Here is a 136,716-nt window from a genome sequence, read left to right as displayed (position 1 = left end):
GTTAGTAATAATCCCAAATCTGATAGAGCTTATCATTTAGAGATCTTGTGTTATCTTATCTTCATTAGTTTAGTTTAAATTAATGATTATCTTTAAAAAGTTTGTTTCTAGTTATGGAGTCCAAACCTTTTAAAAAGGCCTAGTCATTCAATGTAATTCTTAACGAATTCTCTAATAAAGTGAAGCACTTTTGTTTTAAATCCATCAGATCTGGTATCAGAGCCATGGCGAATCACAACAGCGGCACAATTAATCCCACTCTTCCTACTCTAGATGGGAAGAACTACAATCGTTGGAGTGTGCAGATGAAGGTATTGTTTGATTTTCAAGAAGTTCTTGATGTTGTTGAAAATGGAGTTCCTTCCTTGGAGAACAATCCAACTGAAGCTCAAAGACAGACCTACCGAGAAGCCAGAAAGAAAGATCGGAAGGCTCTCTATTACATCCATCAAGGAGTTAATGATGAGATTTTTGAGAAGATAGCTGTTGCGGATACTGCAAAAGAGGCGTGGGATATTCTTGCAAAATCCTACAGATGGAGAACACAGACACTGTGGCAGAATATACATCTCGAGTACAGGCCTTGGCAAATAAGATGCGACTCAATGGAGACAAAGTCGAAGAGCAAACATTGGTGGAGAAGATCTTGCGGACAGTCACAACCAGATTTGATCCCATTGCTACTGCCATTGAGGAGTCAAAAGACCTTTCTGACATGACTGTTGATGAGTTGTGGGGCTCTTTGGAAGCATATGAACAACGCATCAATGCAAAGTTCTCAGAAAAACCTCTTGAAAAGGCTTTTCAAGTTCAACTTTCTATCAAATCAGAACAAGAAAAGGAAGCTAAAGGAAATAACAGATATCAAGCTGTGCATAAGAAATATGAACATGGAACAAGAAGTAATTTTGGTGCAAGAGGAAGAGGTAGATATTCCCAAAGAAGCCATGGACGAGGAAGAGGAAGGTATGATAAAAACAACATTAAGTGTTTTGCATGTAATCGATTTGGTCATTATGCAAATGAGTGCAGATTTAACAAAAACAAAAGCTATGCTGAAGTATCTCAAGACAAGAAATCTGTAGAAGTAGTTCAGTTTGCACAAGAAGAGGACTTTGAAGACCATGCACTACTAATGGTTTCAAATGACAAAGAAGATTATAACTTCAACACTTGGTATCTTGACACAGGATGCACCAATCATATGAGTGGTAAAAAAGAGCTTTTTGTGAATTTAGATGAATCAGTACAAAAAGTTGTTAAGTTTGCAGATAATAGCATCATTCCTGTTATGGGCAAAGGTAGAATCTTGATACAATTGAAGAATGGAGATCATCAATTTATCTCAGATGTGTTTTATGTGCCAGGGATGAAAAACAACCTGCTGAGTATGGGACAACTCCTTGAAAAAGGATATCGCATGGAGATGAAGAATGGTCATTTAACCATTCTTGACGAGTGGCAATGTCATCCTTAATTCGCTTATGTCAAAAAAAGCAGAATGTTTCGCATTGACATAAGAACTGATATATATCACTGCTTTAGTGCTATTATTAAGGATGCATCATGGTTATGGCATCTCAGATTTGGGCATCTGAATTTTAGAAGTTTGAAATTGCTTGCTCAAAAGAACATGGTGAATGGATTGCCTTTACTGGATCATCCTGAACAATTCTGTGAAGGATGTATTCTTGGAAAGCAGCATAGAAATTCCTTTTCAACTAAGAATAACTGGCATGCTTCTCACCCTCTAGAAGTTGTGCATTCAGATGTGTGCGGACCCATGAATACACCATCCATTGGTGGGAATCGATATTTTCTTACTTTTGTTGATGATTACAGCAGGAAAATCTGGGTGTATTTTGTGCAGCAAAAATCTGAAGTGTTTGGAGTTTTTAAAAAATTTCAAGCACTGGTTGAAAAGCAGAGTGGGCATTCAATTCAGATCTTAAGAACTGATGGTGGTGGTGAATACATGTCTAATGATTTCGCTGAGTATTGTGCAGAGCATGGAATTGAACATGAAGTCACTATCCGTTATACTCCTCAACACAACGGAATTGCTGAAAGGAGAAATAGGACAATCATGGACATGGCTAGGAGCATGCTTAAGGCCAAAGGTATGCCTAACTATCTTTGGGCTGATGCTGTTTCATGCTCTGTTTATTTATTGAACAGATCACCAACCAAAAAATTAGAAGATGTTACCCCTGAAGAAGCTTGGAGTGGATTCAAACCAAGTGTCAAACATCTCAAGGTGTTTGGTTCAATTGCATATGCCCATGTACCAGCAGAAACAAGAACAAAGCTAGATGACAGAGGAGAGAAGACCGTGTTTGTTGGATACAAGCCTGGCCATCTTGGTGGATACAGATTATTTAACCCAATCACAAAGAAATTTCTTGTTAGTAGAGATGTGATCTTTGACGAAGCTGGATCATGGAATTGGAGTGATCATACTGAAGCTAATTCACAAAAGATTTCTATCCTTGAAGAAGAAACTACCTCAGTTGAAGATGTAGAAGTTGTTACAAATGAAGATCAATTTGGAGTTGTAGCTCAAAGATCAAGGAGGAATGTACAACCATCTTCTTGGCTAAGGAACTTTGAGGTAATTCCTGATAATGCTATTGACAATGATGGAGAACTAGTTCACTATGCATTGTTTGCAGATTGTGATCCTATCAAATTTGAAGAAGCTATTAGAAATGAGAAATGGATCAGTGCCATGAAGGAAGAAATAAAAGCAATAGAAAAAAATAAAACTTGGGAGCTAACCAATCTACCATATGGAAAGAAAGCAATTGATGTGAAGTGGGTGTTCAAGACAAAAATCAAGCCAACTGGTCAGATAGAAAGATAAAAGGCAAGATTGGTAGCAAAAGGCTATGAACAGCGTGCTGAAGTTGATTATCAAGAGGTATTTTCCCCTGTTGCTAGAATTGAAACAGTTAAATTAATTGTTGCTCTGGCTGCTCAAAATAGGTGGAATATCCACCAATTGGATGTCAAGTCGGCTTTTTCTTAATGGTCCTCTTGAGGAAGAAGTCTATGTCAAGCAACCAGCGAGGGGTTTTGTAAAAAGAAGGAAATGCGAGAAAAAAAGTATATAAACTCAAGAAGGCATTATATGGGCTCAAACAAGCCCCAAGAGCATGGAATAAACGGATTGATGATTTCTTTCAAGCTAACGGCCTTCTAAAGTGTCCAAGTGAGCATGCTTTATATGTGAAAATTACTAATTCAAGTGACATATTATTTGTTTGTCTTTATGTTGACGATATTATCTTTATGGGGAACAATCAAAATATGATCAAGGAATTCAAGAAAAACTATGATTTCGAATTTGAGATGAGTCGATCTTGGTCATATGTCATATTTTTTGGGCTTGGAAGTAATTCAGAATAAAAATGGAATTTTCATTCATCAACAAAAATATGCAACAAACATCCTAAATAAATTTCAGATGCTTGATTGTAATCCTGTACGTACTTCTGTAGAGGTTGGTACCAAATTATTCAAGGAAGGAGAAGACTCGTGATTGATCCAATATACTTTAAGAGTATTGTTGGTAGTCTCGGGGTTTTTATCACATACTAGACCCGATATTTCTTATGGTGTTGGATTAATTAGCAAGTACATGGAGAGACCTAGACAATCTCATTTTCATGTGGCTAAAAGAATTTTACGCTATATCAAAGGCACATTAGATCATGGCTTATTCTATGAATCTTCTAACAAGAATGAGCTTGTGGGATACTCTGACAGTGACTGGGTGGGTGATCAGGATGATAGGAAAAGCACTACTGGATATGTGTTCAACTTTGGCTCTACAGCAATATCTTGGTCATCTAAGAAACAATCCATTGTGGCTTTATCTACTTGTGAAGCAGAATATGTTGCAGCAGCTTCTTGTGCATGTCAAGCAATTTGGTTGAGGAATGTGATGAATCAAATTCAGGTTCCAATTAACAGTCCTACAAAAATCTTTGTGGACAACATCTCTGCAATAAATTTAACCAAACATCCAGGCATTCATGGGAAAAGCAAGCACATTGACATGAGATTTCATTTTTTTAGAGATCAAGTCAACAAAAAAGAGATTGAAGTTTTTTATTGCAAATCAGAGGACCAGGTTGCTGATATCCTCACTAAACCTCTGAAATTTGATTCATTTGTTAAGCTAAAGAAGAGTTTAGGCATGGCTAGTCTTACAGATTTGGTTTAAGGGGGGATGTTAGTAATAATCCCAAATCTGATAAAGCTTATCATTTAGAGATCTTGTGTTATCTTATCTTCATTAGTTTAGTTTAAATTAATGATTATCTTTAAAAGTTTGTTTCTAGTTATGGAGTCCAGCCTTTAAAAGGCCTAGTCATTCAATGTAATTCTTAACGAATTCTCTAATAAAGTGAAGCACTTTTGTTTTAAATCCATCACAATGAAGATAAAAAAAAAAAAAAATTCAGATTTTACGACAAAATAAAAATCAAGCATCTAATCCAAGCTCCGAAAAATGAAATACTTTAAAGAAACTCACAAAACCCTAAGATCAAACAAAACCAAGCAAAAAAGCATCGATTAAACTCAAAAGACCTGGAGCGCTAGAGCATCCATATCGGCACGCAGAGCAACAAACGGAGGCTTCCCACTCCCAACGTAGCCGACAACGCCAGTGACAGCAAACGGGTGCTTGTATGGGATTTCCATCGCATCGAGCTCCTTTCGGACAAGCTCACTGGTCTGGAATTCCTCGAAACCGAGCTCCGGGTTTTCGTGGATCCTCCTCCGGATTCCGACCATCCAATCATAGAACTCCGTCTCTCTGGCTCTTTGAAGGAACTCCTTGGACGAATCCACAGCCACATCGGCGAAGATCACCGCGAGAAGGAATATCAAATGGAGCGATTTCGACGACGCCATTGATGAGTTTTCGAGCTCTCTCACTCTCTTTCCATCGGCTTTTCACCTTCGCATTTTCAGCAAGAATTTGTTTTTTATTATTATTTGGAAAGTTTGCATTTATTCCCCTAAAAAGTTTATATTACGTCTAAACCCTTACAAATATACATAATTATTAGTCATGCATTGCAAAACAAGTGGGATTTTGTATTGATGATGATATTACAAATCTTTGGTTTCTTAGTAAATAGAAAAATAAAACAACATTCGCTCCCCCACTTCTGATGGGGTTGACTTTTAGCAATCGTGTTGAAATTAAAACAACAACAGCATAGTATTTCTAACAAAAAAAAAAAAAAATAGGATTTTGTGATTCATGATCATGGTTTCCAAGTTATTATGGGTCCAAATATTAATGTTTAGAAGAAAAAAAAGTAAAAGAAATAATTTGGTGTTAAAAAAAACAACATTTTAAAAAATATAGTTATTAAGCATATAACAGCAAGTACTTGATCCCATTGTGAAAATCAAATTCAAATATAATTGGGTCACCGGTTGTGACTGCAAGCTCGTAGTCCAAAACTCTTCATTTTCAGTTGAGGATGTACGTGCTAAATGATCAACTCTCAGTCTATGCATATATTATGACACATGATTTGTCCATATTTCATAAAAAATAAATTAAACATATATAATAAATTAATATAAATCCACTCTATTTATTAATTAATTAATTAATTAATTTATTATTATTATTTTAAAAAATAAATGAACCACATACATTAAGAACAAAGAGAAATACAACCCCAGTCATAACTAATGGTCAAACCACTAACAAACAAGACAAACCCACTAGATGTGAGCATAAAAAAATAAAACTAAACTCAAAAAATTGAAATAATCGGTCAGGTCACTCTTGTTCAAGAAACTAAACTCACTTTATATTCACTCTACTTAGAAAGATAGACAAATATGTAGGTAACATGCAATTTTGCATTTTATTTTCTTCATATGCAAAATTGTCTTTTAAAAACATCGCTTTCTGAACATCAATGTGAATCAACATCTCTACTTTACTAATCAATGGTCATGTGATATTTCCTTAGTATAAGATTTGCTGAAGATTAAAAATTACTGATTGCTTCACTTATCAAGGAAATAGATAGGCACAAATTTTTTTTTTTTTTTTCCTGAAATCATATTAATTAAGTTGCTTGATGGTGGTGTAACCAAAGATAAATATCATGATCAACCTTTGGGTTTTGTCCCCAAATATTTGTTTAGTGGATGCTGTGTGGAGTGACAGGCAATAATATTTTATAATATTTCAATAATTCTGTTCATGTGACCCAATAAAATAAATCAGTCCCATCATGCTGAAACTTTATATCATGTTGATGTTTTTGGAGTCTATCGTCTTCATCAATATCATTTATAGTTCATTGACTCTCTCTAATTTATTTATAATAAGAGAAATTTACAATTTCTTGTGATCAATCTCTCTAATTTTTTTTTTTTCGGTTTTTTATTTTTTTTAATTTATTAATTTTATATTAAATATTGTTTATATTATTAAAAATATATCAATCTTCGCAACATGGAAAATCACTCTCCTCGTATTTGAGTGCATGCTCGATGAAAGGTAGGGCAAGCTCGCCTCCTTAACTTTGATTACAAGTAGAATCATTGCAAGCGAGGTAAGGGGAGTGGGTTAGCTCGCTCTTTCATGCTTGATCACATTAAACATTGTAGTAAGAGACGAATTAGTCATTTCACACCTAGGTGCAAGCGTACTAGAATAGGGGACAAGTTTGCCCTCTTTATGTTTGACCACAACTATTTGGTTTAGTGACCTTAAACGCATTTCAAAGGGCAAGCTCGTCCTCATCATGCTTAGTGTCACGGTCACAGCCGATCACACCAACGATCACCGTGTGGAGCTCGTCACATCATTAAGGTGCCGAGCCAGCCTCCAAAAACCTGAGTCAAAACAACCCAAGACAACAAGTAAACAAGGATGCCTGTCAAGTAAACAAGGCATACAAGCACACAAGCATCATCAAAGACACCATATCCAGGGTCCAAAGGGTTCCAGCCGCCCACCACACCAAGATACCAGGAGGAACAAACTCAAGACATGGAACTAGATAGAAAAAGATAAAACTCTCAATTGAAGTGCACCGAATTACACCATGAGCCACATGACGCAACCAAGACCTTCACTCACCTAAGGAATAAAGATGAACAAAGCCCTTAAGAGCTAGCTCCTCCCAAACAAAGCCAAACTCTATCCAGGTTCTCTAGCTGCCATCTCAAGAGGAAGGAGAGGGTATATATATCCAAATCCCCTCTATGGATAAGGACACCAGCCCTTGATCCAATGGCCAGGATATGCCAAGTTGTCCCATTACAACAAACACAATGCTACAGTGAGAGAAAACACACTGCTACAATGCTCCCAGACTCAGCCGGCCACCATCAGGATCGTGCTAAAGTACCGCGCAATAGCATTGTTCACCTGATCGGTAACGGCCTCGGTATCACCCGGCTAACGATCCCCAGCATGCCGGTAGCGCCCACCTATCAGCCCAAGGGTGCCGATGCCGATCGGTAGTCAGTTTGGCTCTCGGCCGCTCCTCTCGGTAAAGACACTAGGTAGCACCCACGCGCCTCGCGTCACGCTGGCCCACGGCTGGCTAAGAGCTCCCGCTCCGCTCGCCCAATCCGCTGACCGACCGTATAACTCTATATCGACCGTACCGCCGATACTAACGCCAATTTGACTCCTTTGACCCATACTTAGCCAAATATCTATGATCATTCGATCATCCCGGTCCCTTAGTCGCGATCCCATCGCCACGCGCATCACGCCATGCGCGCTGCCTAGTAATCTCTCGGTAATGCGTGGCACCATGCCCGTGCACACCTCGCTCGGCACCCCCGGAGGGGATTCTTGATCATACGCGGCCGCAACCCGCATATAGGTCACCGGACGACTAACGTCTTGTTCGGACTTGGATTTTGACCTATCTTGGCTTCATCAGTCATCCTTCCTCAGCATGGAACCATCCTCCGCCAAGCGCATAAGGTAAAACCCTTACACTTAGCCGCACAAGTGAGCTTGCAATCACTCGGATAACAATTGGGGTACGTTACGTGCTAGTAAAGCCATGAGCATGATGCATGCGCTCTTTCCTTCTTTTCCATTGGAGGAATCTGGGTTTTAGATAGGTACTCAAAGGCCAATGCCGCATGGAGGGCAGCTCCATATATATGGAAGCACTTCTTTATTGACTTCAAAATGCGGAGAGCACCTGCTTTTAGTGGCCGGTGAGATTTGTTCTACAAATTTGCAATATGCCCAAGTAGTAGAAGTATGCAACCGGGCCGACTTTAGAGTAGAATGGGAAGTTCTCTGGCTCCTATTGGAGGCAAGCGTGCTAAAATAGGAGACGAGTTTGGTGGCCATTGGATGCATTCCAATTATCCGCCTCGTCCGCGTTGCCCATCGCATCATCGAGGTCACCTGTCCTTCGTCGGACGTGAACTTCGCCGTCAAGCGCTGGTTCCAGGAACGCAATCACGAGAATCGCCGTAGCCTACTCATCGCCTGCCTCTCCTTCTTCCATGGTTCCCCGGAATGCTTTACCTGGTCAAGAACCCACTATCATTCCTCTAAAGTAATCAGCGGGATCACGCTCTGCCTCGGTGGATCTCACTGGCTCTTCATCGACAACTCCGATGAAGACCACCAGATCTCCACCGCCATAGCCCTCTGTGACTTCCTCGCCGATCGTTGAATGACAGTGGTTCGGTTTGGGATGCAGAAGGCGGTGGAGTCTTTGGAGAAGGATTAGAACATTGTGTTGGGAAGGCAACGGAGGTGAGGATGTTGATAGAGGCTGCGTACGAGAAGCAAGAGATGCCAAGGAAAGCCACGCTGGAGGGAGGACATGGCGGAGATCACGCTGGACGGGATGAGGGCGAAGAAGAGCTCGTCGCATCTCCGGAGAGATAAGAGCAAAGAGTATTTGGACGAGGACCAAGTGCTAGAAATCACTTTCCATGCGTTCCTCTGCTTTGAGATCGGAGTGAAGTGCCTCCAAAAGCTCGGCCGTCCCACTTAACTTGGTTACCAAGTTTCTTTCTCCAATTATTTTTTTTTTAAATTTGTGTTTTTTATCCATTGTTAGGATTTTTTTTTATAAAAGCGACAATCGCCGCCCCACTATGAGTGTCAAAGGACAGATAAGTACATAGGTGCACCAGTTACGGTGGCTTAACGACCCCCTAGAAATTTATTAACTCAGCCAGATGTCACATGGGGTAACTAGATTCCTATTATGTGCACACCTATAAAATATTTTAGAAACCAAACCAAGTTAATAAATCCCCCTGTCTTGCAACCTTGGAGGAGAGATAAATGACATCCTCCCACAAGAGACCCATAAAGAGTAAATAAACAGTACATCTATAGTATTTTATACAGTATCTATAGTATGTGCACAATACTGTAACAGTACTTCCGACACAGGGATTCATTGTTAGGAAATTTTTTTTTTTTTTTAATTTAATATATCTAATTATCTATAATGGCTTTCGGGGGCGATCGCAGAAGTGTGTTGTTGCTTTTTATAAAACTACTAAGCTTGTATTAGATGTTAGTATAAAGTCTTGTTTATTGTCATATCTATATCTTGGGACTGTTGTTTGAACCTTTTTTTAATAAAATAACTAGTATATATATCTATATATTTAAATATCACACTTATAACAAGAGCAAGGTATTTTATAAACTAGGCTTTGTGATAACTGAAAAGGCTTTCATTAACGACCAATAAACTCATAGCATAGGTTATCAGCATAACTCTCATTGTATAAAGTGATGGTAAGGATTTTTATTGCTTTGAATTTAAATTCTTCCTACTGCAATGCAATGATTAAAAGAGTCTCTCATATAAATTCAAGCTTGCCAACTAAGCCCCCTTCAACCAGGTGAGGAGGTTGAGCTGAATATTCAATTACCATATTAAAGATATATGGATTGTCCATATCTGTCATGTGAATTGCCTATATTTAAAATAAAAAAAAAACTTACACTCATAATAATAATCATTTATGATGGCAATTGTAATACTCTTGGTCCATCACCATATTAAAGAAAAGCCTATAATTTTAAATATTTATTAACCATGTTTTGCATTTGCATGTTATTTTATTTTAAAAAATATATATTTGTATATATATTCACAAACATTTTAAAAAATTGAGAATATACATGATTATTGTTCATCAATGTCAGCGATTGGATCATTATCCAACGGCTGATAATTAGATGTCCATTGATTTTTTTTTTATCTATGGACGTAAATAGAGAATGTAAATTCTTTATATTTTAATCAAATTAATAACTTATAATTTAAGTTTGTATTTTTCAATTAATAATGTATTGTTTTCACTAACGGTGCTTGTTTGTATTTTATGTTTTTATTAATATAATGTTTGTAAAGAATTTATATATGTATTTTTTTTATCAATCATATATTATTTTATATTTAATAAATATTAATAATATATATATATATATATATAATAAATTTTAAATTTTAAATAATATAATATTTAAATTCAATGATTAAAAATGAAAAAAAATTAAATATAATTATATTTATTAATAGTACAAATATATAAATTATGAAATAAAAAAAATATTTTTAAAATATTATATTTTAGAGTTAAAAATAGATATAGTAATTGGAGAAACTTTGTAGTTTTTATACACTGAAACATCACATATAGCGTTTTGAATTGAAGATGTCCTTAGAGTTTACCTGTGGGTTTCTTCCTCATTCTTGCTCGGTTATCTTGCGGTACAAGCCACCATGAGCAAACCCTTGGAGCCGAGCATCGAGAAGGAGAACAAAGATGCCGAAGTTAGGTGGGAAAAGACCTCTATCGGCATCGGTGATGGTATCATCGAGGTTGCCCGTCCTTGGTACGACGTGAACGTCACCGTCAAGCGTTGGTTCCAGCAACGCAATCGCGAGAAGCGTCGTAGCCTTCTCGTTGATTGCCTCTTTTTCTTCCATGGTTCTGAGAACCCCGATTCTTGGTAAACAAGCCACTATCGTTTCGTTCCTCTAGAGTATTCAACGGAAACGGGGTCTGCATCGGTGGATCTCACTGCTTCTTTATTGACAACACCTATAAACTGTAACGATAAACTTCTCTCTCACACTCATACACTCTCACAAGATGGAAGAAGAACACAGCAAGAGACGGGCCAATGTTTGAATGAAAAATAGCTTACTTCATTGACTCAAACTACTTGACTTGCACTACATATAGAGAGGAAACATAACACTAAGGGACATCATCTGACATAGCATACAACCATTCAAAAAGTAAACAACAAAAGATAACATGCTAGCTTGCACAGTCCAATCAGCACACAAAAAAATGTCCTTCTTTCATGCACGTACGTGACTAGCAACAGAGAAAAGCAACTCCTCAACAACGCCTCGAGCCTTCTGCACTACTTTCACCTTGAGCCTTCTGAACTACCTTCACCTTGAGCCTTTTGAATTTCTGAGTATAATCTAACATGCCCCCCATACTCAGAAGTTTCTCACCCCAAGCACTCCCCTGAAGTACTCATGCTTTTGAGTTGGAAGGGGTTTCGTAAGGACATCAGCTTCCTACTCTTCATACCGACAATGTAGGAGCTCACTCAAACCATCATTAATCAGTCCACGAATGAAGTGAAACCTTGTCTCTATGTGTTTGGTTCTCCCGTGCATGATAGGATTTTTAGCAATAGATATAGCTGAACAATTATCACATAAAATCATAGTAGGACCTGTTTGAACTTGATTCAGATCGCCGAGAACGCATCGCATCCAAACTGCTTGGCATGCTGCGGAGGTGGCTGAGACGTACTCAGCTTCAGTGCTGGACAGTGCTGTGATGTCTTGTTTCTTCGAACACCAGGCAATGGCTGCAGAGCCTAAGGAAAACACCCATCCAGTCATACTCTTCCGATCATCTGATGAGCCACTCCAATCACTATATGTGAACCCAATGAGCTTGGGCTCATTCACACACTCATAGAACAAGCCATACTCCAATGTTCCTGAGATATAGTGGAGTATCCGCTTAACGGCACCCAAATGATGGAGAGAAGGATTTTGCATGAATCTGGACACAACCCCTACAGCATATGTGATATCAGGTCGGGTGTGAGACAAGTATAAAAGGCCTCCAACCATGCTCCTATAGCGTTGGGCATTTGCAGTGCCCGAGCCATCTTCATGACGCAATTTCTCATTAGTATTCATAGGACTGGATATGACCTTGCAGTTCATCATTCCAAACTTTTTCAATAACTCCTTTGCATACCTCTTCTGAGAGACAAACATGGATCCCTTTTGTTGTTTAACTTCTAAGCCTAGAAAATATCTTAGTAGCCCAAGATCTGACATTTCAAATGTGCTCAGCATTGCTCTTTTGAATTCAACTAACATCTCGGCCAAAGAACTCATGTAGACAATGTCGTCTACGTATATGCACAAGAGTAGAACATCACTAGATCCTTTCATCTTTTTGTAGAGAGTTGGTTCATTTTCATTGTGCACAAAGCTAAACTGCAAGAAGAACTCATCTATCTTGGAGTACCAAGCTCTCGGAGCTTGGCGAAGCCCGTAGAGAGCTTTCCTCAAACGGTAGACACAATTTTCCTTTCCTTCGACTTCATACCCTTCAGGTTGAGTCATAAACACCTCCTCCTTTAGCTCACCATTTAGGAATGCCGATTTGATGTCTAGTTGATAGATGGGCCACTTTTGCTGAGCACCAACTGCGAGAAACAACTGGATTGTTTCCATGAGCGCGACAGGAGAGAAAACTTCAGTGAAATCTATTCTTTCTAGTTGAGAGCACCCTTCGGCAACTATTCTAGCCTTCCTCTTGTTCAAAGATCCATCTGAGTTGTATTTAGATTTGAAAATCCACTTTAAACCCACTGGTTTCACTCCATCTGGTGGTGCAATCAACTCTCAAGTGTTGTTCTTTAGTATAGAGTTCATTTCTTCACTCATGGCATCCCTCCATTCTTGATTCTTCACGGCTTCATCAAATGTATATGGATCTGTGACAGTTAGAGCAAACAAACATGAAGCATATACATCATCCAAAGACCTATATCTCTCCGGAGTTGCTTCGTCTGAGCTTCTGAGAATGGAGTCTCCTAAGTTGTTTGAAATGTTTTCATTAATTGTCGAATCATCAGCCTTGTCATCAAGGAACACAAGCTTTTGACTGGAAGTTTCATTCTCTGGCCAAACATAAACAACATCCTCATTAAAAGAAATGTCTCTGCTAATAAGAACTCTCCAAGTAGTAGGGTTGAGCATACGATATGCTTTTGACTCTTCTGAGTATCCAATGAAAATGCATTTAGTGGACTTTGGGTTAAATTTCCTGCGAGAAAGAGTATTTGTTAACATAAACCCAATGCAACCGAACACCTGATAGTGCTTCACCGTCGGCTTCTTCCCAAACAGTGCTTCATATGGTGTTTAATTTTCCAGTGCAGCAGTGGGAGATCGGTTAAGAATGTGAACAGCAGTGGGTACTGCTTCTCCCCACAAAGAAACCGGTAGCTTCTTCCCCATGAGCATGGTCTTAGCCATCTCGGTAACTGTCCAGTTTTTTCTCTCCGCAACGCCGTTCTACTGAGGCGAGTATGGAGCAGTTAGCTGTCGCACAATCCCATGATCTTCACAAAAGCCATCAAACTCTCAAGACACAAACTCTCCTCCTCTGTCGCTTTGAAAAGCCTTGATAGGAAGCTCGAGTTGTTTCTCTAGGTGCTGCTTGAAACTCTTGAAATGCTTCAATGCCTCTGATTTGTTTTGCATGAAATACACCCAACTGAACCGTGAGAAATCATCGGTTAGGAGAAAAAAGTATACATTACTCCCAAGTGTATCTAGTTGCATAGGTCCAACTAAATCCCCATGCACCAATTCAAGTGGAACTTGAGCTCGTTTGGCTTCATGCTTTGAGTATGGAGTCTTGTGTTGTTTCCCTAGTGCACAGGCTTCACATGCATCAACATGTGTGATGTTGGGAAGACCTTCTACAAGCCCTTGTTGAGACATTAGCTTGACACTGTTTGAGTTTATATGCCCACACTGTTTGTGCCAGAGCTTGGACTTTTCATTCGCTCAAAGAGCAACATGAGCATCTCCAAACACCTCTGCTTCAAGTGGAAAAAGATTTCCTGAGGTCATCTTGACTCTTGCTACCACCCTAGAAGTCTTTTTCTCTTTGATGGTGCAATGTTCATCATCAAACAATAGTGAGTATCCTGAGTTCATTAGCTGCCCAACACTCAGAAGATTATGGCCTATTTGAGGAACATGTTGATCGAACATCTTTGATATCACTGCATCCTCCAGAGACGGTTCCAACTCCAGCAACGTCGAGAGCAACTCCATTTCTAATTTGTACATTCCTCTTTGTTGTGCCTTGTAGTTGTTTAAAGAGGCCTTGATCACTTGTCATATGATTCGAGCACCCACTGTCAAGAAGCCAGACAGTGGAAACTATCTCTTCTTCACCTTCAAGCTCAGAACTAGCCACAAAGAGAGAGCCTTCTTCTGGTTTGTTCTCCTCACAAGCAACATTTGCCTCCTTGTTTCTAAACCAGCATTGTGCTTTCATGTACCCATATTTTTTACATATGTGGCATTGCACTCCTTGCTTATAGCTTTTAGTGTCATCAAGTGCTTGATTTGAGCTTTCACTTGAGCTTCCATGCCATCCTCTAGTCCTTCCTTGACCTCGAAAACGCCCTCTGAACCGCGTCCTCGTCCTCCTTTGAATGAATTCATCTCACTGGAAACAACATGAAATGCTTTTTCTTCTCCATCATTTGGAGTCAAAGCTAACATGGACTCATGTGTCTTGAGAGAACCACTCAACACTTCTACAGATAGTGTTTTTAGATCCTTTGCTTCAATAATAGAGGAGACCACATGCTTAAACCTTGGTGCAAGGTTTCTTAGGATCTTGGAGACAACAACCTTGTCTGGTACCTCCTCTTCAAGCAATCTGATGCGGTAGACAATGTCCAAGACTCGGGTGATGTAGTTTTGCACATTTTCAGCATGCTTCATCTTCATTTCTGCAAAATCCTGTTGTAGTGCATGTACCTTCACTAAGATAACATCAGAGTTTCCTTGAAACTCTGTCTTCAATATCTCCCAAGCCTCTTTTGCTGTTGAAGCTGAGGAGATTCGGATGAGAATCCTTGCATCAAGGGCTTATTGAATCAAGAACAGAGCTTTGGCATCCTTATCAATGTTGTCATTGTTCTTATTCTCCTTTCCTCCTCTTTGAGTCCGTCCTCCACCACGTTCCAAAGCTTCATTGATATGAACATAGTCTTCATCATGAGACTCCACAGGTTATAATTGTCACTTTTGAAAATAGGAACGTTGGTTTGTGAGTGGTGTGAAGATGAGCTACAGTCGGCCATCCTATCTCTCTGATACCACTGTAAAGATAAACTTCTCTCTCACACTGATACACTCTCACGAGATGGAAGAAGAACACACAGCAAGAGACGAGCCAATGTTTGAATGAAAAATAGTTCATTGACTCAAACTACTTCACTTGCACTACATATAGAGAGGAAACATAACACTAAGGTTGTGTTTGGATGAAGGGATTGGGCACTATTGGCATGGGATTGATTGCTAATAGGGATATATGCCTATGTTTGGGTATTTTACTATTAGCTTAGTAATGAGTACTGTAGGTAATTGTATGGTGCATAGTAAAGGCATTTGATTACCCCCAAAATTGGGGGGCATGAAGGGGAATAAACACTATTGATAGTAAAATGACATTTTTGCCCATACTTAAGATTTAATTAAATAATAATTGTTAATTTAAATAACTAATTATAATAATTAAAGTAAATAATAATTAATATAAATTGAGTCATTTAAATATTATAATAATTAAAGTGAAATGACAGTTTTGCCCCTACATAGATTTAATTAAATAAATAATTAATAAAAGTATTTAATTATGATAAGGAAAGTGAAATGACAGTTTTGCCCCTACATAGATTTAATTAAATAAATAATTAATAAAAGTATTTAATTATGATAAGGAAAATGAAATGACATTTTTGCACCTACTTAAGATTTAATTAAATAATAATTATTAATTTAAATAACTAATTATAATAATTAAAGTAAATAATAATTAATATAAATTGAGCCATTTAAATATTATAATAATTAAAAGTGAAATGACAGTTTTGCCCCTACACAGATTTAATTAAATAAAATAATTAATAAACTATTTAATTCTCTATGTCACTTTTTTCATTCCCAATATTTATTCCTTTCAACCAAACACTTTTTTCATTACCATTACCATTACTTTTCCCATTACCATTACCATTACTTTTCTCATTCCCATTTCTATTATCATTACCATTCCTATTCCGTGATCCAAACGGACCCTAAGGGACATCATCTGACATAGCATACAACCATTTAAAAAGTAAACAACAAAAGATAACATGCCAGCTTGCACAGTCCAATCAGCACACAAAAAAATGTCCTTTTTTTTTCATGCACGTACGTGACTAGCAACAGAGAAAAGCAACTCCTCAACAATGCCTCGAGCCTTCTGAACTACCTTCCTTGAGCCTTCTGAACTTCTGAGTATAGGCCTTGTTTGGATTAGCTTAATAAAAAAGTGTTTTTTTTAAGTTTGGTAGAAGGACTTTTAAAAAAAGTGCTTATGAGAGTAAGTTAAGTGCTTTTCTATATTTTATGTTTGGATATGTTAATGTAGAAGCACTTTTATATATGTAAAGTTGTTTAGATATGCATTCTTGAAAGGACTTTTTTCAATGTCAAATTACTAAAATGGGTCTTCATTAGTTTATTATAATAACACTAATTCTAATACTAATATTAATACAACCATTTTTCATAGTCATTTTTTTATTTGATAAAGGTAACCTAGTAATTTAATAACTCAAAATAAAGCTACAGAAGTCTTTTTCCAAAAGCACGAGTAAAGACTACTCAAAAAAAGTGCTTTTTCGACTTTTTATCGAACTCTAACCTGAGAAAAACTATCTAAACATGATTTTTTTGAGCCAGGAAGTCTTAACTTATAAAAAAGCACTTTTAGGCTTTTTAAAAGCCAATCCAAACACCCCCATAATCTAACATAAACACTATCGGATCTCAGCCGCGATCGCCCTCCGTGACTTCCTCACGGATCCCTGCGTGACCGTCGTTGGGGTTGGGATGCAGAAGGCGGAGGAGTCTTTGGAGAAGGATTTGAACACTGTGTTGGGGAAGCTAGTGGACGTAAGGGCGTTGATGGAGACTGTGCACCAGAAGCAAGAGATACCATGGAAAGCGACGCTGGATGGGATGAGGCCGAGGAGAAGCGCGACGCATTGCCGAAGGGAAAAGGGCTACGGGTTTTTTGGACGAGGCCCAAGAGCTGGAAACCACTTTCAATGCTTTCTTCTCCTTCAAGATCGGAGTCGAGTGCCTTGAAAAGCTCGGCCGTCCCGCTTAACTTGCTTATCAAGTTTCTTTCTGGACTTTTTTTTTTTTATTTATTATTATTTGTGTTTTTTCACTGATGGCAAGTTCAGTGTGAATTTATATTTATTTGTTAATTTAATATATCTATAATGGCTTTCAGCGATTGTAGATTGTGTTGTTGATCTTTTATAACCTACTTTAAGGCTGAAGGAGCAACTTAAAGCTAAGTTGAGTCTGAAATGAAGATGATGCTGATGTTGGGCTTAATTGTTAAGTGGTGTTAGTTTGGTTTAATTTAAATCCATTATATTTGCATTTAGAGTCAGTCAAAGTAGTTTGTAGTGGATGTTAAACATGTAAGTTACACACAACGTGGGAAGTTATGTCTTTTACTCTTGTTTTTTTCTTTTTGGCATCAATTATTGTATGTTTTTCTTTTGAGAGGTTGATTAGATGAAAGTGGGTGTAACATTCTCTTTGATTGGAAGCATTCACTACTAATTAAGCTTGTGGTAGATTTTAGTATGTAGTTTTGTTTATTGTGTAAACCGAAACCCTCTTAGATTTGCGATTTACTATTTAGGATTTAGTATTTAGAATTTAGATATAGTTTAGATTTTGGAGTATAGTTTTTATAGTATTTATATTTATGGTTTTAGTGCTTTAGGTAGGGTTTTATAATATTTTATCATTTTAAAAATTTGAAGATTTACACGATTTGAATTTAAAATTTATACAGAAAAATAACTTGACATCCACGTCATTTAAAAAATCTATTTAGTTTTATATGGTGATTTATAATTGGAAGGTGATATAGTTTGATGTGGTATTACCACCGTTTAATATAATCATTTCTCATAGCTTTTAATATCACACTTATAATAAGAGAGAGAAGTATTTTATAATTTTTTTAAATCAATTTTTTTTTTCTATTTCAATAATAGAAGGTTCATTGATTGATTGATTGTTTGTGGTAAGGCTTTTATTGACGGCCAATATGCTTATAACTCAGAGGTGTTACCCAACTTGTGTAAGATGATAGTAAGGGTTTCTTATTATCCTGAGCTTAAATCTTTTAATTGCAATGCGGTGGTTAAAAAAGTCTTCTGTGTGAGTTAACCTGAACTCTATTTTGCCAGATGAGGGTACTAGACAAAATAATCAATCCCTGGCTCTGAGGTACACATACCCCTCATACATTTGTTAAAAAAAAAGCTCCATTGATGATAATGACTTACTGTTCATTCAAGCTGAGAAATTGTAACACTATTGATTCGTGACCAGATTAAAGAGAAGCTTTAAATATTTAATAAACATCTTTTGCATTTTGGGTGTTATTTTATGTAAAACCTATATATACATATTCACAAACTTTCAAAAAAATTGAGGGTTTACATGTAATTTTGAAAATTACAAGAGGTATATTCAGAGCCTCATTTATTCAAAGAAATAAAAATAAAAATTCAGAGCCTCATTTTTTTAAAAGGTATACACACATGAATCCAAGATCCAAAATGTAAATTTTTTTTATTATGTTATAAAAAACCTTTTCTTTAAAAAAAAAAAATTCTACAAATGCAATTTAGCGTTGAGGTCTCTCTATGCATTCGCTTATAGAAGATTTTTTTATTTTTTTATTTCGGATAATTTACGATTTATTTATTTAATTTAGTAAAAAAAAATATAACAAAGCTCAGCATCAAATATTCAAAATGATTTCTATAAATTAGTAGTTATCTACTTTCCTAAAATAAATTAAAAAAATATATATTCAAAATGAGAGAAAATATTAGTTGTATGATTTGATTATCTATTTTTATAGATAACAAAATCTCTCAACTAATATTGGTTAGAAGGGACCTACCATTTGCAGCAGTTGCAGCAATGGGTGTACAAAAGTGTATTAATGCACTCTTCCTGATAATTAAGTTGTATTTTTTGTCTATTATTTTTATTAATTTTTCTTTTTTCCATTTGCTAGACCTGCTCATAACCTTTTCTTATAATTCAAAAATTGAAATTCTTTTTCAAAAAAGAGTTTTCTGAAGAAAATACCTACCATGCGAATATTTATTAATAATGAAAGCCGCTAAACAGTGAACATCCATCCACACATGCACGTTCACACACAGACACTTAACGAAGGCCATCCCATGCACACCGGGGACGTCGTTTGATTTTAAAAATCTCCTAAACACACGTCTGTAGGAAAAGTAAACTAAAAGGGGCGCAACGCAACGTTAATTAATAATTAGCTAGTTGGGAAAAGTGATATGAGAAAGTCTTTACATAGACTTTGACTTGTTGAAATGTTTCCACCGGCCAGGCGGCCATCGCTCATTCTTCCTTGGTTTCCCCTTTTATTAATTAATAAATCTCCAGCAAAATCTCTTCAGCCACGAAAAATTTCGGCCGGATTATATTCTTTTAATTCATTGGCATGATGCATGCATCTTATCATTTGGTAGCTTTCTGTGTCTCAAGTCTTATCCTTCAGGATTTGTTTCTTAGCTTGTGTCTTTAGTTTGTGGCTTAATCACATGGTAAGTGTCACGGTCCTTTCTCGGCCAGGGATCACCCTATGCCGAGAGTGTAAGGCAGAACCCTTACAGTAAACTTATTGTTAATCAAATTAACCTTTGCATGATATATAATGCTACAGTTTTCTTAGTTTGACCATTAATCTGCTAAGGACTTATCACACGCATACAATGAAGATATGAATAAATGAATATTGAGTGATTTCATTAATGCTCTTAATTGTGAATATGCGAATTTATTTTTATTTTTACAATTTACCTACATCTTTTTGTACTTAAGTTGAAGTCCCCGGAGGTCGTTACATATGTTTTTATTTTATTTTTTATTTTATTAAATCAACGTTTTAATTTAACAGGTCATTATTACGTCTTTATTCCTAAGCTCTAGTATGTGAGAATGTTTCACTTTTTAAAATAATATATACTGATGATGAAGAAATATTTTCTCTAAAATTAAGGTATTCATAAATATTCTTTTTTCAGAGCTTTCTGATATAAAAGTGGCTGATGTTAACATAAAAATAACTAATATTGACAGGATTGTCTCTCAGTTTTTTAAACGGAAATCTATAATTTTTAGCGGAAACCAATAATCTTAAGCAGAAACCTATAATTTTAAGCAAAAAATACATGTTATAAGATAGAATAAACTGACGGAGTAAGATGCATTAAATGAAAAGTAAACTGTCACAAAAAAAGTCTATTTGCCAAATTAAAATGTGAGAGGGTCTGCCTATGATGTTTTGAAACTTTCAAAAAGTTATAATTAATTTTCCCCAATACATACATACACATATATATATATAGTATTTGTGATTTTTGTTTTCGATAAGGTTGACAAATTATTTTTATTTTTTAAAAATTTTATATAATATAAAAAAATTATTTTTCCATGAGTCATAGTTATGAGGGAGAAATATGTGACCCGTAAATGTGAACATGATGTTATTGCTCACGTTCACAATTGAAATCTCTAACTTAACCACATTGTGCTTGCGTTTGATACGTACCATTCAAAAATTCAATTATTAGAGTCTCTCTTTCAAGCTCTAAACATGATAAAATAATGATCAACATGTGGGAACTGGGTATTAAGTAAAAGATAATTAACGAAAAAACACGTGCTCTTGTACTTTTCTTTCAGACTTTCATGTTGTTTTTTTTGTTCCCATTTTTTTCCATGCATTTTTCTTTCAAACTTTCATGTTGCTTTTCTTGTTTCCATCTTTTTCCATTTTAATAAATCAGTGATTTTTTTCATTTTTATTAAAAAAAAACACACCTAATTTTTGGTCGGAAATAATATTAGATTTGTTGAATTCCATTGGTTGCACAGCCATAAGTACTGTATGCAATGTTTATTTTATGTGCTTTGGTATATTCTCCGTTTCAAAGTTTTCTCTTTATTTTTTTTAATAAACAACTCACTAAATTTCATTAGAGTCATCACTTCTTTGTAGATAGGCTTCAGTATTTCACAATCCCTTCTATTTTCCCTTTCTATTCGTAGATAGGCGTCAGCATTTCACAATCCTTCATGCACATTACACTTGAGAACAGTACTGTTTTTGTACATTTTACGGGCATAGTGTAAATCTCATGTGAGAGAAACAATTGTTTTATCCATCCGGGGTTGTAGTGCATGAGGATTTTTTTTAAAAGGTCTGTAAATCACCGTAACAAATATACCTCCATACATATTTGTCCTTTTGATAGTCTCTTAAATAAGGGGTGCATGTCGCCTATTAATCAAAATAATAAAAAAAAAAAAGGTCACGCATATGCACTACCACTAATAGAAATTGATCTTAATTCATCCTCACTTGGCAAATGAGGAAATTAGGTTGTAAGCCCACTCTTACAACTGAGGATTTTTATTAGGCATTATTGTAACTGGTATGTTTTAAACGGCTTTCGCAATAAACCCTTTTTTTAAGCCTCCTCGAGTGCCAATGTAGCATATAAGTGATGAGTAGAATGGGCTATAAAAAACCAGCTTGATAGAATAGGATATCCACCACTTATATGCTTTGTATCAACTAGCTGATGTGAGATGAATTCGGGTCACATAAATATAGATCTTTTATAAACAGATATTTTTTACATATATAAAAATTTAAATTGAAAATCGTTTGCTTAAATTAACCAAACCTCAATCACTCCAATTAAATCTTAGATGTTTCAAAGGTTTTCTAATAACAAATTAAATATATGTTCGGATTTAAATCTGGGCTTTGATAAATTGATTGTGCATGATCCAACGGCTTATCAGCTGGACATGTATAGAGTATGATGATTTATTTATTTAATTCATATTAGTTGAGTTTTAACTTTTAATAAGTGACTTTATAATCTAATACCGATTATTATTAGATAATAATTAATATCAATTATTTAAACAAGAGCTACAATCGACAAAATTTTGCAAAGCATTTAATAGGAAATATTAAGAGAGTCAAACGACTCGAACCACGGCAAATTATACAACGGTACAATTTACTGGACAATTGATAACAGCATCTGTACGTATACATGTGGTTGGCCGGGATAAGTCCCTGTACTCAAACCTACGCATGAAGAAAGAGCATGGCACTTAGATTTTTTATGTTTTAAGAATTTTATTATTATGAATAGATAAATTTTATAATTATTTTTTAAATTAAATTGATGTTAAACACACCCTATTAATGTTAATTTTGATCATTATATTTTCAAAATATTAAGTGAGATTATATATCATCATTCGGTTGTCAATAAAATAATGTGTATCCCACTTTTACTATTCCTAGCATTGTTTATAAAATTACTATATATCTCATTTTTGTGGTATTCTGACCCGTTTTTCTTGTATGTATTTTTGGCATATGAGCTCTCTTGGTTGTTGTTTGTGTTAGGACTTAAAGTTGGGGTAAAGTGAGGGCAAGAAAAAGGTGGGGGAGACTCTTAAAAAGAAGTCTAGGACCTTGCAGTCTTCCTTAGGAGAACAAAAGAGCCCACAAGGGCACTTGGAAGGCCTTACGGTCGGCTACAAGAGAGCCCGCAAGGGCTTCCCGATCGAGGGGGCTTGCAGCCTCTCCTGCGGCCATAAGGGAGCCAGCAAGGACCCCCGATTCTTGTGAAGGTCTCATTCTTCCTCTCTTGTGAAGGTCTCTTTTGAGTTGTGAGGAGCCTTGAGGTATGATTTTTCTTCTTCTTTTTTCCCTCGCCTTTGTTTGTGTTTCTTTGAGTTTGTTTGGTGGAAAACCTTGGTGTGTGTTTGCTTTTGAGTTTAGAAGTGTTGGTTGGTTGTATTTCTTTGGTTTTGTTGATGTTCAGGGAAATCCTCATTCTCTAGGTTAGGATTACTGTAGCACAGGTGAGTTCTCCTTCTTTTGTTGGTTTCTTTGTGTTAAAGAGAAACTTAAACCTTTAGAACATCCTTAGTAACCTAAAGAGTTAGTTTGAGCAAACCCTAGAGTCGATTAGAGTTGTTTGGCAGAGAAACCTAAGGGTTTCTTTGTGTGGCTTTTTGTGCTAATTATTGTTGGTGTTTTGTTGTGCTTTGACTTAAGGCAAGGAGCTATCTAAGGATTAGCATTCAAGGAAACGAAATAATCAAATTTTGTGACTGGGACTTTTAAGCATAATTTTATTAGAAGAATACCGATATACATACATATATATTATAATGCTTGAGTAAGGATTTATTGGTTTTTATACTTGAATTTGAGATTTCAATTTGCTTGGAATGAGTTATTTATGTATGTTTCATACTTGAAAAGTATTATTGTTCAAAGGTAAGGATTTCCAGGTTGATACTTAAGTTGTATGTTGTGGATCGATTTATGTTAAACTCTTTGGTTAAGCTTGTATGTTCATCATTTCCTTGTAGAGATGGCAGTGATTCTTGAGTATTATGTTTTCTATTGCACTTCATAGGGAGTTGTACTTGCATTATTTAGATTGTATGGTGGTATCCTCCTATAGTAGACGGTCCTAGCGGCCATCCTTTTAAGATTGTGCGAAAGAATGACTAATCATTTTTGACCAATTCAGGAGGGGACATATTCATGACCTTGATTAGACGGTTATCGGGGAGCCGAAGTCACCATACGGTGAACCGATGGGTCAACGCCAAGGGCATGAGTACTTTAACGACTCTAAGCCTAGCCGCGGTCACGGCAAAGGTTTAGAGAAGTTTTCTAGACCACTTCATAATGGGTGTGAGTTGTGAGTTGAGTATTCAATTGAGTTGGTGTTTTCTTGCATTTGAGTTTGAGAATTATCTTGTGGTGTTTCTTTTGTAGTGTCATCTTGAATTTATGGTGAAGGGGCGAAGCCTAGTTGTCTCTCTTAGGAGAGCAGTCTTTCATAAATTTGAGTTGGCAGGAGTATTGGGTTTTATTTATTTCGAAACTCATATTATAAAGTTGTATGCTTATGGAAATGTTCTAATCTTTATATTTTATTTTAAAAGCTTGGTTTGATGTTCAACTTATTTTATAGTTTGAACCAATGTTTGGTATTTCATGGAGTTGGTGTTGTAAAACCCTAGTTGGGGTAAAAAGACCTTCTTGAATCTTGACACTATCTTTTGTTCTATTGTGTTAAAGATTACTATTATATCCAATTATGTTCTAAACTGGTTATATTATTAGTAAAGCATTATTTTGGAAATTTATGTTTATTATTTTGGTATATTTTGGTAGAATTGTGTTAACCTCCCCTCACTGAGAAACTTTGGTTGTTCACCTCTCTTTCCTTTTCCCAGGTTATTGCAGGTAGTAATTGCGGCTATGTGGCAGCGTGCTGAGCATTTCTTGCCTTCCTATCTTGTTTGTTTCTCTTTCTATACATGTATGTTATTTTGGTCATGAACATGTTATTAAGTCTTGGATCCACTAGTATGTTGAAAACTATATTGCATAGTTGTGTATTTGAAAACTTCTCAAACTTTTGTGTATGAGTATTTGCTGTTGTTGTTGTTGCTATTGATTCCCCACGTGTTTGTGAATCTCTTTATTCTTTATACCCAATGTTGTTGTTCTTATTGTTCTTACCTCCACTTAGTCTGGTTATTATTGTTGATTCCAAGTTTGTTAGTCAGCCTTGCGGCATCTCGAGGGTTGAGTGGCGGATTGTCCTTCGTTTGGATTGTCGTGGCGGTTGTCGCGTCCTATGGGCCCATGGGTCAGAGGGTGACAACTTTACTGTTTGTATCACTATTCAATTCACTGTTTCATGTACTTTTATCTTAATGAATGATCTGCGGCCGTTGGCTTTCAATCTAACGGTTGCTAAAAGGACACACACATATACATACTATTGATCAAGTGGGTTGATATAATTGATTCAAACTGGATTTGCTAAAAAAAAGTGGTTTTGAATTTCAATTCTTATATATATATATATATATATATATATTTTTGGGAGAGGTCTACCTTCCTCGCTCCATTGGGTGAAATGTCAAATTTGCCCTATTCTTTAATAATTAAAATAACAGGAAATACCCTAAAAATCCCTCTAATTTTCACTTATTCACATATTATCCCTCTAAGTTAGCAACTTCCCAAGAAGCCCCTTCTTTTTTTTTTTGACAATGTATTTTTCTGTGTTTCTGTTATAAAGGTAACTGACGTTGAAAGAAATGTCTCTCAACTTTTTAAGCAAAAACAAATAATACTTAATGAAAATGTCAGATATTAAATGAAAACTTATGTGGTCACATAAAAACACACAATGTTAAACGAAACCTATACATTTTAAGTGGGAAGTAAATGTTGTAAAATAAAATAAACTGATCGAGTGAGCTGCATTAACTGAAAAGTAAGTTGTCAGAAAAAAAATAGATTGTCTGGCAAATTCAAATGTCAGAGGGTCTGTCGGAGATGTTTTAAAACTTTCAAAGAGTTATAATTCATTTTCCCTTAAAATAACAATTTAATTCAACAATAATTGAATAAATAATTTTAATAATAAATAATGATTTAAGTTTAATAATAATAACTAGTAAATAAAACAATAATTTAATTTAAATAATAATTAATTAGATCATATAAATAATATATAATAATTAATGTGAAATAAGAATAACTAATAATTAAAGATAATAATCTAGTTCAAATAATAATTAAATAAATAATTTTAACAATAAATAATAATTAATTTGAAATAATAATAACTAATAATTAAAGATAATAATCTAGTTCAAATAATAATTAAAAATATAATTTTAATAATAAATAAAAAATTAAAGTGAAATATTTGGTTAAATAGAAATAACAATAGTCAAAATAATTTATAATTAAAAATTATTATTATTCATTATAAAAAATAAGTATTATTTAACAATATTTTTTTCTTATTAACTTGTATTAAGGATATAAAAAAAAATTTACCATGTTTTTTTATTTTTTTATTTTTTCATTTTCAATGAATTACTCTCTCATACCTTAATAACCAAAGACATTTTTATTCACATTTCCTCCTCTTCCAATCCTCTCTTTTCCATTCATTGCAACCAAACACCTCTCAATATTTTTTCTCAAAGAACTGGTATATAAAAGACCAAAAAAAAAATATAATTTTAATATATATTGATGAGGACATCACACCCATGCCAACTACACCACCTATGAATAGTAATACTTCAACTGGTATAGAAGAGGATGCATATCAAGGACCAATTACACGAAACAATGCTAAACAAATTCAAAACCAGGTGAACGCTAACTTAAGCTTATTTTTAAAATATATTGATATGCTGGTGTTTCCAATTTCTTTTACCTTAATTGTACTTAGGTGTACCGAAAGTGAGAACATAATTCCAAACTTAGTTAAACAAGATAATAGCAAGCGAGAATCATTTGGAGCTACACCACATGTGGTCCTTACACTCACATGCACGTCCAAGAAGAAAACTGTGCCTATGTTTGTTGGCCCCACGCAAACAAATGGAGATGTGGTTTCCTTTTATGACAAATCAGTCTAAAATATATTTTTCCTAAACCAACCCAAATTCTGGAAGGAAACAAAATCGAATCCCATTCAACCAGGAAATCAAGTATTCCAAGATTAAGAGTGGAGAGATTCGCCTGCCATCTTCACATGCTACAATAATATTGTTCTCATATTTAGATTGATTTTCTAGTCAATTTCAATTTCCTATTTTTAGATTGTTTTCCTATCAAATTTTCATTTTTTATTTATAGATTGATTTCCTAGCCAATTTTAATTAGATAGTTTTCTTATATCCCAAGTTTAAGTCGGCTATGTAAATAACATTTTACCTTCTCTTTTGAAAAATAGAACTTTGATTATTATTCACATAATAAGAGTTGTTTTACTATCATTGTTCTTGTAAGTTCTCCCTCATTCGAAAGAGGAAAGTTTCGGCTTTATCCTAATTCGTGCTCTACGCTTCCGGGCGTTTTATGTGGATTAGTTTTCGGTTTATGGTTCTGCGATTGTTCGGACAGGGATTTACCATTATATTTTGAATTGATATTTAATGATATATTACTATTTTTATTCTAAAACATAAGTCGTTTAAAAATTTTACACAAAATTTTAAAATTTTTAAAATTAAAATTAAAATAAATTAAAATAACTAATTTTTTAAAATCATACCTATTTTTTGAGATCATGAATATGATTCTTTTCATTTATATTATCGAAAAACTTTAAAGATTGAAAAAAATTTACCAAAAAAAACTTAAAATGTCCTAAAAATCCCTCTAAATTTCACTTATTCACAGATTGTCTGTCAAGTTTTGGTATACCAAAAAAATTTTCATTTTTCGACAACAGTCTTTTTGTCTTTTCTCGTCGTAAATGTAGCGATGTTGTAATGCTCTCGCTTTTTAAAGCGAACACATAATATTAAATGAAAAGGTCGAATATTAAATGAGAAGGTTAAATATTAAGCGGAAAGATACTATATATTAAGTGAAAACTTACGTAGTCGTACAAAAATATAAATTGTTAAACAAAAAGTATACATTTTAAGCGGGAAGTACATTTTGTAAAATATACTAAATCAATGGAGTGAGCTACATTTTCTGAAAAGTAAACTATCATAAAATTAAGGACTATCTAGTAAATTTAAATATCAATGGATCTATTAAGATTATTTTGAATTTTTTTTTTAATTTATAATTTATTAAAAAAAAATCTGAAAGTGACTTATATTTGAGAATCTAGAGAACATTTAAAAAAACTTAATAAATATAATACAAAATGATGCAGACATTCCATCTGTGTTTCTTGTGTGTGTCCCAGTCCCACACGCAAAACAAAAGTCGGCCGGACAATTAGTAGTTAATAGCCGTGATTAATGGTATACCTTCAAAGAGTTAGGCTATTTAGTTACAACTTTTACTATTTATTATTATTATTTTTTTTTTTTTTAAAAGGTGGATTCATTAAAAACAAGGAACGAGTACAGTAACTCTTACTATTTTGTCTCGTTACTCATGCAATTTCCCAGCTTTGGACGTAGCGTACATCCAATATATTAGTTATATCTCTTGTCAAAATATATATATATATATATATATATATATATATATTAGTTATATCTAGTTTCATCTTTCACAACACGGGGCCCAGTTTTCTCTCTTTATGTCTCTCTTTCGTCTATATAAGGCCCACTTGGCTTTCCACAAAGCTTTGTGCTATGTTTCTCCTTCTTTAGACTTTAGAGTACCTTCTTTAGAGACACACACACACACACACACACACACACACAGAGATGGAAGGGGGAAGGAAAGCATCAAAGCTGGAGAGAAAGACAGTTGAGAAAAACAGGAGACTACTGATGAAGGGACTTCTTTCCCAACTCTCCTCTTTGATTCCCAAAACCCAAACATCTGGCTCAAAGGTATTAAGTCCTGGTGCTCTGATAAGATTCATGAGTATAATATAACAGAAATGAGAAGATCTGAGTGCATCATGCATGAGTGCTTTATGTATTTGTGTATCTGTGAGTGCATATATATATATATATGCATGTATGTTGTTAAATGATGGAGTATATGGAGAACATTAATTTGTAACATGATACTTTGCAGGATGCATTAACGCCACAATATATCTTGGAAGAAGCCACAAGTTACATTAAGAAACTTCAAGGAAAGATTGAATCTTTGAAAAGAAAAAGAAACATGTTGGAGATGAACATGCAAGGAATTCACATGGATATTACTGATGATCATAAGATTGAAGTTCAAGTGACAGTCAAAGATGATATTATGGATGTGGTTCTTTTGAGTGGATTAAACAAGGGCTTAAAATTACATCAAGTTGTTAGCATCTTAGAAGAAGAAGGTGCTGAAGTTATCAATGCCAGTTTCTTCACTGTGGGTGACAAGATTATGCATAATATTCACTCTCAAGTAATTAATTCTCTCAATCTTTTCTCATTAATTTTTTTGTTTTAAAATTCATGATGATGCACGGTTTAGCATTAGTTAATGATCACCTTATGTTGTTATTGTTATTATTATTATTATTATTATTATTATTATTATATGTATTAATTCAGGCAATATCTTCAAGAATTGGTTTAGAAGAAAAGAGGATTAAAGAAAGGTTGGAGGATTTGGTTTTGATGGCAAACGAATCAAGCAGAAAAGATTAAAAGAACAAGAAGATTAATTGCCTTGATGATCAGATGTATTATAATAATTATTGATATTCATGAACAAGTTTTGATGAATTACTAGTTAACTATTGAAATATATATTAATAGTGGTTTATCCTTTTTTTAAAAAAAAATAAAAATTTATTCTTCATGTTTTTTTATTTTGGTTCTGTTGTAATTTTCTTTTTGTTGCTTTGTGGTTCTTCTGTGCTATCACATATAGTGGTATGATCTTTCATATATATACACATATACTTTGTTAATGTTTTGGAAAATTAGTTAATTTCCGTTTTTTTGGGTTATCATAAATGAGAGAGATGTTATTATTAAATATTTGGGTAGATATATATTTCATGTTATATAATTTGGTCATTCCTATATATTAATTAAGCTCTTATCATTCCTTTCAGTGCTTGTAATAATCTCTCATGTATATTTTATTGTTAAGAGCAGAAAGATTGGATTGCATGAGATCATCACTTGAATAAACAAGGCCGTACAAACACGCAATCAATCAATCCAATACTTAGTAATTAATTAATGACATTGGAATCATTGGATTGTGTCCGTACATTTTTAATTATGTCTTTTACATATGTATGTGTTCCAAGTTTAATTGGGGACCATCTCTCCATCTCTAGCTATCTCTTCACTATTCAAAATTTTTAAAGGTTCACCTAATTGGATCGTACACATACATATAGATCAGAATCACTAACAAGTTTTCCGTACATTTCTAATCATTTCTTTTTTATATGTATGTGTTCCAAGTTAAATTGGGGACCATCTCTCCATCTCTAGCTATCTCTTCACCATTCAAAATTTTTTTAAGGTTGGCCTAATTGATCATACATATGCATATAGACCAGAATCACTAATAAGTTTTCATTAATATAAACTCCACTATACTAATTTGTTGATCTTGAATTCTTAATCATTATCGGAGAGCCTTTGGTTAAATAGCACTGGGTTTGAAATGCACTGGCTAGATGCAATGGTATTAAGAGTCCCCAACCGTGGGTGCAGTTTTGTAATTCAATCCCTACATTGACAGAGTGTGGATGCATGAGCGGTTTTTATTGCCTCTTGTTCACATACCTTAATTGTAAATGTGCTTATCACAATATCATTACTTTTTTTTTTAATTTTAACAAAAAGTCCTTGATCATTGGAGTTAAATTTTGATTAGCATTACTTATTGACTTCATAATCACTAGAATTTCATCTAAATCTGCATTAAATTAATGTAGAGTTCGTATGCCAACAAAATTTTGGTGTCTAAACTTCATAGCATTTGCCAATTTGGCGACATTCTTCTTCAGATTCATTGGATGGAGGAATCACCTTAGCTATAGGATAGTTCAACTAAATTCCTTATTGATCCTACCTTAGCTCAGCTGCAGAGCAGTTCAACATATATGTAACCAGATACATAATTAACATGATAAAATTTAATTAATATTGGTGTATTACATGTACATTATCATCTATTTAAGATGGATATATGAAAGGACCTTTACCCTTCTCATCCGCGTAGGCTATCGCACCATCGAGGTCACTCACCATCAACCGCCGGTTCCAGAAACACAATCACACGAAGCGCCGTAGCCCATTCGTCACCGGCCTCTCCTTCTTCCGTAGTTCCCCAAAAACGTTTTACTAAGTCAAGAACCTACTATCATTCCTCTACCCCTGTTCGGTTCAGAGGGGAGGGGGGAGTGAGGGGGAAAGAGTGTGGAGGGTTTGAAAAAATATTGTATTTAATTTATAGAGGAGTGTGGAGGAGTAGTTTATTTATGGGAGAATTGGTTATAAACCCCTCAAAAGTTCTATAATTGCATATTTACCCTTCGAAAAAACATAATTGTATATATACCCCTGAAAAATATAGGTAATTGCGGATATGCCCTTACTGTTAGATTCCGATAATCAAACTTGATTAACTATGATTATAACTTGGATTAAGATATACAAAAGGTCCAAAATAACCCTTGTACAACTAAAAAAAACTTTTGAAGGGTATATATGCAATGATATAATGGTAATTTTATATATTTGTTGTTTGTTAATAGATGGTTTTTCAACTAATTTGAACCCCAAGGATATATACGCAATTATGTATATTATTCAAGGGTATGTATGCAATTAACTTTTATTCAAGGGCAAATATGCAATTTCAAAATTTTTTAGGGGTACACTTGCAAAAGCCCCTTTATTTATTTATTTATTTATTTTGTTTGGTTGAAAAGAGGAGTGAGAAAGAGAGAGAAACTTAATAATGTGTATTTCACTATTTTGCCTTTTTACAGTAAAATAGATAATGTATATATATATATATATATATATATATATATAATAATCAATTGTAGAACAATAATAATAACACAATATATAATATATGATAAACATTATAAAGCATTAAAACACACATATATATAATACAATAATTAGGGGAAAATATTTATTTGAAAAAAAAAAATTATCAGGAGTCATAACATCTTTATTATAATTGACAAATATTGGTTAAAATGTAAACATCCAATAATTATTAAAAAATAGGATATAATGAGAATTATACAAATATGTAAAGGGTATTATTGGTATTTTGTATTATTAAAAAAATAATAAATAACAATAAATACCCACTCCCCTAAAAGACCCCACCCCTCCTCACCCCTTCCCCCTTTCACTCCCCCAACCAAACAACATCAACACCTCTAAACACCCCCTCATTTCTCCCCACTCCCCCCAATCAAATAAAGCGCTAAAGTAATATGTGGGATTGTGCTCGACCTAAGTGGATCTCACTAGCTAGATGGAGAGTATGTTGTTGCTTTTTTATAACCTACTGACTTATGGTAGATTTTCGTATATAGTTTTTTTTATTGTCGTCTATGATAATTGTTTGGATTTGTTTTTAATAAAAATAACTTTTATATATATAAATCTTTAAATGTGACATTTATAATAATTTATTTAAATTCAATTTCTCTTATTTTAATGATCAAAAGATTTGTTTATTAAAAGTTTATGGTAAGAGTTCCATTGATGGCCAATAAACTCATAGTTCAGTGGTAAAATGATAGTACAAAATTTTTATTATTCTGAGTTTAAATCTTCTTAATTATATTATGGTGATTAAAAAAGTCCTCAATGTGAGTTCGGCCTTATTATCCGAGCCATGAGCTGCAAGGTGGGGGTATTAGGCTATAGGGTGATTGCAAACGGGTGAGGGGAGTGGGTTAGCTTATCTTTTCATGCATGATTATAAAAACATTGAAATGAGAGGCAAGCTAGTCTGCTCACATCTGGGTGCAAACGTACTGAAATAGCGAGCGAGTTTAAAGTCATGTTTGACCACAACACAGTTTAGTAGCCTTAAACACATCTCAGAAGGCAAGCTCATCCTCGTCATGCTTAGCCGCACAATTGAGCTCACAAGTCACAATCACTTCAATTATAATTGGGGGTGGGTTGCGTGTGAGCAAAGCTATAGTTAATTTGATAATTATATTTGAATTTAAATTTGATGATAATTTTTTTTAAAAAAAAATTATAGAATTAAAAAAATAATAACTAATCGTTTTTGGGTCAATTGGAGATGACCCGTGCTTGTCGACTTTCTCACAAAAAAAATTAAAAAAATAATATCTAAAAAATATTGGAAGCATCATATGTTATAAAACTTTTTTTTAGATAAACATGAAACAAATTTTTCTTAACATTTCTCGACTAATGGAATAACAGAACAAAGCTCAAAGTATTTGGCCTATTTAATTTCAGAGCTAACATGTATTTATTAGAATAATAAACAAAATAAAAAAGAAAACCGAAAGTAACACTAATACATCACCTGAATTATAACTATATTAATACTTAAACAACATCAAAATTATTTAGTTTCCTACATCAACATACTTCCATAAACCAAAGTATATAAATTATTTAGTTAACTACATCAAAATATTTCAATCAAAATTTTATTTTTATTTCTTTCACATGGACATATATCTATTCAGTGTTCTGTCCCTCCAAATTTAAAAGCCTTCTTCAATTTTAAAAATAATTATTTATTTCTTAAATTTTAAAATTCAAATTAATAAATTATAATCCGTAATTCTTATAAAAACTAGCTCACCAATTTTTAATTTTAGAATTATTTATTTATTTAACTATCTCAAAATTTAATTTGAGTTGAATAAGAATTAAACATATATTTTTTTAATTTGAATTTTTTTAAAATTATTTCAAAATTTAATTCGAGTTGAATTAGAAGCTAGGTTGTTAAAACCGGACCGGCCCGGCCGGTTCGATCGGAAAAACCAGGAACCGGCCATGAGAGTATTATTTTTTTACATGCATTGACTCAGCCATATAATAGCTCTGCCAAAAACTCGATGACCCGGTCTGTTAACTGGGAAACCGGTGATCCGGCCGGATCAAACAAGTTAAAAAATACTAATGATAGTGAGAGGAGATGGTGTGCGGCCGGAGAAGGTGAGAGAGTTAGAGAGAGAGGTGCGGCCGGAGAGGGTGAGAGAGTTAGAAAGAGAGCAAAAGGAAGAAAAAAGGAAATAGTGGGCATATTTTCATTTATTTATTACCTTTTGAATTTTGAGTCATGAGAAAGAGAACGGGTGAGAGTCCCGAGAGAGTCATTTAGTGGCTTTTTTTTAAAAAAATATTGCTTTTTTTTTAATTAATTACCAAAAATAGGTATTTTTAGAATTATTTACCAAATTAGGCATTTTTATTTTTTAATATTATATTTTAAATTTTTTTAATAGTTGTGGGTTCCACTGGTTTTTTAATATTAAAATTTTATTTTTTTAAAAAATCGGCAGGTCCCACTAGTTTTTTAATATTAAAATTTATTTTTTAAAAACTTAGATGGGTCCTATTAGTTTTTTTTAAATTAAAAATAATTTTACACTAAAACCCTTATCATTTCATAAAATTTTTTACAACAAGTTTTATTCCCACTTCTACTTTAACTAATCCTAACAGATAAAAATTATGGGTAATATTCGGTTAAAAATTTAAAAGATAAAAATTGTTGTGGTTAAAATTTTTTATATACATAAAAATTAAAATTATCTCCAATAATACATAAAAATTAAAATTATCTCCAATAGAATAGTCAAAGATGTAATTGTTAGGGTAGGTGGAGAGTATTATTGGGGGTTGATGGGATGAAATTAAATGATATTATATTAAATTAAATTCTAAATATTAAATTTATTTGTATTTTAGATATTTTAAAAATAAAATCTATATAATTAAACTTTTAAACATATTTAATTGTGTTTTTAATTATTAAAATATACGTTATATTATTTTTATCATTATTAATTATTATAATATTTTTAAAATATTTTATTATTGACGCCGGTTCAACCCGCTTAAACTTATCGACCCCTGACCTCTGGGTTTCACTTGGTCAAAGCCGGATCAGATCTGACAACCTTGATTAGAACTAAACATGAGACGTCACGCACTTTCATTGAATATCTGAAATTGTATACTAATTGAGTATCTTTTCATTAATGTAGTTTTTCATGTCGAGAGAAAACATGTACATTTTACATGATTTTTATGGATTAAGAAAATTAGTTGGAGTTAATTAGTATTCTAAATTTTATAAAAAAATCATATTAACTTTCCAAGTTTACCCTTATTTAAAATATATTTTAAAAAATGTATAATTGAATATAATATATCATAATCTATAGAGCTACATTAAATATAAAAGGTAAATTTTGAAAAACAATTTTTAATGTTTCAAAAATTTTCTAAATAGACAAATAAATAGTATCAAAGAAAACCACTAAATTAGGACAAAGACCCAAGGGAGTATAATTTATTGGAAGTTGTAAAAGTACCAAGGTAAATTTAAAAAAAATAATATTTAATAATTCACAAATTTTTTAGATGGATGATTGAAAGACCAAAGAAAATTTCTAAAATTAGACAAGTACTCTCTCCGTTCCAAAATACATATTGTTTTAAGAAAAAAAAAAATTATTTCAAAATAGTTGTCATTTTACAATTTATTCTTTTTTTAATTTTACCCAATGCAATATTTATTCTCAATTTTTACACATCTTCAATTTCTTAAGTTATATAAATGAAGACAATAATATTTATAGTTCTAAGAAAAATACATGGTTTCAAAAGAGAGATAGTTTAGTAATTTGATAAAATTTAGATAATTTAATGATATCTTTAATTCTTGTGCAACATCTTTCAACAACATGTATTTAGGAATGGAGGGAGTAAAATAAACTAGAGCATGAGCCTGCATGCTATTAATCTTGTGTTGCTATTATTATTATTATTCTCAAACTAATAAACAATAAAAATATAACAGAATATATTATAACTAAAATAAATTAAATCTAACATTTTGTTTGGATGATATAGCAGTACATGAACTAATAATATTTACTTTTGAAAAAATGGCATTAATTGCAAATGTGCATATGCTTGATTTGATTTGATATTAAAGTTAATTTATAACAATCAAAAATTTAATTTAATGTTTATATCGGATGTTATAAGAATACAAGCGTGCTAAAGTAAGGTAAGAGTTTGCATTCCTCGTAACACCAAAACTCAATATGGTTTAGTGGCCTTAAACGCACTTTATACTAGTGTTCAGTCCACCAAGTGAGTTCATTATCAGTTATCACTTTAGCTTACAATACAATTAGGGCGGGTTGCTAGTCATCAAAGTTAACTTATAATTTTACATTAGTTAACTACATCAAAATATTTCTATAAATCAAAGTACATAACAAAAATTCAATATTAATATTTAAATAGCCACCACTTATCCCCTTCGTCAATTTAATATATATATATATATATATATATATATATATATATATATATATATTAAATTTTAAAATTTAATTTATAATCCGTAATTCTAATAAAAATAAGATCACCAATTTTAAATTTTTATTTTAAATTTTAATTTATCTCAAATTTTAATTCGAGTGGAATTAGAATTAAACATGATACTTCACCCACTCACTCAATATATATATATATATATATATATATATATATATATATATATACATTAAACGAAGCTCACTAGTACCGTTTCATTAGAGTTTCATTGTTGGTTTGTTTTACTTCTTGTTGTTGGGTTGCCTTGCGACACAAGTCACCATGGGTAAACCCTTGGAGCTGAGCATCGAGAAGGAGAACGAAGACGCCGAAGTTAGGAGGTGGGAAAAGACCTCTATCCGCCTCGTTCGCGTCGGCGGTGGCGTCATCGAGGTCGCCCGTCCTTGGTACGACGTGAACATCACCGTCAAGCGCTGGTTCCAGCAACGCAATCACGAGAAGCGTCGTAACCCTCTCATTGCCGGCCTCTCCTTCTTCCGTGGTTCCGAGAACCCCAATTCCTCGTCAACCGCACACTATCGTTCCTCTAAAGTAATCTGCGGAATCGCGCTCTGCCTCGGTGGATCTCACTGCCTCTTCATCGACAACACCTATGAACACAACCGGATCTCAGCTGCGATCGCCCTCCGTGACTTCCTCGCGGATCCCCGCGTGACCGTCGTTGGGGATGGGATGCAGAAGGCTGCGGAGTCTTTGAAGAAGGATTGGAACATTGTGTTAGGGAAGCCAGTGGAGGTGAGGACGTTGATGGAGGCTGCGTACGAGAAGCAAGAGATGCCAAGGAAAGCCACGCTGGAGGACATGGCGGAGATCGCGCTGGACGGGATGAGGGCGAGTAGAAGCGCGGCGCATCGCCGGAGGGAAAAGGACTACGGGATTTTGGACGAGGCCCAAGCGCTGGAAACCACTTTCAATTCGTTCCTCTGTTTCAAGATCGGTGTCAAGTGCCTCCAAAAGCTTGGCCGTCCCGTTTAATTTGGTTTATCAAGTTTCTTTCTGGATAATTATTATTTGTGTGTGTGTGTTTTTTTTTATAGTTTTTCACTGTTGGCATGTTTAGTGTGAAATTTTTTATTTTTTTTATTTTTTTTTGTTAATTTAATATGTCTGTAAATAGACTATAATGTCTTTCAACGATTGGAGAGTATTGTCTATTTTTAACCTACTAACTAAGCTTGTAGTAGATTTTAGTGGGTAGTTTTGATTATTGTGATATATGATTGTTGTTTGTTTGGACCTCTTTTATCATCCTTATAATAAGAGAGAGAGGTATTTTATAATTTTTTAAAATTAAATTTTTTCTATTTCAATAATTGAATGTTCATTTATTGAGAGTTTGCCGTAAGACTTTCACTGATGGATAATAAACTTATAACTCAGTGATATAACCATATTTGTATATGGTGTTTGATAAGAGATTTTTATTGTCTTGAGTTTTAATTTTTTTAGTTGTAATGTGCTAGTTAAAAGGGTCTTTGGTGTGAGTTTGAGTTTGTCATTTAAATTCTATGTTGTCAAATGAGGGCGTTAGGCAAAATGTTCAATCTTTACCCTTAGCACACCCCTCATAAATGGATTATTCGTATTTATAAAAATAATAATAATAATAATAAATAAATAAAACTTCTATGGATGATAATGACTTAATGAAGAGAAATTGTAAGACTATTATAACACTATTGATTGATGACCAAAATAAAGAAAAACTTATAATTTAAATATTTAATAAACATGTCTTGCATTTTGGGTGTTTTGTAAAAACTATATATGTACATATTCAAAAACTTAAATTTTTTTTTGTGGGTATACATATAATTTTGAAATTTACAAGAGGTATATTCACACTCATAAAGGTATTCACACATGAATCCAAGAACCAAAATGTAAATTCTTATATTATGAGATAAAAATCTTTTCTTAAAAAAAAAAATCTACAAATGCAATTTAGTGTGGAGGTCTCTCTATATATTCGCCTATAGAAGTTATTATTATTATTATTTTGTTAATTTTGATTGATTTATGATTTATTTATTTATTTCAATAAATATTATAACAAAGGCTCAGCATGAAATATTCAAAATGAGAGAAAATGTTAGTTGGATGATTTGATTATGTTCATGATTTTTCCTTCTCGTTAAATAAAAAGAAAACCCTCGAACAGTACGGAATCTGAAATATCATGTTCAAATTTCAGAAATGAAGAAATTGGATTGGATGGGGGACAATCAACAATAGACCATTTAACACCTCCAAAGTGCATGACTACATCAATAACTACAGGCAGCCATCTGTACAAATTAAAAGTCCATCTTCAGTCAAACTCATTCTCACAAGAATCACACGCATGTTCACAGGAATGATAACTCTGAGAAACATTGAAAGCATGATACATAAAGAATAATAACTATAGCTCATCATCAATCTTAATATTTAAATAGCTTAATTCTAACACCAGATCATGAAATCCTTTGTTTTTATTTATTTGTTCATTTATTTTTAAATATGGATAGATATCTATTCAGTGTATCTCCCTCCAAATTTCAGCCTTCTTGAATTTTTTAAAAAATATATTTATTTCTTAAATTTTAAAAATTATATTTATAATTCGCAATTCTAATAAAAACAAGATCACTATTTTTTTTTATTTTTTTAAAATTTATTTGTTTTAACTATCTCAAATTTTAATTCGAGTGGAATTAGAATTAAACATTATATATATATATATATGAACCTCACCAGCTAGCGCCGCTTCTCTGTCATTGTCGTTTTCTTTCTCTTGGGATTCGTTTGCCTTGCGGCACAAGACACCAATCGCAATCGCAATCCTATGGAGCTGGAGCTGAGCATCGAGGAGGAGAGGAACTTCATCCGCCTCGTCCGCGTCGGCGATCGCATCATCGAGGCCACCTGTCCTTTGTACAATGTGAACATCACCGTCAAGCGCTGGTTCCAGCAACGCAATCACGAGAAGCGCCGTAGCCCACTCGTCGCCGGCCTATCCTTCTTCCATCGTTTACCGGAACGCTTAACCTGGTCAATAACCCACTATCGTTCCTCTAAAGTAATCAGCGGGATCGCGCTCTGCCTCGGTGGATCTCACTGCCTCTTCATCGACAACTCCGATGAAGACCACCAGATCTCCGCCGCCATGGCCCTCCGTGACTTCCTCGCCGATCGCCAAGTGACCGTGTTTGGGTTTGGGATAGAGAAGGCGGTGGAGTCTTTGGAGAAGGATTGGAACATTGTGTTGGGGAAGGCAGTGGAGGTGAGGACGTTGATGGAGGCTGCGTACGAGAATCAAGAGATTCCAAGGAAAGCGACGCTGGAGGACATGGCGGCGATGGCGCTGAATGGGATGAGGGTGAAGAGAAGTATCCAGAGGGAAAAGAACTACCATGTTTTCGACGAGTACCAAGCGATGGAAACCACTTTCAATGCGTTCCTCTGCTTCGAGATCGGAGTCAAGTGCCTCCAAAAGCTCGGCCGTTCCACTTAATTTGGTTACCAAGTTTTTAATTTGTGTTTTTCACTGTTGGCAAATTTTAGTTTATTTTTTATTTTTTAATTTAATATATCTATAGTGGATTTTGGTGAACATTGCAGAGTTTGTTGTTGGCTGTTTTAGGTTTAATTGGCGTATAGGTCCTTATAATTGTGTACTTTTTATCTTTTTAGTCCTTCTAATATTTTTAGGTACAATTAAATCCTCATATTTAGTCGAATTGGGTCATTCTAGTCCACAACAATATTTTTATGTACAATTAAGTCATTGCAATTTATACTTGTCTATCTACACAGCAGACTAAAATGACTTAATTCAACTAAATATAAGGATTTAATTGTACCTAAAAATATTACAATGACTAAAAGGGCAGAAAGTACACAATTACGGGGATCTATACAGTAATTAAACCGTTGTTTTATTATAAACCTATTCAAAGCTTGTATTTGATTTTAGTATGTAGTTTTGTTTGTCTTAGTCATATATGATAGTTATTTGGACATCTTTTAATAAAATAAATTATATATATAGCTCTAAATATTATATTTATAATAAAAAATAATATTTTATTTCTTGTATTTCATGAGGATTTGGTTATTGAGAGTTAACCTCTATCGAGGTTATTTTTTATTTTTTTTTTTTGAGAAAGGCGAACCCGTAGACGAACACGTGAGGGAACCGTGCTCACCACCGAACTGTGCCCTCACCTTGCGAGATAGGGATCGAGTTCGGGGAGCCACACTCCACACTCAAGGTGAACACCCTACGTAAGGGATCTGATGCCAATAGATCAAATGGTCGTTAGTCCTCTATTGAGGGTTTGTGTCACACCCACCCCTTCTACCGAGGTAAATGTGGCACCCATCAGTTAAAATTCCCTTTTAGCTGAGGCCCTGACACTGCTTTTTAAACAAAGCGGGACCTCTAAATCACGATTTACAATTTTTCACCAAGTGCGGGTTCAAATACATAAATACTGATAAATATAATTACTCTAATTTTGCGAGTACAGACCGCTACGAGATCATGACACCAATAAGAAGAAAGAAAGAAATGAGGGACCCTACTGCGAGTCCCGGACTCAACCACGACTAGCTCTATACTCGATCGAGGCAATCTAGGGGTCATGCTCCTGCATTCTGACAGACATTCGGGTTTATTTCGGTAGTGGCTTAATAATTTCAAATACTAAAATACGGCTGTATATAAAGTATATAAATACTCAACTGCTTAAATAATTTTTCCAACTTTTCCAAAAATACTAGAATTCTAGCAAAAATACATTTTTTAAAGAACTTTTTGAAACATAAATTCATCATACATCAATGTCAAAATAAGCGATAATATAAAACCATTCTCAAATCCATGGCACGAAAACTCTCCCGACTTAGCTGGCCCGTCAGCGACTAGGGTTGGGGAGCCGTCGAGTCTTCGTACCCTTGGCGTTGGCCCATCGGTCCCGTGTGGTGACCCCGGGATCCCGATGTATCATCCAATCAGGGCTCTACGCTCCCACCGATCTGGACCATCAGCAATCGAGTCCACCGCGCCCCTCTAAAGGCTGGCGCTGGGAACCCACTATGCGATGATAGTCGGGCCTAGCCGCGCGTCGCCCATCCAAAACCAGACGTGTAGATGCAAAGGACAATACAAAGCTGTATAAATCATATCACATGGTCCTTATCCGGGACGTTCATCGATCGATACATGCATAATATCGATGAAATCCAAAATACAAATACCATTCCTATGCGAGGAATGAAAACCAAATTCCACAAATATTGTTGGTAAAACATTTTAAAAATGCTCACATGATTTCACAAATCATTCCAAATCAAAAGCATATATAACCATCAAAAAAATAAATACATGAATTGAATAATTAAATCACATATACATGTATTTTTCACTATTCACAAATACGTATAATTATACCAAACTCGATGTATCAATACGATTGTCGTGAACATCAACGGCAAGTAAATATACATGATATTTTTAACCTTATACGCAAATTAAACATGATAAAATGAAATACTTAAATAATTATTTCCAAAAATACTAGCCATTAAACAGCTTATTTCAAAAATAATAATAATTAATCAATTATTTAAAAATAATAGCCACTACCAACTCACCCTGTGTCCTTGGGTTAATTCCCGACACTGAACTCCCTCCCTAAGCCCTCGAACAACACCCTAATGTAATAATATAATAAAAAAATAAATATCACATTGAAACCCAAAAAGAAAATACAAAAACCAAGAATTGACTCTCTAATTGGGCCCACTTATTCCAATCGGTTAAAAACTCGGCCTTGAATAGTTAAATCGGTCTCCAATTGCACTTAAATTAACTTAATTTAGGCTAAACACTGCTGAACCAATTTGAACCAAGATCAATTCCACTGAACCAAGTTTAATTGCACTGAACCAAACTCAATTTCACTGAACCAGATTGAACCAACCCAATTCTTATACAAAAATTTCCTGGACCAACTTGGTTCAACTGAACCCAAATTTTCTTGAATTGGTTCAGCCAAAAATCCTTAGCCCAACATCCAAAACCAAGCCCAAATCAATCTCAACCAACTCAAATTAACCAAACAATTCAATTCCAACCACACTCAATTTGATTTGATCAAACCTAGACCAAATTAATTCAATTAAACCCAACCACACCAATTCTCATTCAAACCTAAGTCCATCTCAACTTGATTTGATCAAGCCCAACTCAACCAAATCAATTCCAACTTGGTTTAATCTAATCAAATCAATTGGACTAACTCAACCCATTTCAATCCAACAATCATCATTAACACCTTAATCATCATAATCATCAATTTAATTAACTAAACCAAATTTTTAATCTCGTGCTACATAGAACGCTTACAAGAATCCGTCAAAGCAACTCCACCAATCCAAGCAATTTCATCATGAAATACAGGTTTTTTTCGACACAAATTTCATCTCAAAACAACACCCCTCATCATTCTCATTAATATTTCTTCAAATTCATCAACATTTTCATCAAATCCAACCATAAATACATATATATACATGCATACATACACATGCCAAAAACAATACAAGGAAGCTTCTTACCAAGCTCAAGTCATCCCTCCCATGAGTCTCACTCCGACGATCTCCAAGTCCCCTCTCCTTAAAACCTCAAATTTCTTCCCATTTCTTCATTTTTAACCCCTCGGGTTCATCAGAAGAAAATGGTGGAGAAGAAGATGAACAACACTCAAGCTCTAGATTTTTTTCTCCAAATTTAACTTTCAGCCGAAATTTACATTTAGTCCCTCAAAACATAATTCCTTACAAAACAGTCTCTGAAAAACTCACAAATGGTCCCTGAATTATAAAATAGTATTCTCAAAAGATCCTTTCAAATTATCCAATGGTCCTTGAAGTATAACACAATATTTCCATATGATCCCTTCAACTTACCTTTCAGTCCTTGGTTTCCATAAATATTTTATATCAATCCTTTTTCTATTACTCTTTAACCCAAAATCTTTTATAAACTTTTACACTTAAGTCCTTGTTCTGTCCACTTGGGGTTTCTCAACAATATTACTCTGTAGAAAAATCTTACTGCAACTATAGTAATACCCTGAATATATTTTCCAACAGTTAATCACAGGTTCAGGGTATTACAATCCTTCCCCCTTAAGAAAATTTCGTCCTCGAAATTTCCTTAACATACATCAATCTGATATCACTGAATTTCACTTACTTGTTCCGAATCTGTTCTCTTGTTCCAAATATGCTCAATAGTAAATAACAATACTGTGAAAGGATGTCCAAGTATCTGCTGATGATCAAAGTGAACCTGATTCCTTCTATACGGTGTTATACATGGTATACAACACTCTTCTGATGTGTTACTCTGGCTTCCTCACTTCCAAAACTCATACAATAAAATAATCTTGTATTTTCCACAATCTAGAAGAAAAGCAACTTCTTATTTACAAGTAGGAATACATCATACTGGAGATACACAAGTGGAATACAAACATCTCAAGCACACAAGTGGTAGTACAAACAGGTTATTCCACTATTCACAAGTCTCATATAACTACTGAACCTCATCCTTGTCTGCGGTTTCTGCGGTTCAACCTTTCCCGGTTCCATTGCTCAACTGCTGCACCATAGTTAAGGACTGCATGGGCATCATCATATGCCGTTGCAAACTCCTCAGAAACTCCATACCTCCTTCTCAATTCTGGCATATGACTCTCGTCTAGGTGAAAACGTTCCATGTAGATATTCCTCAGCTCTGAAGCAACTATAGAGCTAAAATCTCTGGTATTCATAGTTACCACATAACGAGCTTGTGGGACATAAACATCAGTCATTGCTTGCTCTTGATTACCAGGTGTAATAACAGAACTAGAAGATGCTGAGGCAACAAGAGTAGAGCTAGAGGGTACTTGAGCAGCATTATTGGTTTCCATCTCTTCTTCCCTCTTTCGTTCCTCCTCTCTCCTTCTCTGTTCCTCCACTTCTCTTCTATGTTCTTCTTCCTCTCTTTGCTGCTCTTCCAGGAAATATCTCTCTACTCTTTCTCTATTATACCTTGGAGGAGGTCCTCGTCTCAGTCGTCTCAAACGCCTTGGTTCCATTACTCAAAAATCCTTAAGACACTCAAAATCCCACTGATGAAAAATGCAAGTATGATCTTCTCCTCTATTTAAACACAATTAAACCACACTCAGAGGAGCTGGCTATAATTCATCCAAATTCAGACAAATCAAGCTCGAATCAATGTCACGTCGTGACACACCTTTTAAGAATCAACAGAAAGGTGATAAAGAAGACTGGTTACTCACGGGCTAAATCCCTCATATCTTAAACACAGGTATGTCCAAAGTATCTTTCAAATCACAATGCAAATCACTGTGTGCCAGTCAACAAAGAGAATGCCAAATACCCTTCTTTGGCAACTTTTAAGTAAACTTATTTTAGATAAAACCAATTCCAATAATTATCTCAACCCGTGACCCTAATCACAGTGCACTGCTCAGCTCTCTGCCTCAAATGTCAAAACCTACTATCAGCTCTCATTCCAAATATGCAACTTAGGTTTTAACCTGATTGGAGAGTCTTAATACTTCTACTGGGCCCTTAACTTTCTGTCTAATCACTACTAAACCTCTAAGTCTAGACATGACTTCTAAACTTAGGCTCAGATCACAACCCGTAATCTCTACCAACCAGGGATATCTCAACCTACAGCTCTGATACCAAAAGATGTCACACCCACCCCTTCTACCGAGGTAAATGTGGCACCCATCGCTTAAAAATTCCCTTTTTAACTGAAACCGACACCTGCTTTTTAAACAAAAAGCGGGACTCTACAAATCACAATTTACAATTTTTTTCACCAAGTATGCAGTTCAAATACATAAATACAATAAATATAATTATTTAATTTCATGGTACAACCGCTACAAGATCACGACACCAATAAGAAGAAAGAAAGAAATGAGGGACCCATGCAGTCCCCGGACTCAACCCCGACTAGCTCTATACTCGATCGAGCAATCTAGGGTCATGCTCCTGCAGCCTACAGAGACATTCGAGTTGGTCAGAGTGGCTTAATAATTTCAAATACTAAAAATACATAGTATATAAAGTATATAAATACTAACCGCTTAAATAATTTTCCAACTTTTTCCAAAAATACTAGAATTCTAGCAAAAATACATTTTTAAAGAACTTTTGAAAACATAAATTCATCATAAATCAACGTCAAAAATAACTCGATAATATAAAACCATTCTCAAATCCATAGCCCCGAAAAACTCTCCCCGACTTAGCCGCGTCAGCGACTAGGGTTTGGGAGCCGCCAAGGTCTTCGTACTCGACGTTGGCTCCATCTGGGTCCCGTGTGGTGACCCCGGATCCCGATGTATCATCCAATCGTGGGCTCTACGCTCCCACCGATCCGGACCAATCAACAATCGGTCCACCACGCCACCTCTAAAGGGTCGGCCCGTGGGAACCCACTCATCGCATGAGTCGGGCCTCAGCCCGCCGTCACCATCCAAAACCAACATGTAGATGCAAAGAACAATACAAATCTGATAAATCATATCACACTGGTCCTTATCCAGACATTCACAAGACGATACATGCATAATATCGAAAGAAAATCCAAATACAAAATACCATTCCTATGCCAGGAATGAAAACCAATTCCACAAATATTGTTGGTAAAACATTTTAAAATGCTCACATGATTTCACAAATCATTCCAAATCAAAAGCATATATAACCATCAAAAAAATAAATACATGAATTGAATAATTAAATCACATATACATGTATTTTTCACTATTCACAAATACGTATAATTATACCAAACTGATGTATCAATACGATTGTCAGGAACATCAACGGCAAGTAAATATACGTATATTTTAACCTTATACGCAAATTAAACATGATAAAAATGAAATACTTAAATAATTATTTCCAAAAATACTAGCCATTAAATGCATTATTTCAAAATAATAATAATTAATCAATTATTTAAAAATAATAGCCACTACCAACTCACCCTGGTGTCCTTGGGTTAATTCCCCGACACTGAACTCCCTCCCTAAGCTCGAACAACACCCTAATGAATAATATAATAAAAAAATAAATATCACATCGAAACCCAAAAGAAAAATACAAAAAAACCAAGTAATTGACTCTCTAATTGGGCCCACTTATTCCAATCGGTTAAAAACTCGGCCTTGAATAGTTAAATCGGTCTCCAATTGCACTTAAATTAACTTAATTTAGGCTAAACACTGCTGAACCAATTTGAACCAAGATCAATTCCACTGAACCAAGTTTAATTGCACTGAACCAAACTCAATTTCACTGAACCAGATTGAACCAACCCAATTCTTATACAAAAATTTCCTGGACCAACTTGGTTCAACCGAACCCAAATTTTTCTTGAATTGGTTCAGCCAAAAATCCTTAGCCCAACATCCAAAACCAAGCCCAAATCAATCTCAACCAACTCAAATTAACCAAACAATTCAATTCCAACCACACTCAATTTGATTTGATCAAACCTAGACCAAATTAATTCAATTAAACCCAACCACACCAATTCTCATTCAAACCCTAAGTCCATCTCAACTTGATTTGATCAAGCCCAACTCAACCAAATCAATTCCAACTTGGTTTAATCTAATCAAATCAATTGGACTAACTCAACCCATTTCAATCCAACAATCATCATTAACACCTTAATCATCATAATCATCAATTTAATTAACTAAACCAAATTTTTAATCTCGGTGCTACGAAGAACGCTACATAGAATCCGTCAAAGCAACTCCACCAATCCAAGCAATTTCATCACTAAAATACTGAGGTTTTTTTCGACACAAATTTCATCTCAAAACAACACCCTCATCATTCTCATTAATATTTCTTCAAATTCATCAACATTTTCATCAAATCCAACCATAAATACATATATATACATGCATACATACACATGCTAAAAACAATACTGAGGAAGCTTCTTACTAGCTAAGTCATCCCTCCCATGGAAATTTCACTCCGACGATCTCCAAGTCCCTCTCCTTAAAACCTCAAATTTCTTCCCATTTCTTCATTTTTAACCCTCGGGTTCATCAGTAGAAAATGGTGGAGAAGAAGATGAACAACACTCAAGTCTCTAGATTTTTTTCTCCAAATTTAACTTTCAGCCGAAATTTACATTTAGTCCCTCAAAACATAATTCCTTACAAAAACAGTCTCTGAAAAACTCACAAATGGTCCCTGAATTATAAAAATAGTATTCTCAAAAGATCCTTTCAAATTATCCAATGGTCCTTGAAGTATAACACAATATTTCCATATGATCCCTTCAACTTACCTTTTCAGTCCTTGGTTTCCATAAATATTTTATATCAATCCTTTTTCTATTACTCTTTAACCCAAAAATCTTTTTATAAACTTTTACACTTAAGTCGCTTGCTCGTCCCACTCGTGCTTTCTCAACAATATTACTCGTAGAAAAAAATCTTACTGCAACTATAAGTAATACTCCCCGAATATATTTTTCCAATGCTAATCATGAGTTCGAGTATTACAGTTTGCCTTAAGACTTTAATTAATAATAATGACTTATTCATTTAAGATGGCAGATTGTAACACTATTGATCCATCACCTAATTAAAAAATTATAATTTTAAACATTTATTAAATCGTTTTTTGCATTTTAGATGTTTTTTTTAATGTAAAAACTACACATTTCACAAATTTAAAAGAAAAAATTGAGAGTATACATGTACTTTTGAAATTTATGAGAGGTGTATTCACAGACTCATCTTTTTAAAGGTAAATTTTTTTTTACACACATGAATCCAAGAACCAAAATGTAAATTTTTTTTTTACATGATAAAAACCATTTTTTTTAAAAAAAAATAATTTACTTTTCTATAAAATTACAATGACAATAATTTTTAATTACTAAGCTAAACACCAAGGTTATTGTATTTTTTCACAATTAAATTATTCAGAGTGAATTTACATATTTACCCTTCCCTAGTGTGGCTGGCTGGTATTTTCACAAAATAACCTGCGGCTTTTAACAAGGTCCCGCCAACCCCTTCTCCTTTCTCCTTGCGCCTCTCTATCTCCTCTCCGATCGATCTCTCTCGATTCATCGATTCATTCATCGAACACGATCAAGCTATTTCTTCGATCTGTGAATTTCCTAGTTTTCGAATTCACCGATTTTTTCTTCTTTTTCTTTGTTAATTTGGAGTTGTTCTCTCCCAAAAACAGAATCAGGGTTAGGGTTTGGTGGTTTGTTCTGCGATCTCGACTTCACCGCTAATCAATCTGTAGAATTCTTCGATTTTTTTGGGGTTTTTTTTGTTGATTTGATTTGTAATCTCCTTTGCAGCAACGATGAGCGAGGTTTTTGAGGCCTACGAGCGCCAGTACTGCGAGATCTCGGCTTCGCTCTCGCGCAAGTGTACATCGGCGGCGCAGCTCGATGGAGGTATGCGATTGTCGGTTATCTTTGTGATTTCAATCTTTGTTGCTGCAAATCGTGGTCGCAATCATGGAAATTCACTCTATTTTGTGTAATTTTACATCGGTTCATGATTCTTGCAGAGAAGAAGAAGCAGAAAGTTTCTGAGATAAAATCCGGCATAGAAGACGCTGAAAATCTGGTAATTGCTCCATTGATGATACCAATGTTGTGTTTCTTTCTGAATTTGTATGGAGTCTTGATCGGGTGATCCATCCTTGTTTGTGTCTATGTTTAGATAAGAAAGATGGATCTGGAGGCGAGGAGTTTGCAGCCGAGTGTGAAGGCTGCGTTGCTTGCCAAGATGAGGGAGTATAAGTCTGATCTGAATAACTTGAAAAGTGAACTGAAGAAACTCACTTCGCCCAATTTGAACCAGGCCACAAGGGAGGAATTGTTGGAGGCGGGGATGGCAGATACACTAGCGGTATAATGGAGATGCTATCGTTTTGTTTTATTCGATTGCCTTGATATGCTGTGCTTTTTCGGGTATTGTTTAAGCTTGTGATTGAGTATATATTACTATATGTGTTACTTAGATTTTAGTTGTTATTGCAGTATTCGATTCCATTTGGATGAGTGATTGTCTGATATTTATTACTATTTACAGTACTTATCGTGACCGCTTTGTATTTGATTTCTTTTTTACAAGTGCTTTTCATTCTTTGTGTGTCTACATGTGTTAATACAATTAGAAATTGTTATTTGCAGTGACGAGTCTGAGTCAACAGTTCCTGTTTAAAGTTTGCTAGAAGGATCACATGTTTTGATTTTCGTATGATCAGGAGATTAACTCTTCAACACATGTTACATAGACTTTTCATAATCTCTGTAATCACATTGATTAGATTAACATGTAAATTATAGTAACATAGGATTTTGTGTTGTCTTCTGATATGACATATGGTTAATCAGGGTGACTTGCTATATGCATTCATGAATTTTACAGTGGTAAAGCAACTTGCAAGTAGCGTAAAATTTTGGAGACAGGGATTTATCACAGATCAAACAGCCTAATCTTTAGGGTGTTTGATAAAATTCTTGGGCGATATATTTATATTAGCATTCCAGTTGCTAGGCCAAATTTTGAATCAGATGATTGTGTTTCGCTCATCAAATGTTAGATGTTGTTCTAACTCTTCTATCATTTAGGAACTTATTTGCTACTTTTGGTTGAGGCTTATTGTTGCTGGTCACTGGATACTGCAGGTCTCTGCTGATCAGAGAGGAAGATTACTGATGTCAACAGAAAGGCTGAACCAATCCAGTGATAGAATCAGAGAGGGTAGAAGAACCATGCTGGAGACAGAAGAGCTTGGTGTTTCAATCTTGCAAGACCTTCACCAGCAGCGTCAATCTCTGTTGCATGCAAACAATACGGTGTGTATATGTTGTCAAACTCTTTCCTTATTTAAGATTCAGTTATAGGATTTGCGTGTATTGATATTTGAAGAAGCTTTTCCTTATTTAAGATTTCGTAGATGCATCATTTCAGTTTTTAGTAAAAAGTTTCTCATGTGATTACAAATGAGTTCATCAATTTTGTACCTGGGCAAAATGTAGGACTTTGATTCGCTTTTTATCCATTATATTTCATATTGTTGTCATATGCTTTTTGCCCATGGTTTTTTTGTAATATGGAACTTTTGGCACAACAAGTTGATTATGTAGTTGATAAGAAATGGTAATTGTAACCGAATTATGGAAATGGGAATCTAGCTATATAAATTGAACTTTTAGAAGTTATGGATTTAATTGAGGTCCGTGTTTATAAGAATTACATCAGGTTTGATGTTAATAGTCTTGACTCTTGTCTCAATTTTTTTTTTTTTTTTGTTCAGAAAGCTTATAGATGTTCATATTGAATTTGTAAGTTTGGTTATCCCAAAATTGGGATGCTGTAATCCAAAATTCATGTAAGCTTCAAGCTTTCATTTTGTATCTTTGCAAGTAATAATAGTTCTTACTATAACAAGAAAGAAGGCTTCGGTAAAATATAGCAGATGGGTTGTAACATCAGAGCACCATTAGCTAAGTAATAACGTCTGCCCAAACATAAGTTGGGATCAAATTTGTGGATTTTTTGTCCATTTCTCATTCATTCCTTACCCATCCCCATACAAACAGTAAGCAATGAAGCTTTTGGCTCAAAAGAGCAATTCCCTGGAAATTTCTTTGGTTGTTTGAAATTCTTCGTTTGCTTCACAGATCTCATTTCATAATCTTTGTGTTGAGGTCCTAATTTGATTTAAAGAGTGGCTACATCCTAGGAGAGGGGAGGGAGGGTGTTGGTGCATGACATATGCAATCTATGTTATTGCTAGTTTTTATGGTGTCTCAGCTTCAATTCTTTTACCATTTAGAAAAGAGGGCTCCCAATATTCATCATGTTTCAGGACTCTTTTACATGGCTTTAATTTTTTTGAGGCGGTCATTGTTAGATTGTTCAGTATAATCATTTGATTTTCTTCATGAGAGTTTCATTCCGGATATTCTGTTAGCTAATAGTCAGGTTATTGATTTATACATTTGTAGTTTATGGGAGCAATTGGAGATACCTTTTGGCTTCTCAAAGGTTGGACTTGTGAATATCTATAGAACAAATAGAATGCATTATCATTAAAATTGTCAACCATCTGATGTTCTCCAATGCAACCAATCTATGTTGCACCTACTGGTGACATATTTCCATTGACATGTATAAAATGCATGCTTCACTTGAAGATTGAACAGATGAAGAGTGGGGGATTGTATTTTAGTTTGTCTATTGTACATAAAAGCTAACATTGTGAAATCGCACCGGAGGACACATCAAAATGGTGATCATTTTCATTTTGGCTGGCGCTAAATATGTGAATGGCAATAAGATCCTACGAGAATTGCATATTGTGTTGTTAGTGCAAATATTTCTACAGTTTACCAAGAAAACAATTTTGTTTGTATGATTTACTGTTTGATGTGGTTTTGCAGCTGCATGGGGTGGATGATAACATTGGCAAAAGCAGGAAGATCCTTTCAGCCATGTCGAAAAGAATGGACAGGAATAAATGGATGATCGGTTGCGTCATCGCAGTTCTGGTGGTGGCGATCACTCTGATCCTCTACTTCAAACTTGCCCATTAATTCAAATGCAAATGTTATGTCAGTATTTAATCCTGTGGCGGTGCATAAACCTTTGTTTGCTTATTTGTATATCTGGGGTTTCTAGTTTCTCATGCTTCTATTTGCTTGTCCTAAGTGTGGCTTGTATTATGAACGTGTTGCAAATGGATGAAGAATGTTAAACTCTGTTCCGCAATCTTTCTCAAAAGACAAAGCATAGTCGAGAAATTTCAAATGGTTGGAATGTTTCAGCTTTTATTAGCATCTTTTATATCTGAAGAGTGAAGACGGGCATTTCTAAACTCGCACGATATGATTAAGTGTGATTGTCTGCAAGTGTGCCAGGCCACTGTATTTTCAGGTGCTAATCTTTTCTTTAGTTTGATAACTCTTTTTCTGATCTATTTTGCTTTTACGGTCCGACGCAGGGTGCTGTTTGAAACGCGATTAAGCGAATGTTGATTTTATTTCGGTGTTTAGAATGCAAGATCCAAACTAAGAGCTCACTCTGGTTTATCTTATTAACAAAAGAATTAACCAATTACTTTTTTTGAAAAAAATATTTCATTCTTTATTATTAGTTCTTATAAATTCAATGTTAAAGAGTAAATTATATTTGAGGGAAATGACGATTGTTGATATTGATAAAGCCTTGATCTTTCATAATAAATTCAATTTCAAAAAATAAATTATATTAAATTTTGTTCCAGTGAGAGTTGCAACTTATAAAGGAAACCGTCAACCTGTTTCTAAACTCAACCAAATGTTACGTGGTAAAAGAACAAAAACGCATGTTTTAACTTAAGAAAACAGATATTGGTTAACATTCAGAGGTGGCATTAGACACCATAGAGGTTATCAATCACCATTTCCAGATCCTCCACATTGACAGATCTAGAAAAATGAACCCATCAAATAGACAAATAACACTCAGCTCTAGCATAATAGAATACGATCAGCTGATCAAAACCATGGTTCATCAAGAGCGGGATCAAAGAAAAACCAGAACAACAAAAAAATATTTGAGCCCTTTACTTGCTAAGTTACCATCTACAAACAAAATTTGGAAAATACGAGTGGCCAGAGCAGTGTACACTGTTAACAAAACATTATTAGTATTCCTTGACTAATAATCTGTCAAGAACACTGGAGATGATAATAGACGTCAGAATACTTTTATCATAGGACTGAAAACAAAATGACATCTTATAGAAGAACAGGCTTTAATCCAAATCAAAACCTTAACAATTATATTGTCTAAATGTAATTTTATTGAAAAAAAAAAAAAAACATAATACTCTACAAACAATTAATTCTCTCATTACACTTGGTTAGGAACCATACATTGGTATAAGTTAATACAATTAATCAACTTTGAAGCGCTAGCCCTACTAATTCCCAAATGCTATCAAACATGCATAAGACTTAACTTCACTTAGTCCTTGTACCTTAAGACCTCTTTGATGGATCTCTAATATCATACCCACTAAGCGCCAACAAACAACCAATAAAAAACCAGCCACATTATCATAACAGAATGTTTCAAATGAAGTAGAGATCGATATCAATAATTGATTAAGAAAATAACACAAACTATAATACTCTAGATATATTATTCCATCCAAAAACGCCATAAAAAATGTCAGTCCACAAAGGGCCAAACACTATGCATGCCCAAAAGCAATTCACCATCACTTAGAACTCTGATTACCTTCCAAGGCATCCAAAATTAACCAAAAAATTGTGAAAAACTTAAATTCCTTTTGACAGTATACTCATCAAGCTATATGAAATAAGCTAAAAAACCATTTGAAAAATTAAGCAGCTAAGAGTAAGATATTTTGCGGTAAGAACTGATGCTATAATCCAGAGGAAGTTATTAAACTAGAGGCCACAATCACAATACTAAATTTGAAATTTACCTCATTATAGAATCAAAGGACAGTAAAAAAGCAAGCATCCAAAATAAACAACCTCAATGAGTTAATTCTTTTGATAACCAAAACCTAAATCACTATCATATCTAGCACAAGCACAATTAGAACATTAACAATAACAAAAGGAAAACAGCAATGGATAAAAGATAACAAACAGATCACAAAAACAAAGGAATTTTTTATAATAAACTCAAAACTTTGCCCTAAAAACAAGTAAACAATAAAAAGGGCACAATCACAGTCCAGCAGCCCGTAGTAACATGCAAGTTCCCATCAACTCAAACAAAAACCCTAATTTTACTTCTTCAAACTAGAAAAACTAATACCGCAATTACTTCTCAGATGAGTTTGGCCCCCTCTTCTTCCCGAATCCAACAACTGAAGAACAATCAGCAAAAAAAAACCACAAAACATCACAATGTTAAGAAGAAGATCATGGAGATCGACAGATTTAATGGGAAACAAAAAGGATCGGGATCTCACCAGCGGTGACGAAGCGGCGGTTGTACTGCATTCGCTTGTGAGCGCGGCCGCGGGGCTTCTTCTTCTTGTCTTGCTTGGCGACCTTGGGAGTCTGGCCTCGCACCTTACCAGCGCGAGCTAAAGATCCGTGCACCTTCCCTGATTGCCAGATTCAAAGGAAAAACAGATCAACACTCAAGAAAACCACAAAGTTAGCATGGAAACTATTGGAGAAGAGCTCAGATATGGCTCCATTGAGAGATCTGGAAGCATACCCATGGCTTCTAGGGTTCGCGGCGGGGTTCTGGAGCGATGGCCGGAGAAGAAAGGCGGCTTTGATTGATGATTAGGGTTTCTTTGGGGTTACCTGGCGATTAGTTTATATAGGGTTCACATTGAGTGTTCCTTGAACCGCGTCTTTCTTTTGTTAACCTAGATCCCTAACGTGGCAGTATGAGATTGGAGATTTCATTTTAAAATGCGCTGAAATCACTTTGTAACCTACGAAAGTTTTTGTTTTTTTGTTTTCCTTTTAATCTTCGCAATTAAATATAAAAAATTTTATTTTAATCTTTTAATTATTCACTTGAGCGGTTTCACTTTCACCCAAGATAGCAACACACATGACATTTATTTATTTTTTAATTCGTATTTGTATCATTCAAAATAAAGGTGTACATTCAAATAAATAAATAAATAATTATATATTTAATGATTCAAAATAAATACTAACTCAAATATTAGAGGTCATTTGTGGTTTACTGGCTTTAGAGTGTTGCTTTGATTTTAATTTAATGAATAATTATTCTATATAGACTATGCTTTATATTTTCATAATAAGATTTTGGAGAGTGGAAAGTGGAAACGAGGGAGTAACCCATCGTATTTATATTTATCACCCGGATGGCTTCCAATTGCAAAATGATAATAATAAAAAGGGTAAAAACATAGATAACATACAATTTTTTTTTTTGAATAATAGATAATATATATATATATATAAATATTTTTTTTTTGAAAAGGTGTATAAACCACTAATATTAAAAAGAAAATAAAGAGTACAAAATATCCACTAGATGTGAAAAACACAAACAAACACGGCAACGAGGTAAAGGAAAAAATAAGATGACGACAAAAATCACTCCCGCGGACAGAAGTGGATGAGCATCAGCCTATTCCCCCAAAAGCTTCGGACCTCACACTGAATTGTCTAAACATAATATATAAATATATATTATATATTTACTGTTTTCTATCCAAACATAATAATTTTGCTGATTGTTCTTTAGTATTGTTATCTATATATATATATATATATATATAGATAACATATATATATATATATATATATATTTAATAAATACAGTTGACTTAAAACATAAAGGAAATATAAGAGTAAAAACTTTTTTTTTTAAATAGAGGATGAATTTATGAAATGCAAATATACATCACCCACAAATAATACTCACGCAGCTAGAATCCTATTTTTCATCAATATATATGTATCTTTTAAATAAATTTTATTAATTGTATTTTGCATATAAAATAAATATTAAATGTCACATAATAACTTATTCTACATCACAAAATTATTATGTTTGGATAGAAAACGGTAATGAAAATAAAACATAAAAAAAAACATTTACTGTATATATAAATATGTGTGTGTATGTATATATAAGAGCTAATATTTAGATGACCTCTGTATTAATTAGAGCTAATATTCTTTTCACCAAATATTAATTTCTCCCTGCATTTCATCCAAAAACCTTTTAAAAACAATAACAAATAAAGAAAAAAAATCTATAAGTAAATAATTAACCAAGAAACTTTGACCAAAAGTAAACTTCATCATACCAATCATACCATATGTTAGTAAATCATCAAAGATAAACGAGTGCTACTACATTTGGTGTATAGCATGCACCAAACTTCCTCTTGGATTAGAATTCAGTCATTGAAAAATTACAACATTATAATTTTTAATTTTAGAAAAAAAATTTATTATCATCTTTGGAAATTTCAATGTTGGGAAAATTGTCATTTCAATGTTGTTAAAAATTTTTTTATTCTTCCTATATGTTGAAGCCACGAGACCAAAAACATAATAATTAAATATTAAAAAAAAAAAAACTAACCTAATCAGCAGTAATTCACAAGAAAAGGAAACGGTATGCATAACAACCTGCAATTAATTCTAAGACTCAGTTTTGGCGGGAAAAAAATATTAAGAAAAGCAAACAAAGAGAGAGAGACCCAGATTCGTTTCCAGAAGTTTCAAATCAGTACCAAAAAAAAAAAAACCCTAATCCACGAAAATGAACAAAGTTTCTCATCAGAACCACCATCGAGAACGAAGCACCAAAGAAGAAGGATCCACAACTAGAAACCCTAACCCTAGCATCAAAGAAGGAAAGAGAAATCCAGAGAATAGATTGCTAGCATACCGTGATATATCTTGATTTAGGTGGGACGACCGAGCATTTGGAGGCACTTGACTCCGATCTCGAAGCAGAGGAAGGCATCAAAAGTGGCTTGCAGCACTCGATCCTCGTCGATGTCGTCGTACCAGTATTTCTTCTCAGTGGTTATCGGCAGTCTCCTCACCCTCATCCCATTGAGCGCGATCTCCGCCATCTCCTCCAATCCGTTCCGGCCCATCATCTTACACTTCCCATACGCATCCTCCATCAGCGTCCTTGCCTCCACTGTCTTCCCCAAGTGAATGTCCCAGTCCTTCTCAAACGACTCGACTGCCTTCTTGAACCCAACCCCAACGATGGTCACGCGGCGTTCGGCGAGGAAGTCACGGAGAGCACGGGCAGTGGTAACCCGATCGTAAGAAGAGGAGTTGTCAATGAAGAGACAGTGAGATCCTCCAAGGCAAAGAGCGATGCCGGCGATGACTTTGGAGGAGGAATAGGGGGAGGATTTGTACCAGCTGCAGCGTTCAGGGGAACCGTGGAAGAAGGAGAGGCCGGCAACGAGTGGGCTCCTTCGCTTCTCTCGGTCGCGTTCCTGGAACCAGCGCTTGACGGCGAAGTTCCCCTCGTCGTTGAGAATGGAGACCTCGATGATGCGGTCGCCTAGACGAACGATGCGGATAGGGTTCCTCGTCGGGTAATCATCGTCGTCTTCGTTCTCCTTCTCGATGCTCAACTCCAGAGGTCGGTTCATGGTGGCTTGCGGCGCAAGGAACAAAGAAACCAGAGAGGCGTGATGAAGGAAAGCTTCTGGATCTTTGGGTTTATATATAGCTGTACGAGTGGTGACGTGTCATTTAATATATATATATATATATATTTATTTATTATTATACCTTTCTTTTTCGTAAAAATTTACTTATATATATATATATATATATTCATAGGCTGAAAATTGGAGATTTATATACATACATTGTAGTTGTAGTTAGATATTCAATTATATAATATGATATTTTAAATGTTTAAGATAATATTAATATATAATAATAATAATAATAACTAATCTATTTTTTTATATTTATAAATGAGTTAGCAAGGATGCGTATACGTATGTGTTCTGTGGGTGAAACTTTATGAGAGTATATACAAAATTTTATATTTACATAAAGATATATACTTCACAAAAATTATAACTTAGAATTAACGTAACTATTACATTTGCTTTCTTGTGTATTAGGCTCTTAGACTCTTGGTTTAGTATATAAAAGTTTTTGAACATTCAACCTCGCAGAAATAAAAATCCACTTTAAATAATTATTTAACATTTTAAAAAACAAGTATAATTAAAAATAATAATAATTTTAAGAATAAATAACAGATAATTTCTTTCATTTCCTTAGCCATCCTAAATAAATTTTGGAAAGAAATTTCTTTGTTTTTCTTTAGTTAATGTTCATAATGAGCAAACATATACAGTATGCTCCGTAAGACAAGAGCATATGACCAAAGGAAAAATAAGCCTCTTCATAAAAAAAATATGTCTTTTCATGTAAATTAAAAATACTTAAAACAAACAAATTAACACTCTGTTGATCAAAATCCAGCTCCACTAACATCATGATCATCATCATAATAGTAATAACAAAAGACCATTAAATGTAAACATTGATTTCATTCGAATAAACATGATAACAGAGAGCAGCTATTGTTCAAGTTCTATCTTCAAAGCTTGCATCCACAAATTTAATCAATAGAGCAACAAAGCCTACAAAATATTGATCTCCGGCTCCACACATAACAGAATAATAACATATACATGTAAACAACAAAGATATATCAAAGCCAGTGGATTTCGTCAAAAACAAGAACGCACATACAGTACACGATCTATGAATCATGTTGTTGTCTCCCTTCCTGTATAGATCGGAAAATACGAGCTGCAGACTCAGTTGCAGACCTTGCATTGTGTGGAACAACTTTGATTACGCGTGTTTGATTCGCCTTACCACAAGATGCAGAAGGCTGCCGAGCCGAAATCTCTGATTGTGGTGCGGTTGGGAAAAGGGGCAGCGCGTCTCTTCCATCTGCTTGTGTCTTCTCACAAGGACTGCTGGCGGTGCTCCCCTGCACTCCACTCTCTTTTGATACCTGACCGTGAGCCTTCCAAAGGCGACCTGAAATTGTTTCACTTCTGAGGTTTGAGATGTTGCATGAGCTCTGCTCAGTCTGTCCAGGAGGTCGCGAGCCAACCAATGGGCTTACTTGTTCGACGGCAGAGGGAGACATCATCGGGTTCATGACATGAACTGGGTAAGGAGCCGGGAAGTAGTTTGGAGCCATATGATGATTACCCGAAAGAACACCCATGTTTTGTTGTTGATGAGAGGCAGGGATACCATAAGCCGGATTCATGAAATCTCCGGGAGGTAAGCTCATAGGACAACAGCCTCCATAAACCGGAGGAATAAATCCACCAGGAGGAGGACACGGGCCGGTGTAGGGCTTGTAACAAAGCCCTTCTGAAGGTGACATAACAGGAACTAACCACTGATTTGCGGGCGGGTGGTAGCACCAAGGATTTGGTTTTTGATGATCGAGAGACATAGGGATTGGCATTGGGTTTCCAACATACGGGCCAGTTCTAGGATTCTGAACAGTATGACCTCCGTGGGATCCATCCTCAGTAGAGGGCAAAGGGCGTGCATCAACTGTTTTCTCTGTCGAGCACTCTATTCTTTGGTTCGACTTCTGTAGATCTTTTGGTTGGGTGGCAGCCAGCAGGGGCTTTGGCACAGGTTCATGTTGCAGAATCTTGGCCGGTACTACCTTCTGAGAAGATTTTTTCAGAAATGAACTTTCTTCAAGGAGCATATGTGGTGATGCAGCAATCAACTTCTGAACCTGTTTGAAAAGGAGACAGGCATTAAAACAAGACAATGAGGCTGGCATATCATCTTATACCTATCTGCAGCTTTATTCCAGTTGCGACTGTTGAAACAAACCTTTATTAACCTATGCAGCTCAAACACTTGTATCGCAAAAACCCTCTGCTGACTGCAAAAGAATAAATATTCCGCATTTTATCACAAAAGAGCTTCACTAAGCATATACAATGAGGAAATGTAATACTGTTGATTGTGGTAAGAGTGTTCCAGGTTTTTCGTCTCATTTAATTATTCTTCGTGCTATTGTTATTGCCTTAAAGAAGTAAACAGCTTAATTATATCAGCTTTACACTTATTGGCACCATATATATTTTCTTCTTAGCTTCTGCAGATGGAGATCCATCCAGATTTGAACTGCCATATAACCACAAATTGGGGGGCAGAAAGAGGAAGTGAAGAATGACCTCAATCATTAGGGTTTACTAATTTCAAAAACTATGCATATAATTGCCATTATACAATGGCAATTAGCAACTGCCTAGAAGAAGATTGAGTGATAATAAATATTCAATAATCAAGAATGAAGTCAAAATGGTCGTGGATAATTTAAGAGTCGGATCATTTCAGAAGCAAATTCTACAAGTGCCAAAACAAAAAATTATTAAAAAAGAATAAGATAAGCGCGCCATGAAAATAAACAATTTTTTTCAGGCCTTGCACATAAACTGACTTACTAATTTGAAACATTTTCCCAAATTGGGAATCTTGGGATTGACTATCATGTTACTAGCTGAAAAATTAGCATACTATAGTAATAAAGACAGAAGAAATTGAATCTGAGAACAAGTCAAGCATCATTCAATCTAATTTTCAATACATTACAAAGAGCTAAACTGACATGAAAATCATATCATACTAACAAAATGCATGCAGTACATGGCAGCAATTTTATGACTGCTAAAGGCTGTGAAACTCATTTATCCCTACATCAGTCAGTAATATCAATATGTATGAGTCAGTAATAGCAATACGTTCAGCTAGAAGAACTTGCATTGCAAGCCAAGAAGTAAGTCGATTCTGTTTTAAACCCAAGCAAATTAATCAAATAAGGTTAAATTTTAAGAATAAAGAAGACTAATAATCCTGAAATCTTCAGCCAAATTGGAAGACTAATTACAGGACAAAGAAGACTCCAAGCTGGAAGGTACCATATATAAAGCAAAAAAGGTGTAGACTCGACCAAAAGAATATATATACTATTAGAATAAAAACCATATTGGATCCTTATGGATTTATCATGACTCATGAGTAGAAGCAATAAGCCAGACTGACGGATTGCAACAATATGTACACCAGAGCATGGAAGAAGAAGGTATTAGTATAATACTTACTTGATAATAGCTCTTCTCGCTTTCCAGAAGTGCTTTGGACCAATAATCCCAACAACATCATCAGGAGATATCTCCATTCCTGAAATAGAATCTACCATGGAGGAGTCAGAGGTGTCATCATTTCCTTCTGCATCTCCCATTGCTGGTGAACCACTTGGCTTAGCATTAATTTCTGGATTTTGTTTCTCACCCACCTTCAGAAATTGACTGTTGGCATCAACCAATGCTCTTAAACAAGATTCATTTTTAGCTCTTAAAACCTCCTCATTTAAGCACTTAGATCCAGCAGAAGCACTACCACCACAAGTTTCTTGGCCTTGTACTGCAGTTTCATGACACGAACTCTCAAAAACATTTACGGCCTTTGAGTGATCTGAAGATGCCTTGGGAGAATGTGATAATCCCACAAGGCTTTCTCTGGCTACTATGTGGCCTACAGCCCTCTGATTAGGTTCATTGATTACTAAGTCTTCATTTTTCTCTTTCTCATTTATACTAGAAAGTTTGCTCTGTTCCATGGCTTTGCCATAAGACTTTGAGATCTGAACTGAAGAATTGGAAGTGGAGAAACTTTTTTGTTGAGCCTTAGAACAAATGGAAATACCTTTTTCTGTTTCAAGCACGGGTGTATCTTTGTTTGAACATGTAGCATTTCCAGGTTGAACAAATGTAGGAACCCTGAAATCATCATCATCATCAATTGCATTCCCACTAGACTTCTTTCCATAAGGGCACTGTCGTTGATGAAGTGAACTACACTCAGCAGGTGATCCTGTGGCAGCCAAAAATCTTTCATTTGCAGGCCTTGCGGATCTGCTTTCTGATTGAAGCCTAGAGGCATTATTATTTATTCCACCAGACGAACGAGAGTGAACCCTCTCCGCTGAATGGGCAGGTGTGTGAGGAGGCATGTAAAATGAAGGAAAACCATTCCTTTCATGTCCATAACCCTATAACCAAAAGAAAAAGGGTATCATCTTCAATGATCACAAATACTGGGTTTACCATGAAGTTATGTCGAACAAAACATTTCAGTTGCATAGAATTATCTGCAATTTAGCATCAACCAAAGCAAAGGTAATAAAAAATAAAAGGAATATAACGTTTATCATGCTGTTCCTAATAAGCAAAGAAACTAATATCCAAGCAAAGAAGAAGAGGACAAAGATCTGACAAAACAAAGCCATAAGATAACCATGGATATTTAGCATGAAACGTCAAGAAAAGCATAAACAAGAATGAAATGAGGCATTGCAGTTAGCCATGGCCCATGGATAATTACCATATAAAGTAAAGAAAAGCATAAACAAGACTGAAATGGGGCATTGCGATGTGCGCTAGTTGGGAAAGTGAAAAACACATGGAAATCACATTTGTTCCTAGCAGCGATATTCTTAGTTATTTGATTTGCCTAATATTTAGAAAATTCCAACATGCCTTTATGACGAGCTAGAAACAATAATTTGTTTCAAGGCAAATCATAAAGAAACTGTTTTTATGTCAATGAAAAAGTGTATTATAAAGTTAGGCACTATTCTAATGTCCATTTGACAATTTGCATTTCAGCATCTCATTCCACCAAGCCATGCTGTCTTCATGATATTGTGCTGGGAAAGTCCCTTAATAGCACAGGCAAAAGACCTACAAGGAGACCACTTGGACCTTTATGGCACAATAACAGGATGCCATCTCAATCAAAACATGTAACAAATAAATCAATGCTTTATATTCTTCCCCAATCCAAAATAAACAAAAAAAAAGCTTCTTATGGTTCTTGTCATGCGATAAATTCTAGGATTTAGTTGATTGTGAAATCTTTTGGAAGTTTAGAGGATAGTAAAATATGTAACTGATCACAAGTAACATTTAAATGAACTCAAACTATCTCAAAAACCAAACAATTTAAACCAGGATAAAGGCACGCATCAAAAGAGTTACCACATTTCTTTGCTTGAAAAGAGTCATGATATTCTTGTGTCTAACTTCGATCAATAGTAGCAATAGTCTGATACACTGATCCATATATAATTGAATAATACCATGATCCTGATTCCCATTAACATTCGACACTCAATATTGCAATTTGTCAATCAATCAGATAACATCACCACTGCTACTGAGATGAATCACACGGAGGAAAAAGAGGAAGCAAGCATAACGCGAAATTAAGCTCGACAATTCAACTAAATGAATAATCCAAATTATCAACCTGTCATTCAGCTAAAAAAAAAAACTCTGCAAACAATCATACAATTTGTAAACTAATCCTTAGAACCAACAACAGAAAATACAATTGAACAACGAAAGAAAGAAGGCCATAAACAGATCAACCTGACTCAATGATGTAGAAGGAACCTGCAAGCCACCATTCTGAGGTGGAAGAGGCCGTGAAGGAGCTGGCACTGGTGCAGAGCTGAATCTCTGGGATGGTATACTGAGCTGCTCATAGAGCGCCATCTTGTTCCTTGGAGGAGCTCTGGGGCCTCCTTTATCAGCATCATTGACATGCAACCTGGGAAACAATGGTCCCACTATCTTCTCCTCTTCTTTCCCCCCTTTCATCTTCTTCAACTCAATCACTCAGCCTCACAACAAAAACCAATCACAACAACAAATCACTCCACAACGCTGCAAACAAGATCCTCTAAATCCCATACCCAACACCAAAACCTAAGTCAATCCCCTCCAGAGATCCAATACCACAAAAACAATAAAAACAACTCCTCAATCACAGCAAAGCAACACTCCAGATTCCAGATCAAACCTCAAAGCTCTAAACTTTCCCAACCCAACAATCTCTAGAATCAAAATTCCAAAACACGCCGCCACAATTGTGAAGAAACCCCCAAAACCAAGACGAAAGATCCAACCTTTCCACCAAAAAACCAACCTTTCAATCAACTCTCAGCTAGCAAAGAGAAAATTTCCAGAAAATTCACTCAGAACCACAACCCTTCCTCATTCTAACAAAAAAATGCGCAGAAGAAGACGAATACCTCACCACAAAAAGGGGCAATCCAAACCAATCGCTAAGCAGAATCATCAAGAGGAGAGCCGCGAGAAGAAGGGGAGAGGGAGAGAGAGGAGAGAAGAAGCGGGGGCCAGTGAGAGAGCAGGGAAAGATAGATTCGATAAAGAGAAGAGGGGGTGGGCGAGAGAGAGAGAGAATAGAGGGAGGAGGAAGAATAGGGCATACCATGGAAAAGTGTTGAGCTTTTGTGGGGCCCATTTGATAGCTTTTTTTCTTGGCTTGGCACAAGTGCTTCCTCTGACGTGGCAACCCCATCTTGGTTCGATCATCACCCTTTTCTTGCTTGGATCCACTTCCATCGATTTTGGATGTCATTCACTTCGCCATATTTTTTTTTTAAATGACTATTTGATTTTATATATATATATATATATATATATTAGATCTCTTTAAGAGCAGTGAGTTTGAATCCTTACTAATGCAACGTGAGCAAGTAAAGGATGCAGATGCTACAGAGATCAGTTTTTCATGTGTGCTCATTCTTTATCTATGACAGATATATATTTATTAAAAAAAAATATTATTATTATTAAATTACTCTTATGTTCATGATTAAAGGTTATAATTTATTCATATTTATTAAAAAATATAATAAATTTGTTTATTGCCATGAGAAAATTATTTATACATGACTATAAAATTTGTAATTAGTAATATTCCTCATAATAATCATATTTGTTTGTATGTCCCTTACAAAAGATTTTTATTTTTTTTAATAAAATAATAACTTAAAAGTCTTAAGAAAATATAACTTGATTTTTTTATTCTTTTAAATTTGATTTTTAGTTAAAAAATGAAAAATAAACATTTTTAAAAAATAGTGATATGATTTATGTATTGAAATTAAAATATTATGATGTAATTTATGATGTGAGTTGGATGGTAATTTAGTTTTGTTTAAGTAAATAGGAATAAAAGGGTTGGATTTGGAATCAGATATGATTTTTGGCCATTTGGTGGTGGGGTTGGATCTTTATTTGATGCTCAGAGTACGATGGTGAGAGATTTATAGCTACCCACCGTGATGTGATGATTTGATATAATTTATAAAATTTTACGGAGATTTGGTTCATGGTACATTACCACATAATTAAAATTGCTGTAATAATGAAATCAAAAATATTATATAGCTATAAATATTGTGATAATTTATAATAATTATGTTTGATTGGAAACTCATATAACATAGTAATCAATTTGGTAATATTTAAATTTTTTAAAATACCTTTGTATGTATAATTTTGAGTAAGTTTAAATTTAAAGTAAAATAAAATTTGCAATCAAAATAATTAAATTATGACATCAAATGTTAATATTTGCATATTTTTTCTAAAATACTTTATATCTAGAATTTTGAATAAATGGAAAGTTTAGATAAAATAAAATTTTTAGGTGAAAAAAATTAATTATAATATAAAAAATTAAAATTTTGAAATTAAAGATATTTCTAAACTAACATTATCCAAAATTAAATTTTAAAGTATGCAATCTATGAAAATTAATATTTTTTAAAATAAAAAATATATTTGTCTAAAAATAATTTTAGATTATCACCCACTTGATAATTTAACATAACTATCTGTTTCTGTTTGGGTGGTAATGAGATTACTGAGTTCTTTAATAATATTTCAAGATTAATAATCACAGATTACCATCAATATCACCACTGTCACTAATCCAAAAATGGTAATATTTTCATATTACCCAGTAAAATCGGGTAATGTGAAAACATTATCTCAAACTAAACATCTCCTCAAGTTAATGTCAAGAAATTTATGGGCATTATGGGTGAATGGCTAAACAATACCTACCCTATTTTATAATTGAAGGGTTTTGAACACCAAATTCTCAATTTACAATACAAAAGATCATATGTGAAAAGTTTGTGTGAGAACACTGAGAAGCACTTCTCCCCTCCATGATTATATGGCAAAAAAAAATTTATCTCTCAAGGATATGCAAAACCACTATAATTGGTGCACCTTCACAAATATTATGACTTATTAAGTTCGTCATTTTCATAAAAATTAATAAATAAATATATCCATTTTCATGAATATATAAATGATTATTTGGATTAATTAGGCTTATTAAATGGGAGGTGAAGTATACTTTTGTTTGTTTAGTAAGTGTGACTGTGAGTATATAGCTTAATTTTATTATTATTAAAAAAAATCAACAAATCAACATCAAAATATTTTTGGTGTTTTACAATATCAGGAGAGTTTATATTAAAATATTACAAATATTATGTCCCAAAAAATCTTCATTATTAGTAATTTAGTATTAAAAAAATTTATGTTCCCAAATGGTCCAAATATTAAAAAAATAATTTACCCTTTTCTGTCACTATTTAATGATTGTGGCAAATGTGATATTAGATGTGGACATGGGCCGGTTAACCAGGCCCGACGGGCCTGACCTGCTGGATCCGGTTCACCGATCCATCAACCCGGACTCGGCTCGGCTGGGTGTAGAACCTGCAGGACCGGGTTGGCCCGTCGGACCCAGCGAGTCCGGGTCACAGGAAGTCTGGCCCGGAACCGGCCCGGCTTCAACGTTGACCCGGTGGTCCGGGCTGGCCCGTGGGTTGGGCCCGGCGGGCCGGCCAGTTGGCCCACCTAAAAAAAAATTTAAAAATTTAAAAAAAAAAATCAGAAAATTCAGAAAAAATAGCAAAAAAATCATAAAATTTCTGAAAATTCAGGAAAAAATTAGAAATTTTTCTAAAAAAAAAAATAAATCAATTAAGACCCAAAAAATTAAGACCACAAGTTTCCAAATAATAAGAGATGTCCCACGTATATACTTTAAAAATTTTTAAATTACTACTAAATTTGAAAAATAAATGACACTTTGACTTAATCCGCTTACTTGTCGAATCGAGTTGCTCACGTATCCTCCCAGGGTGTGAGAGGAATCAAAAGCCCACGTTGTTCTTTTCGTATCATAGAACCCGATCACCTATTATTCAAAAGATATTCTTTTTTCTTAATATATTTTTTTTATAAATTGATATACATAATTTAAAAAAACATTTTTTTTGTAATTTTATTTTTTTATTTTATAAATTGAAAACAAAAATAATCTAATATATATGTGACAAATAAGAGTCCCCTTTATTTAAGAGAATTTAACAATGTGCAGTAGTGTAGGACTTAGTCTTTATGAGTCAAAAAGACGATTAACAAAAATAATTATTTTTTAAAAAAAATATTTATGAAAATTTATTGTTTGATACTTTGATATTTTACAGATTGATTTATATAATTTTTTAATTTATTATATGGTCTCTTAATTTTTTATAAACTAAATATATATGTAAAATATTTTGATCCATATCCTACATCTATCTATATATAAGTTTTTCCAATAAATATTAAAAACAAATTGTAGCTCAAGTGGTTCGGTTAATTAGTATTTGGAGCAACCCGCCCATAATCGGCCCATCTACAGTACGGGCAGGGCCGGCTTGCCTGATTGCCCGTGCCCACCTTTAGTGATATAACTTAGGAGACTTCAAAAATAATTTACCAATAGGTCACCACTATGAGCATCTCCAATGCTGTTTCAATTTTGGAGCAAATCTGGAGATTTGATTTGGCGCCAGGTGTGCTCCAACCATGCACTAAACCCTGTGCGAAATCCAAGATTAGCTACAGTGATGAGTGATTATTTGCGCGTTGCCAGCTTTATTTTTACCATTTTTGTTTTTCTGTTTTCATTTTTGTTTTTTATTTTTTTTTGTTTTTTTGGTTTTTCTATTTTATTTTGTTTTGTTTTTCTGTTTTTTATTTTTTTTTCTTTTTCTTTTTATTTATAATTTCATATTTTAATCAAATTAATAATTTTTATAATTTAAGTTTATATTTTAAAATTGATTAAATTGGTTGACGGTAGAAATATATAAATTGTGAAGTGGGAAGAATATTTTTAAAATATTCTGTTTTAGAGCTATAGTGAGAATTTTTCACACCCCTTAGTATATATTTAATCAGTATATATTTAAGTATATATATATGAAAAATTAATGTTTGGTTCGGAAGAGATCATGGAAGTTATAAATTTAATGTGATAATTAAATAATCTACACTCTTTAAATGATTTATTATATAATAAAAACCAGGTTTCTATATTGGTAATATATGTAAAATCATATTGACAAAGTTTTTTTTTTAATATATTTTTTTAATTAAATATTTGTATGGTATTAAAAAATAATGACTTGAAAAACTAATAAATCATGGTAACAGAGCAAGCCGAACAAATGTCAAGGAAAAGAAACCATGAAAGTCAGCACATTTTATATTGAAAATAAATATATATCATGTGGTGCATGGTGTCAATACTTTTGTCCAATATTAAATCCACTGAATTAGATATAAATGAATTCATGTTTAAATAGGTTTGACTTTTCTTAATATTACACAATAAATTGCAATATTAAATCATGATAACTTGACTAATTTGTTCATTTGCTGTAAGTAATGTACTGTTTTTAATTAGATTGATGGACAACATATTTCTTAGAACTTTTTAATAACCAAACATCAAAGTAAAGATTTTGTCCAAATAATGTACTATTGTCAAGACTTTATTGCAAATGTGTTATGCTTATGATTATTAAAATTCAGTAGTTATTTCTTATATAACACTTGTAAAAAATATTTTAATAGTTTGAGTGAAAATAAAGAAATTATATAAAATAAATTTTATAGAAATAACTCTCTCAAACTTTAGATATTTATCTTATATTAATTAAATTATACTAGAAAACCACTTGGAGTTGGTCAAGTAATAAAGATTTAAGTCACTTAAGTAAATAGTTTTGGATCTGTTAAAAATATTTGTAGAAGTCTATTCATTTATAAAGCACACAACAATATATCATGCCACTTTGTGAATCAATGGAAAACACACAAAATTATTAATTTAATTAAAAGTAATTTATGTAATGTGCTAGTTGTTAAATTGGGTGAAACCGGGTTTGTTAAATTAATCAAACTCAAATCAAGTATATCACCAATTCATTCAATTCATTCTAATATATATATATATATATTTGTTACGATAATAATCCCTCATCAATTAATTGAAACAAATGATATGATAAATATTTTTTTAGAAAATTATGAACTTTTCATTCTTCCCATAAAAACTATACTACATATCACATGCGGTTTACCACTTCATTTTCTATTGTATTATTTTCAAACCTTTTTTATTACGCAAGCCTATAAGTTTTTTATGAAAATCCTGAAATAATTTTAGTTGGTAGAAAGAATATCATCTAGTTATTTCACTTTATACAGCAACCTTCCATCATTTTGAATCTAGAATTTTATTGTAAGAATAAATCAATCTTTTTATCATAGTTAACCAGTTAAAACCATTAAAACAAAATAAAGTTTTAAAAAAACATGATGTTTTGGACACATGAAAAATAGAGGGAATGGATTGGGTCATGAAGATAAGACTTGAGAGTAGCTTTGGTCACTTTCCCAGTATTTTAATTGCCCTAATGTTAAATGGGCCAACCCATTTTGAGCCCATTATCTTTTTGAGCTAATGATCAACCCAACCCATAAACAAATGCATAAAAACACGAATGAAAGAAATAATAATGTGAAACATAAATATAGGTAAAACCAATTCTAATTAGGTAGAGAGTTAATGAGGCTTCAATGCATTTGAAGTAAAGTTACTTTAAAACTTAATTATATATATATATATATATATATATATATATATATATATATATATATATATATATATATATTTCAATAAAATTATTTTCAAATGAATTTTAAATTGAACTAAGCCAAATTTAAATTATTGAACCAATTGATAGTTCAAAGAATTGCATGATTGAAAACCAAAATAAATGAAAATTTAAATGTTTATGTGTATTGTGTTTGTGAAGTTCATTGAACCTTTGCATCAAAAGCCAAAAGTTCTCCCAAATGGGACCAAACAAAGCATACACAATTTGAAAGTTGCCTCATGTGCCATGTCCAATACTTTCATCCACATTTGATTTTATAATATATTATATTTATATATTGGTTTTTTTGTCTGTATACCTAAAAATTCACTTAATTGCATGTAAATACCTTTTAACAATACCAAATGCTATTTGCACCTTTTTAAATTTTGATTTGTTTGCTTATACATACACAATTAAACATATTATTATATATTAAATGACCAAAAAACCTGTATATATATACCTTAAAATTTCTAATAGTTATTAAATTTATATTTGTGTATTTATGCAACTAAAAAAATAATTTATTTTATACATTATATTTGAATCTTGAAAATATTTAATGGTGATTAAGTCCAAACTTGTGGCACAAATATCCTTAAACAAATTAAGCTGGTTTTATCATTGCATCTAAATAACAATTGACATTGTCATGAATAGTTTATGAATTCAAATAAATTTCTGTTTTTATTATTATAAAAAAATCAATATTAGTTTCATTCCTAAATTAAGAACCAAATATAAAAAGGAAAAAACAAATTTCCTTTTTTGAACTCAACCCATTCTTATTCTACAATGAAACATTGACTTATGAAATTTGAATTAATGAATAAAAAATACAACCTGTAATTTGAATTTATAATTTAGAAAGAAATGAACAACTAAAAGAGATTTGACTGATATACAACATTATTTCTCATATTAAGTTCACATAGAAAATATAGTTAGGATAAGGATTGGTGGTTATGTTTATGACATCACTAAAATGTTGCAAAGTTTTTCTACATTTTCTCATCATTCACTTCAAAATATATTAAAAAAATAATTTGGAAAAAAAAAGTGAAAGAAAATGAATTATCGCACCAAAATTAATAATAATTTTGTTGAATTTAATTTGATGTCACACTCTAGAAGAGCAAAGTATTCTAATGATGAAATTCCAAACATATATATATAAAATAAGATTGGATGAAACTCATGTATGTATGAGAGTCAATAAAAGATGTTTAGGATAAACATAGGATGATATAATAAATAAATGAGTGCAAATTTCAATGGCAATATTATCTTATGTTTTTTTTTCTTTATGTTGCTTTAATAATTAGTACTGTTTGTTTGCATAATATTTTAATGAATAGATGCAAATGTTTGTTACTTTTTGTAATGTGTCAGTCCAAAATAGCTTGTGTCTCACTCATCTCTTCAACATACCATTCTTTCTTTACTCTTGTTTTTATCCAAAGGAACCTTTCTTTATTTGTCACTTTAGTTTTAATTTAAATACATACTCCCAAACATCCTCTCTCTCTCTATATATGTTATATTATTCAAGAGAACAAAGTATGTATGATTTTGAGAGGAAGTTTAAAGAAATCCATGGTATCTTGAGATGCAGTGTTTCCAAGTTCACAAAAGAGCAATATTTATTTATTTTTTATTAGTTATGAATATGGTTGAATTTGTATCAATATTTATTTATATTAGATTTTGGATATTGGTTTCTTTTTGCAATACAAGTTTGGCACTGGTAACTAATAAAATTAATAAAAAAATTTACTTTTATTTATAAACTCTAATGGTGGAGAGATATAAAAACAATTGTTTTATTTTATAAATATCGACAAACAATAGATTAAAACCTTCGATTTCTGATTTGGAAAAAAATGAATTACCAACTCCACTTTTATAGTATACTCCCAAGTAATTTACAAAAAAGCAATTTTAATAATAACAAAAACACAAATAATTTAGAAAAGTCTCTAATCTTGTTATTATTATCTTTGATTTAATCAAAATTATCAAAATATCAAATTTCAGCTGTTTGCCTGTTTCCCAAGATTATCACTTGAATCCATTTACAGTATAAACCCATGGGTTGTATATATATTAACAAATAAACACACACCATATATATAAGAAGAGAAACTAATTTGATCAAATCTTTTGAGTTTCTCTTTGTCACTCCTAATACTTTACTTCTTTCTCTCCATTTTTAGATTAAATTTAACTAATTAATTAACCATAGTTCCTTCTCTCTCTCTCTCTCTCTTTCTTTCTCTGAAAATGTCGGCAATGGCACAAGAATACAAGAGATCTAAGTGGATGGGACCATCAATTCATAAATATAGTATATATATACACACAACATTAATCAAACAATGAAAACAAGCTTAATTATATATATATATATAGAAATATATATTATAAGTAATAATAATAATAATGAATAATTAAAAAAAAAAAGGGCGGAGAAGAATGAGAGTGTGGAGACAACTAAAAGAGGGTGGCACTGATGACTACTGTTGAATTAAGCTCTCCACTACTAGTCTACTACTACTTCTCTCTCAACTTGGCAGATGAAGAATAAGTATAATAGAAACAACCAAAATAGCATTGCAGGCCTTTCTCCAAACTCTAATATTCAATCCCTTCTCTTCTGAACTCTCATATGCTTCCCATCTTCTCCCTCTCCATTTTATTTTTTAACTATATTTCTCTCATCAACACTTGTCACTTTTTCCTTAAAGTACCACCTTTCCATTCATCCCTTTCTTTTATATATATATATATATATATATATATATATATATGTACATACACCACCACATATATACTTCATTTCCTCTCATCTCACCATCACCACCTTCTCAATTTCTCTAAGGCAATTTCTCTCATTAATACAAAGGTAATTATCTATCTATCTATCTATCTATCTATCTATCTATCTATGATAAATATATATATATATATATAGATATGGAGTTTTTTTTTTTGTAAATTTATTTGAACTTAATTTGTTTGTTTTGTAGGAGTTCAATGGAATATGGATATTTGGATGAGATCTCCATACCACCATGGTTATGGAGTGATGATCAGCATATTGTTCAAGATGAGATCTCCATTTCAGGTTCAAGTGATCACAAGGTTGATTTTGATGAAGCTTTGTTTATTCCATGGGGAGATCATCAAGCTCTTTCTTCATCAACCAACTCATTTGATGGTTTGAATTTCATACAAAGTTTCAACTCATTCCAAGACTTACAACCCATTAACAATAACAACAACAACAACAACAACAACAACAACAATATCCGGCGAGACGACAACCGAGCTCCACCGATGATGACGATGAATAACAATACTACTAATCATCGTAACTTGACTTCAAGCTGCAGTAACATGTCTTCCGGCGAGTCGTCAGAGGCGAACTACAGCCACAACATCAAAAATAGTTGCTCACAAGAGACGGCAATGACGACAAACAACAAGAGATCGAGCTTTCGAATAATCTTCGGAGGAGAGTCATCGAGGCCGGCCAAGAAGGCAAAGACGGAGAAGTACTTATCGAGCATCGACTTTCAAGAGAATAATACTTATGAGCCGGACACAGAAGCAATAGCACAGGTAAAGGAGATGATATACAAAGCGGCAGCGATGAGGCCGGTGAACTTTGGGATTGAAGAAGCAGTGGAGAAGCCAAAGAGGAAGAATGTGAGGATATCTAGTGATCCACAAACAGTGGCAGCAAGGCATAGAAGAGAAAGGATAAGTGAGAGACTTAGGGTTCTTCAAAGGTTGGTGCCAGGTGGGAGTAAGATGGACACTGCTTCAATGCTTGATGAGGCTGCAAACTATCTCAAGTTCTTGAAATCTCAAGTCATTGCCTTAGAAACCCTAGGTAAGAGTCATATTCAAACTATGAACACCATGAACACCAACCCTTCCACTTCTATAAGTTATCCATTTTGCAAACACTAACCTTATAATATGTAAAATTAACCTTCACAAACTCTAAACCCTTGCAATGTCTTTTGATCATTAGAGCAGTTTGTTTGTGGGTTAGGGTTACCATTTTTCTTTGACCATGAACATTACTTTCACTTTCAAAACCCTAATTAACCCTAGAGAAAAATGGTTAAAAAAAAAAAAAGGTAAAACTTTAGCTCAAAAGGTTGCATCATTGCTAGATAATTAGTTGCAGTTCTTTTGGGTTTAATTAGGGGTTACCATTTCTTAAAAAAGAAAAAAAAAACCATAATTCAAAAGCATTATTAGAAAGGTACTTAGAAAGAAGACTCTGATGAGATGATCATCATCATCATCAACTAATTAGCCACCTTTTTGGCATGCAAATCTCTAGCTCTTTTGATGTCCCCTCTGTACCAAAACCATTATCATTTCCTCTATCATGACTTTGAACCAAAAGGAACCCTAATCTAAAGCTACTTTTCCTTTCTCTTTCTCTCTCACACACACATAGATAGAGAGAACTCAAAGATCATTGGATTATGATTACATCCTTTATGTGTTTTCAGAGCACCTTAAAGCTTGAAAGAATACTTTGAAGTGCTAACTATTATTCTCTCTTGTCTTCTTGGCCGGCCTTGGATATTGTACCATTTTGTACTCCTTTTTTCTCTCTCTCTCTCCATATATACAACTTTGGTTCTCTCTCTCTTTCTATATATCTAAAACTAAAAGTGCTCTGAAAAGGTAGCTTTATTCTCAAAGAGTGGTAAGACCAAGAGCCAAAGAGGGACATTCTCTTAAGACTAAGATATATGGGTGAGCATGAGTGGCAGAGGAGTTTGTCCCCTTGATTCAAGCCAAGGCGTGCCCTTGAGAAAACCGCCAACTTGTGTGGTTCGCACGTGTGTATCAGTGTATGCGTGTGTGAGTGTGTGAAGGAAAAAGACTTTTGTACCATTTGTTAGTTTTTTTTTTTCCTTTATAACAGACTTGATATGTCATCAGTATTTTTGGAGATTTTGTATGTATGGGTGGGCGTCATCTACTCTCAATCCATGTAACCAACTCTTGCTTCTCTGTTCTCTCTCTCTCTCTCTCTCTCTTGAATGGTTTCCTTTTTTCTTTGCCTTTAATTAAAAAAAGGGGCAATCATGCAATGAAATCAAAGGTGGTTTTCTTTTGCTATGTCATGTTTTTCCAAAGTCTACATTTGTTTGTTGCTCAGCTATACTATTGTTTTCAAGTATAATATAAATAATAAAATGAATTATTATACAACATAAATAAGTTTAGAAACCTACAAAATTGTTTTTTTTTTTTTTAAATGTGGAGTAAGATTCAAACCTTCAAGTTTGAGTTCAAAGGGAGAATGAAGTAACTAGCTACTTTTTTAAGAAAGAATAAAGTAACCAACTACTCTATTAAAAAGTGGCTAAACTTAATCGGTATTCTTGTTTTTACCTTCTTATTTTACCCTGTATGATAAAGAAAGAGAAGCAAAATTACTAAGATTGCATTCAACAAGCAATGCTATTATTACTAACTACATTTCCCAACTGAAATGTCATCATCTCAAGAAGGAAATTTATTTAAAAATATACTATATATATATAACAGCAATGATTCTAGATGGGTTAGATACAATTCCATCTCTGACTCATGAGTCATCTCTATCTAGCCTTCTCCAATGCTGCTCTGGTATCAATAATCAATCAATCTTCACACAGTTGTACGCTGGCGTACAATCAGACATACATTTTTGTTGCTTTCAAGCAAAGAAACTATGGCCAGAGTCATTCTAAAAGTTTGGGACAATGATTTTTCAATACATATAAAATTTATATATATATATATATATATATTTCTACAAATTCAAACTATTCTTTCTATATTTTTCCAACTTAATAAAAAGTAGACACACAGGAAAACCATTGTCTTAGGGCATAACTATGGAGCAGGAAGCCAAGTGAAGAATGAAGAAATGAATGAATGAAATGGTCCAGAGATGCAGGAGCAAACAGCATCACATGATGATGGGACACATTTTGTACCAACATTAAAAAACTTGGAAGCTTTGAGAACAAGAACAAAATGAGAGAAAAAAATAAAGATATTCCAAAACATAGAGACCCACAGCAAGGATTGAATGCAATGGATCAACAGATCTCAGATCATTCTCACCCGTTCTGGCCAATCAATCATGTTGTTGTTAAATAGACTTGATTCATTGAATGGAACAGCGACCTGAACTTTGTATACTCAATTAACTGATGTGACCTGAGATCTTTAATAAGGATGTCCTAAATCAAGTGATGAAAAGTTAAGGCACATAAACAAACATCATATAAATCAAGGATGTCTTACCTAATGAATAAAAACAAGAGAAATTTTGGAAAATTTTATAATCTTAATTTCAAGCTAAATAACTGAGAACCTTAAACATGACAATCAAGTTCAGTCTTGAGCTTGATTTGAGGCCAAGCTTTTTCAAACCAAAGCTTGATGAAGTATGTTCCATGGTAACTAAGTAGTATAGATATACATACAAAGCTTGAAGTTGACACTAGATAGCTATACGGATTTGTTTTGGCTATAATATACCTCAATGAAAGCACATAGTAAATGTGATAGAGTGCGCGCGTGCACACACGGAAACAAAAGCAAAAGCAAAAACAAAAAGGCCACTGATAATATAAGGGTCAGGCGCATTCATGAAATGGTGTATCCATAAGTTCCCTCTTACCTTCTTACCTTTCCTGTATTTACAGATGCTTGGAAAATGCCATCCCAGAAAATTTGGGAAAGGGCATCCAAGGAAAGGTAATAGGCTTGGAGCAGGTTGCATTAACATGATTTGTTATATTGCCCTTATCCATACCAAACCTCATACAAGACTGCAACACAGACTAGAGTATCTGGAGAGGTGAAGCATTTTGTACCAATAGAGGGGCAATGCTAGATGTAGAGCATCTTGCCTCGGAGGATTGCCTCAGCTTTCCTCACCTCTTTAACCGGTCCAATGATGAAAACCTACATAAAGATACAGGCCAATGTGCATGAAGAGCAAATTTTTGTCCGCAAACATAATTCTAAACATGCAATCATCTTGTGCCTCTTCAAGAACCACAAGTGATATAGTATATACATAAAAGACTATCATGGGAATCTGAACTTATATTGGATGTGATTTGCAAATATATGCTAAAGTGAGTAAAAAATCTTCAGAGTCATAATAAGCAAGTGGCATGGAAACCAAAAGCTAGTCTGCTACAATAAAGGAAAATAATAAACCATGAACTTTTTATACAGTAAACTAAGTCTACCTTATCAGGTGGACCTTTAGAACCGCCAATAAGGATCTCACAGCTGCAACACACAATACACATAATTAACTTCAACTTATGACAAAATTGAATCATTTGCACCGTTTGTAAAATATGGATTGTAAGCATATATAGTTCCACTTCTGCAGAAAACTTACTTGCAGCACTCTTTGACTGATGTAATGGAGGCTCCTCCTCTCCCAATGATTCGTCCCATTTTCCCAGGGGGTACATGTAACACAGACAATATCTCCTCTACTGGAACATATCCTTCAGCAACCAGGCTCTCTGAATAATCAAATCATTGTCAGGTGTAATCACTTTGCTCCCTTTAAATCAATTTGCACTTACAAATAAATAAAAAAAAAAATCTAACCCCCACGATCTTAAGGATGACAGCCCAAAACACCAAATACTTGCCTTTACCATACACATAGTTTCAATGTGTTTCCATTTTGTACAGATTTTCACACTTAAAATCACAAATTTCTAATATAGAGGCTTGAAGAATCTGAAGTTGTCTAAAGCTCTTAAGTCACATGTTTTTTTCACTGCATCTTGAGAATATGACGGAGGTGAAAAGATGTCAGATACCATGGCAACCATTTGTCAAAAAGAATGAAGTATAGGTCAGGTATTAGCAATATACTTCCCTAAATTTTTCTTGGTCAAATCTTACAACAAAATTAAAAGGCGAAAAATACATGAGTTACTCTAATGCCTTTTCACCACCTATGACTGGTTGATGCCAATTATCAAAGTTCACAATTATCTGACCAGTGGTGACACCAAGAACATATCTATCTATCATAATGATACTCAATCACTATCTATATCACATTACATCAATACAACGACAGTCATAAAAATGCAATGAGTTTTGAAGAACCACCAATTCTTTGAAATCAACCTAAGAGTAATAGTTTGCAAACAGAAGAAAAATTCATGATATTCTCAGAAAAAATAGCACGATGCAGAAATCATGATTCTAAATAATGAGAGCTTCACAACGCAGAAATATTTGTCTAAGCAACAATTCTAAGGGATATATACCAATTCTGAGGAGAAACATAGTAAACCAACCAGATTACTGAAACTTCGAAGTGTAAAAATGAGTTTTTAAAGACCTTTACATGCATGCTAAATAGACATACAATATGAATTTCACTTGTTTTAATGCAAGAACCTGGAAGGGAGGGGAGAGGCGGCCAATCAGCATAGTCATTATCATTGATGCAGAAACATCTACAGTAGAGTGATCCTCGAACAGAGAGCTGCCATAATGATTTTTCATTCAACTTCTCCATCAATTTATGGTAGATGTATAGAAGAAAGCGAACATCATCAGTAGCCGCACGGATCATCATTTCAGTCATTGGCCTGTATGTCCAAAACTTTGGGTCCTGGTAATAAAAGCACACAGGTTACACCAACCTCTCTCCAAATGACAGTCAACTGCTTGAGCAAAAGGATTAGAAGGAACAGCCACAACAATGGCCGGTCATGATAAAAACACTCCTTGAATATGAACCCTGGTTTATTAACTGTGAGGAAAAAGTCAGTCAAATCAAACACATGTTTCTCTTTTAATGACTCAAGTTCTTCAATCTGCATGGTATTCACTGTTCATCATTAAAAGCAAGGAACCACAGAAACTTTAGTCCGTAAAGAAAGTCATGGAAGTTATAATAAACACAAGAATAATTGCCATACTGGCCATGACAATTCTGAGCTTCTCTTAGTAATTTGGCAACAGGAACAGTAGGGAGGTAGAAAATGAAAATCACCACAAACAGATGTTGCAGTTTTTAAGACATGAAATCCATATGTATATGAATCAACTGCATACAAATTAAATGGGTCATGTAGTTTGAAGAAATTTACCTCCCTCAAAAGTACACGCACTGTTTGCTTTTCAAGATATGAGACACCTACGTTAGAAATGCCAGCAAGATATCAGACAGAATTCAAACTCAGAGAACATGTCCATTAAATCCTCAACAATGATTATTGTAGTTCACACACACACACACACAGAATCACATCCATTTGTAATTACAAATGCCATATAAAAAATTTGTAAGAAAATGTTTCCTGATCATAATCTTTAAGTAACCAATGATTGTTCCAATTACAAGTAGCTATATACTAATATATAGATTCTCATTGTTCAAAAAAGAATGGTTCTAATAAATCTCAATTGAGCTCTGTATCACACAATCTATAAAAAGCAATGTTTTTAGTTACTAAAATGATAATTTGCTTCTAGGACTTGATTTAAAATCCAGAGAATTGCTATCCCTTTGTTTCACCATTGATAATTCCATATGTTTGTCAACCAATTCCCAATCCCTAAAAAATTTATCATTCATCAATTATGATAGCTTCCAAATTTTCTTTCATATCCCATTTGCAATAGCTTATTTCCTCACTAGCAGACGCTATAACAATTCAATAAGAGTTGTCCTACATTGGCCTGAAAACTCATTCTTTAAACTCCCTATCGAAATACTGCCAATTAAATTCCTAGCCTAACTATTCTTAATACAAGTCACTGGGTCCTCTAAATTGTACATAATTTTCCACAAGTTCAGAGATGCTTAGGAGTGACAACACCATGTATGAACATTATCGGCACTTGTAAGAAACCATATGCAAGGTTTAGATTACCAAGGGTTTAAATGTCAAGGTCTTGGCTTTTAAGCATCAATGTAAACAAAACAACTTCCATTTAAGGCAGAGATAATAGAAACTCAATGGATAAACACTGTCAATTAAGTACCACAATAGCGAGGATCAGCAAGGAGACCAACAAAAGATATGTAGTCATCAGGTGCTCTTTTCTTTCCTTCTTGCTCCTCTATCAGAGAATATGCGATCTACATGATAAAAAATGCATAATGTTATTTTATTTAAATTCAAGGGCATAGGTTCTAATGCATTTAAAGGCTTTTTTATCCTGGCCATGACAAACACAAGAGACTCATAATTTTGATATATTAATAAAGCTTTTTCCTGCACTAGAAGAGAATAGAGGTGAGTCTACCTGAGTATCCATAACATTATGTAGCCTAATTCCAAACTGAAAATACAAAGCCTGCACAACACAGATGAGATTCAGGAATGCCAAACAAACATCATAAACTTACATAGCACAGTTGAAAGCAACGGTTAGTAAAAATATTTCAAGACCTCACTGTCCCTTTTGCAGTCATGAATAACTTTTGTGATGTAACTAGACTCAAGTGCAGGCTTACAGGCTTGCATGAGTGCCTCCCCACCTTTTATTGCATCAACCAGGTAGACAGCATCTGGAAATGCAAGCTTACAAAAAAAAAAAAAAAAAAAAAACAAAAACAAAAACAAAATAAAAATCAATATAAGGAAACTTATATCACAAATTTCTTACACAGAACTACATGCATGCATGTATTTGTCGTCAAAAGAATAATAAGGCTGTCCAAATGGTAACATTTGATATTGATAAAGCATGTAACATGAGATTTGGTATTTTATTTTTATTCAAGGGATTCATAAAATTTTTTTATTTTCTTTGTTGCACCTTCAACTTTCTTTCTGCTCATAAATCTCATGACTGACACACAGCATAATCTCAATGGTGTCTTGAGCACAAAAACTGAATCACCAGATTTAATTTTGAGATCTTATCACTCAACAAGTTTAACTCCAGAATATTGATGGAAGAGAAAGGTATGCCATGAAAAATATTTAGATAGAAACCAAGTTTGCTTTTACCAGCAGAATTATACCATAGAAGAGAAACATCCAAGCATACCCAGTTGAGAGTGTGCACAAAACCACAGGCAACCAAAATGATTTGCAAATTTTATAGCCTTACAAATAACACTGTTAAAGGAACAAAAAGGAACTGACTTTCCAAATACATATTCATGAAATGAACAAAACTAAGACTAAACTTTATGAAAAAGAAATTTTATTTTGGCAAAAGATCTTCCAGTGCCAAGTTTTAAACATGGAATTAAGCTTAACCAGATTTACTTCCATATGCTTAATGTTAAAGTAAAGACAATACCATCAGTTTGATTCCATGAAGCTAAGTATCTACAGCTTGAGGTTCAACAAGAAAAAGAAGACAATGGATAACATTAACATATCAGAAGAACCCATTCTTCAAACTCAATTAAGGTACAAAGTGATATGCACAGGATGGGGAAGAGGATAGTGGTAGAAGAAAAGGAAAGATACCTGAAAGCATTAAAAAAATTAAAAAAACATCAATTTATAGGTAACCTCAAAAAGTGAAAGATATTTGACAACAGAGATGTTTCTGAACATGACTAAAGAACAAAATAGCATCAAAATGGCTTCCCTTATTAATGGAGTGTTTGGTTAGTGGAAATTGAATGGGGACAGTGAAGCACTTCTGCACACTTACATGTGTTTGATTTGCATCAGTGTTCAGCATATTACATTCCCGCATTTTGCATATGAAATGGACATAAATGACTTTAGAAGACTAAAATATTATTGTTTATCAACATTTAATTTAAGCATGTTTGATATAAATAAAATTAACTTGTTTCACTCAAGCCAAAACACTTCAGCATTTATTTATCCAAACACTACAAAGTGACACTTCTGCCTGGAAGTGTGATGTCCATTATAGTGGCACTTCAGCACTTCCAAACTTGCATTCCACTCTACCAGTCAAACACACCCTAACAACAAGGTCCTGTAGAAGCCTTTACATTAATTTAACTAGTTAGAATACTTATTGCTAGCAGCCTGCTAGTTCATCCTATGTTTGTTTCTCATGATAATTTATGTTAATAACCGAAGTAGAACTCCTCCATTCGTTTAATAGTTTTAAGCAGCTGGATACACTACAAATTAGGATGACGAACCAAATGATATAAAAATAATTACATGCGTAATAGATGTTCTAGAAGCATGTAACTTCATTATTCCATCACTCCAAGATAAATACAAGAAAGGATATGAAACCTGCATCACACAAAGAGCCCCATTTCGACAAAGGTCCACCCCCTCGCAGTCAAATCCAATAACCAGCTTCTTATCAGCTGAAGGATTCAGAAATTCATGAGGAAGTTGAGACGCATCATCAACAATGTGAATTGGAACCAATGAAGATTGGTCAGTATCATCTGGCAGATCTCCGCCCGCTTCAGTCACTGCATTATCAAAAGGAGCGTTAGTAAGAATATACAGAGAAAGAAAGAATAAAGTGACAACATAGCAAACAAGTAACAACAACAACAACAAAAATTAATTCATTAATTAACATTGAAAAATGCAAGTCAAAGACAATTATCCAAGAGGGTTGTTTCCTTAAACCATCATTCCTTATAGTTTTCATGCACATTTATGTTAAGAGGATAGACCGGAGACTTGAAATGCACTCCCTTTTTAACTTCAAGACAGGAACTGCTGTATCACAGGACATAATAAGTATTTTCTTATTCGCTCCTACTGCAGAAAAAAAGTCTTCAAATATACTTGCAAGAACAATTGAAAAAAAACCAGAAGCCACACACATTTCAAGGAAATCCATGATTTTAAAGGTCAATTCTCCCACTGAAGGTAAAGGAGACAATTATCAGCTTATATGTCAAAACAGCTCACACATAGCATCACAGCCCTACAATGTCTATGTACACTAGTGCTGAAATAAGTACTGGCATCTTTATGATTTAGGACTCTCTTTGAGAAACTTTAAAATTTTGCAGCAAGCAAACCAATTGATATACCATAATACAGTGCTAGAGCTAGCAAAAGTAAAGCACATGCATTGCATGAAAATTGAAGAAACAGAACTGATGCAAAGGATTTATGATTAGAGACAAAAACTTATCCCACTAATAAGTCACTAAGCTTTCTATATTATATAGATCTGATCAAGGCCTTGCCAGTAATGAATTATTGTCGTGCAAACTGAAACTGAAAAATGAACCTATTGATCTCAATCAAGATAAGAACTGAAAGGCAACTTATATACAATAAAACAAAAAGAGAAATGGATGCAATGAGCCAATTATGAAGAACAAGAACTGACAACTTGTCCCTCGACTTATTAACCATTATGCAGTAAGTGGATTGAAAACTAGCCATACTATTCTTAACCAGGGAATGAACAGAAGGCCACTAATAAACCAAAGAACGCAATGAACTAATTATGAAGAACAAGAACAAAGAACCAGTAACCAAAGGTATAAGCCAACATAAATCAAGTGAAACTGAAAAACTGAAAAATTGCTGTGTTGCTCTTAACTGGGGATGAACTGAGAGCAACTCATAAACCAAAGATCAAAAAGAGAAACATATTCTATGAAAGGATTATGAGAAACAAGAACCAAGCAAATTTCCATTTCACAATGTTTCCAATCACATAAAGCATTAATTTTCTTCTCCAACAACCAAGAAATACGCCAAAAATTCGTCATAACGATCTATGCTCAATCTCACACAGTAAAAGAGCATTAAACTCAGATCAGCTGGAGAACAAACACCCACTATCAGATAACAGAAAACCCTCGACAAAGGCAGCAAACAAAAACCCCCCATCAATTTTCTTACAAAAATCAGCAAATTCAACAACACAAACAACCTAAGAATCCAAGGATCAAACTTTACAGCGAAAAAAAAGCAAAGAATTCACCGATCAACATCAATCAGCAGCATAAATAAAGACATAAACCGATTAAAAAAAGAACCATTCAAAATTCACAGCAGCGATCATCAAAGACAAAAAAGGGTGAGATAAAGAGGGAGATCACCTGCGGCCGGAGGTATAGGAATGCGAGTCCGGTGGACGAGATGAAGAGGCTGATCACCGGACGCCGGAGGAAGAGGAATGGCCGTCTGGTGGGGAGGAGGGGGATCGGACGCCATGGGAGATCAAAGATTCAGAGCCCGGAGAGCTCTTGAATTCTCGCGGGGCGAATGGTACCTCGGAGAGAGCGCAAAGAGGTATATATAGGAAGTTGGAGGGGTAATTTGGGAATTAAAATGTAAGCCAAATGACTGCCGTTGACTGTCCTTGTGGAGATGTGGATGCTCTTGATACACGGCTGATGGACCCTTTTATGAGAAAGCCCTGAACTTTGCATTAATTAATTTTTAGTATTACTTCCACTTGAAGGCAAACATGAAACATTAGTATAATATTTTGATTTGGGTTGTAATGGATTCCGGTTCAAGGTTTAGGCTTGTAACCCAAACTCCGTGTTATTAGGTGAGAGCGTATGGCTGAGAATGCATGGATGAGGGACGCTTGTCATATTTATTTTTATTTTTATTTTTTATTTTTAAATAATAGATGATAAGCGCCATTTTTTATGAATATAAACAGTACTAAACAGTATTTGAACCCATATGTACAGTATGAGAATATTATAAAAAACCCGGACGAACAGTGTATGAACAGTACGGGAAGCTTGTCATATTTATCAATATATATATAATTTAATATTTTTTTATACACACACACTTTGCTATGGGTCTTTGCATAAATATCATGGTTTGATGGGTGTATTTATATGTAGATATGTTTATAAAATTATTATGTTTCATAAACTATTGGTTTAAAATGAATTTATATGTATGTATGTATATATTAATACATACATATATCAGTAGAGAAAATGAAAAGGTTTTATTGGTAAAATAGTTTCTCTGTTGGTCAAACAGATTTATCAGATCATGGATAAAAATTGAAGCGATCTTATTGGGTTTGGTATGAGTCTATTATAGAATCAAATAAAGCTATAAAGCTTGGATAAATATTGACACAATTTTGTCTCACTGGATGTGAGAAATGTAAATAGAAAAATTTAGTTACTTATTTTATTCAAGATATAACAAACGAAAATAAAGAAGGGTTATTTTGCTTTGATAAAAAATTTTGGAGTCAAAATTAGTATTATTTATAAAACATCCGCAATAAAAATGATAGTATGATTAACTCTTATGTAGAAAAAAATTAAGAATTTAACTCTCCTTCAAAGTATAGTCGAGGATTTGGTATGTGCATGAGATGACTTGTCTATATTGTCACAAAAAAAAAATTCATAAAATATGTATTAATTAATTGGACATCCAATATCCATTGTCTTAAAAAATAGACTTTTGTAGATGGATATAAGATTTTTTTTTTTTTAATTAAAAACCATTAAAGTGGATACAATATTTAGTTTATATTATATAATTTTGCAAAAAAAGTAAAATTGAACAACAATATATTCATTATTTCAAAATAGATACATTTAATAAATATATAATCAATTAATAAATAAATAAATTTATAAGACAGAGGATGTCCATAATTTTATGTTATGATTATTTAATTATTTAATATTTATTTTTAAAAAATATATATAACATAATAATTTAAAATTTTAAATAAATTTTGATCTAAACATGAAGATCACTGGAAACTACTCCCCCAATTCTTTTTACTCATCTATTTTAACTAAATTACACTGTTAAAAAACTAATTAAAATTAATTAGTAATTTAAAATTTATAAAAATTACATTAACTTTTTAATATTATTCTTATTTAAAATATATTTCAAAAAATATGTAATTAAATATAATTTATCAAAAATTATAAAAATATATTAAATATAAAATATAAATTTAAAAAATAATATTTAATAATATATAAATTTTTAAATAAACAAATAAAAAGGATAAAAATAAAACCTCTGAGATAGGACAAGTAAAAAGAAGGAGAGGGAGTATTAAATAAAAAGAACTATGAGGGACTTTTGGATAATTACATCGCTCATGAATTCTGCAACGAGCACATGTAATTATGAGATATTTACAGGGGTGCTTGTGAAAATTCCAACAAAAACCCCAAAAACAGCATACCACCGATCACTCATCGAGGGAGCCCTGGAGAAGAGAGCGCGATGGGAGCGCCGAAGCAGAAGTGGACGTCGGAGGAGGAGGAGGCGCTGCGCGCCGGTGTGGACAAGCACGGCGCCGGAAAATGGCGCACCATTCAGAAGGACCCTGAGTTCAGCCACTTGCTCGCAACTCGCTCCAATATCGATCTCAAGGTTTATTTCTCCGTCCATCCTTGATTGGAGGGATCTGATGATCTTTTCTTTTCTTTCTTTTCTTTCTTTTCTTTTTGCTGTTTTTTTAGTGGTTATTTGATTAGTGGTGTTTGATTTGTGGAGTGGTCTGTGAGATTGATTTTGGATGTGGGCTAATTGTTGATGAATGAACTTTGAAACGGGAAATTTTGGCAAATTTTTGGTTGGATTTTGACTTATTTGTGATATGATTTTGTGTTTTTATTTTGATGTTCGTTCTTGGAAGAGAATTGTGATGCCGTAGTTTATTCAAAACAGTTGGCATTGGCGAGAAAGGTGGAATTTTTATGTGAATAAATAATCGTGTAATAATGTGGATTTAGTAAAGTTGGATTTTTTCGGGGAATCCGTGAGTGTACCCTTTGGATGTTGGTTCGATTAGTTTATGATGTGTGTATGTTGTTGAGGATGTTTGCAATCACAAGTTGCAACTAAAGGAGCCTATCTTTTTAGAATTAGTGTATAGCATGGCAAGTTGGCTTACAATAATGTATTTGATGTTAACAATACCTCAAGAAAATATAAAAATAAAGGGCATCTGAATGCGTCCATTGTTCATTGCATTTTCATTGTGTTATTTACCACTAAATCGCATAGGATGTTGCACCAATAAGATGAGAAGTTAGTCACTAGAAGATCTCGCAAGTTGTAATGTTGTATATAAGCTTGTCAATCAGTCAATCTATTCAGAAGCAGCTCGAGCTTGGCTTGGCATTTTGAGCTTCGTTTTCAAGCTTGAATTTAATTTTAGTCAGAGCTTAAGCTGGTCCAGGCTTAATTGAGCTCAGCTTGATAGCTTGAAATAAATATATTATAATTTTTAGATATTTATAATATATAGTTATTGTATAAAAAATTTGTATTGTTCATTGTTAAGAGCAAAAACCAAGTTATAAATGAGGTTTTAGTTTCAAACTAATTGAGTTTAACACAAATTCTCAAAAATAAATTGATTCAATTTTAGTCTCAAGGTAGACTCAAGCTTTTGCAATTAACGTCAAGGCGAGTTCGAACAAGCCTTTTCAAGCTAGTTTCAAGCTCGAGTTGGTTCCAACCTGATCAAACTCAGCTCATTTACAATCTCTTGTGCATTATTAGTTCAGATAATGGACACACAATCATTGGTATACAACTTATTATATTTTGCTAATAACTTAATTGAGAATCTGAGATGTTATATACAATTTGTTGTTGTTTGTTTTATTTTATAATGGAACATCTTAAGCTAATTGTTCTCCTGTCTACCCATCTAGGACAAATGGAGGAATTTGAGTGTTAGTGCAAGCGGCCAAGGCTCTAGAGAGAAATCAAGGACACCAAAGCATAAGAGTATTCTGGCCATTCCACTATCTTGCTCTCAGGGTCATGTTGTCTCTGCCACAACCAAAGAAGAAGGAATGCCGGCAGCCATGGACCCAATGAAGATCTCCCAAGATGGGAAAACCAGTCTACGGTGTGCTACTCTCTTCTTTGTCTAATATTTTTATCGATCACCATTCACTTGTGCTGACAATCTGGTCCATGGAAAGTTCAACTTTATGCATGTGTTGCCTACAAGCCACACACAAAGAACTGGACCTTGGGTGTTCTGGGTGGCTGCTTGGTTGAGTTTTGGTGGTGCTTAAGTCTAGTCATCCCTTGGGTCAATTGCTCCTAACATACTGTGTGAAACTATGTTCCAGTCAAATTAACAATTCCAATTAGCTCTGCTATGATCCCTAGCATTTATAAACCATGGAATTGGTGGCCATTCAAATATTTTGCAAAGAGGGTCCAAACCAATTTTTAGCTAGACAGGTACAATACACTTGAGATGGTGATTTGATATAAAATCTGTTTGATATCTTCGTGTGGGTTTATTGTCTTTTAGCTCCAAAATCCATGTAAAAAGATAAATTAATAGAAAATTTGTATATTATTGCTGCTGGGACATTACTTGTGGCAAGCTTTTACCATCGGCACTATTTAAGCTTGTTTATTACTCTAGCCTGTCTGTTAATAACCTTATGTTCAGTCTCTTTATGCTTTTTTTCATTCTCTCTGTCTTTCTTCGTCATCTCAAGTACTTAATAGTTAGCTGGTATATCCATATCCATATAATTCATTGTCTCATGTTAATTTCATCTCTTACCATTTGAAAAATGTAACCTACTTTCTGCTATTTTACCTTTTTTTCATTCTCTTTCTTTCTTTTTCTCCTTTCCCCCCTTTACATTGCTTTGGGGTTTATGGCTTATATTTCTAAATTACTAGTGTGTGATGAGAACTCATCTAAAAAGACCAAAGTTAGCATGATTGTTTCTCGTTGTTTAGTTTTGTCATTTCCAGCAAATGCAAGTTTGGAGTGAGTTGGTTAAATTTTTATACTTGATTTGTGTTCAAGGTATACTCAGCTAATAACCGAAGCTCTTAAAGCTATGTCAGAGCCAGATGGAATGGAAATTGGTGCCATTTGTAAATACATCGAGGTAGTTTGACATCTCATCTCCCTGTCACTGTCATAGTATCTGATCTTCTGGTCCTTTTTGTTCCAGAAATAAATACAAAATCCCTTCCTCATACATGCTTCTAAAAAAAAAAGAACCAAACTATTAAGTTAGAACAGAATTTTATTAAGCATTTATTGCTATTGTACATTATTTATGACGGTAGCTAAATATTGGAAACTTTTCTTCATTAAAATCTATCAATGATTATCATTATCTATTTATAATTCATTTTTCCAAATTCTTTAAATGCATTTTCTTTTTGTAAAATATAATGCATGTTATTTGGTACTTACATGCAAACATTTGAACTTTTGGTGATCCTCTAGGTTAAAACTAGTTAGTGGTCAAACATGTAGAATTTACCCTTGACACAATTTGGACAGAAATTTGCAACTGATAAGCAGGTTGCATATCATCATCATGCTTCACCATTTGGTCAATAGGTCGTGTATTCATCATGACTTCATTTTCTTTTGCAAAAAAACTGCATGTTCAACATTCCCACCTTTTAATGATTCTTAACTTTTATCAAGTTATGCTTTTTGAGATCATTGAAAGATTTCTTGATTTTGTTTTCTAGGATATTAGTTTTATCTTTTTTTGGTGTTATATGCAGCAAAGGCATGAAGTCCCATCAAATTTCAGGAGGTTACTGAGTTCAAAGTTAAGACGATTCATTAAACAAGATAAGATAATTAAGGTAAATTCTCACTTGTCTTCAGACTGGGACTAATTAAGTAGTTCTCCTCCCAAACATCTTACCTAGCATATTTTATTTTTAAAATCTGAAATGTATGCTTTGCTTCCAATTTAGAAGTCCATGTATTGATGATCGTCATTCATATATTGGAAAGCAACATTAAATAGTTTGGTACAAGATTGGATGGAGACTGTGGATGATCCACACATCATGCTGAATCTAGATTAAAGCCTTTTTAAATTGTCTGTCCCATTCATATTGTCTTATGCATGAAGAAAAACTTTATTTGTGCACTTATTCTTCCACCATTTTATAAAAAAATAATAACTCCAAGGAACATCCACATTGTGATATTAAATTGATATACTGGAGAACCTCTTGGCCTTGGTGTTGTCGATATTCAAGTGTTCCGGGTCGCGTAGATTATGATGAACATTGCACATTCTTTATCAGAATGACTATTTCCTGTTCTACATCAGGGATTTGGGCTTACAATTGGAGGTTATTCAATGACTACTTTTTGATACTTTTCTTACTATTAAAGTTCTTCAAACTTAATTTATGCAGTCATCAGGGTGCATTTGCATTTATCTACATGTATGAATATATGATATGTGGGTGTGTGGTCATAAATGACTGATAATTTATTTTGATTTTGATGGTCTGCTGGTCAATGCATTGCTTTATGTATTAATTATGGAGCTGTAATCTTTCTTTGTTGATAAATTGTAGCTTATGAAGCCACTAATAGGAATAAACAATCCTTTCCTATGAGAAGGGTTGTCTCAACCTGTTGCCTAACTACTTGGAATGTCTGTGCTTGCTTATGTTGCGTGTAACGTAAACTAAATTTGAGAGAGCATGCCAGGTCAGCATCTCCATCTTAGAAATCAAAGATGAATGGTGGAGATAAAGATGAGAATAAGCACATTTTTCCTTTTAATAATGAAGATGAATGTTTTACAAATTTAAGATAATTCTTGAACTTTTCTAACATTTGTCATGCCATAGAGCATTGAAAGCACAATTACTGTGCAAATTAAGTTTCATATCTTCCTTTTGGTTAGTTGGCCTTCCCTATTCATAATCAGTTTCTTGTGTGAAGTTCCACTGAAATGGATCATTTTATTTAGGTCTGATTTCAAGTTTGACAACCTACGGTGTGGCCTTCTTGCCCTATATGAAAACAAGTTAAACATGTCCTGCCAATGCAAACCCCACTTTGTAATGAAAATTGCTATAGTTGTTGTTAGTGGTGATGAAAATAAAATGAAAATGTGGATAATGAAGATGATTAATCTGGTGAAATTAGAACCAGACTCAGAGTGAGCTCAAGGATCTTCGACCCAAGGAGCATCATGGAATGATGCCAATCATTTGTAGGAACACTTGAACTTTTGCTAATAAGCTTGAGTTAATCTGGTGTCAAGGAAGGTAAATTGCAATTTGACTTTTTGGACTTAACCTTTTACCTGTTAAGTTGAAATTTAGCTAGTTTTTTTTAAATATGCTAGTATCCAGTTTACTTTCCTCTCACTTTATTTTAAGATGATTTTCCATATTGGTATAACTAAATCATTATCAGCCATGTGACATCAGAGAAAAAAGCACATTGTACTTAGTTCTCCTAAATTATCAAAACATTGATTGGTTCATTTTCTTCATTCTCACTGATTACTATTTTTGTCACTTTTCTTATGTAAATTTGTTTCAGGGCCGAAAAGGATACTTGCTGAAAGAATCATCCTTAGCAACAAAAACCCCTAGCCCCAAGCAAAAAGATCCGGCTCATCACCGACCAAAAATACAAAACAATTCTGGGTTGTGCAGCTCCATGAACTCAATCGAGGATGCTTCCATAACAGCAGCGTACAGAATTGCAGACGCAGAGGCTAAAGCATACCTCGCATCTGAAGCAATGAAAGAAGCAGAGAACATTGCGAAAATGGCCGAGGACACAGACTCATTGCTATTGTTGGCAAAAGAGATATACGAGAAATGTAATTGGAGAAATATTCTTATCAGCTTACATTTCTGTTTGCATTGATCTCACAATTTATCCAAAGTAACAACTCCACATGGCCTTTTACAATTGCAGGCAGGCAAGGTGAAGTCATTAGCTTGGCGTAATGTGGACCTTATTGTGCATCTTTGGTCAGGACCTTCAAGCAGTGCTCCCGGTTTGGCTGTGTGAACTCTTCAAGTAATAAATTTCTTGCATCAATTACCATCTGAGAATTATGTGGTTTTCAGGTTGTTTTTATTGTAACTTTGGTTGCTAGGGAAACACATGTATTTTCAGACCTAAATGTATAATATAGCTCCCTCTGTATAAAAGAAATTCTCTTCCATTAGTCAGACATCTATGCTATTTTCACTAAATAATCACATGTTCATTGTTTAGTCTGGGATTATATAATTGTCAGCAGCAATGTTTAGTGTTTTTGAGTATGTGCAATGTTTCATGTTTTAGAGGGGTTAATTTTTTTAGCAGGGTATCAAACTATGGTCCTTTTTCTTATAGGGTTCGAACTTCAATTTGAATCAAAATGATTGTTCAACTTCAATTTTATTATACATAATAGTTACTAGAGAGATTTTGACCTATTTTTTTGATGATATAAATACTATGCATGACACCCTATGCTATTTTCATTTTTAACATCATATCATCAAAAATAGACTCAAATCAAATCATCAAAAATAGACCAAAATCTCTCATGTAACCATCCAATAAAACAAAATTAAAATTGGATAACCATTTGATTTAATTGAGTTTAGACCCTAAAATGAAAACTGATCATAATTTGGTACCCTATTAAAAAATTTACCATGTTTTTGAGTATACCCAAATTTACCCTGTTTTTGAGTATGCCCAATGTTCAATGTTCTCGAGTAAAAATGATGTGTGCATGTACACACAAATAAAATAAAATAACAATAGACATTTTGGTTATTTCAACCGAGCATTGAATTAAACCAAATTGTTCCGGATTAAATAAGACATACCAAAAAGGGCTTCACGAAAAATACTAGGCTACCTACCGTGGCTGTAGAACCAATGGGGGAAAAACATGCCGAGTAAATGAAAGAAAATGAGAACATACAATTCTGTCATCCGTTTTTTCTTTTCATCTACAAACAAAGCATGACAAATGGGAAGTGAGAAAATATTCATGCAACAAAACTTTCTAAGATACTAATTGAAAAGACAACAAAATAAAAGAGGGATGTGTCATTCAAGCAAATTCAAAGCAAACACAAATAGGATGACAAAGATCATCATCTATACACAAAAGGAAACAAAACAACAAATATAAGTTTTTTATATGGATAATCCAACTATCGTAACAATTATCTCCTTATTCTTGAAACATTTTCCAGCAATTTCCATCAAAAGATTACATGCTCAGTTTCACCTCCATATCACCAAAATGGTCACATAATTGGCTAAAATTGAAGTTCAGTTCAAATCTTCATTAACAACAAATGCAGATATCAGGATGAAACTAGAGAAGTTGCTCTGCAAATTGTTAATAGGTCCCGTGAGATGCAATGGTCTTTGTTGTGAGATACAATTGTCTAAAGATCAGGCATTCCCAGTCCAGCTTTGGCGTCGTATGTTTTTTCGAGCACAACATCCATAGGAGTGTCTTTAGGGCCAACTGCACAAACAAAGAATAAATGAGTCAGTACAGAAGAACAGAAAGTGCATGTTCAGGGGTATTCTGTCAATGTTATGAAATACTATGATGATTTACTAATTCCATCAAGAAAATCCGACGGAGAAGAAAAAAGCAAAAATTATAACATTCAAACGAAACAGCCACAGATTTGATTCCTTTCTATTCAATCCTATGATTAGTATCACAAATAAAACATAGAAAACGAGCCTGGCCTTATTTGATTATTAGATGGATGGCCATTGCACGAAATTTCCTCAGGCATCTATAGAATGGAAGCTACATCCAAGTTGCATCAAATTAGAAAAAGGACAGAAATTGTGCTGCTTAGCTCAGGATCAAATACAAGGAGCATAACAGAAAGATTAAAAAAAGGTACGAATAAATATAAAATAAATATAGTACTTTATAATCATTGTGTTTCCATATAGAATTTCTATCTTTTGCTTTTGCTGCAATATTTTGCATACAAGGATTACTCTGGTATAGATACAATAAAATGTTACGAAATTCTATATGGAAACACAATGAAATAGACACAAAACATACAAGTACTTCATCAAAACAAAAGCAATTACAAGAAAGGGAAAACCAAAGATAGAAATAATCAAATTGCAAAATCAATAATTAAAACAAAAGAACCACACAATGCATCAAGTAAGAAAAAAGGAACAAACATCCAAGTGATTATCTGAAAAAGGGGGCAAAGGGAAATTACGTATGGTAGGTCTCAGCTTTCTCCTCTGTGATAATATTTCCGGTCGGGGGATTATGGATCCAGATGCTTCCTGCCCTCGAGAGACTCTAACTTTGGCCCCATCTTCCAAATATCGGTATCCTATTTTACAAGGTCTCCTAAACAACTTAAGACATCAATCATTCATACAAAGCTGAGAAAGGCAAGGGTTATAATGAAAAGTATATTTTGATCAATCAGTCTTTCATAGAGGTTTTTATCGATTTAAGATAAAAAAAAATGGAACATACCCAGTAACCGGGTTGAGAACTTGAACGTTGGAGACATGGAGAGGGGCTTCCACAGAAAAGATCCCACCTTCATGTCCCTGCCCTTGCTTGATGTGCTTCTTAACCTACAATTCATGCTTCAATTTATCAATGACATTGTTTAATAAGGTAAAAAATAACAGCACAATTGATGCTTCAATTTTTTATTTTTCATTTAAAAAAAAAAACAAATGATTACACGCTTCATCTGCTCCAAGGAAAATAGATTATATTAAAACAACAAACTAAAAGCAAATCTATAAAAATGTTCTTGAGAAATATAGATTTATCAATTACATTGTTTTAAATTTTAATTTTTAATAATCAGAGTAAACCTAGCATCAAATGAATGAACAAAGATCTGAGAAATGGAATTAGGGTTGGAGAAACGAACCAGATTCTTGCCCTCAACGATGACGCGGTTCTGAGATCTGATTACACGCTTGATGAGGCCTGTCTCTCCCTTGTCCTTTCCTCTGATGATCATAACCTACAAAAATCAATCGAAAAAAACAAAAAAAACACAAATTCATCATAAGAAAACATCGAAAATTTGCTTCATAGAGAGAACCAACAACAAAGATTGAATCGATTGAATGCTACGTTGTCACCACGAAGGATCTTCCATTTGGGTATCAGCTTCTGGGCCGCCTTCCATCCCATCTCTCTCTCTCTCTCTCTCTCGCTCTCTCTCTCTCTTTCTCACTCGCTCACTAGGGTTTTGAGGGTTTTTCAGAGGAAAGGGGAAATATTTCTCAAAGCAAGCAAGACCGTCCATGATGCCTTGAGATTCGTTTACTTAGATGAAATCAGTTCATTTGCTTTAGTTGTATGATGATAATAGATATCAAAAAGACTATTACAAATTAAAACTTAATTAAATATTCTAAATTGTATATATACATGAAATACTTTTAATACTGTAGAGTGATCAGATTGGTTTGAATTTAATTTTATGAAGTTTATATAACGCAAGTAGAAATTAGTAATAAAAGTTAATAGATATAAAACTTAGATAGGCCTCAAGGTTAATTTAGAAAAGTCATCCCAAAATAGTGTTCTAAAATAATATTCTGAATGCAATCCCAGAGGTGAGGTGGTAAAAATAAATTCAACCCCACCTCCAAAGTTACATTCGGGATACTATTCATTGATGAATAGCATTACTCTTTAAAAAATATGAGTCATTGAATTGAGTTATTTTCAAATCACATTATTAACTCCATTCAATCAAGTTCTGAAAGATATTTGTCAGAATGAGCTAATGAAAATAAGAAATGAAAATTATGTGTGCGAGCTCAGTTGAAAACTCGTTGCTCGATACTTGACTCAAACTTGATCGAGTTTTATTTTTGTAGCTTGAGCTCGACTCAATACATAAATTGAGCTACTCGAGCTTACTCGATTAAGCTCGATTAAGTTCGATTAAAACTAATAACTTCGATTTGATCATATATAATTTTATACTCGAACTCGAATTCAAGCTCGAACTCAATTATATATATAAAACAAACTAATATACAATATATATACACACAAATATAACTACTCAATTAAACTCGCGAGCACTCGTGTCAAGTATTAAAATGCTTGAACTCGGCTCACTCTACTACTCAAGCTACTAGAGCTCGAGCTCGACTTCACCCTAAGCAAGTCGAATTCGAGCTTTCCCCGAATCGAACTCGAGTAGCTTACGAGTAGTAGTGTATCATTAACACCCCTACGTGTGGACACTAAACAAATTTCAAACTCAGGATGTGAAGAATACATTTGGTGACACTTAATAATATAATTGATCCATTGACTGATTGATTCATAAAAGAGGTTAACAACATCATCAGGAACAACAAACAACATGAGATCCAAGAACAAAGCCTCAACTCTGCCTGATCATGTAGATCAATGAGAATGAAGGGCAATCCGTAAGTCCAGAGACAAGCAAAGTTTCAATTAAGTAAATTTATCTTTATCTAAACCACGGCAGCAAAACACACACAGATGGCTCCCGAATTCCGACACCACATCTACTAAGCCTCCGTAGCCACCTACTGCTGTAATCTGGAAAAGAAATGAGAGAAAAATTCATGTACATTTGAGCAATTGTATGACTGATCTTTTGGGATATATGAGATTTAGATGGATTGGATTTAATCAAGCAAAACTCGTATTCCAAGTATAATGCATGGTGTTCTAAATTAGATCCTTACTCAAGAAGAACTGAAGAAGGAAGATTGAAAGTTGAACCTACCCCTGAGGAGTGAAAGGAAACGGAAAATGCTGACTGCGGAGCGCATTGAATTTTTGACAGAGCCTTCCCGTTAATGCTGTACCGTCTCAGAATTGGTTCAGAACCAACTGCAAGGATATGCTGAAAACAAGACATGAGCCAATGAGAAATAAAAAAACTTCGAGAAACCTTCTTTGAAATAGAACTGGTAAATAATTGATAATGGGGATGAACTCTATACATGCCAAAATTTTCTCCATTTTCTGAACATGAATTAGGTCCAGATGCATGCAACACAAAAGTAAAAATATGATGAAGGAAGACAGTCCTTCAGGTGCAGGATAACCACATCCATTTAACTTACTTGGTTTCCATCAAATGATACATCTTGCACTGGGGTATGGCTCTCAATATTAAAAATACACTCACAAGAGAGAAGACTCCAAACTGACAGGTCCCTTCCAGTGCCGCAAGCCTGAATTAAGAAAGCCATGCTTTCATTTTCTTTTCAGATTTAGTGAACCATATTCCATTATATTATTAAAACTATGCAACAACAATAACTTTGAGCCACTGCAAACATTCTTGTGAAGAGAAACTATATTTCCTGGTCTTTGATCCTTAACACAGATAAAAATGCTAAATTGTTACTGCATAGCAGTATTAGAACCAGCAACAAAAACAGTAGCAAGCATACGTCATCAGCAAATTAATATCAGGGAACTGAATAAAGAGCTTTACCAGCCAACTCTCACTTGCATCAATCGCCAGACAACTGACCCATGAAGTTTCCTTCAGCTTACGGCCCTTTTCTGGATTTATAACTTGGGTGCATAATCCATTTCTACAATCTACAAATAAAAATCACAATCAAAAACTGGATGATCCATTGAGCATTCACATTTGATAAATTATAAGTAGACCAAAAGTATATAGATCTAACAACAGAGGCGCTACTTAAATTCCACGAAATGCTGGATAATAATAGATAGATGGGAAATGAAATGAAAATTTAAGTTACAGAAAGCAGATCCATGTTATTTGATAGATAATTTTGAAAAGGTTTGCATGCTTACCCCATATCCGTGCTGATCCATCCTCTGAACCAGTGATAATCTAAAAGACAATACATGACAATAAGAACAATTTAGCAATGACACCAAGAAAAGATAATAATTGAATACTTAGTTAATAACTAAATGGATCCCCTTTCCTCATTGCTTATCCAGAGGGTTCTGAGGCACTCTAGTATAAGTATTGCAGTTCCAAGGACTGTAATATATGGACAACAATATGGGCAATTGCAATAAATTGAGATCAACCAACTAAAACAAGATAATTGCATAAAGGTCGTTTCCTCAAAAATATTGTGGCAAGATTCATGTGTAAAAACTATTCACGTTTGAGAAATGGAAGATTGATCACAATAGAATTTTGTTAGAGCACAAGAGTGACCACAAAAAATGTGAATAGAAGAAAATGATCATGTTTAAGACAAGGAAGATTGACGAACATATTGATTGCAAAAAGATCAATCAAAATGTCGAATAGTGCCTCAGGAGCAAAATGAAGGCATGTAGAGTCCACTAGGAAAGATCAAGTGGCAGATAACATGTCAGGTACTGCAAAATTTGAATCATGTGATTGCTCCTGAAAAATGGCTACATGGAAATGAAATTCCAAAGATAATTACTTCAATATTAGACAAAACTTCATTACAGGAAAAAAAATTTGGAAAAAGAGAATAACCTGATTACTTGATTCACGGGCAACTACACAATGCAAATAGTCTGAATGACCTCTAAAGACCATTTTTCTCTTTCCAGTCTCCTGCAACAGCAATATGACTATTGAGTGAGTTCAAAAGCTACATAAAATAAAAGAAATTAGGGGAATAGCTTACAATCATGTTGTGGTGATGTGACTGGCATAAGCAATTTGTTCAATACTTCAATACATCATTAATAATATAATATATTTACCTCAAAAAGATACATACCACATCCCAGCAGTAAGCGCATGCATCACCAGTGGCTGATATGATGCATCCTTCCTAAACAAGAAATGTCCCATAATATTTAAATGGAGGTTTAAAGAATTTCAAAAAGTTTTTTAATGCGGAAAATATGATATGGGTTCTAGTATGTGGCTTAACCTGCTTGTTAATTGCAATCGCATTGTTTTCAGGGACTGGAGACTGTGCACTCCAAGGACCTCTAGAAAAAAAAAAAGAACAAAGAGACAATTACTTGAAAAATAACAAGAAATGAAATCACTAAGAATGATATATATACTCATATATAACCTGGTACATAAAAGCATTCTGAAATTTTGCAGGCAATGATATTAACATAACTCAGTGCCAATGTAATATTCTTATTCATACTCATATAAGATACATGGTCCCATTATGTGTTGCAGATACACTTTGATAAGTGAAGAATCAAGCATGATGTGTCAATATAATAGAATTTTCTAGAAGGGTAATTCTATTGTATCAAATTCATGATGGATGAAGTAATCTCCACACAGGTACAAGCTATAATGACAACTTGACAAGTATCTCAGAGTGATTTAACACTACCATTTTATCTATCATCTTTAAAGCACATATAACTTGGCATTTGAATGCAAGGCAAAGAACCTTCAAAAGTTTCCCTCAAAAAACAAGTAGTACTAATTACCATACCGTATGAACAGATACAGTAGATCCATATTCCTTTCCCATGCTTGTTATACACACACACACTAGCCTTGTGTACACATAGATCAGCAAATTTGCAAATGAATATAAGTTCTGAATACATAGAAAACTACATGAAATAATTGAATAAAACTCACTCATGTTGAGGATTCACCAAGTCAAGGACCGGCTTCAAATGGCTTCCTACAAGTCACAAATAAGATAAAAAGGAAATTAATGAAATAAAAAAAGAATATGTTCAATGTGTGTGTCATGTCTAGAATCACTGACATATTCACATGTTCATAGCAATGAAATTTTCAAATCACATATACAAAGGCTTATACATATATTCTATTCACCATTCTCATATTTTACTTTGGGCACAAATGAATGGAAATCCAGGGGTTATGCTCACCATTCTCATCTCATGTTTCCACAGATTTTTCTATCGTGAATCAGATCACTTTGGCCTGATAATATCAAATTTGATCTAGGGTGCATGGAAAAGGCACTTGATCAATTACTCCAACAAGATCAAGTTAAATGATGCTACTGATGCAAAATTTGCTTTTACTAATGTCATTTTGACTAAAAAAACAGTGTAAGATATGTAGGACAACTGCTTGCAGATAGAATCTATCATACAAACAGATTGAGAAAAGTGTACAATAGATGGAACAGTCACTTGCAGATAGAATCCAGGACTAAAATTATCAATTGCTAGACATGGGCAGGTTGCATAAGAGTGATATCATCAATGTCTAATTCACCAGCACACATTTCACACGGTCATTTTAAGAACAATAATAATTCTTTCCAAGTAAAAGAAACAGGATATATACCTTGAATGGCCACAGGCACCTCTGAGTTTAGGACATCCAACCATTTCCAACCTCGAATATGACCATCATCTCCACAACTGCATGAATTTTTTAATCACAAAAAAAAATTCAAAAAAAATAAAAAAAATCTTAAGCATGCCATAATACCCAGGAATTCTATCTCATGCATGTTATGATCAATGGCAAGTCCATAGCAAAGTGCAATTATACCAGAAATATGACTTATTGAAGACTTCACAATGAATTACAACGAAGGGAAGCAATAAACAGGTTCCAGCAGTGCGGATTTATCTTAGCACAATCCAAATGTATAAAGGCACTCTTCGAATTTTACAGTCACTCCAATTACATGAAACTCAATCACAAGCAGAATCCATTAAAAAGAGGAGAAATTCAAGACAAAATCTAACCAAGTTAAAGCATATTTTTCAAACAAATCCAAAAAGAAGAAACTAAGCAATGAAGCATGGAAAAATAAAAACATATTCTCAAAGAGATTCCAAACCTAAACAACAAAGCCTCCTTCCCATCGTCATAAAACTTCAAATCATACACTGGGCCCTTATGCCCTTCAATGACAGCAATCGGCTCCTCCATTAGAACATCAACTCCATTCCTCACCTGAAAGAGAAAAAATTCAACCAGGCATTACATCAAACATCTTACAAACAACCACCATTGCTTCAAATTCTAAGAAACATTGCAGAATCAGCTATGAGGAGGTACCTGGGCGGCGGAACAGATGCAGGATTCAAGAGAGTAGCACGCGATGGATCCATCGCTGGAGGCTGCAACGATGGTCTCCGGCTTGTGTCTTTCCGATGGAGCGAAGGCAGTCCTGAAGACAGTGCGAGCGGCACGCTCTCGGTCTCGAAGGATGTTACGACGGTAGGCATCCTCGTTCCATTCCCTCGCGTCCCCTTCGAAGTTTATCGTCGCCATTGTCGAGCTCAGGAAGCACAGAGAGCTCCGGCAATGGCCTCAGAGGCTGAAAATTTTCTGGTTCTTAGTTTGCCGAGATGTTTTCCGTATTAAACCCTGACATTTTCTTAATTTTATTTACATCCTTCCACTATAATTACAGGAATACCCCTATAAAATAAAATATTACATACCCCAGTAGGACATTGTATTTGTGTTATAGGATCCAAGCATTATAGGATTATTAATTTATTATTATTATTATCTACCGCAATAAAGCATTATAGGGGATTTGTTTGAATCCAATAAATCAATGAACCTATTAGTGAGTGGTTTGCGCAGATTTTGTCAAAAATAAATAAATAAATATCATAATAGAAAACTAAAATTTATCTTTTAATGTAATTCTCAAAAATAATTATTAAAAACTTTTAAAATTTATAATAATTGTGTGCTGATATTGAATCGATAACTTTAAATTTTGATTATTAAATTTTAATTATTAAATATTATTAAAAATAAAGGGAAATTGTAGCATGAAACTACCGTGAATCAATGCTTAGTCAAGATTCTTTTAGTAGTCCCATTATGAAAGATGGACATCATGATACGGATTTAATAGTTTCTGTCCATTGTACCATGCGATCATTATTATTTTTTTTTTAGTGATCTAAATAAGTCAAATGCCAAAGGCGGATACACCTATGCAGTGTAACTACAACCGCAAGCTTAATAATATCTGTACTCTCACCTTACACAGGTTTAGATTCAAAGTCATCTTCTCAATAATACACGGACACTTAATAATAATAATAAAAAATCAATAGATCAAATGCTTATTAGTATGCAATGGGGTTGTTCAAAAAAACCACTTAAACCGTAAACCGGACGGGACCGGTTTTTATCACTGATGCAGTCCGGGTTCGATTTTAGGAACCATGCCCAAACCGGACCGGACTGGTTTATTTATAAATTTGTAAATATAGTTTTACGTTTTAGGGTTTATTAAAAATTTGTTTTGATCTCTCGTGTGAAGAGATCAAAGAGGACAAATGCGAGGATATATAAATAAGTAATGTATATTAATTAATTTAATTTTAATTCATAAAAACCGGGACCGAACCGGACTGGACCAAATCGGTTCAAAATGGTCCAAACCGGAACCGGACCAGACCAGACCAGACCGGTCCAAAGCGGTTTGGACCGGTCCAGGTTTCCCTATTATTTGGTTTGGTCCGGTCCCAATAATAAAGAAACCGTTTAATCGGTCCAATCCGGTTTTGGACCGTGCACAGCCCTAGTATGCAACCATAATGCCTACAATCACTAGCAAGGCAAAGGATATTGCAACAATAGCTTCAACGTCCTAATTTTGGAGGTTTAATTTTAAGGTCTTCAAATTTTTTAAAATCATATCATTAAAATTATAATAATTTATTATTATTATTATTAGTTATGTGTGTTAAATTTTTTATATATAATCCCAATTAATTTTTTAAAAATAAGAATAGAAAACTATGGTAAATCTAAATAAAATTTGGTTTTATTAAATCAAATTTTTATCCCAGTTTTAAATTTTGCATCTTCAGCAACTTCTTGAATCAAATTATCTATCGGAATAAATAAGATAATAAAAAATTCTAATTTTTGCTAGAGTATTTTAAATAAATATCATAATAGAAAATAAATCAATCAATCAACCTATTAGTGAGTGGTTTGCGCAGATTTTGTCAAAAATAAATAAATAAATGTCATAATAGAAAACTAAAATTGATCTTAGAATGTATTTCTCAAAAATAATTATTAAAATACTTTTAAAAATTATAATAATTGTGTGCTGATATTGAATCATCGATAACTTTAAATTTTGATTATTAAATTTTAATTATTAAATATTATTAAAAATAAAGGGAAACTGTAGCATGAAACTACCGTGAACTAATGCGTAGTCAAGATTCTTTTGGTAGTCCCATTATGAAAAATGGACAGCGTCATACAGATTTAATAGGTGACGGAACCAAGGGGGCTAGCCGGGGCTTCAGCCCCCCATCGGCCCTGGCAATCTCTTCATCGGGACGACAGAACCAACCCCTCCTCAACCGACAGCCCCCTGCCCCTAGCCTCCATCCTTCCCGCCAGCAACGCCATTGATCCTGTCATCATATCATGGTTGTCATGCAATTATACAAACATCTTCAGGCGAGGTTAGGGATAACACATGCGACTATGTGAGATGCATTCCTCTAGTAATCTACTGAAATTCGCCATCATCGCCTCCCTCTCTCCCACTCTCTCCAGTGATTCTCAGAGTGAAGGCCATGAGAACGAGGACGTGTGGTGGAACTATTCATCACCAAAAGCCTGTGAGTGAATGAATGAAGACACGTCATTTAAAGATGGCAAATAAATTTAAATATATAATTTCAAGAGATTTTTACATGACACCCCTGAATAATAGCGAAATTTCTTACATACTCTTGAGTTTTTTGTATTTAATATTTTTTAATATTTTAAAGAAAGATAATCTAGTGTTTCAGTTCTTAGTTATGTACTTATAAATTTTGTTGTTTATTTATTATATAATATAAGGTTAGGTTGGGAATTTTTTTTTTTTAAAGATTGCATGTTGCTCTTTGTTTAAATTGAGGTAATTCAGCGGGTGAGGATGAGTTTCATCTTTGTTCCATCTTAACTACCATAAAACCGTGTCTGTAAGATCATCTATCTATTTTTAAATTGGATTCTAATGGTTGTTGTTTTAATTTTATCTATTTGCATAAATTTATTTGATTACATATAATATTAGGCATTAGCATATTATTGTATGTTATTTTATTAAGAAATAATTGATTAGCAATTAACCATGTCGAAGCCAATAAAGCCAATAAAGCGATACCCTAGAGATGAAATGATTAAGTACCAACTCAAAATAATAAGCAAAAATGGCAAATAATAACCAAAAACTTAAATAACTAAGCGTTAACTAAAAGTAATAACTAGAAACTTAAATAATAGTTATGTTAAATTGTCACACTATTTTGTTTTGGAAACAATTATTATGTTGACTAAATTTCTTTTATATTTTACCCTCAGCCCCCCTACCAATAAGTCCCCGTTCCGTCACTCTGTCCATTGCACCATGCGATCATTATTTTTTTTAGTGATCTAGATAAGTCAAATGCCAAAGGCGGATACACCTGTGCAGTGCAACTACAACAGCAAGCTTAATAATATTTGTACTCTCACCTTGCGCAGGTTCAAATTCAAACTCATCTTTTCAACGATACACGGACGCTTAATAACAATAATAATAATAAAAAAAAAAAACTAATAGATCAAATGCTTATTAGCATGCAACCATGATGCCTACAATCACTAGCAAGGCAAAGGCTATTGCAACAATAGCTTAAGCGTCCTAATTTTGGAGGTTTAATTTTAAGGCCTTTAAATTTTTTAAAATCTTATCATTAAAATTATAATAATTAATTATTATAATTAATTATGTGTGTTAAATTTTTTATATATAATCCCAATTAATTTTTTTAAAAATAAGAATAGAAAACTATGGTAAATCTAAATAAAATTTGGTTTTATTAAATCAATTTTTATCCAATTTTTAAATTTTTCTTTAGGTCAGTAATTATCTTCAGCAACCTCTTGACTCAAATTATCTATCGGGATAAATAAGAAAAAAATAAAAATTCTAAGTTTTTCTAGAGTATTTTAAATAAAATTATAATAGAAAATAAATCAATCAATGAACCTATTAGTGAGTGGTTTGCACAGATTTTTTCAAAAATAAATAAATAAATATCATAATAGAAAACTAAAATTGATCTTTTAATGTAATTCTAAAAAATAATTATTAAAATACTTTTAAAATTTATAATAATTGTGTGTTAATATTGAATCATCAATAACTTTAAATTTTGATTATTAAATTTTCATTATTAAATATTATTAAAAATAAAGGGAAACTGTAGCACGAAACTTCTGTGAACAAATGCTTAGTCAAGATTCTTTTGGTAGTCCAATTATGAAAGATGAACAACGTGATACAGATTTAATAGTTTTTGTCCATTGTACCATGCGATCATGTGTGATCTAGATAAGTCAAATGCCAAAGGCGGATACATCTGTGCAGTGCAACTACAACCTCAAACTTAATAATATTTGTACTCTCACCTTGTGCAGGTTTAGATTCAAACTCATCTTCTCAACGATACACGGGCGCTTAATAATAATAATAATAATAATAATAAAAAACCACTAATACATCAAATGCTTATTAGTATGCAATCATGATGTCTGCAATCACTAATAGGGCAAAGGCTATTGCAACAATAGCTTTAGCATCCTAATTTTAGAGGTTTAATTTGAAGGCCTTCAAATTTTTTAAAATCTTATCATTAAAATTTATTATTATAATTAATCATGTGTGTTAAATTTTTTATATATAATCCCAATTAATTTCTTAAAAATAAGAATAGAAAACTATGCTAAATCTAAATAAAATTTGGTTTTATTAAATCAAATTTTTATCCAATTTTTAAATTTTGCTTTAGGTCAGTAATTATCTTCAGCAACCTCTTGACTCAAATTATCTAACGGGATAACTATGATAAAAAAAATTCTAATTTTTGCTAGTGTATTTTAAATAAATATTATAATAGAAAATAAATCAATCAATGAACCTATTAGTGAGCGGTTTGCGCATATTTTGTCAAAAATAAATAAATAAATATCATAATAGAAAACTAAAATTGATCATTTAATGTAGTTCTCAAAAATAATTATTAAAATACTTTTAAATTTTATAATAATTGTGTGCTGATATTGAATCATCAATAACTTTAAATTTTGATTATTAAAATTTAATTATTAAATATTATTAAAAATAAAGGAAAACTATAGCATGAAACTTCCGTGAACCAATGCTTAGTCAAGATTCTTTTGGTAGTCCCATTATGAAAGATGGACAGCGTGATACGGATTTAATAGTTTATGTCCATTGTACCATGTGATCATTATTTTTTTTTGAGTAATGATTTTTTTACCGAATAGATTTCCCGAATTAGTTGGTGGATGTTAAGTTGTCATCCATGTCAGCATCCACTTCATTCTTTCTTTATTTTTTTTAAAAAAATTAATTTCTCTTTATTATCTAAATCCTAAATTTAAAATGTAAATTATAAACCGAAAACCCTGACAAAGACGGATACACCTGTGCAGTGCAACTAACCATGATACCTACAATAATTAGCAAGGCAAAGGCTATTGCAACAATAGCTTAAGCGTCCTAATTTTGGAGGTCAAATGCTTATTAGTATGCAACCATAATGCCTACAATCACTAGCAAGGCAAAGGCTATTGCAACAATAGCTTTAGCGTCCTAATTTTGGAGGTTTAATTTTAAGGCCTTCAAATTTTTTTAAAATCTTACTGTTTATATAGATTTTTTTTAAATCCTAATTCTAATCCAAATATGAATTTATTTCAATTATGATGTGAATAAAAGAGGGAGATAATTATGAAAAGAAGGGATAATTTTTTAGAATCTCCCAATATCTTTTCTTAATTTAAATATAAAAAAAAGATAATGATAACCATCCTTATCCAAGAGGATGGTTGGATACAAAGTAATTGTTTTTAATAAAAAATAATAAAAAAAAGAAATAATAAAAAAAAGAAATGAAAAAAAGAAGGAAGGATAAAATCATCTTCCAATATTTTTTTAACAAACCATATTTATCCCAAAAAAAAAAAAAATAGTTATGGTTTAAAAAAATCTAAGTTTTAAATTAATAAGAAAAGGATAAATCCTTGAAGGGATAATCTCCCAATTTTAAATTTGGATAAATTAAAATGTCCTTATCAAAGTTGGTGAAGAGAAGGATTGTTTTTTAAATCTATGAGTAAAAAATCGGATTTATTAAAAAAATAAGTAAATAAATCCGAAAAAAAAAAACGAGGACAACAACCGGATAAAAGCCGAAAAGAAAAAATCAAGAAAAAATGGGAGAAAAGAGAGAGAAGGAGGAGACGAAAAGAGGAAAAAAAAAAGACGAGAAAGTGACAGAGAGAAGAGACAGTAAAAACGAAGAGAGATCCCAGAGGAAGAGAAGAAAGAGGGAGAGATAATACGAGGAACGGATTAAAAAACAAAAAACAAAACACTCTTTGGGTGGAGAAAGAACGAGGTAAGATACTTAAAAAATCATCTGGGATTAATATGCATGGACGCATGGATGCATGGCAGATACAAACAATCAAATTATATATATATTCATGCTCAAATTCTTTGCATTGAATGTCTTCTGTTCGTGCATGTATGCCTATTATATGATCATGACATGCATGTCCCTTTTATATGATCATTGCATATAATCATGGTTATTTATATACATGCATGTTTCTTTTATATGATTATTGTTCTTTATATATTTAAAAAAATATATATAAAAAAAATATATAAGGCATACATGGTATCATGCGTTCATGTGAGCATATTTTTTTTTGATTTCTCTCTCTATCCACTTTTCACTCCCAAACACATGAATCCATGTTTATTTTCTAGTGGATAGTTGTAAGGGTTCTACCTTACACGCTCGGCATATGGTGGTCCCTGGCCGAGGGAGATGGCCAATGAAGCCAAGATTGGCCAAATTCTAAGTCCAAATAGGCGTTGTCCGTCCGATCATCCGATGCGCGGGTTGAGTCTGCGCATGACCGAGAATTCTAGCCGGGGGTGCCGAGTGAGCGGGTGCGGGGGCATGGTGCCGCGCATTGCCGAGGGCTCGCTAGGCAGCGCACATGGCGTGATGCGCGTGGCCGAGGAATCTCGATCAATGGGTGGGTGATCATGTGATCACGGTCTGGAGGTCGAGAATTGGCTAAGTATGGGCCAATTAGCCGGGATCGGCAGTAGCGACGATGAGTACGGTCGATCAAGGGACTTGTACGGTTGGTCAGCTGATCGGGTGGGCGGAGCGGAGCTCTTAGCCCAGCCGTGGGCAGGATAGCATGTGGGCGCATGGCCGCGTTACCGAGGGCCTTTACCGAGGAGGAATCGCGCGGTAGAATCTCAGAGCCGCCGTCTGGGCCATCTGAGGCTCGGATGGGCGCACCGGCAAGGGATGACCGGGAGAGGGCTGGCTGGATTATCAGTGCCATTGGTTAACATTGTAGAGCGATCTGGGTGTGTATAATGAACAGTGTTGTGTTTCTTAGCACTGTGCTTGTCTTGATGTGACAGGTGACTTATTCTTAGCCTCTTATTGAGATCCGGTTGATCTCATCCTCTCATTGGTTTTCTCTATAAATATGGCTCTCATTCCCTTAGAAAGGGTAAGAGGAGAGAAAGAAGAACTCTTGGTGAGTTTTCCTCTTGGTTGTGGGCTGGTTCCTCTTCATCCTTGGTGGGGTGGAGTTCTTGGCTTCGCTATCCATGTTCATGGTGTAATCTTGGTTTCAATATAGAGAGTTTATGTTTTTCTCTCTAATCTCCTTGTTTGTGTGCATGGTTATTTGTATCTTGTTCGTTGTAGCTCATCCTTGGCCGTAGGCTGGCTCGGCGCCTTGGTGGTGTGACGAGCGCCGCGCGGTGATCGTTGGGGCGATCGGGAAGGCCGTGACAATAGTCATGTTCATATATACGTATGCATTAATGTGACATGGTCCACATCTTGCATGTAAGAGCCAGGCCATTGTTATATAGTGCTTATTAACCATGATTAGAGGATGCCAATGCTATGCTTCAAAAACCGAGATTTGGAGGATGTGAAAAGAGAAATATTGGAGGATTTATGTGAAAATTGCAGAAAAATATGAAGCGTTGAAATTTTTGGACTTATTTGCAAAATTGGCACAAAAAAAACTACTGTGAAGTCTTGGATTTATTTGCAAAAAATTAAAAAAATGAGAAAAAGATGAGTTTTAGGGTTTATTTACAAATTTGATCAAATAAAAAAAAAAGTGAAAAGTTATAGGGCCTAGCTGCATAAATCCTTAGATGCGTAGGAATTCAAAGGGGTAATATGCAGAAATGCCACGAGAGAGGGATTAAAATGCAAAAGATGGCAAAAAAAAAAAGAAATTTTAGTGAAAGTTGAGGATATTATTATGAATTTGCAGGCCCACTTCCACAAACTCATGTTGAGGCCAATGTAGTGGTAGAGAGCTCTCTTCGAGAGTTTCCTCACTACCTCTTGAGACTCTCTTGAGTGAAAGAAAAAATATGAAGATTATGAATCTCATGTTGAGGCCAATGTAGTGGTGAGAGCTCTCTCGAGAGTTTCCTCACTCACCTCTTGAGACTCTCTTGAGTGAAAGGAAAAATATGAAGATTATGAATCTCATGTTGAGGCCAATGTAGTGGTAGAGAGCTCTCTTCGAGAGTCTCCTCACTACCTTTTGAGACTCTCTTGAGTGAAAGAAAAAAAATATGAAGACTATGAATCTCATGTTGAGGCTAATGTAGTGGTAGAGAGCTCTCTTCGAGAGTTTCCTCATTACCTCTTGAGACTCTCTTGAGTGGAAGAAAAAATATGAAGACTAAGAATCTCATGTTGAGGCCAATGTAGTGGTAGAGAGCTCTCTTCGAGAGTTTTCTCACTACCTCTCGAGACTCTCTTGAGTGAAAAGAAAAAAATATGAAGATTATGAATCTCATGTTGAGGGCCCAGATGTAGTGGTAGAGAGCTCTCTCGAGAGGTTCCTCATTACCTCTTGAGACTCTCTTGAGTGGAAGAAAAAATATGAAGACTATGAATCTCATGTTGAGGCCAATGTAGTGGTAGAGAGCTCTTTTCGAGAGTTTCCTCACTACCTCTTGAGACTCTCTTGAGTGAAAGAAAAAAATATGAAGACTATGAATCTCATGTTGAGGCCAATGTAGTGGTAGAGAGCTCTCTTCGAGAGTTTCCTCATTACCTCTTGAGACTCTCTTGAGTGAAAGGAAAAATATGAAGATTATGAATCTCATGTTGAGGTCAATGTATTGGTAGAGAGCTCTCTTCGAGAGTTTTCTCACTATCTCTTGAGACTCTCTTGAGTGAAAGAAAAAATATGAAAACTATGAATCTCATGTTGAGGCCAATGTAGCGAGCTCTCTTCGAGAGTTTCCTCACTACCTCTTGAGACTCTCTTGAGTGAAAGGAAAAATATGAAGACTAAGAATCTCATGTTGAGGCCAATGTAGTGGTAGAGAGCTCTCTTCGAGAGTTTCCTCACTACCTTTTGAGACTCTCTTGAGTGAATGAAGAATATGTTGAAGACCATCAATTCTCGCGTCCCTTCTTCATGAAGTGGAAAATATTTGAATAAAAAATTTTTAAGTAAAAAAAAATCTTTAAAGATCCACATGAACAAGTGGGAGTCTTTCTCGAGCAAGGGAAAATTATTGAACCATGCTCACACCTCATATGTCAAAAAAAAAAGAGAGGAAAGGAACTCTCTCAAATTGACTAAAAAAATCAATTAGTGAAGGAAAAGTTCCTAGGTAATAATGATGAAGAAAAAGGTTTCATAAAGCGTAAGACACCGAGTCTTCAAACTCCAAAATTTAAAAGAAAAAAAAAGTTTATGATTCACAAACAAATGGGGATCACCATTCAAAATTCACAAAAACAAGTTAAAAGCAATCAAGTTAGTGACCGAATCATATGAATGGTCATGACTCGGAGATGCATAAGTTAAGACTCGGAAGCATAGGAGAGTCAAGGCTTAAAAAAAAACTCAAATAATGGGACAAGTGAGTTCAGGAATCTTGAGGCATCAAAAGTCAAAGATTAAAGAGCTTCATGAGTCCAAGACTGAAAGCTTCACAAGTGCGAAATGCCGGAGTTTTCAAAAGCCCAAATCAAATGAAGTCAAGTTTGTGATCCAGTTGATATTCAAGACACAAGCATGAAAAGTAAGATCAAGGTCAACAAAGTCAAAGGAGACATCCTTAGCATGATCTTCGGCGAAAAGTTAGGATAGAACAAAGTCAAAATAGGTTAAAATTATGTAAAGCTAGAGAGAGATTAGGAAAAGGGAATTATGATAGTTAGAGTTTCTAATATTTGTATTCTCAATCAAATTCATGTAATTGATCAAGTTTGTTTTCTCTCATGTTTGTCATTCACACTTTGTTCTTAATCGGAGGTTCCCATGCATCAGTCTGGGGTAATTAACATTAGAGGGTTGCCTCTTATGGAAGTCATAAACTCACAAACCCTTGAAGTCTAAAAAAAATAAAAAAATAGATTTGTGATCCAGATTTTAACCGGTCAATCCTAATTAAAGGACGGGTAAAAAAAAAGAGCCCACACTTACCATTAAAGTTATAATAATTTATTATTATAATTAATTATGTGTGTTAAATTTTTTATATAATAACATTTGATTTTTTAAATATAAGAATAGAAAACTATGCTAAATCTAAATAAAATTTGGTTTTATTAAATCAGATTTTTATCCAATTTTTAAATTTTGATTTAGGTCAGTAATTATCTTCAGCAACCTCGTCTCAAATTATCTATAGGGATAAATAAGATAAAAAAATTATAATTTTTGCTAGAGTATTTTAAAAATATACATTTTTTCTCCATTTAAAAATAACATAAAAATTAGTGAAAATTGTCAAAAACACCCCTAACTTTGCGTATCCCTAAAAGCACCTTCCTTTTAAACTCAATGATTTTCAAACCCCAAAGGTTGTAACCGGTGTTAACATAATTACTTTTGAATCTTATGGATGAAATTTCCCCTTTCATGGGAAGTTGTGACAGTGGAATCATGTTTTCAGTTTGAGAGGAAGTGGGGGGTTATTTTTTTGGGTAATCCCTAGAGACAGCCATTATTGGTGCCGGTTATACTTTTTTCTCTCTTCGCCTCTTCAGCTTTTCCATTTCCAAAGTTGTCTCTGCTTGGGCATCCTTGTCTTGAAGAAGAACTTTGCTTTCCACCATTGTCTCGAAGAAGAATTCCCGCTCAAGTATTCGGCATTTCATCAGTTTACAGTGTAAGGTATTGATCCAAGGTGGACGCCGTTGAAGAAGTTGTGTTTATGGTGTTTTTTTATAAATGATTCTGTTAGAAAAAGAGATTTTTCATTTTTGTTTTGTGGTTTTGTTTTTATTGGATAATATTGAAGTCTCCAGGAGATTTATCAGCTAGGGTTTTGTTTTGGTTTTCATTTTTGTCTGTGTACACGATCGAAAGAGATTTTTCGATTGTTATGCTATGTAATGTTTACAATGTAGGTTTCCCCTTTACATTGATATGGTTGCAGTTTTAAAAATGAGGTTTCCGTTTAAGTAATGGGATTTTATTTAAACATTTGATGTTTCTGTTTAAAATATGAGGTTTTTGTTTAAATATTTATGTTTCCATTTAATAATATTTAGCTTACTATTTAAAAAACTTTATGTTAGTGCAACCGCACTATTTATTGGCATGATTTGACACAAAGTCAGATGACGTGGCAACCATGGTGACAATGCATAATTGATGACATGGAGAGTATGGTGACATGGCAAAAAGACTTGGGGTGCAAGGCAAATCATCTTAAATATGGTGGAGCTATTTTTAGTAAGTCTACAACATGGGGCCAAATATCTTGAAGATCTTGGTGGTATTATTCTTGGTAACTTGTTCAACTTGAAGACGAGATCATATCAAGACCATACTTAGAGAGATATGATTGAAGACTAAATATGGTGGAACTTATTTGAGAAAATATCTATTCATGGTATAAATGAAAGAGATATGATTTGAAGAATCCTTGATGATTGAATTGATTGATTGAAGATCTATTATTGGGAAGATTTAAGTACCAAACTTGGGTGAATTGAAGATCAAGTTTGGAGAATCTTTGAAGACCAAACTTGGAAGATTGAAGACTAAGTTTTGGCAAGTTTCATGGAAGATGCACAAGGACGTGCGCCCCTTGCGAGGGGACTGTGTGTTGAGGAACTGAGGAGGTAGGCTAGTTGTTGGAAGTTGGGATCAGGAGATTTGGCTGCATCGACTCGGACTAAGCATGACCGGGAGGTTGATGGGTCTTGAGGTCGTCCGCAACATAACTAGAACTCAGTCAAGTCAGCAGTCAGGACCATGTTGCAATTTATGTTACAACAGGAGTTGCAACAGCTAATTTCGGCAGGTTTTTAAATTAGTAGCCGCGGAGATTCTAAAAGAGGTATGTGCTATATTTGGAACGTTAAGGCGTCTATATAAGCTACCTTGCTCGTAGATTGTAAGGGTGACTCTTGGGTGACTCTTGGAGGAGAGTGAGTGAGCACTAGGCAATCTAGAGAGGGTAGTGATCTTCATTGTTGAGAGTGTGAGTGACAAGTGTTTGTACTCATATATTTTACCTCTTTTAGTGGATTGTTTATCTCCGGGCTTGGCCCCCCAGACGTAGGCGAGTGAACGCCGAACTGGGTTACCAACGTTGTGTGTCTCCTTGTGTTTGTTTGTGTGTCTCTTTCTTTGTTGGTTTGTGTGAGACTTCTATGAGTGCTTGAGTGTTACCAAATATCCACAAACCACACCGGAGGAACTAACACTTTACTTTCCGCTTAAATTTATCTGAATACTGTTTAAGTATGGTTATTGTAGCATGCTTGTGATTATGATGGTCAACCTAGTTAATGGGCGATGCTATTTGACACTAGTAGTGGAGACAGTAGCTGAGTTAAAAGTTCACATGAGTGGACGACACTAAGAGATAATCCGGAGAACACCGTTTGCAGCATTCACCGAGTTTGAAGCTGTGTTCCAAAAAAGGGCCCTCCTTAATTCTTTGCTGCAGAGATATGATGGCCGCGCCAACAAATTCAGGATTGGGGGAAGCTTGGTGAGTTTCAGGCGCGAAGATGTGGCTCTCGTTCTTGGACTGCGTTGCGACGGAGACGCAGTCGTATTTCAGAAGAAGAAGAAAGCATACTCCGCTTTTGAAGATAGATATTTTTCCAGAACCTACGAAAGACACAGAGACTCCATCAAGAGAACACTTAAGTAGCTTGTTCAACATAGGGGAGAAAAAGAAAATTTTGTCAAACTCCTGATGGTGTATTCCATGGGTACAATCATCTTCCCAAACACGTCCTGCTTGGTTCTGAACTTGATCGTTGATTATGTCGATGGCCTACCTGGCATGGGACGATATGCATGGCCGTAAGCGACGCACAAGTGGCTGATGGAGGACGTCCCACAAGCAGCCGCTCGAGTGCAAGCGAGATGCGCCGGGAAGAAGAAGAACACGGGGTACGTCAAAAGTTGCTCTGTCGCACTGAATATCTAGTTTTACGAGTTGACCGGCACCATAAAGAAGATGTAATTTGGCAAGAACCCGAGGATGATGTGCTACCGTGAAAGTAGTTATCGGAAGCAAGCGTTGATAGAAGCCATATTGTCATCGCTCGAATGAAAGGAGGTAATAAATCATGAGTCTCTGTTTAAATATCAAATGTTTATGTTTAAAAATATGATTTAGTGTTTAAAATATCGGTTTTCTTTTTTAACTATTTGGGATATCATTTAAAATCCTATGTAAAATGTTTAAATAATTGAGTTAACTATTTAAAACCATTTGTTATTGTTTAAATTGAATGCTTTAACTGACATTGTGTTGTTTAACTATGTTAATTTACTAAGCTGGTCGCGGCGAATGCGGATAAAGAAATCTTCATTCGAGACATCCGCCCAGGGGATGCTATTGCTCCCGAACCACTGACGCGAAGACAGGATGAGAGGTCATCCTCTTCAAGACGTCGTTCACCTAATGACAGCCTAACCCACACACGAATTCCTCGCCGCCAAAAGAGCCCCGCCCGACCGAAACATCCTCTTCCCTAGCGGCAACATCCCCTCTTACCGGAATAGCCCCCCAGACAGCTACGGCCCCCTTGGCAACGATGTCACCGCACGTCTGCTGCAGGCGTGCCACGTACTAATGACCGAGTTCCCTCGGCTTGTTGCTCGGGTGGAGGCATTGGAAGGATGGGCACAATCGAATGTGCCATCCCTACAAACAAATGAAGCACCCAACACAAACGCTACCCGAAAAAGCCCGGATGTAGCCGAGGTAGCCTCGGCGATTGTCGAGGACGTGATTGGGATGGTGTCGGATTTTGAAGACGACTACGTCATTTGGACTGCCATTCGAAGAGGGTCATGTTTGAAAAGAATCTCCAAAAGAAAAATAACAATAATATCTCTCCCTCCACCGGCCGATAATGAAACAATAGAAACACCACCTGTGGTTGATCGGTCGGCTACAGTGGCAGCGTCTGAGGAAATTTCTCCAGAAGAAGCTACAGCTGTAGTCAATATGATAGCCAAAGAGATCCCCATCTCGGTGGAACCGGTGATGGCCAAAGAGATCCCCATCTCGTTGGAACCGGCGATGCTCAAAGAGATCCCCATCTCGGTGGAATCGGCGGACGACAGTGCCGTGTCGAAGGTAGACATAATCCCTCAACAACAAGAACCAACAAAGATTGTGTCTCTGATTGATGCTATCATCAAAATCCCTGTCTCAGTCAAACTGGCGGACAACAGTGGTGCATCAAAGGGAGAAACTCTCCCACAACTGTCAACAACAGCACATGGCAATGAACCGAAAGATTATCCTGACAAGGGGCAAGTAAACGTCAGCGAAAAAACAACGATGACCGGTGCTACGGTTGACAGTATGGTCATCGCCAACCAACAATACAAGGAAGTGCGGACGAACTTTCAACCGAAGAAAAAAAGATACCTTGGACAGGGGCGCCTCGATGTGTTCGAGCAGGAGTTATTAAAGATTTACCTGAATTTCATGATGGATTCATAAGTATTAACTATTTCCATTATGCTTTAAATATATATGATATCATTTAACATTATGAATTTCCATTTAAATATTTACATTACTGTTTAAATTTATGAGTTACCACTTAAGTTATTTTGTCTCTGTTTAACTTTATCTTTTACCATTTAACCACAGGAATGTCGTGTGGAAGAATAACTATGTCAGCACCACATGAGCCAGCCTATACACGATGCTGGAGGGAAGGAAATGGTGACAGACGATGCGATAGACGCGTTCGTTTGCATAATCCAGAAATCTATGACGAGAGTACCATATCCATATATAAAGAGCGCCTACATTACACGACCGCTGCACTATTCATATTCAAGCAGGAGGGCGCGAATGAAACGGCTCTCACTATGATGGGAGATGCCACGCGTAACCTGCATGATGTTGACATAGTCATCCTGCCAATCATTATGAATGACCACTTCCATTTTGTTGTTCTTAATAACGACAAGCAAAAATGCAAGCACTATATTTCTGCCGAAAGTGAGGAGTATGACAAAGACGCCGGAGAGATGGTAAGTGCTTTGATAACTAGAGTTTTATAAATAGTATTCTCATAGTCGGGATTCTAACATCAAAGTTTAAATCTCGACAGCGGAGACTATTCGACTATTGTGTCGATATGGACCTCGGCGAGTAGGTGACTATAACGTACCCCTTTGTTCACGATATTGACACCCGAAGGCAGAAATGAGGAAATGTCGACTGCACCGTCTATGTCATGCGGTTTATCGAACAACTACCCAACGGTGAAAAGCTACGGCTATCGTAAGCGGGCATCCCTTACTGGCGCTTAAAATGTGTTACACGCATACTTAAGGAAGGGAGCGCAACCGGCATCACTGAGAAAGGGGATTCGTCAACCAGGGTGAAAAAAGATTAATATGTAATTATATAAAATAGAGTTATCGTATAAATAACATTGTATCTCATTTAAATATCATTGCTTTTGTTTAAATATCATTGTCATTGTTTAATTTCCAAGTTTCTCTATTTAAATTCTTAATTTTCTGTTTATCTTTCAAAGTTACCATTTAAATAACATTGTCTTCCTGTTTAAATATCATTGGTTTTGTTTAAATATCGTTGTCTCTGTTTAAATACTAAGAGTTTCTGTTTAACTTTTTGTTTATTTACAATATTGTTTTTGTTTCTCAAATAAGTTTGTTTCTTTTCAAATATTTGTTCATTTACAATGCCTGGTCGGCAACAGTTTCATTGCAAGATCTACGATTGTGAATAGACGCATGGCAGCGGCTGCAACGTAACTCGCAGACCTCAAACAATTGTGACTTGGTCCTCTTTCATCTGGGACGCCTAGATTGCCTTCTCGTCACAGGCGGTCGCAAACGCAGTTCGCGATTTTCGTCCATATGTTTCTCATTGTCGGGTATGGGGAATATAGCTTTTTTATACGCCATTTTGTAATTGTCAACGGTGAAGTAGCCACTAATAAATCGATGAGCGTTAGTGTCTATATGCATTATTGCAGCGCAAGTGTGTTTACACAAGATATCATAAACTTGCCATCTACGACATGAGCAAGTTTTATTGGCAAGATCTACAGAGTTACTGCACTAGTCAATCACATCATAACAATCATCGACACAACGACCAACATGAAGATTTCGGCTTTTCTCAACAAGTATCTCTACCTTCGAATGTATGTCCGGACATAAATAGGTCTCCCATTTGTTCGCTTTCTCATGGTGATTGCATAACATGCGCATCAACTTGAATCTGTACAACGTAGAACACGAACACTTAAACAAGGTCAAGCAAAGACACTAATATTTAAACAAAAAAAAATATTTTTAAACTGTAGGAAAACTTTTTAAAAGATAAGAACAATTCTTAAGCGTTAAATAAAATCAACATTCGAATACCTTATGGAGTCAACCATTTTCGTCACCGATAAATGCCGAGCTTCTTTGATCCACGCATTGAATGTCTCCCGACATTTGAATACATCTCGCCCCAGTGTTCACCTCTAAATAGATAATTCGACCAATGTGACATATCTGATTTATGAATCAACCACTGATAGGCTTCGGGTGGTGTGGCCTACAGTTCATTCACGGTATCATCGAATTCTTTAGTCGTGGATGCCCACGCAATACGAAAGTACATGGACCAGCACTCCTCCTTTAATGTCTTCCCAAGTCTGACATTGGCTTTCATAAAATTGGCTTCCAAGTGTCGAAGGCAGTATGCATGTGGGAAAGAAAAGAAGACTCTCACAATGGCGTTCACAAAGCACTTAAACCTGTCTGGCACGAATGTAATTATCTCTTGATAATCTCCTTTATCGTATAAAGCATCACCTAACTTGGAAATAAACCAAGTCCAATTGGTATCGGTCTCGTTGTCGATAATACCGAAGGCGACGTGGAAAAAGCCATTATTTCCATCTTTACCCGTGGCACCCAACAGAGTTCCCCAATACTTTCCAAGGAGGTGGGTATCATCGAGAAACAGCAGCGGCCTGTAAGCCCTTTTGAATCCCACGATACACGCACTAAAGAAAAGAATGCATGTTTAAAATGCTCACATTCTCTTTCCACAATCGCAATGCTGCTGGGGTTTATCTCAACCACTTTATCCACGTACCAAAGCAACAAATCGTAGCTGGAGATGTCGCTACCGTCGAGGATCACCCGGGAATGCTCTTTTCCCAACCAAGCTTGCTTGTATGGAATGTGGACACCATGTTCCCCCAACATGTTTTTTTGAATGTCGATGGCCTTGTACAAGGGCCGGTCCTTAAGCTCTGAATTACTCGTGCGCTTACCCATTTTTTGGACGCTTTCGGATGTAACGCCGATCCAATTCCACCACCCCAAGTGTGTGACAGGTACATTGTCTTGATTATAAAAATATTTTTATTATATTCCTTTGATGCATGAAGGTGCCATTGATAACCATCGGCAACGCAATCCACAGTCATCCGGTGTTTTTTCGTTCTTTAGGAATTTGAAGTCAAAATTCCGTTTGATTGCAAATTTCGAAGTGCGTCTCTGAAATATTCAACGCTTTGAAAACGTTGTCCGATATCCAACGACAACACTTCAGATTGATCTGACGAGGAAGGAAGGCGTGCCACACCGTCAGGGTCACCATGAGGTAGAATGGAAGCGCTCGCAGAATCCGAATTCCTGCAACACTTTAGTTTAAACGAAAGCGATTAATATTTTAAGCAAAACATAAAATTGTTAAACGATAACTAGAAAATTTAAACGTTAAAACAAATATTTAAACACAAACAGAATAATTTAAGCGGAGAATACAATTTTTAAATGAAAACTTGATATGTTTAAACAGAAACTGGGATAATTAAACAATAATTAACTTCTACAACTAGATAAACATAAAAGAGAAGAACTTTACAACGAGAAGAATTCGTTTTCAGTAGGATACGACAATGTTACATCACCTATCTCAACAACAAGATCGACTACACCGCATTTTAAGATGGAGTATATGTGACACATGCGCTGGAAGTCAACCTCGTTTTCTATTGGACAAACCATTTTATGTCCATCGGGTGTGATAAACTTCACTCTGACATGGGAAACATCGAGACCCATCGCTCACATATCTCAGCTAACACTGATTTCCAAGAAGTCAGCGCTATGAACATTAGCACTCGTCCCTCCCCATTGTATCTAGCAATAGCACAAAAACTTTCCATAATAAACCTGCATTTTTATACATTGTTACTTTCTCCCGCAGAATGATAAAAGTGAGAGCAACGAAGAAATTCTCACCTTATCAGGAAACCGGCAGAACTCAAATCGAACAAACCAAATGAGGAGAAGAAGAAGATGTGATGAGCCTTCTAAACTTTGTTTGACAAAAAGCAAGCAGGAAGGAAAAAAAATGTAAAATTATATGCATAAAGGTCAGATATGATGTGATTGGGTGGATTTTTTCCCGCTATTTTCAATGGCAAAAATGAAATTTCATAATATGGATCCATTTGAAGTGAACGATAGGGGGTAAAAAAGAACTTGAATAATAAAAGAAGGGTTATCCGAGGTATGCAAAAGTTAGAGGAGTTATTAAAAAATATTTGAAATTCATAAAGATAAACAGTAATTTTCCCTAAAAATTAAAGGAAAAACCCATAAAGCAAAATTGTTAAATTATTCTGCATAATTGATGACTTTCTAGTTATCAACCTAAGATTAGACAAATAATGATGGCACTTGAAACGTGGAAGATAAGAATTCACGCTGACCTAGTTTTACATAGATATGAGAAATTTCCCATTAATACTATATAATTTAATAATTTGAACGCAAGGAATCTTATCAATTTTGTGCACATATTCCCCCTGAAAACCTTGTTATTACACGTATTGTCAATTGTTTATCAATAACCTGTTTAAGGCATTCTGGAAAATAAAATAATCACAATCCTATATAATCAATAATGAAGTTTATAAGGGTTATAAATGTAAATGAAATAAAACTTCACGCTAGCACGGGAGGGGTTGCTTGAAATTTTAAAATATCTTTTCCGGTGCATCCATTTTCTTTTCCATTGTTGAAAAAATACTTTTCAATTTGTCTTTCAAATTTTTCAAGAAAAAAAAAAGCAACTTGTTCTGATGAATATGTTGGGAGAAAATTTTAAAACTACACCCTAGGGTTCATATATTAGTCTTGATCCAATTGCAAAAGACGTTGGTGCAAAATATTTAAAAAAGTCCTAAATTCAAATTTAGTTCAACACTGTAACAAATCCCCAGTTATAGGTGTAGGCTTGTAAGTTGTAACCTACACTCCGCATGGGTGAGAGCGTATAAATTAAATGTTCAATATTTGGTCTATGACTACACTTGTCGTATTTATAAAAAACAAAAAACAAAATCTTAATCTGCAGAACAAAAATATGTACAACTAATAAGACCGTGTTGTTTAATTTCTGTAATATAATAATATTTATTTATACGACCTTACAAACTATAAACATTTATTTTGAGTTTTAAATAAAAATACAGCTTGGTTTTTCGAAAGGACTAGTAAAAAAAAACTTCAACCGGGACTAGTTGTGGTTGTGGTGTCATGTTCATCACGGGTCCGATTCGGGTGCCATATCTCCTAATAAAATGACTGGAAAACCCTTCTCATCATGTAAAACTACAGAATAGTCCTCAAGGATGGAAGCAGGGAAAGTGGTTCCCATGTAACGACAAAGCTGAAGTCTGTTGATGACATTGCAGCTCGTCCCATGCCCTTCAGCCCTTGGAATCAAGCGCTAAACATCTGAAGGACTTTTCTTTAAAAAAATGTCTTAATTACTCTTTACGCCCTTGGATTTTCAGAAATAACTTGTTGGTCCTTGATAAAGGAGTTTGTTTGGTTTGTACCCTTATAAAGTGTTTTATTAACACAAGTAACTAACTTGTTGGTTTGTAGCTTAATTACTCTTTACCCCCTTGGATTTTTGGAAAGAACTTGTTGGTCCTTGATAAAGGCGTTTGTTTGGTTTGTACCCTTAGAAAGTGTTTTATTAACATAAGTAACTTTTAAGGTGGCTTGCTTTAAGTCAATAAATTTTGGTTGTAAGTAAAAAAAAAAAATATTGGTGAATTAACATATTATATGGATGAAATACACCCAAAATTAATTTGATAGGAATTAATAAATTTTTGTTAGTCTCGGTAGCGTTGCGAATTATTAGATTTTCAATAATCAAGCACACACACAACCACACTAAAAAAAAAAGCACAAATATTTAGTAACATAATTAGGCACAATATGTTTATAGTTGCATAGTCAAATTTGGAGAAACAATTCACTAAAAAAGATAAATACAAAATATAATGGTCACATAAAACATAAATATACAATTATTCACTGAGAGCATATCACATAAACAGTAAACACATTTTTAGATTGACCAATGCACAATATATCATCAACTTCTATATGTTTGATACTTGTTAGATAAAAATATTTTAATTAAAAAAAATAATTGATAGTATAAGATTCCTGACTAATCAAACATAGTAATATTATATTCCATCCACATTGTCACTTTATTCCCATTAATATGATATGTGCATCACATTTCCAATGAACCTATTCCTGACAGTAATGCTAGATTCCGTAAATTAAATGGCCCTTAAATTGCAAGCAACACAACCTCAAGATGCCATCAACACTTTCAATTGAATCTGAGTCAAACATGGTTGAATCTAGCTCAACCAATCTCAACTGACCCATAATCAGTTATACTCGTCACACCCATTAACAAAAACACAACTTAAGTTTTCATACACCAATTAAACATGGCCTTCTCCAATTGTACCCAAAAATAGCTTTCAATCAATATAATCTTCTAATGTAATTTTCAACCATCCAAACATGGGCTTCAATTAATCTTTAAACAACCGAATACAATCTTCAATAATCTTCCATTAATTTGAATCTTCAACTTGATTTGACATTTATGTTATACAGTTTCACCCAAATATAGCTTTCAATCATCTTTTTGAGCATCTTCCATAAATAATACCTTCAATCAAAGCAAACTTCAAATCCTTGCCTCATATCTCCTTAATCAATTATGATTCTTTTGTAAGTACCTCTTTCAATAAATAAGCTCTCCATAAATAGAAACAACCTTGATATGGCTTCATTCAAAGAAAAGATCTCTTGTATAACATTTTAAGAACCTCTGCCACTCACTAGCATTAAATGTGCTTACCAAGTCAACATTGCACTGACAATTTTGTTATGACATATAGCTAGATTAATCTTTAATTTAGAGTTAAAAGACTCAAACATATAAAAATTATTCAAATATATATATTTAATCTTAATCAAATCTCATTCTTTGTTCTGTAAGAGTTTGAGCGATTAAACACATCTGACATAACATTAGAGTGAGTGCATTGCAATTAAGAAAAATAAATTACTTTGTGTGCCACACATGATTTATAAAAAAAATTAAAAAAAATTCACATGTTTAAACAAGGATGTTAACACATAATATAGTTTAATTAATTTTATTTAATTATATCTCTCAATCTATAAAAGAATTTATTAACTCCACCGGTGTGGTTTGTAGTTTAGCGAACACTCAAATACTCATAGAGAACTCGCACAAACCAAACAAAAGGAGACACACAAAATTGATAACCCAGTTTAACGGCCACTCACCTATGTCTGGGGGCCAAGCCCAGAGATAAATAATCCACTAAAATTGGTGAAAATAATTGATTACAAACACTTTGTCACTCACTCTCACAAATAAAGATCACTGTTCTCTTTAGATTGTCTAGTGTCCTCACACTCTCCTCCTCAAATATCGAACCAAATCTCAGAGTAAGGTAGCTCATATAGACGACTCAATGTCCCAAATATAGCTCATACTTCTTTTAGAATCTCCGCGGCTACTAACTTTAGAACTTTCCAAAAGTAGTTATTGCAATTCCTGTTGTAACACAACTTGCAACATTGCCTTGATTGCTGACTTGACGGAGTTCTGGTTACGTTGCGAACGACCTCAAGACCCATTAACCTCCCCGTCATGCTTAATCTGAGTCAGTGTAGCCCAATCTCCTGATCCTGACTACCGACAACTAGCCTACCTCCTCAGTCCCTCACCACGCAGTCCTCTTGCAAGGGGCGCATGTCATTGTGCTTCTTCACGAAACATTTGAAACTTGATCTTAAATTCACCCAAGTTTGGTCTTCAAATCTTCCCAAGAAAAAATCTTCAATCAATGCATGTCTTCAATCATACCCTTAATAGTTTCCAATCATACCTATCAAATCTCTCTAAATATGGTCTTATTTTCAAGTTGAAACATATACAAAAAATAACTCCATCAAAATCTCCCAAGATAATTGCCAGCCAAGACTCTTTATCATGTCATCAATTATGCCACATCACAACGGTTGCCTCATCACCTTGTCTTGGTGTCAAATCATGCCAATTAAAGTGCATTTGCACTAACAGAATTAATTATTTCAAAGAGTATTTACTTATATAGAATTTTTTGAGTACTTGCTTGATATAAAGAGAAAAGAACTGGATCAAGGAACCAGGGTGAAAATTTGAGTTATCTAAAATTAAAAAATTAAAATCACATTGTTAATATTTATATCAATGAAAATAAAAATATCTATAAAAGGATATATTTACAGTTCCTGCAAGAAAATTAATGAAGTGATAAAACATAGGAAGTCATAAAAAAAAATATTCATATCAACTCTATTTACTTTCCAAAATATAAACAAATTTAATTTAGTCCTAATAAACTTTTAATTTAGAGCATTTAAAAACTATTTCATTTTATTAAAAACTATTCACATCAATTTCACAATCCTTAAGGAGGCTTTTTTATAAAAATAAAATTCACAAAAAGAAGTGCTTTTTATTTATTTATTTATTTATTAATTTTTGTGACAATAATAAAAATTATCTTTTTAATGGGTTTACATGAAAAATGCCCTCTAGTGTCTTGCAAGCATATATGCTGTTAGGTCCCTTACTTTTTATAAACTTCAAAAAAGATCCCTAACTTCACACTGGGTTTAGCCGTAAATATCTTGAAATCTAAGCCTTCTCCTGAAACTAAGTGACTCATCCTCTTCGCTCCATCTCCTTTATAATGAGCACCACCCCCGCCAGACCCTGCGCGAAAAGCTCTTTCACTTCGCTCTCACCGCCGATGGCTAGCGATTGCGAAGCCATAACCCTCGTCTCCGAAACCTCGCCGCTCCCTGGCCTTCGACGCCGTATCGCCGACTCGAGCGCGAGCGCTTGCGTGAACGATTTTGGCGGCAAGCGGTGCTCCGATGCGGCCGCGAGGGATCCGATCGAGAACGACGATGTTAGGGTTCCGGAGAAGAAGGAGGGATTGGTTTTTAATGATGGGGATCATGGAGAGCGCGGTGTTGGCAGGAGTGATGTACCGATGAAGTTCTTGTACCGCGCCTCGGCTCCCGCGCACCGGCGGGTTAAGGAAAGCCCCCTTAGCTCTGACGCGATCTTCAAGCAGGTGTTTCTGATTAGAATCTTGATTTTATCTTTGTTTGAATTTGGTGGAATTTGTGGATCTATAGTTGGATGTTGTTCTGACTCTGCGTCTGATGGAAGAGTTTGATGCTTGTTTTGTGCGCATTAGTGAATAGTTCTTTTGATTATCTTTGGTTTTATATAGTGCAATTCATTTATGTATTTACTTGGTTGTGGTCTATCCTACTTATTGAATGATTTCTATGTCAGAGCCACGCAGGTCTTCTCAATCTCTGTATAGTAGTTCTTGTTGCAGTAAATAGCAGGCTTATTATTGAGAATCTGATGAAGGTTTGATTTCTTCTCTCTTGAATTTGCAAAAAAAATATACATTTATATCTTGCCCTGCCTTGCTTATTTGATATGGCCTCCTTGTCTACAGTATGGACTATTAATAAGAACCGGATTTTGGTTCAGCTCACGGTCTCTAAGAGATTGGCCACTCCTTATGTGTGGGTAATGTTTCTCTTCTGCTTTTTAGTTGATTTGCATAATTGAGTCTTACTGTGTATTATCATTATTATTATTTGGTGCATGTATAAATTTTCTGTTCCTTGATTGTTTGGCAGGCTATCTCTTCCAATATTCCCTTTCAGTGCTTTTCTGGTAGAGAAGTTGATACAGCACAAGTTCATCTCGGAGCCTGTAAGTACACTGTGATCTTCAATAGTAACTTCAGATGTCGTGGGGCCCTAGTGCTTGAAATATATTATTAATTGTTATTGTTGAACTTTTTCAATCATGACCTGCTATGCTAAGTGGCATGTCAAAAACTCACTGGTTTGGTTAGGTGTGGTTTGTAGCATCACTCATTTAATGGTTTACTTTCTTTCTCATGCATTATAATTGTTATATGTTTATTGATGATGCATCCATTCCCTCCCCCTTTATATTTTTTTTTTCTAACCATTCCTGATATATTCTTTCACATTCTTTGCAGCTCGTCATCACACTTCATGTGATACTTACATCAGGTGCAGTTTTGTATCCAGTGTTTGTGATTCTCAGGTATGTCAAATTCAAATATATTTGTCAACCTCATTCACATGAAATCTCTAGATGCCTTTTTTTTTTTTTTAATTGTTTATAAGGTGGACAAGCCACTCACCTCAACCAATGTTGTGAGCGGGAGTTGATCCCTCAACCCCACACTTGGCAAGGAAAAGAGTTACTATCCTTCTCATGTGAAGGTGGTATCTCTAGGTGTAATTATGCTATGATATTGCAGCAACTTACTAATTTCCATTAACTAAAAGGCATAAAATTTAGTTGTTTGTCTGAAATATTAAAACAGTGGAGATGAGATATGCTTAGTGGTAAGGATCAGAAATTTCTTGTTCTTCACTAACCTGAGAAACTCAACATAACTACACTAATATTTATCATTTGCATTTAAAGAAATTTCTGATTTGTGGTGCTTGAGAACTTATATATCTTGTAAACCTGATTAATGACTTGACAACTTTGCAGATGTGACTCTACGGTTGTATCTGGCCTCACACTCATGCTCTTTGCTTGCACTGTTTGGCTAAAACTAGTGTCTTATGCACATACAAACTATGATTTAAGGACATTGTCCAACTCAGTTGATAAGGTAAGGCAGTCTTTTATTTTAAGTATGTATTTAAGTAGTCCAAGATATTTATTACAAGCCTCAACTATTTGTTTAAAACAAAGAAATCTTTGACATTCAATCCTTAATTGTTTAGTGTATGTGGTATTGACAATTTTGTTGGTTGTAGATAACATATAGTCTGCAGTTTTTGACGCAAACCTACATTTAGAAGTCTAGGAATCTCATAAATTAAACAATTAGATAAGCTTTCTGAACCTCTCTAACTTTTGATGTTTGTCTTGATAATAGGGGGATGTTTCTTCCATTTATCTGAACCTTGATAACTCTCAAGGTGTTAGCTTTCGGAATTTGGTATACTTCATGATGGCTCCAACTTTGTGCTACCAGGTATTACTCATATTCTTTTATAATCTTATGTTGCTTACATAACTTATATTTATCATGTCATTGATTCTTTCTTGTTATTTTCCTTTTTGACTGAGATGTGTATGGTTAAAGCATCAAGTTATGTTCATTTCTTCTGCATACTAATTATACCTCTTCATATTGCTTGTAGCCAAGCTATCCTCGTACAACATGCATTAGAAAAGGTTGGGTGATCCGTCAGCTTGTTAAGTGGGTGATTTTTACAGGGGTGACGGGCTTTATCATTGAGCAGGTAAGCAGATTTTGTATACTTATTCCATTGATCAATTTATATGAGCATTAATTTCATCAATAGTTCTATGACAAATTGTCTGGAAGAATTTTGCAGTATATCAATCCAATTGTCCAGAATTCTCAACATCCATTGAAGGGGAACTTCTTAAGTGGTATAGAGAGAGTGCTGAAACTTTCTGTGCCAACTCTGTATGTGTGGCTCTGTATGTTCTACTGCTTTTTCCATCTGTGGTAAGCAATGCACCCCAGTTTGGTTGGTCTCTTGTGTCAATTTGTGATATGCAATAGCTTAAAAAAAAAAGTTGACTTCTCAGACAATGATAGTAATGTTTTTCTTTCCTAGTTTACTGCAATTAATCTTCATTATTAATATAGGTTAAATATTCTTGCTGAGGTCCTTCGTTTTGGTGATCGTGAATTTTATAAAGATTGGTGGAATGCAAAGACTGTTGAAGAGGTTGGTTTCTATAAAATTACTGTCTTAAAGGAGATTATTGTTCATCAACACTAATTTTTTTTTTTCTTTTATTGCATAATAATCAACTTGGTTGGGGCTATATCAGTACTGGAGAATGTGGAATATGGTAAGTCACCACGACATTGCGCTACTTATATGCAATCTACTCTTCTAAAACATTCCAGCTGCTTCAAGTGATGTGTATTTTTATAATTTATTCCACTACACATTCATCATCTTAGATCCAAATATCAGCTTTACTATTTTGTATTTATTATTTCAATATAGCGTATTCAATTGTCTCAGGTTGGAACATCATTTGTTATCATTGTGAAGTGTATGTATTATATCATTCGGCTCAATTTGCAGTGAAAATGAGTGGTATATGTGTTACTTGAATAATTGGGAACTTTTATAGAGTGGCTGTCACATTGATTTTAGATTAGTGAATATTTGGACGGCAAAGGTTCTATTGCAGATCCATTTATCCATTTGAAATGTGCCCATTTTTAGGTTATCTTCCTATTGTGTATTGAATTTGCTCTACAATTCTTAAATTTTTAATAACTGATGGTATTTCTTGCTTGCAGCCTGTTCACAAATGGATGATTCGTCATATTTATTTTCCCTGTTTGCGAAATGGTATACCAAAGGTAACTTGTTAAACTCTCTCCTAAGAACTCGCATACTCTTGATATTTTAGGATTGTTTTTCATACGGGGAATAATTTCCTGAAGGATGCTTGTTTGCGACTAATATGGTTGATTGTTTATTACTAGATTTCAAAGTGATGAAATAGCCTCTCCTTATCCAGTTATAGGAATTGTAAATTAATCCTCCCCAAACAACAGTAATGGCAGTGTTTTGTACCAGCTTCCTTTTGTTTGATGTCTTCAAGATTCATAAATTTTTAAGTACTCATAAGAACGACTTTATCTTAGTCATACCTAAAAGGATAATGCTAACCTTATGCCGTATCTTTTTGTTATGGTAAATATTATATTCTCACCTTTTGTTTAAACTTTTTCATTTCAGCGAGTTGCTGTTCTTATATCGTTTTTAGTTTCAGCCATATTCCATGAGGTATATATTCTTCTGACATTGCTATTCCATTGTTAATCTGGATGTTCTCTCTCTGCTGTGTTTTTGCTTGTAAAGTATTGCACAGAGGCCTTTTCTATGTTAAAAATTGAAAATTTTTGTTTTTCACATTCCTGTATTCTGTTGACTTTATTGTTCAGACATGTTCTTGTTATTTTATCATTTCTGAATGCCTACAACCATTGTTTTAAATGTTTGCAGCTGTGCATTGCAGTACCTTGCCACATATTCAAGTTTTGGGCTTTCATAGGGATAATGTTCCAGGTACTTGCCACATAGAAATAGAATCACTAAATTATCTAAGGACTTACATTTAATAGCTCATATTTGTGGGGTTATTTTTGTGGACTCATTGATGCATTATGCTTTTCCCTCTTCAGAACTCAACAAACCCTCAACTGATGTCTTAATGTTCTGTATGTAATAATATTATACATAATATTGGAGATTTTATAAATTTTCAATTTTTTCAGCTTGTGATAATAGCATGTAGATGGGCATGTTCTGCACTAAGAAATGTGGACACATACTTTCTGAACCTCCAAGTCCTTTGATTCTCTGTCATAATTTATAATCTGATGGTATGGGTATTTGATGATCTTTTTATCTAGAGCCGATTATCACATAATGGATGGGAGTTAAGGGATAGTCTTTAATGAATTAATATGTATATATGAGGAAGCTCTTTAATCACAAAATTTGTGAAGCATGAACTATGAAGATTGTTTACTGAAAACCCTTTTTTTAATGAAATAATTCATCACTTTTATGGTTATTTAGTTTAATTTGAGACCTTGGTGCAAACATTCGTTGTATTTATAAAGTGAACAGTTATTCTTCTGCATAATCAACAAGAATCTAAATGCAAATGCAGGTGATTATGACTCTTTGATTATATAGATTTTATTCCTGTATTTTTACTATTATTATTTCTTCCTTGATATTCTTCACCAGGTTCCGCTTGTTATTTTGACAAACTACCTCCAGAACAAGTTCAGGAATACCATGGTATGTTGTCATATTACATTTTGCAGCCCAATTTAAAGTTTTATACATTGCCCTCCCTCCTTTTTTAAGTTTTTAAATAAATTATATTGCCATTACATGAACCCTTAAAATTTATATTTTTTAAAATAATAATTATATAAATTATCCTTCAATCCACATCACCTGATAAGGGCGCTTCAACTGTTATTGATTCCTTCATAGTTCATAGGCTGACTAGTTGTGGTGTTTGGCTTATCAACAACTATGAAAATGACAGCATTTTAAGGGCTCTAGGTTTCTTGCTGCTAAGATCATAGACCAAGTCAATATATTTTTTTTTCCAAATAATCAGTCTCCTGAAAGAGAGATTTTGGTTTTTACCCTCACCGACAGACCTCTATTTGTTTGATGTAATGGTTGAGTGAGTAGGGTCTTTTAAGTATATTCCTCTGTACCCCTATAAAACTGAGATTATTACATACATGCCCCTGCAAATACCTTGTGGAATGATTATTTAGTTTTGTGATATGCTGTGCATGATAAAAGGAGTTTTATTTCCTAAATTTTTTATTTTGACCAATTAACCCTTGTCCTTTATAATTAATCGCCAATAATGCCTCTTTTTTCTGGTCGACTTACTTTATAATTCTAATTGGTAATTTCCCAATTACATTTTTTTTTCCCTCATCTGAAATCCCACAATTACATTTGTGTTATATTTTGTCTGGTCCCAATCACAATGACAAAACGAATATATTTCACAAATCAATTTGAATGTTTCTTTTTATATTGATTATAAATCCCCCAGGTATTGTTTGTAAAGTTGGAAAATATTTTATTGACAGAGTTATTGTTGCTTAAAGCATTATAATAAGATTGTAAATAGTGATGGTGGTGTGTTTGTGGGTTTCAGGTGGGTAACACAATCTTTTGGTTGTTCTTCAGTATACTTGGGCAGCCCATGAGCGTACTACTCTACTACCATGATGTGATGAATAGGAAAGTGAGGGTTGAGTAGTCTATAAATACCATCGTCTCATAACAATCTCATCGCTTCGGTACTATTGCTCTGTTCCGAACTTAAAACCATGATGAGATCAAGACCAACCAACAGAAACCTACGCTCAACGAGCCCTCCTTGCTTGTGCTTTCCAAAGCCATGTTTATCTCATTTGATTTTGGGTTATATATTTGCGCTTAAGCTTGCACTGGTGCGGAAGTGGCGGACTTTATATCTGTTACATGTACGAGTACATAAATAACTATATCTATATATCTATATATACATGATATTATTTGAACCCCCTTTTTCTTTTATATTGTGAAGTGGAAAATGCCCATTGTATAAAAGTTATTTTCCCGAATGAATTAATAGGTAATTTTCGTCAAAAGAAATAAAAAAAAAACAAATGAATGAACAATTAATTGCCAACGATGCTGTTCCAGGTGTATTTTCCTTCCCACAGGCGGAGATGTTCAAGACATTGGTTGATTTCTTTCACGCATGGTGTTATTAATATGAGAAGTATCTTCAGCTAAACAAATAATCCAAGTTATTCATAAAATGCATATAATTAAGCAAAATAAAAGCAATTGTCTGCTCTACTAAAAGCATAACCAACAAAAATAGCAATTAAATCATCTCTTTTTTTGAAGGAAAATATATCAAGTTGATAATACAATACAATACAAAATAAAACACTAAACGAAGAATATAGAACAAGAGAGAAATTTGGTTTTTTGTGTAAAAACAAGGATTGAGTTTGCATGTCTCATAATTTACTTCTCAAAGTATAAAAGCAAACACATTGAAAATGTTGCTGCAGTAATCACTGCATGCAAACCACGGGGTCATACCGCCCAAATTACACAATCACCTTGGAAATTTAAAATTAAAAAAAAAAAATCTGAATTGCTTGGAGACTTAAGAATCTGAAAGTTGGGGCAATAATAACAGTTCTACAAGTGAATTTACTTGTTACAATAAAAAGCCGTATGACGAGGAGGAATTCAAGAGACACACAAAACCAATAGAGAGAGACACACTAAGCCTTTAGAACAGCTTTGTGGACCATTGTTTCCTTGTGTATTTGATGGCAGCTTTTCTCAACAAGATCCAGCAACTTCTCCAGATTCATAGCCCATGAGTTTAGAATGTCGTTGCTGTCCTTGGCTGTCTGAAAGCATACAATGCCCATGGGTCTGTCAATCTTTGCCAATAGAGACTTTGAGACTACCATGTCTGAAAGATGTTTCTCAGCTTCCTGAAAAGAAAATTAAGAGATATAATCATATTTGTTTTTAGCATAACAACTATAGTTAAATACAGTTGATAGATATAATCATAGTTACACACACACAGACACACACAAAAGCACTATTTGAAATGATTTCAACCATATTAATCAGTTGATAGATTATGTTCAATACAGTCGGCAAAAGATAAGTCATTGCTCGACAAGGGTAAGGTAATAATAGGTCAGAAATATCGGGGAGCGGATAAACATGTATATAAATCATACTCAACAATGAAGGAGGATGCCAAACCTGTAAACTGAGGCAAAGTAGGTCTGCAAGTCTCTTCAATGTAATCCTTGAATAGTACTTTGATACAACCAAGATATTCTATATAAAGAGCAAATTAGACAATGTATGTGTGTGTGTGTGCAGGTTTTTGTTAAGAATCCCTAAAAATAGAAATAGAATTTGATTATGAACTTGGAAGGATGAATATGATTACATGTTCAATAATTCTCTGCCTTAAATCCTCTGCTGCCTTACCACCCAAAGATCCTCCAAGTAAATTTTTCTCACTGTCAAACTCATCCCGGTACATGTCCCATAGACTTGTCCACTGGATCACCTCCAATGTGATCATTTGTTTCAACAACAATCTGACATCATAGCAAAACAAAAATCAATAGGGCAAAAAATGATTACTTGTTAGCAGAGACAGTAGGCTTTGGATACAATGTCACGAACCGGAAATTAGGTATTTCAGAAAGATTTTTGTCTTCTAGCGTAGAGTTAAGAAGGCTTGACTGCATTGGGTCATGTGGCGACAGTACCAGGTACCAGCAAATTTTTCTTAGCACCTACAATTCAACAATTTTTTTTTATTCATAAGGAACAAGTTCGGAGTATTTCCAAATAGCAAAGTATGCATGTGGGTATTTCTCGGAGAAGATAATTTTACCGGAATCCACTGTGCAGGGTCCTCTTTCACGACTGGAATATCATATATAGCCTTGTAACTACGACAGATTTCTAAGTAATCATTGTTATGAGAATGATAACTGCAGAAAAAGAAAAAATAATAATAATAAGCTAAAAAAAATAAACAAAAAATAATAATACTCATGACTAATCGCATCTAGCAAGTCGGCTCAAATTCCAAACAAAAATTATAAGCAATTAGATGAAATCTACCCACAAACTTAAAACACAGACAAATTCACACACAATCACTGAACAATAGCTTAGTCATGCAAGGATTTATTATGCGTCAACTTTTGATCCGATGGTGTCATAAGAAATACATTGTCCAAAACATAATAACATCATGCGCTTGCTCAGATTGCTTTTATTCTCTCAATATGTAGCAAATTGTTGCATTCCACAACAAATGCCCAAACTGGTCAATAATCACATATGTACTTTTCCAAAAATAGTTAAATGTTATTCAATTAGGTAGCATTAGCGCATTGCACAATCCAGAATTAATTTTGCATGTTTGATTTGATGGACAACTTATCAGAAATGACATTTACTTTATGTTAAGTAAAGAACTAAAGATTGCAGCCTCTATTCCAAACGAAACAATGTCACTAGCCTAAAAGAGAAAGTCGCAAAAGAAGATAATATCATGCAGTAAAGAAGCACATGAATGACATATGCAGAAAAATGAGAATATGATATGCCTGAGAACTGAGTAATAAAGCATCACTTTACCGGATCATCAATTCATAGTAAATGCGCTTCAACTCTAAGAGAGATGGTATATCAGTAGGAGCCTCTTCAACAACATTATCACCTTCCTTTGGCTTCTTTTTTTCTTTAGAAGCATCCACATCAAACACTCGCGGACTAATCTTCCTTGACAGAATTTGTGCACGGACATAATCCTGACGATCTAAACACAAACGGACCTGGATTTTCCCAAACGTATAAGCATATACAGATCTTGGCGTGGAACATCAAAAGAAAGGATTTTAAATTGAAGAAATACCTGTTCAAGAATAAATGCTATTTTTTCTGTCTTGGCCATCGCTCCAAATGTTTCCACCTGAAATGACAAAAAACATTCAATACAAATAAACATGCAGAGCACAAGTCTACAACAGTATTGCAAAGCACTTCCTCATTGCAGCAATTGTATCACATGACTCACATTCATATCAAGCATCTTGGAGACTAAAACTTACCGCAATTTCTTGCATCAAATCAGCAGCTTCGGCAATCTGACCTTGCTCTTCTTTAATCTTGGCAAGTTTCTTTATGAGACGTGCCCTCTCTATCTCAACATATATCTACAAAGACACAACCTCATTTCCTTGAGACAAACAAAGCAACGCACATTGATCCTCTAGAACAAGCATCCAACCAAAGAAAATAGTGTCTCCCCATTTTCGACAACTCACCTTCCCCGCAGAAACATTGTTTAGTGTTTTGATCAGCTCTATGCGAGTATCAATGTCAGGTGTCTCATCAATATACTGCATTGCTTGTTGCACCATGGCAGTTACTGCCTGCATGTCCAAACAAAAAAAAAAAAGGAAAGCATATAGAACACCAGTTAATAACACCAGAAACTAGTGCCAATACCCATAATTCGTCATCTCAGTATGTCAAAATTTTAGTGCAAATAAAACAGACGTCTATTCAATAAGTCAAGCTATCCAGTAATAAACCAGATTAAAGGATATCAAAAGGTAAAGGTGCTAAGTTTACATAAAGTTGCTTACAAACTTCTAGAACAACTTACCTGCTTAAGCTGGCCTCTTCTCTTTGACAGTAAAACAATCTGATCATTCAAAGTCTTCCATGCACGGGCTTTATAGCACAGTTCAACAATATCAATGACTGCTTTCTTGGTACCCACAACATCACCAGCAAGCCTCATTTGCTTCTCCACATTCAATAGAGCATCAATTTGAGCATCTAGGTTCTCTTCCTGCAAGACGGCACACCCCAACCATCAGATCCATTCATAAAAAGATCAACACAGATATCTAATAATGATGGTGTCCTCAACATAAAGTAGAGTGAGAATGCCCAAACAGTTGAGAACTTATAAATGTCATCGAATTATCACTAAAAGATTGATTCAAGTGAAGCCTTAAATGATAGTTATTTAATATCAAGTAAAATCAACAGCAGGCATACAACTTAATGATTCTCAATTCCCAGTAAAAAACATTATTCAAAATTTTCTCTGCTCAAAAAGGCTATTACACGATTATTAAGAGATTGGATCAAAGTTCCCACAAAAAGCAAACCAAGCAGGACGTAGGAAAGCCCTTATCAGAAATCAATCAAAAATTAAAACCCCAAGATTATGATTTTTTAACATAACATGGAAATGAACATCTGGGGAAAAATGCATACAGTCAATTACGACCAAAATTGCCATAAATAGACCAAACAATCCAAAATGTTCAACATTTGTAGAATCGTTAGTGGGGGCTACTACTGCTGGTTTAGACAATGAATCACAAGTTCGACCTAACAAGAAAACCAGACAGTGTGGAGAAAATTTTATTTTTATAAAAGTTAACTTAAGCCCTAAAATACCAATTATTTAACATCCAATAAGTCAGCACAGCTAGGGAAGAGCATTCAATCCCCTATTCCTTAGTTGGCCAAAAACCAACCCAAAATATCCAAAGCTTTAACTACCTCCATAATCCCATGTAGTAAGTAGTCACTGCTACTGATAAATTAAGATACCAAAGATTCAAGTCCCAACAAACAAGAAAACCAAATAGGATGGAAGAAAACCCCATTAACAATCAATTGAAACCCTAAAAGTACGATTAGTTGCAACAATTGAAATCAATAAAAGTGAAAATAAGTATCCGATTCATAACTACTGAATCTAGTAATCTACCAAATTAAATCAGATCACCCAAAAGTTTCGCCACCCAAAGACAAAATTAGCAAAATCAGAGAACCCCATGATCCAGAAAACAAAAACACTAATTAAACACAGTTCAAACCCTAGAACATCAAATAAATCAACAAAAATGAAGAAAAAATATTATAAAAAAAACCACTAAACAAACAACAACCCGCATGCGATCCGACGAGAGAACAAACATCAACGAACAGAAGATCATAGATCTGGTAAAAGAGAAGAAGCTCACCATTTTACCGAAGATCGGAGAACGCAAAGATGAAACCCTAGCCGAGTTCGCTGAGATTTGGAGACGAGCACTATGATTTTAAAAGACTTGATTGCCAAGAAAGCGAGGTTGCCGAGAAAATGGGCTTAAATGACTCGGGCCCTTACGCTATAACCTGGCCCTTTAACAACGCGGTACTTCGGCCCAGAAAGCCCAGTAGAGTTAGGGTGATGATGGGTGACACGTCGGACTTCATGATTCGTGTTCTCGCAAAAATCAACCATTGGGATCACTTGTTTATTAGCACATGGCCCTTGAGATGTGTGCTTCGAGAGATTTATGAGTTTTTTTTTTTTGTGCATAAATACCCTTGTAAATGATTAGAGTTACATATGTACCCCTGCAAAGTATGTAATTGTGCAAAGCCTTTTTTGCAAATAAACCCCTGCAGATGCCAAAAAAAGCTATGAATGTTTAGTTATATACATTAATTAACATATCTTTAGAAAATTTTATCAGTATATATATATTATATATATATGTGCAAATATGAAGTGTATATCAGAATGCAAATATTATTCTCTTATTTTCTTTTACTTTCGAGCATTGA

General features: G+C 34.2%; 13 protein-coding genes across 17 annotated transcripts in view; 5 read left to right on the top strand and 8 right to left on the bottom strand.

The window, feature by feature from the left end:
* LOC120258808 (IAA-amino acid hydrolase ILR1-like 1) overlaps positions 1–4,977 on the bottom strand; it is a 9,113-nt gene extending 4,136 nt beyond the window's left edge. The window contains exon 1 of the mRNA XM_039266243.1: positions 4,597–4,977. Coding sequence (XP_039122177.1) covers positions 4,597–4,923 — 327 coding nt within the window. The 5' untranslated portion in view covers positions 4,924–4,977. The remainder of the gene's footprint in view (positions 1–4,596) is intronic.
* Positions 4,978–28,754: 23,777 nt separating this feature from the next.
* Positions 28,755–29,676, top strand: LOC120259551 (transcription factor bHLH168-like). Its single transcript, XM_039267178.1, has 3 exons — positions 28,755–28,895; positions 29,086–29,409; positions 29,559–29,676. The coding sequence occupies exons 1-3, from the start codon at positions 28,767–28,769 to the stop codon at positions 29,652–29,654; spliced, it is 549 nt and encodes a 182-aa protein (XP_039123112.1). The 5' UTR covers positions 28,755–28,766; the 3' UTR covers positions 29,655–29,676.
* Positions 29,677–48,690: 19,014 nt separating this feature from the next.
* Positions 48,691–52,503, top strand: LOC120259373 (vesicle transport v-SNARE 13-like). 2 transcript variants are annotated; one of them, XM_039266964.1, is made up of 6 exons: positions 48,691–48,897; positions 49,012–49,110; positions 49,227–49,285; positions 49,382–49,570; positions 50,353–50,523; positions 52,114–52,503. In XM_039266964.1, the coding sequence occupies exons 2-6, from the start codon at positions 49,017–49,019 to the stop codon at positions 52,264–52,266; spliced, it is 666 nt and encodes a 221-aa protein (XP_039122898.1). In that variant the 5' UTR covers positions 48,691–48,897; positions 49,012–49,016; the 3' UTR covers positions 52,267–52,503. The 2 variants fall into 2 exon arrangements, with proteins under 2 accessions (XP_039122898.1, XP_039122897.1); XM_039266963.1 differs by having other exon boundaries at positions 48,691–48,911.
* A 1,817-nt stretch (positions 52,504–54,320) lies between these two features.
* On the bottom strand, positions 54,321–55,055 carry LOC120259216 (40S ribosomal protein S30). The gene is made up of 3 exons (XM_039266782.1): positions 54,920–55,055; positions 54,666–54,803; positions 54,321–54,560 (listed from the first exon to the last, which is right to left on the bottom strand). Exons 1-3 carry the CDS (start codon positions 54,921–54,923, stop codon positions 54,514–54,516), a joined length of 189 nt encoding a protein of 62 aa, XP_039122716.1. The 5' UTR covers positions 54,924–55,055; the 3' UTR covers positions 54,321–54,513.
* Positions 55,056–56,853: 1,798 nt separating this feature from the next.
* LOC120259266 lies at positions 56,854–57,848 on the bottom strand. Its single transcript, XM_039266842.1, has one exon. The coding sequence runs from the start codon at positions 57,819–57,821 to the stop codon at positions 57,108–57,110; it is 714 nt and encodes a 237-aa protein (XP_039122776.1). The 5' UTR covers positions 57,822–57,848; the 3' UTR covers positions 56,854–57,107.
* Positions 57,849–58,722: 874 nt separating this feature from the next.
* Positions 58,723–64,502, bottom strand: LOC120258411 (ELF3-like protein 2). Of its 3 annotated transcripts, XM_039265799.1 has the most exons (5): positions 64,343–64,502; positions 63,678–64,254; positions 61,347–62,296; positions 60,073–60,124; positions 58,723–59,971 (listed from the first exon to the last, which is right to left on the bottom strand). In XM_039265799.1, exons 2-5 carry the CDS (start codon positions 63,906–63,908, stop codon positions 58,958–58,960), a joined length of 2,247 nt encoding a protein of 748 aa, XP_039121733.1. In that variant the 5' UTR covers positions 63,909–64,254; positions 64,343–64,502; the 3' UTR covers positions 58,723–58,957. The 3 variants fall into 3 exon arrangements, with proteins under 3 accessions (XP_039121733.1, XP_039121732.1, XP_039121734.1); XM_039265798.1 differs by having other exon boundaries at positions 63,678–64,502; XM_039265800.1 differs by having other exon boundaries at positions 63,702–64,502.
* An 8,495-nt stretch (positions 64,503–72,997) lies between these two features.
* Positions 72,998–75,279, top strand: LOC120259233 (transcription factor HEC3-like). Its single transcript, XM_039266806.1, has 2 exons — positions 72,998–73,049; positions 73,174–75,279. The coding sequence occupies exon 2, from the start codon at positions 73,181–73,183 to the stop codon at positions 74,120–74,122; it is 942 nt and encodes a 313-aa protein (XP_039122740.1). The 5' UTR covers positions 72,998–73,049; positions 73,174–73,180; the 3' UTR covers positions 74,123–75,279.
* A 1,503-nt stretch (positions 75,280–76,782) lies between these two features.
* LOC120258904 (piRNA biogenesis protein EXD1) lies at positions 76,783–84,392 on the bottom strand. Its single transcript, XM_039266370.1, has 10 exons — positions 84,213–84,392; positions 82,423–82,610; positions 80,629–80,760; positions 80,483–80,533; positions 80,219–80,315; positions 79,321–79,367; positions 78,623–78,839; positions 77,595–77,724; positions 77,437–77,479; positions 76,783–77,143 (listed from the first exon to the last, which is right to left on the bottom strand). The coding sequence occupies exons 1-10, from the start codon at positions 84,325–84,327 to the stop codon at positions 77,069–77,071; spliced, it is 1,095 nt and encodes a 364-aa protein (XP_039122304.1). The 5' UTR covers positions 84,328–84,392; the 3' UTR covers positions 76,783–77,068.
* A 1,913-nt stretch (positions 84,393–86,305) lies between these two features.
* LOC120259485 (single myb histone 4) lies at positions 86,306–92,120 on the top strand. Its single transcript, XM_039267096.1, has 6 exons — positions 86,306–86,502; positions 87,795–87,994; positions 88,925–89,009; positions 89,647–89,730; positions 91,445–91,730; positions 91,829–92,120. The coding sequence occupies exons 1-6, from the start codon at positions 86,353–86,355 to the stop codon at positions 91,858–91,860; spliced, it is 837 nt and encodes a 278-aa protein (XP_039123030.1). The 5' UTR covers positions 86,306–86,352; the 3' UTR covers positions 91,861–92,120.
* A 913-nt stretch (positions 92,121–93,033) lies between these two features.
* On the bottom strand, positions 93,034–95,169 carry LOC120259067 (50S ribosomal protein L24). Its single transcript, XM_039266601.1, has 5 exons — positions 95,022–95,169; positions 94,813–94,908; positions 94,401–94,504; positions 94,132–94,268; positions 93,034–93,395 (listed from the first exon to the last, which is right to left on the bottom strand). Exons 1-5 carry the CDS (start codon positions 95,079–95,081, stop codon positions 93,313–93,315), a joined length of 480 nt encoding a protein of 159 aa, XP_039122535.1. The 5' UTR covers positions 95,082–95,169; the 3' UTR covers positions 93,034–93,312.
* A 1,033-nt stretch (positions 95,170–96,202) lies between these two features.
* Positions 96,203–101,184, bottom strand: LOC120257970 (THO complex subunit 6). 2 transcript variants are annotated; one of them, XR_005535937.1, is made up of 12 exons: positions 100,900–101,184; positions 100,679–100,794; positions 100,174–100,250; positions 99,487–99,532; positions 98,801–98,861; positions 98,645–98,698; positions 98,395–98,475; positions 97,722–97,761; positions 97,387–97,496; positions 97,075–97,120; positions 96,667–96,786; positions 96,203–96,476 (listed from the first exon to the last, which is right to left on the bottom strand). XR_005535937.1 is itself a non-coding variant. In XM_039265284.1 (12 exons), exons 1-12 carry the CDS (start codon positions 101,113–101,115, stop codon positions 96,369–96,371), a joined length of 1,140 nt encoding a protein of 379 aa, XP_039121218.1. In that variant the 5' UTR covers positions 101,116–101,184; the 3' UTR covers positions 96,203–96,368. The 2 variants fall into 2 exon arrangements, 1 of the variants encoding a protein (XP_039121218.1); XM_039265284.1 differs by having other exon boundaries at positions 97,010–97,120.
* Positions 101,185–124,590: 23,406 nt separating this feature from the next.
* LOC120259276 (diacylglycerol O-acyltransferase 1-like) lies at positions 124,591–131,063 on the top strand. Its single transcript, XM_039266856.1, has 16 exons — positions 124,591–124,964; positions 125,192–125,272; positions 125,364–125,437; positions 125,551–125,626; positions 125,922–125,989; positions 126,452–126,575; positions 126,846–126,944; positions 127,114–127,215; positions 127,312–127,448; positions 127,593–127,674; positions 127,781–127,801; positions 128,265–128,327; positions 128,710–128,757; positions 128,977–129,039; positions 129,730–129,783; positions 130,676–131,063. Exons 1-16 carry the CDS (start codon positions 124,635–124,637, stop codon positions 130,778–130,780), a joined length of 1,527 nt encoding a protein of 508 aa, XP_039122790.1. The 5' UTR covers positions 124,591–124,634; the 3' UTR covers positions 130,781–131,063.
* A 491-nt stretch (positions 131,064–131,554) lies between these two features.
* Positions 131,555–136,258, bottom strand: LOC120259232 (26S proteasome non-ATPase regulatory subunit 12 homolog A-like). The gene is made up of 11 exons (XM_039266804.1): positions 136,128–136,258; positions 134,747–134,935; positions 134,403–134,510; positions 134,187–134,291; positions 133,991–134,047; positions 133,714–133,910; positions 132,959–133,058; positions 132,745–132,857; positions 132,503–132,656; positions 132,310–132,387; positions 131,555–132,026 (listed from the first exon to the last, which is right to left on the bottom strand). The coding sequence occupies exons 1-11, from the start codon at positions 136,128–136,130 to the stop codon at positions 131,808–131,810; spliced, it is 1,323 nt and encodes a 440-aa protein (XP_039122738.1). The 5' UTR covers positions 136,131–136,258; the 3' UTR covers positions 131,555–131,807.
* Positions 136,259–136,716: the final 458 nt, after the last annotated feature.

The sequence above is a fragment of the Dioscorea cayenensis genome, chromosome 4, assembly GCF_009730915.1.
Source record: "Dioscorea cayenensis subsp. rotundata cultivar TDr96_F1 chromosome 4, TDr96_F1_v2_PseudoChromosome.rev07_lg8_w22 25.fasta, whole genome shotgun sequence".
NCBI classification, from domain to species: domain Eukaryota; kingdom Viridiplantae; phylum Streptophyta; class Magnoliopsida; order Dioscoreales; family Dioscoreaceae; genus Dioscorea; species Dioscorea cayenensis.
This window is presented reverse-complemented; position numbering and strand designations above follow the sequence as displayed.

Coding starts and splice junctions, on each gene's coding strand:
- LOC120259232 (XM_039266804.1), bottom strand. Junction 132,657..132,744: donor TCTGAAATACCTAATTTCCG/GTTCGTGACATT, acceptor CTATGATGTCAG/ATTGTTGTTGAAACAAATGA. Junction 132,027..132,309: donor TACTTTGCCTCAGTTTACAG/GTTTGGCATCCT, acceptor TTTTCTTTTCAG/GAAGCTGAGAAACATCTTTC.
- LOC120259485 (XM_039267096.1), top strand. CDS start 86,353: ATGGGAGCGCCGAAGCAGAAGTGGACGTCGGAGGAGGAGGAGGCGCTG. Junction 87,995..88,924: donor GATGGGAAAACCAGTCTACG/GTGTGCTACTCT, acceptor TTTGTGTTCAAG/GTATACTCAGCTAATAACCG. Junction 91,731..91,828: donor AAAAGAGATATACGAGAAAT/GTAATTGGAGAA, acceptor TTACAATTGCAG/GCAGGCAAGGTGAAGTCATT.
- LOC120259266 (XM_039266842.1), bottom strand. CDS start 57,821: ATGAACCGACCTCTGGAGTTGAGCATCGAGAAGGAGAACGAAGACGAC.
- LOC120259276 (XM_039266856.1), top strand. CDS start 124,635: ATGGCTAGCGATTGCGAAGCCATAACCCTCGTCTCCGAAACCTCGCCG. Junction 125,273..125,363: donor TTATTGAGAATCTGATGAAG/GTTTGATTTCTT, acceptor CCTTGTCTACAG/TATGGACTATTAATAAGAAC. Junction 126,945..127,113: donor CTCCAACTTTGTGCTACCAG/GTATTACTCATA, acceptor TATTGCTTGTAG/CCAAGCTATCCTCGTACAAC.
- LOC120259373 (XM_039266964.1), top strand. CDS start 49,017: ATGAGCGAGGTTTTTGAGGCCTACGAGCGCCAGTACTGCGAGATCTCG. Junction 49,111..49,226: donor GGCGGCGCAGCTCGATGGAG/GTATGCGATTGT, acceptor TGATTCTTGCAG/AGAAGAAGAAGCAGAAAGTT. Junction 50,524..52,113: donor TGTTGCATGCAAACAATACG/GTGTGTATATGT, acceptor GTGGTTTTGCAG/CTGCATGGGGTGGATGATAA.
- LOC120257970 (XM_039265284.1), bottom strand. CDS start 101,115: ATGGCGACGATAAACTTCGAAGGGGACGCGAGGGAATGGAACGAGGAT. Junction 99,533..100,173: donor GGTGCCTGTGGCCATTCAAG/GTATATATCCTG, acceptor TGTGACTTGTAG/GAAGCCATTTGAAGCCGGTC. Junction 98,862..99,486: donor TTGGTGAATCCTCAACATGA/GTGAGTTTTATT, acceptor TTTTTTTTCTAG/AGGTCCTTGGAGTGCACAGT.
- LOC120259067 (XM_039266601.1), bottom strand. CDS start 95,081: ATGGGATGGAAGGCGGCCCAGAAGCTGATACCCAAATGGAAGATCCTT. Junction 94,505..94,812: donor TCGTTGAGGGCAAGAATCTG/GTTCGTTTCTCC, acceptor CATGAATTGTAG/GTTAAGAAGCACATCAAGCA. Junction 94,269..94,400: donor GTTCTCAACCCGGTTACTGG/GTATGTTCCATT, acceptor TAAGTTGTTTAG/GAGACCTTGTAAAATAGGAT.
- LOC120258904 (XM_039266370.1), bottom strand. CDS start 84,327: ATGGCGTCCGATCCCCCTCCTCCCCACCAGACGGCCATTCCTCTTCCT. Junction 80,761..82,422: donor GGGCTCTTTGTGTGATGCAG/GTTTCATATCCT, acceptor TTTTTTTGTAAG/CTTGCATTTCCAGATGCTGT. Junction 80,534..80,628: donor ACTGCAAAAGGGACAGTGAG/GTCTTGAAATAT, acceptor TGTGTTGTGCAG/GCTTTGTATTTTCAGTTTGG.
- LOC120258411 (XM_039265798.1), bottom strand. CDS start 63,908: ATGAAAGGGGGGAAAGAAGAGGAGAAGATAGTGGGACCATTGTTTCCC. Junction 60,125..61,346: donor GCGAGAAGAGCTATTATCAA/GTAAGTATTATA, acceptor ATTCTTTTGCAG/TCAGCAGAGGGTTTTTGCGA. Junction 59,972..60,072: donor AGCTGCATAGGTTAATAAAG/GTTTGTTTCAAC, acceptor CTTTTCAAACAG/GTTCAGAAGTTGATTGCTGC.
- LOC120259233 (XM_039266806.1), top strand. CDS start 73,181: ATGGAATATGGATATTTGGATGAGATCTCCATACCACCATGGTTATGG.
- LOC120259551 (XM_039267178.1), top strand. CDS start 28,767: ATGGAAGGGGGAAGGAAAGCATCAAAGCTGGAGAGAAAGACAGTTGAG. Junction 28,896..29,085: donor CCCAAACATCTGGCTCAAAG/GTATTAAGTCCT, acceptor GATACTTTGCAG/GATGCATTAACGCCACAATA. Junction 29,410..29,558: donor TGCATAATATTCACTCTCAA/GTAATTAATTCT, acceptor GTATTAATTCAG/GCAATATCTTCAAGAATTGG.
- LOC120259216 (XM_039266782.1), bottom strand. Junction 54,561..54,665: donor CCGCCGCTTCGTCACCGCTG/GTGAGATCCCGA, acceptor ATTGTTCTTCAG/TTGTTGGATTCGGGAAGAAG.